This window comes from Mixophyes fleayi, chromosome 1, assembly GCF_038048845.1.
Source record: "Mixophyes fleayi isolate aMixFle1 chromosome 1, aMixFle1.hap1, whole genome shotgun sequence".
NCBI lineage: Eukaryota > Metazoa > Chordata > Amphibia > Anura > Limnodynastidae > Mixophyes > Mixophyes fleayi.
In genome coordinates, this window is record NC_134402.1 from 214,877,929 (window position 1) to 215,022,107 (window position 144,179).

Below are 144,179 nucleotides of genomic sequence, written 5' to 3' on the forward strand. Positions count from 1 at the left end.
GTCTTCCGCTGCTTTGACATCTTTCCAGGCTCTCAAAGATGCTTTTGTCTCTGCACCCGTCCTCAGACACTGGCTGGAGGGGTACCTAACAACTCCATTCTGTATCTCTGATCTTATATTAATTTTGAATATTCCAAATTAATTTTTGCCCTCTGTCAATATGTTACCAATATGTCACTGCATTGATTCTACTATAGTCTTAGTCCTAGAAACCTCTCCTCCCAGGAGTCAAAACCAGAGCACAATAATGGAGAATTTGGAAAATGGCTTCATCTACAAATCTACTTCTCCAGCTCAAGGAGGGGTTTTCTTTATTGGGAAAATTGGAAATCAACCCTGCTTCATTATTGATAAAGCTATCTATGCATTTCAAATATTTTCCATGTTTATCTAATTAAGCCTATGGTAATAAATCTATTTATTACCAATAATAATACAGTTTAAAAGAAATCTCCTCTGAAACCATTCTTCCTTTCTTGCCTTATTCTTTGGTCCTCCCTCTGCCAGCAGCTGCCTAGTGATCCTGGGGGTGGCAACCTGTGGGTATCTTGCTGCAAAATACATCCCCTTGCATCTGTACTTGATGAAGATGATACTCCACTAGACTCCTCTCCTCAGGTAAGCCACCACCAACCACTAGTTACACATCAAGTCCATACTGTCAGCCAGTGACATCTCCCACATTCTGTCACAATTTCGCATATACTTTTCAATAAATAATTGAGTGTTTGTGATGTGCATAATTTCTATAAACATTATTATTTATTGCAAGTCTTTTTATAAATAAGCAAATGCATTAATAGAGGTAAATTTTCATATGACTTATGTATGTGATCCTAGAGCAACCATTTATCTGAAACAATGTATAAACAAGAATAAAGCCATCATAAAAACTCTTACAGGAGTAAAATAAATTATGCTGACAAAATTAAGCTGAGCCATTCATAGCTGATATGTATTTCTCATTCAGAACCTCAAGACAAATATTTCAGTGTTAACTGAAATAAATGTGATTGCTACTTTTATAGGCAGACATCCAAAATCCAAAATGGTGATTCTGAATATAATAATCTAATCAAATCACTAAAAGATAATAATGCAACTGGCTCACCACCAGACATTTAGAGCTAGCTATAGAGGTATTATATCGCTATATTGTTATATTGGAAAGATACTTTTCAATTTGCATTATTGCCTATATAATGGTATGGCCAATATGGTTGCATAAATGCAGGTTATTAGCTGACAGCATAGATATATTTTTTTTAGTGCTTTCAGTGTTATTGTGAACTGAATTTCTTCAATATCAAAGTCCCGGGTTCCAAGTTGCCCAAAGGGCGGTTATACTCCTTGTCCATTCTGGAGATTTAGGCCATGGAACTTTACGTAGAGGAAAACCTGAAGAAGGGATTCATTCTTCCTTGTTAAGTTGGATACATACTTATGCAATTTTACTTCAGATGCAATTTCTGTAACTATTTTACAAACCACTGAGGTCTCGAAGAGCATGCCGATTCATGATTTACCTTCAGATCTGATATCTGCATCTCTCATAACCATCAACTGAAAAGATCATACACACTCTACAGATATCTGCTGTCCCTGTAGCAATATGCAGACCTTATTTAAATAATGGACTGCACCTCACTGCAAATAAACACACGCACAAACATCCAGGAAGAGGACATAGCATAATCGCAATTCATTGCTTTGCTTTGTGTATAGTGTATGTTTGGTTAATTCCATGCAGAACGGTACACAAGGTAGCTTTTATTGTTACGTAAGGAGCCTGGCATATTCAAGAAAATATTGTGCTTGTTTGCTTGTTGCCATGCTGACAACGCTGCAAATAATAAGCAGGCAAGAAAGGAGAGAACATATGACACTGCAACAGGAGATATGGGAAAATATAAAGCTGAGTACACATTTATGCAGTTATCATGCAGATCACACGATAAGCAACCTTTTGGTTACATATTGCAAGAGTGTGTACATGAAGGGGGGGGGGAGCAATGCAGGTACGTGCCAGCTGGGCAATGTAAAAGGATTACTAAAAAGTATTGTCCTAGCTGGCATGTACTTGCATTGTCCCTGTTAGCAGTCTCGGCGGCTGCGGGCACCGCCGCGACTCTCACCTGGTTCCTGTAGGCGTCCCGGTCGTCGCTATGGCAACCGGGACGTCACTTCCTGTGTTCACCCGACCGTTGCCAGGGTTCGGGTTTGGTTATCCACACGGAACATCAGGTTGCGGCAACCTTGTAGGAAGCTGGGGCCCCGATACATTGGACCGTTTCCAATTGAGAAGAAAATGAATCCAGTGGCATTTAGGTTAAAACTACCAACCTCCTTAAAAATACCTGCAACCTTTCATTGTTCGCTTCTGAAGAAAGTCGCTGCTCCCAGCAAGTTCAATCAACCTTTCTCCAACAGGCCCCGGCCTCTGATGGTGAATGGGGACCATGAATATGTTGTCGAAAGAATCCTTGACTCCAGAAAGGTTCAAGGCCAACTTCAGTTCCTCGTACATTGGAAGGGTTATGGCCCTGAGGAACGATCTTGGATACCACAGAGGCGTCTTCATGCTGAAAGGCTCATTAAAGAGTTTTTTAAGAAGTTTCCCACGAAACCTGGATGTCGGGGTTCCTTGACCCCTCCTCAAGGGGGGGGTACTGTTAGCAGTCGCGGCGGCTGTGGGCACCGCCGCAACTCTCACCTGGTTCCTGTAGGTGTCCCGGTCGTCGCTATGGCGTCACTTCCTGTGTTCACCCGACCGTCGGACACTAACTACAGTGGCGCTGCGTCCCGGCAGCCGGGGACAGCCTGGCGCATGCGCAGAAGCGCCCACAAGCCTGTGGGCTGATTAATGTTGTAGGTTTGAGCCTGCCCATGTGATATCAGAGCTAAGCTCTGATTGGCTGGTACTAGTATTTAAGGCAGTGAGGTCTGCAGCCTCACTGCCGGTTATAGCGTTCTGTCCTCAGTTCTGCTGCCTGCTTGTTCTCTCTGTTGGTTATTATTACCTTGGATTGACTATCTGTGTTTTGACCTTTGCTTGTTCCTGGACCATTGAACCTTCGCTTCTGACCCTGACCTTTTTGCCTGGATTCCGGATTTTGCTTCTTTTGCCTGTGTGTCTGACCTTTCGCTTGTCCCCGGATTTTGTACCTGTGCTAGTGACCTTTGACCTTGGATCCTCTCTTCACTGCAGCCCGCCAATCACTCCACTCCTGGGTGCTCCTTTAAGTCAGTATACGTTACTCGACCCTCGGTCGGCCTGCAGCCAAGTCTGTCCCCACCACTAGGGGCTCCAGCGAACACCAGGCCTTCAGAGTAGTCCCCGAGTTTCACTGTACTGGCTTGGGAGTTCCTAACAGTCCCCTTAACACCACCAATAATGGGGTCACACTTACAAATTACGTTATTCTGTGTGCCGAATGGTACGTGGGTGGAAATACTTGCAAGTCAGTTTTATGAAGAGTCGGGAATGCCAAACTGTAGGGAATAACACTTTCGTGATGAGGATGTTGGGGTAATTAGTGATCGGTGTGATGGTCTTAATTTAGTACCCAACCCGCTTTGAGTGGATGGAAATATCACAATAAATGTTTTATCTATTTTCAGACATTCCATCATGTCTTCAGATAAGAATGTAGAGCACATAAAGGATTTTTTTGAGACCTACAGATCACATCCCTGTTTGTGGCAAAGCAAGTCCAACCAGTAGAGGGGGATGAATGCTTATGAGGATATGGTCAGAGTCAGCCTTCCTCATTATCCAGAGACATCTGCAGAATGGACCAGAGGGAAGATGCACAACATGTATATTATGTTCCACAAAGAACTCAATAAGTTGGAGACTTCCAAAAGATCTGGGACAGGGGCTAAAGATGTATATGTACCAAAGTTGTGTTCTTTGAACTCCTGAGGTTCACGACTGATCAAGAAATTGCCAGACCATCCACTGGAATCTTGGCCCAGGGGGAGTCCAGTTCCTCATCTGTCCCTCAAGAAACCGAAGAAATACCGGCAAGTTGCATAGTAAGTAAACACACATTCATGAATGGTTAAAATATTTATTAACATATTGGTCAAAATTAGTACTTAATGTGACATATAATGTCAATGTACATACATTATAACATGTAATTTTGCCATGTCACAGCACCCTTCCATTACAACATTGCAAATACTCCTCACTCCAGTGGTGTCAACTCTACCACAGCTTTAACATAATCTATACTATGCTCCAAATTAGAAACTGTGCTGCGCACACTGGGATATTTGTGCCTGAGATAGTTGTGTAGAACAAGCCATTACTCTCCTGTCTATTTTGTCAAAGTGAAGATTAATGGTGGTATATAAAATCCTGAACCTGTTGCAATGTATATTTTACTAATAAATACTGTACACAGTGCTTTGTTAGTGATTACTACACTTTATTTATATAAATGTTATACATAGTTAGCTTGTTTTCAAATCTATCATTTATTTTCTACATTCTTCTCACTTCAGTGACTCCAATGACTAAGACCATACTAAAAATTAAGCTGAAGATTATCTGCAATTCGGTTTTAGTCTAATTTTTCTATGAAAATTGTATGTTTTAATTAACCAAAGTTAAGTTTTATTTTATTGTAAAATTCTGGTGCATGTTGTCTCTGCAGCACACTCTCCCTGCTATTTCTCAATTAGAATTGTTTAAATTTGCCCCAGCATAATGTACCCATTTATAGCTATATATTTGTTGTTATTACTGCAATTATAGACGTAGAAATAAGCAAGCAACAGTAGCTTCTAGTATAACCCCATTTATTAATATAAGAGGTTATGTGATCACAATAATAAAAATAAAACTGAAACTTTGGAAGTGTTCTAGAGAAGTGAAGTGTAGTAAATGTAGTATATATATATTCTACAGGAACACTATATATATTCTACAGGAACACTATAAGTGAAATGTTTTTATTTTTCATAAAGAGCAAAACACAGAAGAATAACAGTACATCAAGAAAAAATTAGGGAAATAATACATTTTGTCACGGGCACTAGGAGTTCTGCCCAGGATTTCATCAGATGACTTTGCTTACCAGAGGGGCGGAGTTTGCACAGCGGTCCTCTGGCAGTAGGGTGAATAGTGGAACGTATATAACAGCAGATGGAGTGAGGATTCCAATGAAGCAGATGAATAGTCAGTGACTTGCAGCGATATAGGTAGCTGAGTCAGCGACTTGCAGCTATATAGGTAGATGAGTCAGTGACTTGCAGCTATATAGGTAGATGAGTCAGCGACTTGCAGCTCTAGTGGAAAGGCAGGTTTAACCACGGAGACCAGAGTGGACGTGCACAGGTGAAGGAAGGTAATGGGTAGTCAGTGGTCTGCGTATAGCAAGTTGTACCACTGCTGTGATAAGAAGACTTGTCCATGTGCAGGTAGGTAGCGGGGAAGTCAGTGGTCTGCGTATAGCAAGTTGTACCACTGCTGTGATAAGAAGACTTGTCCAGGTGCAGGTAGGTAGCGGGTAGTCAGTGGTCTGCGTACAGCAAGTTGTACCACTGCTAGTAAGTGAGGACTTGTACTGGTGCTGATAAGTGAATACAGGGAAAGAGTCAATAACTGAATGAGGACAATGAGAGCACAGAGGAACTTCTCCAAACGGGTAGGCAGTGTTATCGCTAATAGTCTATGGTGATAGGTATACCACTGCTCAGTAGAGAGGCTTGTATCAAGCGGATAGGCAGAGTATCAGCCAAAGTCTATAGCGGGTATGGATACCGCTGTTGAGAAGAGGAGCTTGTCCTAAGCGGATATGCAAAGTAACAGTGGATAGTCAATAACGAGTGAGCATACCGCTGATGAGTAGAGAAGCTTGTCCACGAGAATATGAAGACACAGCAGGAGCGTTGAACGGCTGTAGCGGGTATGGGAGCTGCAGGTGAGCAGAGTAGATAATCCAACAGGCAGCTGAGAACACGAGCAGGATGCAGGAGTCAGTAGCGGGTATGAGAACCGCTGATGAGCGGAGCAGGTAATCAGCAGGAAGCTGGAGACACGAGCAGGACACAAGAGTAATAGCGGGTATGGAAACCACCGATGAGTAGAGCAGGTAATCAGCAGGAAACTGAAGACACTAGCAGAACACAGGAGACACCTTCAGAGACTCACAGGGAATGAGACTCAAGATCAGGCAATGATGTAATGAGCACAGGTGCCTTAAATAGGGAGAGGTGCCTGATCCACCAATTAGGTTAAAAGCAAAAGGTCATAAGTTCTTGGATGCTGCGCATGCGCAGTCCATCAAGATGGCGGACGGCCGCGGCTCAGGACAGGCGCCGGCAGGAAGGCTAGAGAACCACGCACCAGCGCAGAGGCACTCACGGTCCAGTGAGTGACACATTTGATAATTTAATTGTTATAGATCTAGTTTTACTACCTTGGTTTTCAGTAGAGATGCATGTTTAGTGTTTTCTATTATAGGTGTACAGTGAAGTCCAGGCAAATATAGTGGTAAGGTAGTTAGATATTAGAATAACAGATTGTCACGACCTGCATCCTGCAGCTCCTGTCTTCGGGTACTTTGTTGGACCTTAGTATATATTTGTATCCTGCCTGTAGTACCACTGTCCACCAAAGGGGCCACTGTGGTACTTAGACTGCTCTTACCTGCCTCGTTATTGCTGGAAGCTTAAACACCTGCTTTTGGCCTATATAAGCCTGCCTGTCCCAAGCAACCTTTGCCAGATCATCTGTTGCAATTACCTGTGTTGCTGTGCCTGTTCCCTGGCTCCTGTTTGCTGCCTGTTCTCTGAGTTTCCAGCACATCTATCCGCAGATCATCTCAGCCACTGTGTCTACTCCAGTATCCTGTGATAACGCACTGCAGATTATTGCTACTTGTTCTCTGAGTTTCCAGCACATCTATCTGCAGATCATCTCAGCCACTGTGTCTACTCCAGCATCCTGTGGTAATGCTCTGCATATTATTGCTACCTGTTCTCTGAATCTTCAGTGCCTTGCTCCGCAGACAGTCATACCTTGTGTATTTTGTGGTAAAGTCCTGCGGACCACTGCATTCTGCATCTGTTATCCACTGTGTTCTTTAGCTATTTCTGCCATACCCTACGGTACTGCAACCAGAAACCTGTGTTACCGGTGCGTGCGCAGTATGCCAGCAAGCCTGCGGGCTAATTAATTAATCAGTGGCCAGTCTGAGTGCAATTAGAGAGCTAGGCTCTCATTGGTCCATTTCTGTATTTAAGGCAGGGAGGGCTTAGCCTCCCTGCCGGTTATAGCTTCCAGACTTCTGTTGCTGCCTGCTGTTGTGCTGTTGGTGTGAAAACCTTTGAACTTCCGCATGCCGTGTATGACCCCTGCTTGTACCTTGGATTTGCCTTTTTGCCTGTGCCCTTGACCTTCTGGCTTGAACCTTGGATACTGCTGATTTGCTCGTGACCCCGTTCCTTGGCGTGTTTTCTGACTATTCTACCAAGCAAGTGACCCCTGACCTCGGCTTGTTCTCTGGACACGCTGTCTGCCATAACTCTCTGTTCCTGGGTTCTCCACAGTCGGTACACATCACACGACCCTCCGTTTGTCTGCGGCCAAGTCTGTCCCCACCACTAGGGGCAACAGTGAACACCAGACTTTCGGACCAGACTCTGGGTGTTGTTGTACTGGCTGGAGGGGTTCCTAACATTATATCCGGCCATAAACTTCTGGAGTATTCGCTTCCATGGATGAGAGCGGGGTGAACCTTTCTCCAGCCCAAGTTCTGGCAGGTCAGATCCAGTCCATCTCCCAAGTGGTCCAAAACCTCGTTCAACGTTTATCTGCTCAGGAAGAGGCCTCCAGAGCTGCGCAAGCCTAAGTCCAGCAAAACCCGTCAGCTCCTGCCGTGGAGCCCAAGCTGAACTTGCCGGATCGATTCTCTGGGGACAGAAGTCTCTTCCGTAACTTTAAGGAGAGTTGTAAACTTTACTTCCGTCTCCGACCCCGCTCCTTTGGCTCTGAACTACCAAGAGTGGGTATAGTGATTTTGTTGCTTAAGGGGGACCAGTCCTGGGCCTTCAGCTTGCCTTCCGACAGTCCTTCGCTGAGGTCTGTGGATTCTTTTTTCGAAGCCCTAGGCCTCCTGTATGACGACCGGATCGGGTAGCCTCCACTGAGACCCACCTCAGATCTCGAAAGCAAGGCCGACGCTCTGCGGAAGAATACGCTGCCGAATTCCGGCGCTGGTCCACTGACAGTGAGTGGAATGACCCAGCTTTATGCAGCCAGTTCCGTTTGGGGTTGTCAGAACAAATAAAGGATTCCCTGGTACAGTACCCTTCACCTACCTCCCTGGTGGGATTTATGCAGCTCACGATCAAAATTGATAGACGCCTCAAGGAAAGAAGAGCTGAGAAGGAAGCACCTACTCGCTGTACATTTCTTTCTGTGCCTCTTCCTAATATGGAAGCTGCGGAGCCTATGCAACTAGGCACCTATTGCCTATCCCAGGAAGAGAGAACTAGGAGTCGCCCCTTAGACCTCTGCCTATATTGTGGAACCAAAGGTCACCTTTTGCGGATCCTAGTAAAGTCCAAGCCATCCTGGAGTGGATAAGTCCCACGAATCTGAAAGCAATTCAAAGATTCCTGGGCTTTGCAAATTACTATCGGAGATTCATTCAGGCTTTTTCTGATTTAGTGGCTCCCATCACTGCTCTTACCCGCAAAGGGGCGGATCCCAGTAATTGGTCACCAGAGTCCATTGCATCATTCGAAGCTCTTAAGAATGCGTTCACTACTGCTCCGATCCTCAAGCATCCTAATCCGCAGTTGCCATTTACTCTGGAGGTGGATGCCTCGGAAGTAGGCGCTGGTGCCCTCTTACCCCAGAGGGACCCAGGTGATCATAAAGTGCATCCCTGTGCCTTCTTTTCACGCAAGTTTTCTGTTGCTGAAGTCAACTACGATGTGGGCAATCGGGAACTCCTGGCAATCAAGTGGGCGTTCGAGGAGTGGCGTAACTGGCTTGAGGGAGCAGTGCATACGATTTCAGTCTTCACTGATCATAAAAACCTGTTGTACATTGAGTCTGTCAAACGGTTAAACTCCAGACAAGCTCGATGGGCCTTATTCTTTACCCGTTTCAATTTTGTCCTAACCTACAGACCTGGTTCTAAGAATACAAAGGCGGATGCTTTGTCCAGGAGCTTTCTACCTCATCAACTACCCACTGGTGAACCTCCACCTATAATTCCAGCCTCTATCATTCACGCTGGGTTGACTCAGGACTTGGGAAACACCGTACGTCAGTTTAAAAAGATAGCCCCTGCTGAAACGCCTTTTTGTGTCGGTGCATCTACGTAGAGCTGTCCTCTCTGAGGTCCATGAGAACAAATCGGCCGGGCATCCGGGTATCTCTAAAACCCTTGAAATCCTTACATGTTCTGTATGGTGGCCTTCACTGTCCTCGGATGTTGAGAGCTTTGTCCGCACTTGTGAAGATTGTGCAAGAAACAAAAACCTCCAGAATCTCTCCTTCAGGTCCACTTATGCCTTTTTCTATGCCTATGAAACCCTGGACACATCTGTCAATGGATTTTATTGTGGATCTGCCATACTCTTCAGGAAACAGCACTATTTGGGTGATAGTGGACTGTTTCAGTAAAATGTCCCATTTTGTTCCTCTGACCAAGCTCCCTAGCTCTCAGGATCTGGCTGTGCTATTTGTACAGCATGTTTTTTGTCTTCATGGCTTACCCATTGACATTGTTTCGGAACGGTGCTCCCAATTTGTTGCTCAGTTCTTCAGCCTATCACCCTCAATCCAATGGACAGACTGAAAGAGTGAACCAATCATTGGAACAGTTTCTACGTTTCTACACTACTGAGTTTCAAGACAATTGGTCATCATTGCTTCCGTGGGCTGAATTCGCATATAATAACACATTTCATTCCTCCACTCAAACCTCTCCTTTTTTCTGTAATTTTGGCTTCCATCCATCATCATAATCAGCATCATCAGCATTTATTTATATAGCGCCAACATATTCCATAGCGCTTTACAATTGGGGACAAACATAGTAAACTAATAAACAAACTGGGTAAAACAGACAAAGAGGTGAGAAGGCCCTGCTCGCAAGCTTACAATCTATTGGACAATGGGAGTTTGACACAAGAGGTTAAGTCTACATTTGCAGTCGGCCCAGCCAGACTGCAAAGGTAAAAGTGACTCATAAGCTAAATGATCCTGTCACACAACAATGTTGGTCAAGGGGTAGTTGTATAACAGGTGGTAATAGAGTAGTGTAGTGAGGTTAAGAGGGTGGTTGAGGAATATTATAAGCTTGTCTGAAGAGGTGGGTTTTCAGAGAACGCTTGAAAGCTTGTAGACTAGAGGAAAGTCTTATTGTGCGAGGGAGAGAGTTCCATAGAGTGGGTGCAGCCCGGAAAAAGTCCTGTAACCGGGAATGGGAGGATGTAATGAGTGTGGATGAGAGACGCAGATCTTGTGCAGAACGGAGTTGCCGAGTTGGGAGATATTTTGTGACAAGAAAGGAGATGTATGTTGGTGCAGCTTTGTTGATGGCCTTGTAGGGTAGTAAGAGTATTTTATATTGGATTCGGTAGAAAACAGGCAACCAGTGTAGAGACATACAGAGTGATTCAACAGAGGAATAACGATTTGCAAGGAAAATCAATCTTGCCGTAGTGTGCAAAATAGATTGTAGGGGTTTGAGTCTGTTTTTGGGAAGGCCAGTAAGGAGGGAATTGCAATAGTCAATGCGGGAGATGATAAGTGCATGAATTAAGGTTTTTGCAGTGTCTTATGTGAGAAATGTGCGAATTCTGGAAATGTTTTTTAGATGTATGTAACATGATTTAGATATAGAGTCAATGTGGGGAACAAAGGATAGGTGTAAGTCAAGGATTACACCTAGGCAGCGAGCTTGTGGGGTGGGATTTATGGTCATGTTATCAACAGAGATAGAAATGTCAGGTATGCTCTTGTTGGTGGGTGGGAATATTATTAACACTGTTTTAGAAAGATTAAGTTTGAGTTGGCGAGAGGACATCCAAGATGAAATGGCAGAAAGACAGTCAGTTACACTAGACAACACAGATGTTGAGAGATCAGGAGAGAATAGATAAATTTGACTATCATCCGCATAGAGATGATACTGAAATCCAAAGGAGCTTATTAGATTTCCAAGAGAAGCTGTATAGATAGAGAACAGCAGAGGACCTAGCACTGAGCCTTGCGGTACTCCAACTGATAAAGGAAGAGGAGCAGAGGTGGCCCCAGAGAAATTAACAGTGAAAGAGCGATTAGAAAGGTAGGATGAGAACCAGGATAGAACAGTGTCTTGAAGCCCTAGGGATTGCAGCGTTTGTATGAGAAGAGACTGGTCAACGGTGTCAAATGCAGCCGAGAGATCCAGTAGAATTAGGAGAGGGTAATGGCGTTTAGTTTTAGCAGTGATCAGATCATTGACAACCTTAGTCAACGCAGTCTCTGTGGAGTGTTGAGAACGAAAGCCAGACTGCAGAGGATCCAACAGGTTGTTTGCGGAAAGGAAGCGTGTGAGGCGAGTGTAGGCAAGTCTCTCTAGAAGCTTGGAGGGGCATGGCAGCTGAGAGATGGGACGGTAATTTGATAGAGAGTTTGGGTCGGAATCTTGTTTTTTTAGAATAGGAGTAATCACTGCATGCTTGTATAGTGACGGAAAGATGGCAGTAGAGAGCGAGAGATTACAGATTTTAGTTAGAGGTGAAATGAGCACAGGAGATAGGGATCTACCAATTTGCGAGGTTATAGGATGAAGAGGACAGGAGGTAGAGTAGGTGGATAAGAATAGAGTAGAAATTTCCTCTTCATTTGTGGGGTCAAATGAAGAGAGTATGTCAGAGGTTGGTGGGAAGGAATTGAACCAATTGCTTGTCAAGGAAGAGGATACCAATTCTAGTCTGATCTTATCAATCTTGTCCTTGAAATAGGAAGCAAGATCCTGGGCACTGAGAGTGGACAGAGGGTTTGGGGTGGGAGGATTGAGAAGAGCTTTAAATGTTTTAAAAAGGTGTTTGGGATTGGAAGCCTGAGCATAGATAAGAGATTGGAAGTATGCTTGTTTTGCAGTGTCCAGAGCATTTTGATAAGAGCGGTAGATAGAAGTATATATGAAGAAGTCATTAGAGGTGCGAGTTTTACGCCAGTGGCGTTCTGCTTTACGGGAAATTTTTTGAAGATTTCGCATTGCTGTAGTGTGCCACGGCTGACATCGAAGTCGACGTATAGTATGTAGTCTCCTTGCTGTTTTTATTGCAATAAAATGTATTGTTATACTTTTCATTTGACTGAGTGACTAATAAGAACCTTAGAAGGTACTGGGTAGGCTTCCCTGGCTTAGGAAGGCACCTGTGGGTGGCCAGCCAGAGTGAAGTTGGTCGAATTGGGCCACAAAACCCGGTAACTTCACAAGTCAGAATTATTATTATTTTATCAGAATTGGAATAATTACTGCATGCTTGAATGATTAGGAAAAGATACCAGAGGAAAGAAAGAGATTACAGTTAGTTAAAGCTGAGATGAGCACAGGAGAGAGCAAATGACTGATTTGAGATGGCATAGGATCAAGTGGACAGATAGTAGAGTGGGAGGTGAAGAAAAGAGTTGATACTTCTTTGTCGTTTGTAGGATTAAAGGAAGAGAAGGTGCCAGAGGGTGCAGGACAGGGATTGAGCAAGTTATTGCTCAGGGAATAAGATATCACTTCATGTTGAATTTTGTCAATCTTGAAGTAGGATGCAATATCTTGGGCAGTGATAGTTGTCAGAGGGCAGGGCCGTAACTAGGGCTCTGCAATAGGGTGCGACTGCCCAGGGTGCAACTCTGAAGGGGGGCACAGTTTATGAATATTTTAGGTTCATTACATTATAATTGAGGGCTAAGGGGCGGTATTTTTCTTTCTCGTCCCCAGTGCTAACATTTTAATTTATGGCTCAGCCAGAGGGTTTGGGGTAGGAGGGCTGAAATTAAATTTAAATGTATTAAAGAAGCATTTGCGGTTAGAAGCTTGAGCAGAGATGAGTGATTGGAAATATGTTTGCTTTGCATCAGGGCCAGTGCAGGGATCTCCCCTTCGGTGCTTCACAGCACATGCTCCACTCCTCCGTACCCTAGCGCTTGTTGCAATACGTGCGCAATTTAGAGCAGTGACCCAGTACTTAAGGGGGCATGTTACCTGCACCGAAAAACCAACAATATTTTGGTGAAGGTGGGCTGGTGTGATGCCCTGGTAAGTGCATTGCCCTCCTACTTACCAGGCTTACTGTGTTGCTCTAGCTCTGCTGTGGACTATCATGAGCAGCAGTATATTTGAGAAAGTCCTGAAATGTGCAAAATTTATCCTAGTGCCGTTCTACTTTGCAGGAGAATTTTTTAAGACAGGGTGTTGTGTTTCTTTATTGTGCCACAACTGAGAGTGTGGTTGATGACAACAGGAAAGAGTAGCTGGAGTAACTTGATCAATACCTGTGTCTAAGGTTTGATTAAGATGTGGGGACAATATATAGGACTGGTTTTGAATATTTGCTTATATTGCTGTAGAAGATATACGATTTTTATGTAACGTCTGTTGATGTTATATCCTTTTTAATTTTATTGACATAGAAGTGGGGTACGGTGTACATACTGATATACATTATAGGTAGGAACATTTATTACAGGAACACTCTTAACTATATTAAATTTTTTTATTTTTTTTCTGTCAGTGGCAGAGCAGCCGGCCAGCACACTCTCCCTGCCTGCCTCTGCCGAACGGACCTGCACATAGTGTGCAGCCGCCGGCAGTAAGCCCCTGCAAGCTCTGCACACTTAATATATTTTTTTTTAACATTTCGGGGCCAAAACTAAGGTGTGTCTTATACATGGGAGCGTCTTATACCACAGGTAGAAAGAAAGCATTCTCTACCTGTAGCTCCCATTTGTCTGTTGTATCTGCATATTACGGAACACTGATCACTAAATATATTGTTCCATTTAGAGGATATTCAAATGTTTTAAATAAGTCTGTATCTTTTCTATATACAGTATTTACTCCTTTTTTCAACCCTACAATATACAATCTAAGAAATAAAGACATGAAAAAGGCCATGAAAAATATGTATTTTCTTAAAGGGAGAAGTATGTGAGTTTTGTTGTATACTGTCTAGCAATGTAAAATTTGATTATACATAAAACGCACTCCCAGTGCTATTTTTATTCCTGGGACATCAAATAGACAATAGAATAGTAAAATAATAGCAATTAAAATTTGTATTGCAATAATACATGTACATCAAATGTTTTTCTAATAACGAAACCCACAAAAAATAAATTATGATGAAACTTTATTTAAAAAAATCTGTTGCTCTTAATTTTGTTGAATTTAGGTCTCTGAATGAAATGGATACTGCCATTTTATACTAATAGGATTATTATTAGATGAGGGAAATAGCAATGAGGTGGTTTTGTATATAATATTCATTATTATTACGTATTTCTTTTTTTCTTGCTATAGTATTTTTGTGCATTATATCAAAATTCAGTTTATTTTATTATCAGTTATTTATTATTAGAGATGGTCACTGAACCCTGTGTTTTGGTCTTGTATTCAGTTTTGGATCTGGATCGTGTTTTAGTTTTGGTTTTGCAAAACCGCCATTGCGTGTTTTGGTTTTGGTTTTGTTTGGTTTTGTTTTGCTATTTTGTTAATAAATCAATGTTTTTGGGCCTAAAATAACCAAATTTAGTGTTCCACCTGTTTCTGGGATAAGTAATGTAATTGTAAAGCTAATAAATTATCAAAAAAACAGTTTAATTCCTGGTAGGTAGGCCTTCATTAATTCTACACACAAACCAGATTGTCTTCCTCTCCATCTATGCATATTGGCAATACAGCCATCGTCTTTGGGTGTATATTACACCCTACACTTATAGTTAAATATGTAAATAAATGCACAAAGGCAGTTTGGTTTCTGTCTCTATAGGCCCCCCTCCAGTTGTAGAAAACACTAAAAAATCAGCCGTTATAGACTGTACAATATTATTTGAAATGGACAAAGGCAGTTTGGGGTCAGTGTGTGTATGACACCCTACCCATAATGATAAATTGCCAAAACAGCAACCTTTCAAGATGGGGAATTTCCATATCACGTACCAAGTCCCTTTCCTCTTTGGGGGTAGATTGAACCCTACACTTAAATAGAAAGTTTTAAAAAGATGTTATCGTCATCAACTGGATCTTCATCCTCACTCTCATCAGTGTGTACGTCATCATCACAGGCTATCAATTCATCGCCGCTTGAATCCGCCATTAGAGAACAGTCAGTGCTTGGATGTCTTTGATGGTGAAGGCCTTCCTCGTGGAAGATGTAGTTCATTTTTATAAACATCATTTTCTCCACATTTTCTGGAAGTAACCTTCTACGGCAATCACTGACTAAGTTCCCGTCTGTACTGAATACTCGTTCAGAGTACACACTGGAGGGTGGGCAGCTTAGGTATTGCAAAGCAAGTTTGTACATGGGTTTCCAAATGGCCTGCTTTTCCTCCCAGTAAGGAAAGGGACTGTCTGACATTTCCATATCAATTACCTCTTGAAAATAATCCTCCACCATCCTTTGCAGGTTTATTCTCGTATTGGATGGAGTTATGGGCAAGGTCACACATTTTTTAGAAAAATCCTTCAAACCAGCCCAGATGTTAAATTGTTCTGGTCTGCCCCCTGCGTCTTCCCTGCTTCTTTTTTGGAAATTTAATTTTTTACGAGCAGCAGCAGCTTGAGAAAGTGAAGGAGGACACGTAGTCAAGCCGAGGCCCAGTTCAGCGGCCAACTTGCTGAGCAATAGCTCCTTGCAACAGTTCACATCTCGCTCATTTACAAGTAAAGACTCAATGTAGGTCTTAAACCTTGGATCAAGCACAGTGGCCAAAACGTACTGATCCGAGTTCAAGATCTTAATAACTCGAGGATCATTGTGAAGCGAATGAAGTACTTGATCGACAAGGCCAACATAATTTGCTGAATTGCTTGCTTTCAGCTCCTCCTTCAGTTTCTCAAGCTGCTTTTCCAATAGTCTAATTAAAGGAATGACTTGGCTCAAACTAGCAAAGTCTGCACTCACCTCACACGTCACAACTTCAAATGGTTTCAGCACCTTGCACAGCACTGAAAGGATTCCCCACTGTGCAAGACTGAAATACATCCCCCCTCCTTTCCCAATGTCATGGCTTGTGCACATAGTTACCACCTCTTGCTTAAGTTGGTGGCAGGGCAGGTTAAACTGCTCTTGGAGCTGCTGTAATCTCCTACATGCTGTGGCTGAATGCCTGAAATGGCCTGAAATTTTACGGGCCACCGAAGCATCTCCTGCACCTCACGGCTATTTCGTAGGAAGCTCTGCACCACCAAGTTGATGGTGTGAGCAAAACCGGGAATGTGCTGGAAATCACCTAGCTGTAATGCTCGCACTATATTGTTGGCGTTATCAGAAACGATATATCCTGGGGAGAGTCCAAGTGGAATAAGCCATGTATCAATCACAACTCTTAGTTTGCGTAACAAATTGTCAGCTGTATGTCTGTTAGTGACAAATGTTACGTAGTGGTGTACATGCTGCAGCTGTTCCTGCTGATGAAGGTGAATGACCAACCCAGTGGGCTGTCACAGTAATATAGTCTTTGGTTTGCCCACTTCCACTTGTCCACATATCTGTGGTTAAATGGACAGTGGGCAGAATGGCATTTTTCAGCGCAATCTCTACATTTTTACACACTTTTTGGTATAGTTGTGGAATAGCTTTACGGGAAAAATGGTGTCGCGATGAAATTCTGTAACGCGGACACAAAACCTCAACTAACTGTTAAAAACCAGCTGCTTTTATTGTGGAGATTGGACGCAGATCTAACACTAACATTGCAGCCATGGCGTCTGTGATTTGCTTGGCGACTGGGTGACTGCTGTCATATTTGCTTCTCCTAGCAAATGATTGTTTCACAGTTAATTGCTCAAATGTAGGACTGCTAATTCTCTTGACCTGCCTCTGGGCTGACGATTTACCCCCAGCAGCAGCAACAGCAGCAGCAGTGGGACTAACGCTTTCTTCAGAGGAATCAATTAGAGTGCAGGAGTCATCCAGCCTTAATAAGTGGGATGCAGGGCTAACTCCGAGTGCAACTGAGGATATTGATGAGGATGGTGTGGTGGGTGTATTTTGTAGCCTTCAGGATGTCGGTGACCGGAGGGTCTTAGCTGATGATGGAGTGCTGGTTTTTTTTGGGGAAGAAGTTTCAGCTTTTCCCAACACTTTGCCATGAACTCTAGTTAAATGGCATAACATAGAAGAGGTTCCAAGATGTTAAGGTCCCTCCCTCGACTGACTGTGGCTTGACATACACTACAAATGGCTAGACAATTGTTGTCTGGATTTGGGTAGAAATAATTCCACACATAAGAAGTGGATTTTTTGGTTTTATGCCCAGGCATGACAATGGCCTTTTTCTTGTCACGTGCCAGAACTGCTGCCACTGGTGCAGGACTTACACAAACAACCTCATCCTTATCAACATCCTCATTAGCGCCCTCGTTGCCTACACAAATCTCCCCTTCTTACTCCTCTAATTCCAAAGTGGCATCCTCAATTTGTGTATCACCGGCTATACTCGGGCTGTTCAGGCACACATCAGCAGAACTGCTGAAAGGGCCCTTCTTTATGGGTACACTAACAGAATGCTCATGATTAGACATACCACTGTTGGATGGACTCTCCACAGGGATTGGTGTCATTTCTGATTCAGAGCAAACATTATCCTCTAATGCCTTACTGTTATCTTGCAGCTCGGCTTTGACGCGTAACAGTAGTTGTGCACCACTTGTAGGCTCGGTAACATTTTTGGATCTGCCACTAAAAGAGAAAGGCGAAGGCCTCATTCTCTCTTTGCCACTGCGTGTTTAGAATGGCATGTTGGCAAAAAAAATTTTATCGGCACTTAACTTTTCCTCAGTTAGACTTTGTTTTCGCTTCAACACCGTACATTTTTTTTTAGTGTGTGTTTTTTGGATGATTTCAAAAGACGGTGTAGTTTGACATCGCCTTTCACAGATGACGTACTGGGAACACTACCATCAGGACTGGTGACAGAACCTGCTTGCTCATTTTGCTCATATGTGGACTGCTTTGAATCCATTCTGAGCCCAAAGCACTTGTAGTGCTACAAATTGTTTTTGACACTGCTGCAATATAGTTCTTTTTTTACAGCTAGATAAATTTCTGCAAAATAATGGGGGACACTCTAAAAGCAAATGGAAGTGCTAAATATATAAATATATTTATTATTAAAGTGCTGCAATATAGTTCTTTTTTCACAGCCAGATACATTTCTGCAAAATCATGGGGTACACTTCAAAAGCAAATGGAAGTGCTAAATATATAATTATATTTATTATTAAAGTGCTGCAATATAGTTCTTTTTTCACAGCTAGATAAATTTCAGCAAAAGAATGCGGGACACCCCAAAAGCAAATGGAAGTGCTAAATATATAAATATATTTATTATTAAAGTGCTGCAGTATAGTTCTTTTTTTACAGCCAGATAAATTTCAGCACAAGAATGGGGGACACCCCAATAGCACTTGGAGTGCCAGAAACTGAACAAAAAACCCTCCTCTCTTCTCCTCTGTAACAATCTGGTATTAAGCTTTCAATGCTGTTTAATGCAATCAATCACTGTCCCTACGCTGATATAGCCTGTGACCTAACCCTGATCTCTCCCTGTCAAATGGTGATGGATTGCTGTGAAGGCTGGTATTTATGCTTTTTAAATCTCGCGTGATCCGAGCTCAGAAAAACGAATCTGTCACGATGACGTTTTGCCTCGATTTCGAAACTGAATGGGCGGGAGAGTACCGAGCGTACACGGCTCGGTACTCGGATACCCTAAATTCGGTTGAATTAGGATCTCAGGGAACCGAGCCCGCCCATCTCTATTTATTATTACAGTTTTTAGCTTTTGTTTATTGCAGTATGATTTAGGTGTATATATAACTACCATGCCCTCTGTACAGTGATCTATGGTTGCCAAGAGGAGTAAAAGGGATTGGGGATTGTTATCTTACAATTCTTATGACACTGTTTACAATATACTTCTAATTTAGAAAATTGTTGTTATTTCTTAACAAATTTTATATTTTGGGTGGTTGGACAAGTCAGGGGAGGGCATAGGTTTGTGGTTGCACAAGTCAGGGAAGTGTTAGCAGTCGCGGCGGCCGAGGGCACCGCCGCGACTCTCACCTAGTTCCTGCAGGCGTCCCGGTCATCGCTATGGCAACCGGGACGTCACTTCCTGCCTTTACCCGACCGTTGCCATGGCAACGGTCGGACGCTAATTACAGGGGCGCTGCGTCCCGACAGCTGGGAACAACCGGGCGCATGCGCAAAAGCGCCCACAAGCCTGTGGGCTGATTAATATGGCAGAATTGAGCCTGCCCATGTGATTTCAGAGCTAGGCTCTGATTGGCCACTACTGGTATTTAATGCAGTGAGGTCTGCAGCCTCACTGCCGGTTATAGCGTTCTGTCCTCAGTCCTGCTGCCTGCTTGTGCTATCCGTTTTGGTTCCTGCTACCTTGGATTTGACTACCCGTGTTTGACCTCTGCTTGTTATTGGACCTGTGACCCTTCTCTTCTGACCTTGACCTTTTGCCTGGAATTCGGATTTTGCTTCTCTGCCTGTGAGTTTGACCCTTCGCTTGCCCTTGGATATTGCATCTGTGCCTGTGACCTTTTGACCTAGGATTCTTCATATAGTACAGTCCACCAATCACTCCACTTCTGGGAACTCCTTTAAGTCAGTATACGCTACTCGACCCTCGGTCGGCCTGCAGCCCAGTCTGTCCCCACCACTAAGGGCTCCAGCGAACACCTGGCCTTCAGAGTAGTGTCCGAGTTTCACTGTACTGACTTGGGAGTTCCTAACAGGAAGAGCATACGTGTGGTTGCACAAATTAGAGAAGGGCACTGGTTTGTGAATGAAATTTAGGGCTTTGAGACAATAAAATATATTCACAGCGTTACATGGAACTTTTCAATAAGTGCTTGAACCAAGTGCAGGTTTTGTTGTCAGTGTATACTTGCAATAACAAATGTAAGTTACAGGCAACAAGCATTTCTTTGTTCACAGGCTGTGTCAGATAAGTTGCACAGGCCGTGTTCCCAGGTTGGCACTGACAGTTGTTGGCATTTGATGGGATTTCAATTATCTGAATTTATTTGGCGATCCCCAATAAAACAAATATTTTTACTGTGCATTACTATTTTTATGAAATATCTAGTATCTAGTTAAGATTCAAACACAATACACAAGCAAAAGCTTCAGTCATGCAGTGTTTTGTATGGGCCCAAACAGGAAATGAGATCCAATATGGAATCTCATGAAACAGTCTGGGCCGTCTTGGATAAGGACAATTCGAAAGGCAAGTTCATAATACAGTAGGAGGGGTTGTATCTAGTTCCACCAAGGTGACAAGCCTAGTGTCTCGTTATCATTTTCATGTCAGCAATATGATCAGCAATCCGCCATATCATCAATAATACCCCTATGTAATACCCTTTCCATCAATCTGCCATATGAAATGTCTCCCATCAATCCCCCCCATGTCACCTTGAGAGGATAGTGTTAGTAAACCTCATGGTTTTGTCTCATCTTTTGTAACCACCTCTCACTCACGCCTCCAAGACTTCTCCCGTGCTGCTCCCCACTTATGGAATTCCTTACCACGCTCAATCAGGATTTTCCACAGCCTTCAAATCTTTAGAAGCCTTTTGAAAAGCCATCTCTTTTTTAGAGGTGACCTTATCCTCGATAACACTATTCACACTAATGCACTCTCACAACTATCCCAATCTCCACTCTAAGCCACACTAGTTCCTCTTGTTTCAGCTGTGCCCTCTTCCATTTAGAATGTAAGCTCTCTAATGAGCAGGGTCCTTCATACCCTTTGTTTTCATGTCTACATTAATTTTGTTTACCTTGTATGTCCCTGTTTTATGTATGTACTTTTTGCCCTACTGTACGGTGCTGCGGAACACTGAATTACGATAATAATAATAATAATAATAATAATAATAATAATGGTTAGGGTTATCCCACCATATTCTGACTTATCAATGCAACATCTCCACCTGAGTTGTTCTTCACACTTCATGTTGTGAATCCTAACAAGGCCCACTGATGATTGACTCAGGAAACCCCCACCTGACTAATAACTTGTGGAAATTCATACACACTCACAGGTAAATGGTTTAAGCACTTGGCATGTTTATTTGAAAGCCTTGTAACCTAATGGCCTGAAATCTGATAAGTAGTGGGTTGTATACAACAAGTAGTTTATCTATCATATGGTCAAAAGGTGCATCTTAATGTAATCATAATTTGATTTTAACAATAACTTACAAAATATTTCATGAGTAATATTAACTGAACAATAATGCATAGAATAAATATTCAAAGACAGTATAGACTATATGATAATGTGACAATATCTGAATGCAAATGACAATTCCATTTTTAATGCAACAGAAGATGAATAACAGTAATGATATGAAGAGAGTTTACATGTAATGATATTAGGTCACTTTAAATGCAGTGTAGTTAAGATAAGTTAAATAACCCTAAATTGGGTTCAGATACTCGGCTCAGCAAATGAAGAATAAGGATATGTATCAGTATCCTGTCACTCTTGTACTCTTTGCAAGAGTCAAAGGCTAGTATGGTAGTAAAGACTGGTTGCATTCTTAAGTTTCCAAAGGGCTCACACCCTAAAACCAAGGAATTGAGTACAGGAGACATGGACAAAATAGAGACGCTAACACAAAAGGCAACTTTACATTCTAGGTGGGCTTTAATTCAGAGAACTAAGTGGTATTACTACCTTAAAAATATATATTTATATATTTATCAATATAAATAATAGCAATTTGGAGGAAATGCCAATGCAATTAGAATTGACATGTGATATATGAAACCATTATAATGTGTGTTGTAAAACCCCACATTAGTGTTATTATTAGAAGGACAATGTGGCAGGCAACACGCCAGTTCTATGTGTCGATTCATTGATTACAAAGAGATGCTGTACATTGAGCAGATAAGTACTAAGAAAAAGGAGTGAAGTAGTCCCTTGGTCAATTAGCACTAGTAAATGTACAGAACAACTAAAAATAACAAATAAAGATGAGGGGGAGCAGTCCCAGCAATGTAGGACAATAAATACCAAGCTGTACATAGCAGCTATAGCAGCAGCAGGAACCTGGAGCAATGGCAAAGAGATAGAACAAGAGCAGACAACTTAAATACTCCTGACTCATTCTGGATCCGTGGCCTGGTGCTGGGCTCTCTCTATTCATCTGTGAAACCCTTCACATCCCGTTTAGTCTCTTAGTGCTGTGTGTCAGCAGGATCAGCAGCTGCGCAGGAACTTGTTTCTTTGTCTCTGTGGTGGCACTGGGTATGACAGCTGTCCTGACAATAGCTGTACCTGCCTCCTCCTCTGCTACTCTCACATGTTTCTACTTCTCCCTTTTTTCTTGCACCAAACGTCCCAATGTTGGGGGGCTCTGACATTACATTCTGAATTCTGCAGCCTGGGCATGTTGGAAACGGTAGTTAACAGTATCCTATGCTGCATGGGTGGCCTCTACAAACGTCCCTAAATGCAGCTTCTTCACATTGCATTTCTTTTGATAGTGATAGCCCAATTATAAAATCCAGACTAACCAGGGACAGAACATGGCATGGATAGGCCCCCACACATGTACAGTGAAGCCACATTACAATTTGCTTCCAAAAGAAAGCCACATGTTCTGAATAACAACACAATCTGATAATACTGAATCAATAGGGTGCCCTAAGAAATTAATATTATGCCCATTTGAATTGAGGCATCACAAAATTTTAAACTGTTTGGTTATGAAGGAGAAAAAGGAGACATAAATAAAGCTAATTGGAGCAGTATTTTACAAGACAAAAATAAAGATTGTGAAGGGATGATCCTAAATGAATGACTTTCCAGAGTCATTGGTTTGGCTTGAAATTTTAGGACAGTACCACCATTATTGCTTCAAGCTTCTCAAGCATGTATGCCTGAAGCCAGAGGACTCAATCAAAGAAACACTGCTTTCTCTATAACATCTTTATATTCCTCGCAGACCAACCCACCTCTTAGCTCTAACTATCAGGACTGTAGAAACTGTGAAACCCTCTTTTGCCATTGGAGTATTCTGTCAATTTTCTTAGTCCAAGTTATATGAACACAGTCGTGACTCAGGACTGAATAAAACTTTTTACAACAAGGGTAAAATGTAACTACTTACAGCATGTCACTAATAGCGTATTTGAAGTTATTAAAGTAGGAGAAATATAGCTAAAACAGGCAAGCAACATGTTACTTACAAGATAGAAAAAATACATTTTCAAAAGATTATTTCATTGTGTGTTGTAATAACTGACAGTTGGAGTTTCTTGCTTACAGGAGACACAGAAGAGTGAATGCTGTGCTTATTACCATGCTGACATCCTTGGAAGTGGGGAGTGGAGTTCAGACAAATGAATTTGCTATACACAGAAAATTGCTAAAAAAAACAACAAATTGCTATAGCAGAAAGAGGAAACATTATGATTCTCTAAGTGGATTTTTGCATAAAACCCAGCATAAATTCAATTCGGAAAAGATGGGTAGGGAAGGATTCTTGTATATATTGACCTAAATTAAAAAAAATGTGTGATGATGATATTTAAAGTAAAAACAAAAATGTGTTTTTTGAGTTTGCAAAAATAATTCTGTTTTCTCTATAACATCACATGCAGCATGTGATGCTATAGTAACCAAAAAAAAAATCAAACACATGTTATAAAAGAAATGAATATTATGTTTTAATGTCTGTGGCAAATTGTAGGATTGCTTTAATAGTAAACACCCATTATCTTAAAGGTTGCTTGTTATAAAATTTTCAGAGGAATCATATATAGAAAAACATACCTGGCAACATTTTGCGGCCAAAGTATGCCCCACCCCATATCTGCTTAAACCACACTTGGATCAACCTATACAGTGTCGGACTGGCCCACAGAACTACCGGAAAAATCACCGGTAGGCCCCTCTGCCTTATGGCCACACCCCCTTCTAGAAGTGGGCGGAGCCCATTCAGCTCACATGTTCGGTATCCCTGCTGCCCTCCCCGGCGTCCCTGCTGCTGTGTGTACAGAGTTCATCTCGTCTGCTTGTTATAAACCTTTGTAATCATTCTCACTGCCGGCCTGGTGTGGAGAGTTCCCCAATCACCATCCTGATATCACCCGTGTTACACGCAGTACGTGTGCCCAGATCCTGCCAGCGTGTTAGACAGAGGAACGTGTGCCTGCTGGGAGACCAGGTCCAGGGATTCTTGTCAGATATTTCCAGATAAGGTTTGACCACAGGGAACAGTTCCCCCTACGCACATCAGACTTCTTGTCAGTAAGTGTGTTACACACAAATTGTCTGAGCGTGAGCGGAATAATAAAGGGAATACTCGTAGAATATTTAATTTAAACCAGAAATTAATGAATGGCTGCTGAACATACGTATCCTGTCATCCAGCCGGCAGCCACGTTCTGGATCAAAGGGGGGGGTCAGCTCACCTGGTGATCGTCGTCCCTGCTGCTACAGATGACTGGCTGCAGTCATCTTTCAAATGCGATCGCAGCTGCGATCATGTGACCTGCCCCCTCCTCCTCCTGTCAGCTGACTGTCTTATGCTCCCGCCGCCGCTGAAGGACTAAGGAGCAGAGGCTGCATCAATCAAAATATAGGTAAGTAGATTTTCTTATTTTTATTTAATATTATTGGATATGTCTTTTAAATACCTCCAAATTCCAGGACTTTCACTTGACACAGAATTATCTTATATATATATATCCTCCATCTGTTCTCTAGCTACTGGGTAAGCAGAGGCTTACTGCAGAGTATATATATATATATATATATATATATATATATATATATATATTAGTGTGTGCGCGAATTGAGAGAGCACTATTCCATGGCATATGTGAATTGGGGGGCACTATTGAGGGTATAATTTGAATTGGGGACACTAATGTGGGCATAATATGAATTGGGGACAGTATTACGTGGCATATGTGAATTTCGGGTACTACTGTGTGGCATAACATTGTTTGGGGCACTACTGTGTGGAGTAACATTGTTTGGGGCACTACTGTATGGCATAATATTGTTTTGGGGGCACTACTATGTGGCATAGGGGGGCTGCCTATCTATACTAAACTATAGTGAGTGGGGGGGTTGCCTATGCTAAACTATAATTAGAGGGGGCTGCCTTTGCTAAACTATAGGGAGGGGGGCTGTACAGAGAACACTATAGGGAGGGGGTGATGGGACCTTTAATTTAATGCTGGGGTGGTTTGGGTCTATAATTGAATGTAGGGCTGAATGTGGGGAGGAGGGCTATCTATTAAATGTGAATATTAATATTTAATGTGGGAAATGGATGTATTAAACGTAAATGCTATTAATTTCTTGCTGGGGCTGTTTGGAGGGAGGGTAATAGGTTTATTTATTAAATGGGAATAGTATTAATTTAATGTTGGGGTCAGTTGGAGGGAAATAGATCTATTTATCAAATGTGAGTACTATTACTTTAAAGTTGGGGCTGGAGAGAGGCCTATTTATTAAATGTGAGTGCTGTTGATTTAATAGCGGGGATGGTTGGTGTTTTCTAAATGTATCCATTATTTTTTCCAAATAGGACCCTCAACATTCCAGGATACAGACAAGCCGCAACTAAAGAAACCAGAAGCCACAGGTGGTAAAAGTGACACAACAGGTAGGACAGTCTGTCAAATGTTCTGAGTCTAGTGCAAGCTTAGCTAACCTGTGGCACTCCAAGTGTTGTCAAACTACAAGTTCCAGCATACCCTTCCAACAATAAGCTGCTATATATTGGCAAAGCATGCTGGGGCTTGTAGTTTCACAACACCTGGAGTGCCACAGGTTAGCCAAGCCTGGTTTACTGGAACAATCCCAATTTTTGGTGACTGTTCTACCCAATCTAAGGGGCAGGTCAAGACTGTGTACTCTATATACACACTGCATTCTTTATATACTACACTATGGTACTAGCTGTCCTTCGTGAGCTGACCACTCCCCCTCTAGTGTCTGGTCCCACCTCTATGATGGCTGGCCACACCCCCACTGGTGGGCCCCTAGCGTTGCAGTCCCCCGGTGGGCCCTTCATGCCCCAGTCCGACACTGAACCTATACCATGCCCATTTTAAGTAAGCAGGCCACACCATTTTCAGCCAATGAATATATTGACCTTTCAAATATTTTTTTAAACAAAATTATTCAAATATTATATATTGTTCTTGTATATAGTTGTATATAGTTATTAAGAGATAAATATCTGATTGGATTTTCTCTAAAACTTTGTATTCATGTATTTATCATTCAGTTCTTTTAAATAAAAATCAGAAAATGTATTAAAAAACTGGAATAAAGCTCAGTTTATAAGGACGAGGAATATTTCCAAATCCACTTATTTCTGGTGTCACATCTATGGCTTCAAGATCCACTGGGGACTTTAGGGTGAAGTTTTGTAGGATAGTGGTTAAAAAGAGGAAGAGTTCCATCCGAGCGAGGCCCTCTCCAGCACATATCCGCTTGCCTGTGAATAAGAGATTCTTGAATAAATTTTCACAATTTATGACTTTTGTAGTAATTCCAATAACAATGTGGTTACAAAATCTATAATAAATACATGTGATTGATTTCAATATGTTAAAAATACAAGGTATGCTCTATGTACCATGCACACAAAGATTATACTTCTCTTTCTCAATAATATCAAAAGGTATTTCATGGAAGTCTAACTAATAGGTATATGCACAGACAAGTCTTCGAATTTTGCACAGGTATCTCAGTATTGCAGTTAGTTCTTAAACTCAATTTCAAAATTCTTGATATTGATGGAATTCAAGCTGCTAAATATATGCCCTATTTAGCATATTATCTACTAAATGATGTGGGTTAGCTGTGGGCCCTAGTAGAGCAAAAAAATGAAAATAATAAATCAAAGTATCTATGAAATCCCACATTAAGCTATCTTATAGGTAATATATAAATATTTAACAACCAAAATTGAAAGAAGTGTTTTGTTCACTATACATTGAAATACAAGATAAAAGCAGGTACCTGAGGAAAATGGCATGAAAGCATCATTTCTGCAAAATTTTCCATTACTATCCAGGAAATTTTCAGGGTTGAATTGGGTTGGATATTTAAACTGCTTTGGGTCCCATAGGACAGAGCTGAGCAATGGGTAGACTGTGGTGCCCTGAATGAAATAACAGAATATTAAGTCATTATAAGAAGCTCTCAGAAATTATAACAATCCTTTCCTAAGGAAAATAAATCCCCTTGCACACCTAAATGGCCTCGTAAAATAATACATGGTTTAGAATAAGGGTGTGCACCGGGCACTTTTAGTGTTTTGGGTTTTGGGTTCTGATTAGCTTGAGGTTTTGGGTTCTGATTTGTTTTGCCAAAACACCTGACGAAAGGTTTTGGTTCTGATTTAGGGTTTTGGGTGCTAAAATCTAGTTTTTTGTTTGTTTTTCACTCCTACGCTATTATTAACCTCAATAACATTCAATAACAATCATTTCCACTAATTTCCAGTCTATTCTGAACACCTTACACCTCACAATATTGTTTTTAGTCCAAAACGTTGCACCGAGGTAGCTTTCTGGACTGCGTAGTGGAGTGGGCCTGGTACCCAATTTGATACCGGGGCCACAATACCTCCGCCTTCAAATGGTCTCAATTCCACTGCACAGCTGCCTGCTCCTACATCCTCTGCAGCATATACAGGGTGTAGTTCGAGCGTGTCAATACCTCTTGTTTTAGACAATGACAGGTCATTTTGATTAATTTTGGATTTGGCAGCAACAGTCAACGTCTGATACGTCTGATACGCCTCTATCTGGACTGCGTAGTGGAGTGGCCCCGGTACCCAATTTGGTACCGGGGCCACAATACCTCCTCCAACCATGGTACAGACCATTAATCATTGAGATCCCATCAAGTATGTTAAAGACAGACAGGGTCGAAGTGTTATTTGTTGACTTTGGAAACAAAAAAACTGTCCCTGTTGCAAATCTTCGTGCAATGAAGAGTGACTTATTCATTTAAAGGCTCAAGCTTTCAAGTGTAGTGTTTATAGGTTATATTATACTTTTGGTTTAATTTGTTTAATTTGTTTTAATTTTGTTTTACTTTGTACTCATGGCAAACGACTGTTGAACGGTCACATAATGCCAAAAAAAGAGTTGCAAGATGGAATTGTCCTTGGGCCCTCCCACCCACCCTGATGTTGTTGAAATAGGACATGCGCACTTTAACAAACCAATCATTTCAGCGAAAGGGCCTACCAAACTGTGTCTGAAATGATTGGTTTGTTTGGGCCCCCACAAAACGAGCTGGGAAAGAAAAAAAAAGGTGCAAGATGGAATTGTCCTTGGGCTCTCCCACCCACCCTTATGTTGTTGAAATAGGACATGCACACTTTAACAAACCAATCATTTCAGCGACAGGGCCTACCAAACAACTGTGGCTGAAATGATTGGTTTGTTTGGGCCCCCACACCAAATAAGCTATTCATCTCTCCCTGTACAAACTAAACAGGCTCTACTGAGGCAAGATGTCGTCCTCATCCTCTGATTCCTCTCCCCCTTCAGTGTGTACTTCCTCCTCCTCACACATTATCAATTTGTCTCCGCTGGACTCCACAACCACAGGTCCCTCTGTACTATCTGGAGGGCAGTGCTGTACTTGATTGAGGAATTGATAATTCATTTTAATGAACATTATTTTTTCAACGTTCTGCGGAAGCAACCTCCTTCGCCGCTCACTGACCAGGTTCCCCGCTGCACTAAAAACTCTTTCCGAGTACACACTGGAGGGGGGACAACTCAGGTAAAATAGAGCCAGTTTGTACAGGGGCTTCCAAACTGTCTTTTTTTTCCTGCCAGTAACAATATGAACTGTCTGACATGTCTATTTGGATTGTGTCCGAAAAATAATCCTCCACCATTTTTTCTATTGTGACAGCATCCAATGCAGCGACACTAGACATGTCTGCAATGGTTGGCAGGTCCTTCAGTCCGGACCAGATGTTGTCTGCATCCCTGCTAGCGGGTCTTTTAGGAAAACTGAGTTTTTTCCTCGCAGCCACAGGTGTGGAAGAATATGAAGGTGGAGCTGTTGGCATGTCATGGTCCTCTTCAGAGGACAATTTCCTGACCAGCAGGTCTTTGCACCTCTGTAGACTTGTGTCCACCGGAAACAGAGACACAACATACGCTTTAAACCGAGGATCGAGCACGGTGGCCAGAATGTATTCCTCTGACTTTAAAAGAGTGACCACCCTCGGATCCTGGCAAAGCGTACGAAGGGCTTCATCCACAAGAGCTACATGCTTGGTGGAATCGCAATGGTTTACCAGCTCCTCCTTCACTTTCTCCAGCTGCTTCTGCAACAGCCTGATCAGGGGAATCACCTGACTCAAGCTGGCAGTGTCGGAATTGACTTCTCGTGTGGCAAGTTCAAACGGCTGCAGAACCTTGCACAACACGGAAATCAGTCTCCAATGCGCTTGACTCAGGCGCATCCCCACTCCTTTACCTATGTCGTAGGTGGCTGTGTAGGCTTGAATGGCCTTTTGCTGCTCCTCCATCCTCTGCAGCATATAGAGGGTGGAGTTCCAGCGCATCACAAACTCTTGTTTGAGGTGATGGCAGGGCAGGTTCAGACTTTTTTGATGTTGCTCGAGTCTGCGGTAGGCACTGGCAGAATGCCGAAAGTGTCCAGCAATTTTGCGGGCCACCGCAAGCATCTCCTGCACACCCCTGTCACTCTTGAGGTAATGCTGCACCACCAAATTAACGGTGTGGGCAAAACATGGGACGTGCTGGAAATTGCCCATATGTAATGCCCGCACAATGTTACTGGCGTCTGACACCACAAATCCCCTGGAGAGTCTAAGTGGGGTAAGCCACTGTGAGATGATTTCCCTCAGTTTCTCTAAGAGGTTGTCAGCGTTGTGCCTCTTATTAAAACCTGTGATACACAATGTTGCCTGCCTTGTCACGAGCAACCGTTGTGGAGATGCTGCTACTGATGCAGCTGTTGCTGTTGCTGAGGAAGGCGATGCATCTACCCAGTGGGCTGTCACAGTCATATAGTCCTTCATTTGCCCTGAACCTCTTGTCCACATGTCCGTGGTTAAGTGGACAGTGGGTACAACCGCATTTTTAAGAGCACTGAGGACACTTGTTCGTACTTCTCTGTACATCTTTGGTATCTAGTGAAGTGGAATCTCGACGGGATTTAGTACCGGGGACACAATACCCCCATCAACCGTCTAAATCCCACTCCACTGATGGTGGACACCGGACGCACGTCTAACACCAACATTGCTGTTATTGACGCAGTTATCCGCTTTGCCATAGGATGACTCGTGTCGTACTTGGTGCTCATGGCAAATGATTGTTGGACGGTCAACTGTTTGGTGAAAGACGTAGCGTTCTTGTGACTTCCCCTCTGGGAAGATGACCGACTACCAGCAGCAACAGCGGCAGTAGTAGGCGTACCGCTGCAGGATTCCTCAGATGAATCCCGTATTGAAGAGGACTCAGTCTGGCTGGTGACATGGCCTGCAGGACTAAATCTGATGGAGATCGTGGAGGAAGTTGACGAGGAGGGTGTTGGTGGTGTGTATCCAACAGGACCAAGGGATTTAGGTGTCCCTGGACTGATGACGGTCCTAGCCCCAGTTCCTGAACTAACCACTGAACTATGAAGGTTATTCAGGTGACGTATAAGGGAGGATGTCACTTGGTGGCCAAGATCCTTACCCCTGCTTATTTGAGCTTTACATAAGCTACATATGGCCAGACATTTGTTATCCGGATTGGGGTAAAAATAACTCCAGACAGAAGAGGTGCATTTCTTGGTCTTCTGACCACGCATGATGATGGGCTTCTTCATCCCATGGACATCCACTTTTTTCCCCCCTGGTGCCTCATTTAAAATAACCACATCAGCATCCTCCTCATCAAGTTCCTCCACAACGCCAGCTACATCAATAGCCTCCTTGACACCTTGATTATCCAAATCTGGAGCGACACTGTGGGTCATCCTTCCAGCATATGCAGAGGGTGTGCTGCAAATGGTGGATGGAGTCACCTCTTCCCGTACAGTGATGGGAAGGTCAGGCTTCGCAACCACCAACACCCTTGGACTCGCCTTGGGGATTTGTGATGTCATCTGTTTAGAAGGCAGAGTTGTTTGCTGTGTTGTTGCTGACAGCATAACTCTTTTAAATTTTTTGGAGGGGGGGGAGGAGGAGGGCTTAGATCCTTGGGTGAAGCTGAACCACTTGTGCTGAACACGGGCCAGGGCCTAAGCCGTTCCTTGCCACTCCGTGTCATAAAGGGCATATTGGCATGTTTACGTTTCTCCTCAGATGTTTTCAATTTTCTTTTTTTTACTAATTGTAGTGAACTTTTGCTTTTTGGATTTTACATGCCCTCTACTAGGAGATTGGGCATCGGCCTTGGCAGACGACGTTGATGGCATTTCATCGTCTATGTCATGACTAGTGGCAGCAGCTTCAGCATTAGGAGGAAGTGGTTCTTGATCTTTCCCTACTTTATCCTCCAAATTTTTGTACTCCATTATATGCAGCACAAGAGAGTGTACCCCTAAACCACACACACCCGGCAAAGGCTTTAAAAATTATATGCGGCACAGGACAGTACCACTGGACTGGAGTTATACAGCAGTACAAATTCCTTTATACTGCAGGAACAGTGAACGTAGTTTAATCTCTGGTACTAATATTTCTGGACTGCAGGAACAGTGAACATAGTTTAATCTCTGGTACTAATATTTCTGGACTGCAGGAACAGTGAACGTAGTTTAATCTCTGGTACTAATATTTCTGGACTGCAGGAACACTGAACGTATTTATATATTGCAGTACTAATACTTTTGGACTGCAGGAACAGTGAACGTATTTATATATTGCAGTACTAATATTTTTGGACTGCAGGAACAGTGAACGTTGTTTAATATTGCAGTACTAATATTTCTGGACTGCAGGAACAGTGAACGTAGTTTAATCTCTGGTACTAATATTTCTGGACTGCAGGAACACTGAACGTATTTATATATTGCTGTACTAATATTTTTGGACTGCAGGAACAGTGAACGTATTTATATATTGCAGTACTAATATTTCTGGACTGCAGGAACAGTGAACGTAGTTTAATATTGCAGTACTAATATTTCTGGACTGCAGGAACAGTGAACATATTTATATATTGCAGTACTAATATTTCTGGACTGCAGGAACAGTGAACGTAGTTTAATATTGCAGTACTAATATTTCTGGATTGCAGGAACGGTGAACGTATTTATAGATTGCAGTACTAATATTTCTGGACTGCAGGAACAGTGAACGTAGTTTAATATTGCAGTACTAATATTTCTGCACTGCAGGAACAGTGAACGTAGTTTAATATTGCAGTACTAATATTTCTGGACTGCAGGAGCACTGAACGTATTTATATATTGCAGTACTAATATTTCTGGACTGCAGGAACAGTGAACGTATTTATATATTGCAGTACTAATATTTCTGGACTGCAGGAACAGTGAACGTAGTTTAATATTGCAATACTAATATTTCTGGACTGCAGGAACAGTGAACATATTTATATATTGCAGTACTAATATTTCTGGACTGCAGGAACAGTGAACATAGTTTAATATTGCAGTACTAATATTTCTGGACTGCAGGAACGGTGAACGTATTTATAGATTGCAGTACTAATATTTCTGGACTGCAGGAACAGTGAACGTAGTTTAATATTGCAGTACTAATATTTCTGGACTGCAGGAACAGTGAATGTAGTTTAATATTGCAGTACTAATATTTCTGGACTGCAGGAACAGTGAACGTATTTATATATTGCAGTACTAAAATTTCTGGATTGCAGGAACAGTGAACGTAGTTTAATATTGCAGTACTAATATTTCTGGACTGCAGGAACAGTGAACGTATTTATATATTGCAGTACTAATATTTCTGGACTGCAGGAACAGTGAACTTAGTTTAATATTGCAGTACTAATATTTCTGGACTGCAGGAACAGTGAACGTATTTATATATTGCAGTACTAATATTTCTGGACTGCAGGAACAGTGAACGTAGTTTACTATTGCAGTACTAATATTTCTGGACTGCAGGAACAGTGAACGTATTTATATATAGTAGTACTAATATTTCTGAACTGCAGGAACAGTGAACGTAGTTTTATATTGCAGTACTAATATTTCTGGACTGCAGGAACAGTGAGCGTATTTATATATTGCAGTACTAACATTTCTGGACTGCAGCAACAGTGAACGTAGTTAAATATTGCAGTAATAATATTTCTGGACTGCAGGAACAGTGAATGTAGTTTAATATTGCAGTACTAATATTTCTGGACTGCAGGAACAGTGAACGTATTTATATATTGCAGTACTAATATTTCTGGACTGCGGGAACAGTGAACTTAGTTTAATATTGCAGTACTAATATTTCTGGACTGCAGGAACAGTGAACGTATTTATATATTGCAGTACTAATATTTCTGGACTGCAGGAACAGTGAACGTAGTTTAATATTGCAGTACTAATATTTCTGGACTGCAGGAACAGTGAACGTAGTTTAATATTGCAGTACTAATATTTCTGGACTGCAGGAACAGTGAACGTATTTATATATTACAGTACTAATATTTCTGGACTGCAGGAACAGTGAACGTAGTTTAATATTGCAGTACTAATATTTCTGGAATGCAGGAACAGTGAACGTATTTATATATTGCAGTACTAACATTTCTGGACTGCAGGAACAGTGAACGTAGTTAAATATTGCAGTAATAATATTTCTGGACTGCAGGAACAGTGAACGTAGTTTAATATTGCAGTACTAATATTTCTGGACTGCAGGAACAGTGAACGTATTTATATATTGCAGTAGAAATTTTGTTATACTATCTTTATAATTTTTTTGTAATTTTCTTTTTATTTTTGTATAATTTTTTTAAAATTTTTTTAATATTTTTTTTAGAATTTTTTAATAAGAATGGACTTAGCAAGACAGAGCACAGGACACAGCACCACTGGACTCAGCAGGACAGAGCACTGGACAAAGCACCACTGGACTCAGCAGGACAGAGCACAGGACAAAGCACCACTGGACTCAGCAGGACAGAGTGACAGGACACAGCACCACTAAAAACCCCAACCTCCCACTTCCCTGATCTTAGCCCGACTGAAGATGGCGGTGGCAAGCAGGGAATTTATACAATCCGAGTCTCGCGAGATCCGACGGCGGGATTTTGAGTCTCAGCCTTGCTTTCGGTGTTTCTCCGCGCCGGAAGTACCCGAACAGTGCTCGGATCGCCCTCGGATCCGCACTGTTCGGGTGGGCTCAGCTTGCGATAACCCGAGCCCGCTCATGTCTGCTTATAAGGGCGTAAAGTGGCAGTTGGATTTCTTTTGCCTTTTGGAACGCTTCCTGCCTACCCAGGCTCTTTGTTTGCTTTGTTTGTTACTCTGCTCTTTCTTCCTAAAAGGTCCAGTTGGTGGAAAGCAGTCTAATCAATGGACATAATGACACATTCAGGTGGCATCTTTGGCACTCTCCCCTAACAGGGAGGTTCAATTAGTTATATGGGAAATTGTGGGGCATCGCTTGGTCAGACAGGCTAATAAGCCAAAAAGGGGGTAGAGTTGGGCTCTACCACCTACAAGTGTCCCAATATTTAGTCAGGAAGTTTACGGTTTATGGAAATGGCTGAAGAATGATTGGTCTTGCTTTGATTTACCACCACTTTGATTACATTTAATATTCAATAAAATTTGTAACCTTTCATTTGCCAAACAAGTGTCTTTACTTTTATAGTGCTAAGAAAACTCTTGGTAAGTGAAATAATGTTAAAAGTAAAAGTTATCAAGCGCTAGGCGGCTTGGGTTATGCTCACTGTGCATCTGAGCAGCTTCTTGTGACATAATTAAAATGGAGGAAGTTTAGAGCTTTAAAGACAAACTGTGAATAATCACGACTGGTGTCATGGAATCCTCAGCCTACACAAACAGCTAATTTAAATAGGCATTATTGCAGTTTGTAACAGCCAAATGTCGAAGGGGATAGTTTTATAGCTTATTTTATAAAAAAAAATGACATGTATTAATAACGTTACATAGTAATTAGGTTTTTACTTTGAACTACTGATGTTAGACTTTCCAAAACTGCATGATAGGTCAACTTTAAAGCTCCCATCATAGCTTAAATTTAAATTTATAATGAATAGTCTCACCTTTGGAATGACATAGTCCCGGAAATGAACATCACAAGTCACTTTGTGCGGAACTCCTAAGGGGAGGAGATCAATGAATCTCTGAATTTCATGGCTAACTGCATCCGTGTATGGCATGTGGGAGCGGTCATCAATACATGGGGCACGATTTCGGCCAATAACCTGATTTATCTCATTCTGCACATGCTCTGTGAAGTTTAAGGCAAGGAGGAAATTTCAAAGTATTATCACAATACAGTACTTTTTAGAATCAGCAAATGCATTTAAATATGGGGATGGAGCTTATTGGTTTCAATTACCCCACACCTACTTGCGCTAGCGCCTGTGGTTAGGAGTGGCTTCGGACAGCAGCATCTTTCTTGACACTGTCAGCTCTATTCATTTGGTTTTATTGTAAGTGAAGGGGGTGATTGGAGTGCTCTCCACTGATCCTCCAACTGCAGGCGTAATTGCTGGGTACACACTGTGGACCCCTGATTCATGTTGGGACACAACCTGCATGCAACTTGTGTTCAAAAAATGAGCACAGAACTTGAGCGTTGTTTCGACTGTATTCAAATCCAAGCAGATCTCAAGATACGTTTCAATTTAAATCTGGGTGTAAGTATGCTCTGCCTTAATGTTACTTGCCGTATGTTAACAGACAGAACACAGTACAGGATACATACATGCATATGTGTAACAAAGTTCCATCATAACTCAAAATTCTGTAAAATAAATTCACAGCTCATAATACTATAATCATTAATAAAAGGTGTTTTAAAAAAATATTTACATAAATACATATATCAAGATGTTCTTAACGGGTATTGTATATATATATTGGGTTTTTATATTCTCCCTTACGTGCATACAAATATTTAGTGCCATGCATACATGTAGTTTTTAATACAAAGACAGTGTCATGACAGTCATCACTGTCAGCCAGCACTTACACCTTGTCACGGGCACTAGGAGTCTTGCCCAGGATTTCACCAGATGACTGGGCTTACCAGAGTAGTGAAGCTCACACAACGGTCCTCTGGTAGCGGGGTGACTAGCGGAACAAATATCACAGCAGATGGAGAGAGAATGCCAATGAATAATAGGAAAGTCAGTGACTTGCAGCAATCTTTGGTCAAAGAATCAGCGACTAGCTGATATAATGGAAAGACAGATTTGAACACGGAGATCAGGATGGATGTGAGTAGATGCAGGGAGGTAGCAGGGAAGTCAGTGGTCTGCGTACAGCAAGTTGTACCACTGCTTATGGTGAAGAGACTTGTCCAGGTGCAGGTAGGTAACGGGGAAGTCAGTGGTCTGCGTATAGCAAGTTGTACCACTGCTTAATAGGTGAGGATGTGTACAAGTGTTGATGAGTGGAAGCATACAAAGATAATAGGATGCAGACACTGAGAGCACAGAGGAACTTGATCCCAATAGGTATGGAGCGTATCCAACAAAGTCTATATAACGGTATGTGTGGCGCTGCTTGGTAGAGACTTGCTCAGCACAGATATGCAGGCCAATAATGGATAGTCAATCACAGTTATGCATATAACGACTGAGTAGTACAGTTAATTCCAAACAGGTATGCAGCGTACCAATAACAGTCTATAGCGGGTATGGATACCGCTGCTGAGCATGGAAACTTGTCCTAGCGGATATGCAGAGTAAAGGTAGAAAGTCAATAACAGATAGGCATACCGCTATTCAGTAGAACACTCTGTCCACAGGGAGATGCAGGAACTGCAGAGATGCTGGACGGCAGAGACGAGTGTAGGAACCACAGGTAAGTTGATCCAGTAATCAGAGTCCAGCTGAGGACACAAGCAGGAAACAGGAGACTGTAGCAGGTATGGAAACCAGCGATGAGTAGCACAGGGAATCCACAGGAACTGAAGACACTAGTAGTACACAGGAGATAGTAGCGGGTATGGAAAACAGCGATGAGTAGATCAGGAATCAGCAGGAAACTGAAGACACTAGTAGAACACAGGGAACACCTTCAGAGACTCACAGGGAATGAGACTCCAAGATCAGGCAATGAGGTAATGCACACAGGTGCCTTAAATAGGGAGTTGCCTGATCAATCAATTTGGATTAAAAGCAACAGTCACAAGAGTTCTTGGGAGCTGCGCATGCGCAGTCCATCAGGATGGCAGACGGCTGTGGTTCAGGATAGGTGCCGGCAGGAAGGCTAGTGAGCCACGCACCAGCGCAGAGGCACTGAGTGACAGTACCCCCCCTTTTAAAGGTGGGCACAGAACACATGGAGCCGGGTTTGCCCGGATTCTGGGAATAGAATTTTTTCAGGAGAGCTGGGGCGTTGAGATCATCAGCCTGGATCCAGGAACGCTCCTCTGGGCCAAAGCCCTTCCAGTGCACAAGGAAATGAAAAACTCCTCACGAAATTTTTGAGTCTAATATATGAGTGATCTCAAACTCCTCCTCTTGATGAACTTGAACTGGCCGAGGTGCTGAAGGAGGAACAGAGAAACGGTTGATGATAAGAGGCTTGAGTAATGACACATGGAAGGCGTTGGAGATACGAAGGTTCTTGGGTAGTAGAAGTTTGAAACAGACTGGATTTATCACTTGAATAATCCTGTGTGGACCAATGAAACGAGGAGCAAACTTCATAGATGGAACCTTCAAGCGAATATTTTTGGTAGAAAGCCATACACGATCTCCAATCTTTAGTGGTGGAATAGCCCGCCCCTTTTTATCCGCAAAGGACTTGTATCTGGCAGATGTCTTTTTTAAACAGGTTTTGACCTGAGACCAGATATCTTTGAAGGTCTGACAAACAGTCTCCACAACAGGAACTTGGGTGGGAGGGAGGGCAGGAAATTCCGGGAAAGACGGATGGTGACCGTAAACCACAAAGAATGGACTTCTTGAAGATGACTCGTGATACATGTTGTTATGGGCGAATTCAACCCATGGGAGTAAATCTACCCAGTTGTCTTGGTTGGCTGAAGAGAACATCCTAATGAAAGTTTCAAGATCTTGATTGACTCTCTCGGTCTGTCCGTTTGATTGAGGATGGTAGGAAGATGAGAGTGATAACCGAATACCCAAGGTTTTACAAAGGGCTCGCCAGATTCTGGAAACGAATTGCACTCCCCTATCCGAAACAATCTCAGAAGGACATCCATGAATTCGGAAAATCTCTTTGATGAAATGATCAGCCAGAATAAATGAAGAAGGTAAACCGGTCAAAGGAACGAAATGTGCCATTTTCGAAAATCAATCCAACACTACCCAGATGGTATTACACTTTTTACTTGGAGGAAGATCGGTGACAAAGTCCATACTAATATGGGTCCAAGGTTTGGAAGGAATGGGTAGTGGTTGTAGTAATCCCGCTGGTGTTCTGCGGGGAGTTTTAAACTGGGAACACAGCTCACAAGCGGCCACAAAGTCTTTGACATCTTTCCTCATAGAGGGCCACCAGTAGCTTCGAGAAAGGATTTCTAAGCTCTTGCGTTCACCCGAATGTCCAGAAAAACGTGATGAATGGAACCAAGACAATATTTTCCTCCTAAGAGATGGAGGCACGAGGGTTCTCCCAAATGGTAGCACCTTGGTAGACGAAGTGGCCACAGACACACACTTGGGATCTAATATAGAATGGTTAGGACCATCTTCAACGTCTGAGGACGTCACGAATGCCCGAGACAGGGAGTCTGCTTTTTTATTTTTGGCAGCTGGTTTGAAGGTTATAATAAGTTCAAAACGGGAAAAGAAAAGAGACCATCTTGCTTGACGGGGATTCAAACATTGAGCTGACTGTAAATATGACAGGTTTTTGTGATCCGTAAAAATAGTTACAGGATGACGAGCTCCCTCCAGTAGATATCTCCATTCCTCTAATGCTGCTTTTATGGCCAACAACTCCTTGTCCCCGATGGTATAATTCCTCTCCGCGGGTAGAAGACCTCGGGAATAAAAGGCACAAGGATGGAATTTTTGTTGCTCCGATCTTTGGGATAATATGGCCCCTAAGCCAACATTAGAGGCGTCTACCTCTAGGAAGAAGGGAAGCGTCACATCAGGCTGTCGAAGAACAGGAGCAGAAGAGAAGGACTCTTTGAGAGACTAAAAAGCTTGAAGGGCCTCGGAGGACCACTGTTTAGTATTAGCCCCCTTGCGGGTCAGGGCCACTATAGGAGAGGCAATGGATGAAAACCCTTGAATGAAGCGTCTGTAATAATTCGCAAATCCTAAAAAGCGTTGGATTGCTCGGAGAGTAGTTGGCTGGGGCCAACGTAATACAGCGTTCACCTTTTCTGGATCCATCTTAAGACCGACTCCGGACACAATGTATCCCAGGAATGGAATCTGGGATAACTCGAATGAACATTTCTCTAGTTTGCAAAATAAAGAATTTCTTCGGAGTCTGGAAAGGACCTCTGCCACCTGTTGATGATGAGTGGGCAGATCCTGGGAAAAAAATAATATGTCGTCCAGATAGACGACGACACAGACATACAGCAAGTCCCGGAAAATCTCATTCACGAAACCCTGGAAGACAGCGGGGGCGTTACACAACCCGAAGGGCATAACAAGATATTCATAGTGGCCATCCCTGGTGTTAAAAGCTGTCTTCCATTCGTCTCCGGACTTGATCCGGATTAAATTATAGGCACCTCGAAGATCCAACTTGGTAAAGATCCGGGCTCCCTTAATGCGATCGAAAAGTTCAGTAAATAACGGAATAGGGTACCGATTTTTGATGGTAATGGCATTGAGTCCACGAAAATCTATACAGGGACGTAATGATCCATCTTTCTTCTTTACGAAAAAGAACCCCGCTCCAGCGGGAGAGGTAGAAGGTCGGATAAATCCTCGCTGGAGGTTCTCCTTAATATACTCAGATGTTGCTTGAGTCTCAGGTAATGAAAGTGGATACACACGGCCCCTAGGAGGACTCTTGCCAGGTTGTAAGTCAATCGGACAATCCCATGCCCGATGAGGAGGAAGGCGTTCTGACTGAACCTTATCGAACACATCCGCAAAGGAAGCATACTGTGGAGGGAGGCCCGGTGGACATGGCGAAATGGACGACTGCTGTATTTTGAGTGGAACAACTTGAGAGAGACAACGATGACGACATTCGGGACCCCAGAAAGTGACTTGAGGAGTGTTCCAGTCAATCTGAGGGGAATGAAGTTGAAGCCATGGAAGGCCTAGTACGATGGGACTGGTAGTAACAGGAAGGATCAATAACGAATTTTTTTCTTGGTGTAAGGCTCCAATTTGAAGAGTCAGTGGAGACGTACTTTGAGTAATGAGACCATTAATTATACGTGATCCATCAATAGCAGTAACGGCAATGGGAACCTTTAAGGAAATCACTGGTAGAGACCATTGATTCACTAGGGAACTAGAGATAAAATTTCCAGCAGCTCCAGAATCTATAAGTGCTTGAGAGACAAAGGATTTGGTAGCAAAGGAAACGGTGATATCAAAAGCACAAACTTTCACATTCGTAGAACATGGAGAGGACTCCAGGGACCCTAACCTTACCTCTCCAGAACTGGTTAGGGCCTGGCATTTCCCGACTTCCTAGGGCATGAGTTCAGCATGTGAGTAGAGTCAGCGCAATAGATACAGAGTCTATTTTTCACTCTTCGTTCTCTCTCCTCAGATGTTAGTTTAGAGCGACCTAGCTCCATAGGTTCTACTGGAGGTGGAGAATGACGAACTTGAGATACTGAGCGAAGAGGCGCTTTGCAGGAAGTTATTCTCTCGGAATCTCTCTCACGAAATCTCATGTCTAAACGATGGCAAAGGGAAATCAAATCATCCAAGGAGGAGGGTAACTCTTGAGAGGTCAGTGCGTCTTTAATTTTATCGGAAAGCCCCTACCAGAAGGCGGCGATCAATGCCTCAGTGTTCCACTGAAGTTCAGAGGCAAGTATCCTAAATTGAATGACATACTGAGCTACAGTACGAGATCCTTGGCGTAGTCGGAGGATACTGGAAGCTGCAGAGATAACACGACCAGGTTCGTCAAAAATACTTCTAAACGTAGAAAAAAACAAGGCACTATCTTGCAATAAAGGGTCATTTCTTTCCCACAGAGGGGAGGCCCATGCGAGAGCCTGTCCGGAAAACAAAGAGATGAGGTAGGCCACTTTGGAACGATGAGTAGAGAAGTTATGAGGTTGAAGTTCAAAATGAACGGAGCATTGATTAAGAAAGCCCCTACAGGTTTTGGGATCTCCATCATATTTAGAAGGAGTAGGCAGGTGTAGCGTGGAAGCGATGGACAACTGGGATGGCACTGGGGAAGGAGATGGAGATACTGGAAGCTCAACGGTTGCTGCTGCATTTTTCACAGGGGTTCCTTGGGAGGCTAAAGCCTGACAAAATTGCAACAACTGTTGTTGGCGAACATCTTGTTGTTCGATTCGGGTGACCAGATATTGCAGCATCTCTTTAGCTGTTGGTTCCGATCCTGGGTCTGTCATGGCCTGATCTTACTGTCACGGGCACTAGGAGTCTTGCCCAGGATTTCACCAGATGACTGGGCTTACCAGAGTAGTGAAGCTCACAAAACGGTCCTCTGGTAGCGGGGTGACTAGCGGAACAAATATCACAGCAGATGGAGAGAGAATGCCAATGAATAATAGGAAAGTCAGTGACTTGCAGCAATCTTTGGTCAAGGAATCAGCGACTAGCTGATATAATGGAAAGACAGATTTGAATACGGAGATCAGGATGGATGTGAGTAGATGCAGGGAGGTAGCAGGGAAGTCAGTGGTCTGCGTACAGCAAGTTGTACCACTGCTTATGGTGAAGAGACTTGTCCAGGTGCAGGTAGGTAGCGGGGAAGTCAGTGGTCTGCGTATAGCAAGTTGTACCACTGCTTAATAGGTGAGGATGTGTACAAGTGTTGATGAGTGGAAGCATACAAAGATAATAGGATGCAGACACTGAGAGCACAGAGGAACTTGATCCCAATAGGTAGGCAGCGTATCCAACACAGTCTATATAACGGTATGTGTGGCGCTGCTTGGTAGAGACTTGCTCAGCACAGATATGCAGGCCAATAATGGATAGTCAATTACAGTTATGCATATAACGACTGAGTAGTACAGTTAATTCCAAACAGGTATGCAGCGTACCAATAACAGTCTATAGCGGGTATGGATACCGCTGCTGAGCGTGGAAACTTGTCCTAGCGGATATGCAGAGTAAAGGTAGAAAGTTAATAACAGATAGGCATACCGCTATTCAGTAGAACAGTCTGTCCACAGGGAGATGCAGGAACTGCAGAGACGCTGGACGGCAGAGACGAGTGTAGGAACCACAGGTGAGTAGATCCGGTAATCAGAGTCCAGCTGAGGACACAGGCAGGAAACAGGAGACTGTAGCAGGTATGGAAACCAGCGATGAGTAGCACAGGGAATCCACAGGAACTGAAGACACAGGAGATAGTAGCGGGTATGGAAACCAGCGATGAGTAGATCAGGAATCAGCAGGAAACTGAAGACACTAGTAGAACACAGGGAACACCTTCAGAGACTCACAGGGAATGAGACTCCAAGATCAGGCAATGAGGTAATGCACACAGGTGCCTTAAATAGGGAGTTGCCTGATCAATCAATTTGGATTAAAAGCAACAGTCACAAGAGTTCTTGGGAGCTGCGCATGCGCAGTCCATCAGGATGGCGGACGGCCGCGATTCAGGATAGGTGCCGGCAGAAAGGCTAGTGAGTCACGCACCAGCGCAGAGGCACTCACGGTCCGGTGAGTGACACACCTGCCCTGTAGCTGGTACAAATGATACGGCTAAAAAAAGCGTACTTTAGAGAAACCTAGCACTTGAATCAGACGTATCTAATAATAGAAGCAAAAATAAATATATATATATATATATATATATATATATATATATATATATATAAAATATTATTCTTTTATTTCTTCTTTTATCATTAGATACGTCTGATTCAAGTACTGGGTTTCTCTAAAGTACATTTTTTTAGCCGTATCAACAGTATATTGTTGAAATCAGATAATTGGATAAAGTCATTTCAATTAATATCTAGCAAACTTGATCGTCTTTGTCTGAAAATTATGCGTAGAGCACGCTACGGTGTGGAGAAGCATATCCAGCCGCAACACGTGACATTAACAGATTTTACACATTTACACGCATTCACACGAATGTACACATTTGTAATTAGTACATACTAATTGTATTTGCAACACATAGTTATTTATGTCAAAATGTAGCAAGGTTTAAGGTAATATTATAAGTTATATACATGTTAGTGAAATCAAAGGTTCAGGTTACAGGAAATATGTCATGTTTAGTATCAATTTAATCCCCTATTTATCCGCAGTTGTCCGGTTCATTCGCCGAAGGGATCGCACATTGCGTACTCTAGTTAGCGATGATAGGGAATAAATGTTTAAAATTATACTGTCTGTGTAATGTAAATAGACTAGTTTAAACTGGATTCCTAGCAGGAAAATCGGAGTGCATACCCTGGAGAGTTGACCCCCACCTTTGGATATTTTCGTTTGAACTGGCCTATGACCTGCATTACACTGGACCCTCCTGAAGCCTGGACCTATAGAAGCAAGCCACATCATCTGCATTGTTTTACTGTATTCAGTGACTGTACATAAGCAAGCGCTCTGGACCTAGTGGACAGTCTACTTGACCACAGCCTTTAGACCTGAATGACTGTACACTGGATCCAGGGCGCCTGCGATAAGTAACAACTGTACTTGTTTTATTCTGATTGTTATTCTGCTACTTTTGGCTATTAAATCACATTGTGCTTTGGAACCACATTATTGGATAGCAACTAGACGTGCACAACAATATATATATATATATATATATATATATATATATATAGCGCTTTACAAAAGATCTATCTCTATCTCTATGCAGTGCAAATTTCTGTTTGAAACAGTATTGTGTTTTGAATGTTCTTTATTGCAACCCCATTCCTGTAGCTTCTCATCAGTTACCTTTAGTTGTGGCCGCAGGTACCATTCTGCTGCTCCAATGCGCATTCTTGCTGCTCAGATAGGAATTGAATACGCTTCCTCTCTGAGCACTAGACTGTGGAGCTGCCTGATGTCTCCTCGGAACACTTAAAAAACCCCTCTGAGAAGTCTCTACAAAAATATTAGCCTCATGCATTTAAAAATGTGCCACCTCCCCACCTTAGTCTTGCTCTGGGTATGCAAGACTAATTTTCTTTAATGGGCAACAACAAAAGCACTCATTCGCGCATTTTTCACACATATTTTTAAACGTGAAATTTGGGCTACATGCACATGATGGATTTATGAAAGGGCTCTGAAACCATTACATACTGGGTTATGAACATAGGCATTTGTGTGGTTCTGCTGGCTAAAACACTGTAAAATAACTAATTATTATAGCTCAATATATAAGACAAAATAAGTGCTGCCTTTTTTTTCTGCATCTTCTATTGTATCGTTAGGACAGCCAGCAATATTTTGCATTAACTGTGCAAATGCCCATTAACTAAAACATTAATTGAAAATAAAAAACAAGCTCCTCTTATCAAAATTGGTTCTTCACATATCCTTCATTAAAAATGTTGATAAGATGATGTAATTTTCGTGCAACAAACTTATAATTTCCTTTCTGTACATTTTAATACCACAGTTAGTAATTGCAAACATCACCCCCGTTGTTTAAAATGTCCTCCAAAGCACTTTATTTAAGTCCTAGCTCCATGTACCTGTTACTTCTGGGTGCTTGAGAAGTAACATCAAACCATAGCGTAATGTTGTGCTGACTGTTTCTGTACCAGCAATAAACATATCAAAGGTGGTGTTGACTGCAGCCTCCATGTGGAACTCACTCTGCGGAATGTCTTTTTCCTGATGTAGGAGAGGGAGAGATGACGTAGTCAGCATGGTACTGACAGAAACTTATATTTTATTGTATTTGTGTTTTATTAGAAAATAAATAGAAATGAGGGCAAGACACCTATACACAATTACCTGTCCTTTCTTTATGAGGAAACAGTCAATAAAATCCCGGGGACAGGCCGGATCCAATGACTCCATGTGACTGTTAATTCTCTCAGTGATAAATGCATGTGTGCCATCTACAGCTCTAAAGAACTTTGTGCAAATTCCTGGTATTTTACCCATGATTGGAAAAATGTTGTACATCTGTAAGAGTTGAAAACATTTAAAGTATGTAGTTAACACAAGATAGATAGCACAAGTCTAATTAATCTCAGATAGGAGTCCTTCTTACCTGTCCACTAAAGGAGCTAGCTGCTCTCAATATATAATTTAAGTAACCTAGAAGCTGTAGGAAATTCTTGTCTTCATAGTCAAACCTCTGGCCGAATACCACTGAACATATTACATTTGAGACTGCTTTGCTGAAAAAGAAGGTGGGGTCCAGTGGCTGTTCTGAAGGTGGAAATTAAAAAACAATAATGTGACTGAGGACACACAGGAAAACATTAACATGTTTACTAGCGAAAGATAAGTACAATTAGCTAAAATATCAATATAATGCATGAGTGATGTGAATACTTGTATTGGTAACTATAATTTAATAACATAGCATTTAGGTGCAAAACTTCCATTGAACATTGGTAACTTATAAGCAATTAGCTTTGTTTCTGGTAGACAATGAAATCAAATGTCTAATTAATTCCTACGGTTTAGAGCATATGCTGCACCTTACAATGTTCGTAAATTGACGATTTTCTCACTGTGGCATCACTCGCCATGATTGATACAATATCTTTCAATATAGTGTGCATTTTAGGTCTTACCTAAACCATCCCAGGAGTGGCAAACATAGCAATGTATTTGACACTTATTCATACACTGTGGGGACTATTTATTATTGGAGCCAGTGGAGCAGTGGTAACTATAAATATGTATCTCTACATATCACAACAATACAGAATGTTACCATGATGGGGCTGTTCTGGTAGCCCCAGGCTAGACCCATGGTCGGTTTCTGGGTGCTCTAGGCAAAGTTTCATCTTACCTTCCCTGCCACCCAAATTCCTTCTACCTAATCCCCCACACACATTCAAGCACACACACACTTGAGTTATGGAAATATTATTTTTAGATTTATTTTTCAACAACAAAAATTATAACAATAACCAAAATACTAGTTAGATTTATTTACATAGTACTAATGTATTTCTCTTATCAATAGATTAATTATTATACTAGGAGGGGCTTCTCTCTGAACATAAGTTATGGCTCATTTTTGCACAAAGACCAGGATGTTCATACGGAGATACTTAAGTTCAATGGTAGCTTTTATTTTTGTAGCAAACAAGCAAGTTACAAGTATTGGACTATAAGGACATTATACTCCCAATAAATTCACAAATAATAACCTTTACTATATTTATTTAGTACTTGTTTGGAGGGTTATTGATTAGGGTGGGGTACGTGTTCCCAAACATGACAAAGCCGACAATGATGACAACGACTTCAAAATATCTATTACTATATATACGACATAGATTAAATAAAGACATACCATAAATTAGATGCCCAGTATGGTCAAAACTTGTTATAGCTGAAAAGTATAAAATGCGACTTGAGAAAAGGATGGCAACTCTTTATTACGTCATTTCCAATGATCATAGTCAGATAGCCAGTTTTAAGGTGGCAATGGCACGACCAGCCTCCTGTATCCATTATATATAGGCAGCTGGTTGTGGCATTAAAGCAGTCGGCCTAGATAGACCCCATTACTCTGAATTTTTCCTAAATAAGTCCCACTCTAGCCGCTGTCTAACAGCTGTGAGAGATGGCTTAGCTTATGGTTATACTTTAGCCTTGTCTTATCGGTGCAATGCCTACAGATTCAGAGCGGCATGAGTTACTTTCTATGTTCTACATTCTAAACACAAAAAATACCCTGCACAAGTTCACTCCAATAAATCACATGCGAGAATAATTGGGAAGTAGAAAAGTCTCAAGCCTCAAAATGACTGAAACTTAAAAAAAATTAAAAATTCTTTAAAAAGTGAATATTGTCAAGCATGCATATTGTGAAGTATTAAAATAAAAACACATTTTATATTAGGAACACATGTATTTATAAAATAGCAAATAACAACTGCTAATTTACCTACATTGGTAAATATTGTGACTGGACATTAGAAGATTGAGCGAGTTTATTACATAAGTTTACAAGTTTACATTGACAATAGGCCACCGATGTTAGGCAATTCAATTCTAGATAGAGGCAGGAGAGAAGTTCAAAGAAATGGTGAGTTTATTTGAATATGTTGAAACTCTTTAGTGTAAGCTGATGATCATTTACAGAGAAAACATAACTTGCTACTGATTATTAAGCACAGAACAAAATCTATGGTAATGGCAGTCTCTGAGAGCTGTAGTGAATTAAAGATTTCCAGAGACACTGCAGCCTGAAGTACTTTACTCAATCTTAGAAACATACACAATATGTCACGGAAACAAGTAGGAGATCGTAGCTACTTACCAGTATTTGCACTTCTGAGCTAGGTGGCGCGGAGTCTAACGCATCCCTGATGTTTACCAGGGATCCCCGCAAGGAGGTTTAGACTTAGCTGCTAGGAAGGCATAGGTTGCAGTTCACCAAGTCAGTTACTAGTGAAGTAGGTGGGTGAACGAAGAGTGGTCAAACGGTCCGAATTCAAAGCCAACCGGGAACAAGGTACCGAATCGGGATCCAAAGAGTGGTCAGGGAAAGCCAGAGGTCAGAAGCCAAATGGAAGCTGCAGGATAGAATTTGAATCCAAGAGAGTCCAACGGGACATGCATGCGCAAAAGTGCCAGAGGGATGGTCGGGGAGGAAACGTCCCATTGCTTAGTAGAGTCTAAAGTGTTTGTATGCAGTTTGCCAGTGTTGTATAGCCAGAGTTGAAGTAGAAATCGAGAATCCCTTCATAGAGGAGACTATGCAGAGTAAGCTCTATCACTGACCAAGGAGCATAGAACAGGAGGGGTTTTTAAACGGCAAAGGTCCAGTCAGATCAGGAGATAAGCACACACTAATTTAATGAGACAGGTGTGCAACAACTCATGCTCACCACAGCTGAAGAGGCATTCCCAATATCCTAATAATAAGACCTTATTACTCTATGATAATTATATTTGAAATATACTACTGGGGATCTGGAAGGACAGTGTGTGTGCAAACCAATATATGTATAACTTCCCCATATCATAATTTATTTTACTTAAATTTGACCACATTGCCTAAGATGGATATGAACATACTCAGCAATAAACTCTATAGGTCTTTACTCTCCAGCAGTGCTATTCCGAAACAAGGGAGGTTAGCAGTTATTTGTTATGTTATAAACACACTATAAGAATGCATGGGTGACTACGAAAATGCCGACAAGAATTGCAGCAACATTAAAATGCAAAATTTTGTAATCCCGACATGTCAAAAATGAAGACTTATTGAAATAATTACAGTGAACATTTCCAGCAAGGTTACTATAAATGTAGACTGCAGAACAAGTCGGCACTGTAATAATCGTCACTTAAAATGGTGACAGTTACATTGCTGGTATTAAGAGGCCAATGTGAGGACCCGGTGCCTGTACAAAGTTTATGCCTTAGTAAAAAAACATTATGCAAGCACCCGGTCCTCGCATCACCCCCCTTAATACCCTCGCAAACAGCTTTCTTTAAATATAGATTTCATTGAACGGCCCTTTCATAATATAAAGGTATTGAAAAATAGAAAAGATTAGAATATATAACGTTTTTAGGGGAATCCAGCTGCGTGCTGACCCTCTCAAATAGACTTCTTTAAATATAGATTTCACTGAATAACCTTTCCTTAATAGAGAAGTATTGAAAAACAGAAAAAATTAGAATATATAGCGTTTTTCTGGGGGGTCCATTTGCATACTGTCCTTCACAAACAGCCTTCTTTAAAACTAAATTTCATTGAATGACCCTTCCAAAATAGAAAAGTATTAAAAAATAGGAAAGATTAGAATATGTAGTGTTATTTTGGGGGGCGGGTCCAGCTGCGTGCTGACCCTCACAAACTACCTTCTTTAAATATAGATTTCACTGAATGACCCTTCCAAAATAGACAAGTATTGAAAAATAGAAAAGATTAGAATATATAGCTTATTTGGGGTGTGCAGTTGCGTGCTCACCCTCACACACAAATTAGCTTTTTAAATATAGATTTCACTGACTGATCCTTCCAAAATAGACAATTATTGAAAAATAGAAAACATTACAATACAATAATATATAGCCTTTTAGGGGGGAGGGGGGCGGTGCAACTGCTGCAGAATCTCACACTCAAACACACAGTTTTTTCAAAATTATTTCAGTTGTCATTGCCCCACACAAGATTACTTTCACTAGCATACTTTAAAGTTTAATAGAAAGAAATCTGTTTGTTTTTTGGCTTCTGCTGCTAATAGTCTGACAGCAAAAGCACTGTTTTTCTCAAAAAGTATACTAGTTAGTTCGAAATGATATCTATCTAACTCAGTCTGTATATAATGTCTAGAACTATTATATATATGCAATACAATGCATTAACAACAACCAGTGGCCACTAGTCTATGTAAAGTGTATTTAAGATTGAAATTAAAAGCAATTGAATAGCAAACCATTGTAGTTGTTTATTCTCTACATAACTGCTGTACAATAATGACAGAATTCTACTGTTTTCACATGTCCCTGGTTCCCCCTTAGTACTATTTTATGAGCAAAGCACCCCAGCTAACCTCCTCCGTACACGCTGTCTCTTTTAAAATGGCAATATATATATAAAGGTGCCGGAACTCACATCAAGTAGTCACTCACCGTCAGGGTTGGCCTGGCCTGCTGGGCAACTGGGCTCTTACCCTGTAGGCCCCGACCCTGATCGCGGCGCTCCCCAACTCCTCTCTGCTCCGTACGCACTGAATGTCGGACGTGACGTCATCATGCTCGCCGCTCAGGGAGGAGCGTCTCAGAGAGGAGTCGGGAAGAAGACAGAGAGATGAAGAAAAGAAAGAAGAGAAGAAAGAAGCTGATAGAAAAGGTAAGTGAAGGAACGGAAGCAAGGGGGGGAGCATGGCAGAGTGAAGAGGGGAGCATGGCAGAATGATGGGGGAGCATGGTGCAGAGTGAAGGGGGACAGCATGGCAGAGAGTGCAAAGGGGCACAGACAGCATGGGAGAGAGTGAAAAGGGGTAAATAAAGTATGGCAGAGAGGGAAAAGGGGCGCAGACATCATGGCAGAGAGTGAAGGGGGACCAAAGCAGCATGGCAGAGTGTGAAGGGGGGCATGGCACAGGGTGATGGGGAGCAAAAGCAGCATGGTACAGGGTGATAAAGGGGGGCCAAGAGAAAGGGGGGCAAAAGCAGCATGGAGGGCACAGTGTGATCATAAGGAGGCACAGCAGGGTGATGAAGGAGCACAATAATGTGTGTGTGATGGCACAGCGGGCTTGTGGAAATGTAATGTGTGTGTGGTAGGTGGTGGCTAAATAATGGGTGCTATTTTGTTTGTTGGGTGAAGGTGGAGCAATTTAATTTTATAGTGGGGACTATTAATTTAAGATGGGGTGGTTTGGGGACTATTAATTAAATGTGGGGCTGAGTTTGAGAAGCATGAGGTCTATTTATTAAATGTGAATATGAACTATTTAATGGCAGTGACGGTTGCGGGAAAAAGGTATATTTATTATACGCAAATGCAATTAATTTATTGCAGGGGCTGTTTGGAGGGAGGGAAATAGGTTTATTAAATGGGAATACTATTACTTTAATGTTGGGGCTGGAGGAAGTCCTAAGTATTAATTGTGGGTCCTACTGATTTAACACTGGGGCTGATTGGAATTTTCTAAATGTACCCACTATTTTTTCTAAATAGGGCCCCAACATTCCAGGTTCCAGACAAGCTTCAATTAAAGAATCCAGCAGCCACAGGTGGTAAAAGTGATAAGAACAGGGAGAACAGTCTGTCAAATGTTCTGAGTCTAGTGCAGGCTTGGCTAACCTGTGACACTCCAGGTGTTGTGAAACTACAAGCCCCAGCATACCCTTACAGCAATAAGCTGCTATATATTGGCAGAGCCTGCTGGGGCCTGCAGTTTCACAACACCTGGAGTGTCACAGGTTAGCCAAGCCTGGTCTAGTGGGGCAATCCTGATTTTTGGTGACTGTTCTGCCCAATCTAAGGGGCAGGTTAAGACTGTGTACTCTTTATATACACATTGCATTCTTTATATACTGCACTATGGTGTTAGTTGTCCTTCATGGGCTGACCCCTCCCCCTCTAGTGTCTGGTCTCGCCTCTATGATGGCTGGCCACACCCTCTCTGGTGGGCCCCTAGCATTGCAGTCCCCCGGTGGGCCCTTCATGCCCCAGTCCGACACTGCTCACAGTACACACACCAACACACGACAGTTGTGTGAAGAAACATAACGGTCACCGCCCGCAGTAGGCACTCAGAGCACGACCACACGACCAATCACAAACTGAGCAGCACCACAAGCCAAGCAGTGCCATTGCAACCAGCACGGATGAAGTACAACGGACTGGACACACAAGCAGCCCGCATGTACTGTTTTAATGATTTTGCCGCCAACCTGCTACGCTCGACAGGGTGATTAAAGACCACGTGGACCAAACATCAAATGTTCAAAACTTACTTGTAAAACTTGGAATTCCCGCAACGTAGAGGAGACTGCAGAGAGGAGTCGTGCCCTGCCTGCTGGAGGACCTGCTTTGTCTGATCCCTCTCAGACAGGGGAGAAGAAGTACAACTGTCAAATTCCAGGGGTCGCCCACCAGTCACAGCCCCTACACCCTGTACGATACCAAGAGTTTGCACATATGTTCTAACTTCGCATCTGGACCACTGAGGATGGCCGGGGTCCCTATCTGGTATGCAGTTGTGATGTAACGGTTGCCTCATTCCCGAGAGGCCTTTTCTGATCGAATCTTCTGTTCGGAAGTTTGTTGTATTTGACCTACCTTCTCCGATTCCTCCTTCATCGTTGACCCGACTCTACTTAGCTATGCCGAAAAATAAAAAACCTCACCCGAAGGGTATCCCTCAATATTACCTTAACAAGTCCTCTACAGAACAAGCAGGTTCCCCCCGCTCTCATGAGGACTCAAACTCCGACGAAGATGTGTCTGCTCCAGTTACCAAAAGAGACTTTCTCTCCTTGATGAAAGAAATGAAGGAGCTTCGGTCTTCAGTCCACGCTGAAGTTCAGCACGCTCTTCATAGTATAAGATCAGACGTGTCCTCATTGGGCTCTTGCACGGATGATATTGAGAGGAGGATGGATGATTTCGTCTCAGGTCAAGAAGCAACGACCGATAACCTAACTGAAATCAGCCAGGAGCTCAATAATATCCATGCACGTCAAGAAGATATGGACAATAGAGCCCGGAGAAATAACCTCCGAATTAAAGGCATCCCAGAATCCATTGAATCGGTGCACCTGGACCCTTATCTCTGGAAATTGTTCTCCCAGCTTGCTCCAGAAGTCCCGGAAGATCAATTCTTGCTGGATAGAGCCCACAGAGCTCTTAAACCCCGCCCATCGCATCAATCTACACCTAGAGACATTATCCTCTGCCTTCATTATTTCACAACCAAAGAGGCTGTCTTACAAGCAGCTAGAAAGCTTCCTGCTTTATCTTATGAAGGATATACCCTCCAAATTTTTCAGGACCTCTCTCCCATCACCTTGTCTCGGAGGCGGGAACTCCAGCCTATCACCTCAGTCCTCAGAGAGAACAACATCAGATATCGCTGACGGTTCCCCTTCCGTCTCTATCTTTGGCACCAGAACCAACAACTGTCAGCTAAAAGCTTAGGCGAAGCACGGGACCTCCTGCGAAAGATTGGACTGAATCAACAAGCCTCCCCGGATGTTCCTCAAGCCCTTGCTAATGTGGCAGATCCCGCCACACCGAGAGCACAACGACTTCCTCGTAGGGACTGGTCAACTGTCCCTCGACACTCTAAACCGCAATCTGCGGATACCTTACCGGGTCGTTCCCGTCCCTGCTCCTCCCTCAAAGTGCAGCCCCACTTCCCTCTACGGGTCTCGATGTGGTCCTCATTACTTCCTGCATAGTCCTATAATTGGACACAGACCATAAGTCTCCCACGTCTTCAGATGTCCTCGCCACTCATTTTCTACTACACTAAAACTATAATGTTGGTGCTATACACTGTAGTGCCTTATATTATCTGTTGCCTTGTTGTTTCCTGCCCCCTGAGAAGGCAGATTGTTGTTCTTTATATCTTATAGGTGAGACGAGACACTGACGATGCGCACACTACAGCTCCTGCTTTCGCCACTGATAAGTAGCTGTGATGCTTTGTTCTGATTGTCTCCATGTTGTATTTACAGTTGTTATACTGTTTATTTGATTCTCTTTCTATAGCTCTTTTACTGGACCACACTCGGTGGCTTCACAAGTGTATTCTACGATATGACTAGTGTTATCGAGTTACTTTTTGCCTCATATAATATGTTTATTGCTGATAATTATTACCTCTGTCTTCTTCTTTCTTGTACTCCCCCTTTTCACCATCTACCGTAAGGGTCAGCAATCTCCCTATTCCCTTCTCACTCCCCTCCCTCCCAATAGGTCATACACACTAAAATAGTATCTCGAATTCCACCTCTGGGTCCCCCGCCCTCCGTTTTCTTCTGTGGTTGCTCTTAGCCTACCACCCCCCTTAGAGCTTAGGGCTCTACGCTGGTCCCCCTGATGACTTGTCCATCATGTCCTACCCTCTACCAGCATTTACGACAAGTGGACTTTGGTCCGCTATGTCGATCCCCTTGTACCATTAACGTTTGGTTCTCCCCTCCTTCTCCTCACTGGTCGCCACCTACCATGTCATCCCCTGTACACTCTTCCTGTTTTCTCCTCTCCCCTGACATTTCTTCCCTCCTCTGGTCTCTAGCGCTCGTCTCATTGTTTTTCCTATAACCCTTAACCTTATCTCCTATAATGTCAAGGGCCTCAACTCCCCTCAGAAACGGGCTAAACTCCATTGCTCTCTTAAATCTCTCAAAAGGGACTTGATATTCCTACAAGAAACTCATTTTGTCCACCATCTCCACCCCGAGCTCCGCTCCAAAAAATTTCCCTTGACATTCCATGCATGTGACCATAGGCAGAAAAAGCGGGGTGTAGAATTCCTGTTTGCGCGCCACTTAATTTTTGAACTTCAAGATTCTCATAAAGATAAAGAAGGTAGATTCCTGATTCTCATAGGCACTCTGAATAATCTCCCCTGCACTCTAGTGAACCTCTATGCACCCAACACCAGCCAGCATAGGTACTTCAAAAAACTGGGCTCTTTGTTAGCGCATGTTCGTCAAGGTGAGCTTATGGTCACTGGTGACTTCAATGCTGTTTTAGCCCTGACTATAGATCGTTCCTCAGTCCCCTCCTCTTCTCCCTCGAGGAGAGATGCCCACACCACAGCTGCCTTGCAGACTTTTGTCAAACTCCATAACTTATACGACTCATGGAGAGTATTAGACCCCCTGGCCAGGGACTATACCTTCTTTTCTTCTCCCCATAATACCTACTCCTGGATTGACATGATCCTGCTCAGCCACGACCTTACTCTTAAACTTAGCTCCTCCCAAATCTTCCCTGTTACCTGGTCAGACCATGCCCCTGTTTCCGCTGTACTCACCTCCCTTGCTCACTGCCCTCCTAGAGCAACCTGGAGAATCAACGAATCACTCCTACATGATAAAGAAACCACTACTCACCTAAATTCTCTTCTCTCTGAATATTTTGAGACGAACGACACCCCTGATATCTCTCCTATGACTCTTTGGGACGCCCATAAGTCGGTAATACGGGTCATCTTATTGCCTTGGCGTCTCGGACTAAGCGATTCCGTTTGGCTAAAACTATCCAACTGACGGACTCGTTGAGAGCTCTAGAGCAACGCCACAAATTGAACCCGGATCCCTTGGTTCGCCAGGAAATTGCTTCTGTCCGTGGTGAACTAAATCTTCTGCTGTCCCACCAGGTTGCTAATAAACTTAAGTGGCTCAATCAGCGCTACTATGAAAAGGGTGACAAGGCCGATAGATTGCTGGCCTCCAAGCTTAGAGCTATGATAGCGGCCCGGAATCTCCTGGCTATCAGGGACTCTGATGGAATTTTACACTATGACCCTCAGAGGATAGGTGCTGCCTTCCAATCCTGCTACACTAAACTTTATAATCTTCCCCAACCGTCTGATCCTCTAGTCTCCCAGCAGCACTCGCAGTTGATTGTATCTTTTCTTTCTTCTGCTAAGCTTCCGAAACTCTCTCCACAGGCTAGTACTCTTCTGGGGGATGAGATTACTAGAGATGAAATTGAACAAACCATAAAATCTCAGAAAACAGGAAAGGCTCCGGGGCCGGACGGCTTTACTGTTGTGTACTATAAGAAGTTTGCTGGGCTCCTGGTCCCCCGTTTGCACACCCTATTCAACTCAATCCTGACTGGGGGTTCCTGGTCTAGGGATTTTTGGAGGCTCGGATCTCCGTTATTCATAAAGTAAGGATGTTCATGACTGCGCTAGTTATCACCCTATCTCCCTGCTTAATACAGATGTTAAATTATATGCTAAAATTTTAGCTAATAGATTAATTCGGTCCTTCCCTCCCTTATACATTATGATCAGGTTGGCTTTATACCGGGTCGTCAGGCCAGAGACAATACCAGGAGAGTCGTTGATCTGATTCATATCATTAATACCAGGAAGGCCCCGGCCATTGTTCTCTCCCTTGATGCCGAGAAGACTTTTGACAGGATCTTTTGGAGCTTTATGTCCCGAGCCTTGTCGGCGTTTGGGATTTCGGGTAACCTCCTCACGGGTATTCAAGCCTTATACTCCCGACCCTCCGCAAGAGTCATGATCAACGGTTCTCCCTCTGACCTTATCACCATATCCAACGGTACACGCCAGGGGTGCCCTCTGTCTCCTCTCATCTTTGCCCTTGTTATAGAGCCTCTTGCGGCCTCTATCCGGGCCTGCCCGAACATACGGGGTGTGCGAACGGGGAATCTGGAGAGTAAGCTCTCTCTCTTTGCGGACGATGTCCTTCTGACTCTCCTGCAGCCTGAGAAGTCTCTCCCTGGTCTCTTTAGCATGTTACATCACTATGGGCACCTCTCAGGTTATAAGATCAATATTACTAAATCGGAAGCTCTCCTCCTTAATATTCCCTCCCCAGAAGGACTGGTATTCACTTCCCGCTTTAACTTTCGATGGCAGAGAAATAAAATTAAATACTTAGGTATCTTTATTACCGACTCCTATGACTCCCTCTACCGGGAGAACTACCCGGGCCTCTTTGCTAAGATCAAGTCTGAACTGTTCTCCTGGCGCTCATTGATCATTTCGTGGCTGGGCAGGGTCATCTCTGTCAAGATGAACCTCCTTCCTAAGCTCCTCTATTATTTCCAAACCCTTCCTGTTCGAGTCCCCCTTTCGGATCTGACATCTATCCAAAAATGTCTCTCTAGATTTATCTGGAATGGCCGGTCTCCTAGGATTAAGCTGGCTCTCTTAAAGAGACCCACCAGAGGTGGAGGTAGGGGTTTACCGGATTTGAAAATTTACTATTGGGCGGCTCATCTGAGCCAGATTGTAGCCTCCTTTGCCCCCCCCCCCGCGGCACTGTCGTAGGTTGACATCGAATCCTCTTATCTTAATCTTCCAAGTTTGTCCTGTATATGGGGTCTCTCAAAACAAACTAGATCTCCCCTCATCTCCCAATGCCCTACCCTACTATTGTCAGCTGCAATATGGGAGACCTGCCGACCCCATCTCAGGATACCGGTGTCCTCTCCTACTGTCCTACCTCTTTGGGGTAACCCTGCCTTCCCTCCTGGGCTCTCCTCTGCCTTCTATAGTCCCTGGGTCACTGCGGGAGTTCGATTTGTCGGAGACCTATTATTTCAGGGGGCCTTCATCTCCTGGGATGATCTACGCTCTAAATATCCAAGTCTCCATCCTAAATTCTACGAGTATTTCCAGTTATGACACTTTGTGGGCTCTCTTCTCAGGGGAGCTCCTCTCCCCCCTCTTAGGTCTCCCTTTGAATCCCTATGTCTCTCCTCACCTTTGGGTAGGGGCACGATCTCCTTTATCTACAGCTTAATTCTTAATGTACTTTTTCCTCCGGGCGGTAGGCATGAGAGGGAGTGGGAGAGGGATCTGGGCCTCCCCCCCAGAGGAGGATTAATGGGAAATCATAAGGGATCAAGTCGCCACCAGCTCCATTTTCACTTTGGTAAAGTAGAACGCATATAAAGTATACTATAGGTGGTACTACACACCTGACAAACTCACTAAAATGTTCCCCTCTAGTTCTCCATTATGTTGGTGGGGTTGTAGCCAGATGGGCTCCTTTTTTCATATTTCGTGGTCCTGCCCTAAAATATCCTCCTTTTGGGATCGAGTTAGGGCCCTCCTCTCCTCCCTCCTTCCATGCCCTGTCCGGAAAGACCCATGGTCTTTTCTTCTCTGTTACCCTCTGATTGATGATGATAGACAGTCTGAGAAATTGGCTTCCCATGTCCTTGCAGCTGCGCGATGCCTAGTAGCTAAGTCTTGGAAACAAGTTGAACCCCCCACTATGGCGGCCCTGCGTTCCTATGTCTAGTTTATTGCCCGGATGGAACAGATTACATACCACCTGCATGATAAGGGTGATAAATTTCACCAGATATGGGCTCCTTGGCTTTACTTATAACTCCATACCTCTTGTACCAACTCCTTCCTCCTAAAAAGAACTCCCTGTAGTCATAGGTGGCCTGACTCTTGATGCTGTCTCCCTCCTCAGAGAATCTAAGTAGTAATCTCCTTTGAAACTTTTATTGACCTTCTTTTATTTATTTATTTATTTATTTAAATTATTTGTTTCTCTTCTTAATAAGGTTAAGGAATTGTGTGGATAACGGGAAGTGTGTTCTCTTTTTCCTTCATTCTCGGTGGCGACTAGTGCCGCCCCCCCCTTCCCCCTCTCCCCCCCCACATTATATTGTTATAAAATGTTATAGTTTCTTGAGTATTCTGGATAACAATTGTATACTTGCCTGCCCGTTTATTGACAGCCTCTGGCTATCTTGGATATTTGCTACCCAAATATTTTTAGCTTCATTGACAGATGCTCATGATATGTACGGTTCTCTGTTTTTGTTTCTATTCCTGCAAATGTACTATTTGTTGATTATTATCTGAACATGATTGCTATTTCTCAAAATAAATAGTTAAAAAAAAACTTGGAAGACCCATCGAAAAAAGGTGCCAGAACTCAGTTTCGGTGAGTTCTATGACAAAAAAGCACTATATATGTATATATAGGGATGTGCACCGGCGACTTTTGGTGTCTCGTGTTTTGTGTTTTGGATTCGGATTTCCGTGATGTTTTGGGTTCGGTTTTGTTTCGCAAAACACCCGCCGAAAGGTTTTGGTTCGGATTTAAGGTTTTGGATTCGGATTTTTTTTGAAAAAAGCATAAAAAGTTCAAAAATCAAGTTTTTGGGCTTATTTTCACTCCTGCGCTATTATTAACCTCAATAACATTCAATAACAAGCATTTCCACTAATTTACAGTGTATTCTGAACACCTCACAATATAGTTATTAGTCCAAAACGTTGCAACAAGGTATCTTTCTGGACTGCGTAGTGGAGTGGTCCCCACACAATATAATAAGAAAACCATCAACTGGTCTTAATCGCACCAAAAAATGTACCTGGACTGCGTAGAGGAGTGGGTCACCACAATATAATTTAAAAACCCTGAACTTGTATCATTCGCACCTATAAATGTATCTGGACTGTGTAGAGGAGTGGTCACCACAATATAATCAGAAAACCATCAACTGGTATGAATCACACCGAATAATGTACCTGGACTGCGTAGAGGAGTGGTCACCACAATATAAATTAAAAACCCTGAACTTCTATGATTCGCACCAATAAATGTATCTGGACTGCGTAGAGGAGTGGGTCACCACAATATAATAAGAAAACCATCAACTGGTATGAATCGCACCGAATAATGTACCTGGACTGCGTAGAGTAGTGGTCACCACAATATAAATTAAAAACCCTGAACTTGTATGATTCGCACCAATAAATGTATCTGGACTGCGTAGAGGAGTGGGTCACCACAATATAATAAGAAAACCATCAACTGGTCTTAATCGCACCAAAAAAATGTACCTGGACTGCGTAGAGGAGTGGGTCACCACAATATAATTTAAAAACCCTGAACTTGTATCATTAGCACCAATAAATGTATCTGGACTGCGTAGAGGAGTGGGTCACCACAATATAATAAGAAAACCATCAACTGGTCTGAATCGCACCGAATATTGTACCTGGACTGCGTAGAGGAGTGGTCACCACAATATATATAATAAGAAAACCATCAACTGGTATGAATCGCACCAAAAAATGTACCTGGACTGCGTAGAGGAGTGGTCACTCACCACAATATAAATTAAAAACCCTGAACTTGTATGAATCGCACCAATAAATGTATCTGGACTGCGTAGAGGAGTGGTCACCACAATATAATAAGAAAACCATCAACTGGTCTGAATCACACCGAATAATGTACCTGGACTGCGTAGAGGAGTGGTCACCACAATATATGTAATAAGAAAACCATCAACTGGTATGAATCGCACCAAAAAATGTACCTGGATTGCGTAGAGGAGTGGTCGATCACCACAATATAAGTTAAAAACCCTGAACTTGTATGAATCGCACCAATAAATGTATCTGGACTGCGTAGAGGAGCGGTCATCACAATATAATAAGAAAACCATCAACTGGTCTGAATCACACCGAATAATGTACCTGGACTGCGTAGAGGAGTGGTCACCACAATATATATAATAAGAAAACCATCAACTGGTATGAATCGCACCAAAAAATGTACCTGGATTGCGTAGAGGAGTGGTCGATCACCACAATATAAGTTAAAAACCCTGAACTTGTATGAATCGCACCAATAAATGTATCTGGACTGCGTAGAGGAGCGGTCATCACAATATAATAAGAAAACCATCAACTGGTCTGAATCACACCGAATAATGTACCTGGACTGCGTAGAGGAGTGGTCACCACAATATATATAATAAGAAAACCATCAACTGGTATGAATCGCACCAAAAAATGTACCTGGATTGCGTAGAGGAGTGGTCACTCACCACAATATAAATTAAAAACCCTGAACTTGTATGAATCGCACCAAAAAATGTACCTGGGCTGCGTAGAGGAGTGGGTCACCACAATATAATTTAAAAACCCTGAACTTGTATCATTCGCACCTATAAATGTATCCGCACTGCGTAGAGGAGTGGTCACCACAATATAATCAGAAAACCATCAACTGGTCTGAATCGCACCGAATAATGTACCTGGACTGCGTAGAGGAGTGGTCACCACAATATATATAATAAGAAAACAATCAACTGGTATGAATCGCACCAAAAAATGTACCTGGACTGCGTAGAGGAGTGGTCATCACAATATAATTAATAAAAAACCCTCCACGGCTCTGAATTTCCCAAAAAAAAATTCTGGACTGTGTAGTGGGGTGGCCCGGGTACTAAATTTGATACCGGGGCCACAATATAATAAATAGTTACACCCTCAACTGGTCAGAATTCCACCAAACAAGTATCTGGACTGCGTAGTGGGGTGGCCCCGGTACTAAATTTGATACCGGGGCCACAATATAATAAATAGTTACACCCTCAACTGGTCAGAATTCCACCAAACAAGTATCTGGACTGTGTAGTGGGGTGGCCCCGGTACTAAATTTGATACTGGGGCCACAATATAATAAATAGTTACACCCTCAACTGGTCAGAATTCCACCAAACAAGTATCTGGACTGCATAGTGGGGTGGCCCCGGTACTAAATTTGATACCGGGGCCACAATACCTCCTCCAAGTTTCAAGTGTAGTGTTTATAACATATTAACACTACACTAATTCTAGCACGTCAAACCCTCTTGTTTTAAATAATGACAGGGCATTTAACTTTTGATTAACTTTTTTGAATTTGTTGACATTTTCTTTTACTTTTTGAACATAGCAAACGACTGTTGAATGGTCACATAATGCCAAAAAAATAGTTGCAAGATGGAATTGTCCTTGGGCCCTCCCACCCACCCTTATGTTGTTGAAATAGGACATGCACACTTTAACAAACCAATTATTTCAGCGACAGGGCCTACCAAACAACTGTGGCTAAAATGATTGGTTTGTTTGGGCCCCCACACCAAAATAACAATTCATCTCTCCCTGTACAAACTAAACAGGCTCTATTGAGGAAAGATGTCGTCCTCATCCTCAACCTCTGATTCCTCTCCCCCTACAGTATGTACTTCCTACTCCTCACACATTATCAATTCGTCCCCGCTGGACTCCACAACCACAGGTCCCTCTGTACTATCTGGAGGGCAGTGCTGTACTTCATTGAGGAATTGATTATTCATTTTTATAAACACTCATTTTTTCAACGTTGTGAGGAAGCAACCTCCTTCGCCGCTCACTGGCCAGGTTCCCCGCTGCACTAAAAACTCTTTCCGAGTACACACTGGAGGGGGGACAACTCAGTTAAAAAATAGAGCCAGTTTGTCCAGGGGCTTCCAAACTGCCTTTTGGAGTTCTACCACGTCACTACCTCTAGTTAATTTAGATTGCAAGGCTTGTAAATACTTTGAAGATAAAAAAAGCAGGCTGCACAGACTGTGGAGCTAGAAAGTGAAATTAAATGGACCACGTTACTTTGGTGGCTATCTATTATACACTTGTAGTTGAATATAAAAAAAGCAGCCTGCATAGACTGTAGAACTAGAAATTCAAATATACAAAGAAATGGACAAAGGCAGTTTGGTATCTGTCTGCATCAGATCCCCTCTCCACTAGGAGTAAAATAGAAAACTATTCAGCCGTTATATAATCTAGAATATAAATAGAAATTGAGAAAGACAATTTGGTATCTGTCTGCATCATAATCATCAACATCCTCCTCAGCACCAGCTACATCAATATCCTCCTCCCGGTGTACAACATTCACACCTTCATTAGCCAAATCTGTAACTGGACTGTGGGTGATCCTTCCAGCATATGCAGAGGGTGTGCTGCAAATGCTGGATGGAGTCACCTTTTCCCGTACAGTGATGGGAAGGTCAGGGTTCACAACCAACAATACCCTTGGACTCGCCTTGGGGATTTGTGATATCATCTGTTTAGAAGGCAGAGTTCTTTGCTGTTTTGTTGTTGTTGCTGACAGAATAACTCTCTTAAAGTTTTTGTAGGGGGGGAGGAGGAGGGCTTAGATCCTTGGGTGAAGCTGGACCACTAGTCATGAACACGGGCCAGGGCCTAAGCCGTTCCTTGCCACTACATGTCGTAAATGGCATATTGCCAACTTTACGCTTCTCCTCAGATGATTTTAAGGTTCTCTTTTTGCTATTTTTTGAGAACTTGGACTTTTTGGATTTTACATGCCCTGCACTAGGAGATTGGGCATTGGGCTTGCCAGACGACGTTGATGGCATTTCATCGTCTATGTCATGACTAGTGGCAGCAGCTTCAGCATTAGGAGGAAGTGGGTCTTGATCATTCCCTACTTTATACTCCAAATTTTGGTTTTCCATTATATGTAGCACAAGAGAGCGTACCCCTAAGCCACACACACTCGGCAAAGCCTTTAAAAATGATATGCGGCACAGGAGAGTACCACTGGACTTATACTGCTGAATCAGTGAACTTTTTAATAGCAGTACCACTGGACTTATACTGCTGAATCAGTGAACTTTGTAATAGCAGTACCACTGGACTTATACTGCTGAATCAGTGAACTTTGTAATATATCAGTACTACCGGACTTATACTGCTGAATCAGTGAACTTTGTAATAGCAGTACCACTGGACTTATACTGCAGAATCAGTGTACTTTGTAATATATCAGTACCACTGGACTTATACTGCTGAATCAGTTAACTTTGTAATATATCAGTACCACTGGACTTATACTGCTGAATCAGTGAACTTTGTAATAGCAGTACCACTGGACTTATACTGCTGAATCAGTGAACTTTGTAATATATCAGTACCACTGGACTTATACTGCTGAATCAGTGAACTTTGTAATAGCAGTACCACTGGACTTATACTGCTGAATCAGTGAACTTTGTAATAGCAGTACCACTGGACTTATACTGCTGAATCAGTGAACTTTGTAATAGCAGTACCACTGGACTTGTACTGCTGAATCAGTGAACTTTGTAATATATCAGTACCACTGGACTTATACTGCTGAATCAGTTAACTTTGTAATATATCAGTACCACTGGACTTATACTGCTGAATCAGTGAACTTTGTAATAGCAGTACCACTGGACTTATACTGCTGAATCAGTGAACTTTGTAATATATCAGTACCACTGGACTTATACTGCTGAATCAGTGAACTTTGTAATATATCAGTACCACTGGACTTATACTGCTGAATCAGTGAACTTTGTAATATATCAGTACCACTGGACTTATACTGCTGAATCAGTGAACTTTTTAATAGCAGTACCACTGGACTTATACTGCTGAATCAGTGAACTTTGTAATAGCAGTACCACTGGACTTATACTGCTGAATCAGTGAACTTTGTAATATATCAGTACTACCGGACTTATACTGCTGAATCAGTGAACTTTGTAATAGCAGTACCACTGGACTTATACTGCTGAATCAGTGAACTTTGTAATATATCAGTACCACTGGACTTATACTGCTGAATCAGTTAACTTTGTAATATATCAGTACCACTGGACTTATACTGCTGAATCAGTGAACTTTGTAATAGCAGTACCACTGGACTTATACTGCTGAATCAGTGAACTTTGTAATATATCAGTACCACTGGACTTATACTGCTGAATCAGTGAACTTTGTAATATATCAGTACCACTGGACTTATACTGCTGAATCAGTGAACTTTGTAATAGCAGTACCACTGGACTTATACTGCTGAATCAGTGAACTTTGTAATAGCAGTACCAATGGACTTATACTGCTGAATCAGTGAACTTTGTAATAGCAGTACCACTGGACTTATACTGCTGAATCAGTGAACTTTGTAATATATCAGTACCACTGGACTTATACTGCTGAATCAGTGAACTTTGTAATAGCAGTACCACTGGACTTATACTGCTGAATCAGTGAACTTTGTAATATATCAGTACCACTGGACTTATACTGCTGAATCAGTGAACTTTGTAATAGCAGTACCACTGGACTTATACTGCTGAATCAGTGAACTTTGTAATATATCAGTACCACTGGACTTATACTGCTGAATCAGTGAACTTTGTAATAGCAGTACCACTGGACTTATACTGCTGAATCAGTGAACTTTGTAATATATCAGTACCACTGGACTTATATTACAAAGTTCACTGATTCAGCATTATAAGTCCAGTGGTACTGATATATTACAAAGTTCACTGATTCAGAAGTATAAGTCCAGTGGTACTGCTATTACAAAGTTCACTGATTCAGCAGTATAAGTCCAGTGGTACTGATATATTACAAAGTTCACTGATTCAGCAGTATATCAGTACCACTGGACTTATACTGCTGAATCAGTGAACTTTGTAATAGCAGTAACACAGGACTTATACACTGCTGAATCAGTGAACTTTGTAATAGCAGTACCACTGGACTTATACTGCTGAATCAGTGAACTTTGTAATAGCAGTACCACTGGACTTATACTGCTGAATCAGTGAACTTTGTAATATATCAGTACCACTGGACTTATACTGCTGAATCAGTGAACTTTGTAATAGCAGTACCATTGGACTTATACTGCTGAATCAGTGAACTTTGTAATATATCAGTACCACTGGACTTATACTGCTGAATCTGTGAACTTTGTAATAGCAGTACCACTGGACTTATACTGCTGAATCAGTGAACTTTGTAATAGCAGTACCACTGGACTTATACTGCTGAATCAGTGAACTTTGTAATATATCAGTACCACTGGACTTATACTGCTGAATCAGTGAACTTTGTAATATATCAGTACCACTGGACTAATACTGCTGAATCAGTGAACTTTGTAATAGCAGTACCACTGGACTTATACTGCTGAATCAGTGAACTTTGTAATATATCAGTACCACTGGACTTATACTGCTGAATCAGTGAACTTTTTAATAGCAGTACCACTGGACTTATACTGCTGAATCAGTGAACTTTGTAATAGCAGTACCACTGGACTTATACTGCTGAATCAGTGAACTTTTTAATATATAAGTACTACCGGACTTATACTGCTGAATCAGTGAACTTTGTAATAGCAGTACCACTGGACTTATACTGCTGAATCAGTGAACTTTGTAATATATCAGTACCACTGGACTTATACTGCTGAATCAGTTAACTTTGTAATATATCAGTACCACTGGACTTATACTGCTGAATCAGTGAACTTTGTAATAGCAGTACCACTGGACTTATACTGCTGAATCAGTGAACTTTGTAATATATCAGTACCACTGGACTTATACTGCTGAATCAGTGAACTTTGTAATAGCAGTACCACTGGACTTATACTGCTGAATCAGTGAACTTTGTAATAGCAGTACCAATGGACTTATACTGCTGAATCAGTGAACTTTGTAATAGCAGTACCACTGGACTTATACTGCTGAATCAGTGAACTTTGTAATATATCAGTACCACTGGACTTATACTGCTGAATCAGTGAATTTTGTAATAGCAGTACCACTGGACTTATACTGCTGAATCAGTGAACTTTGTAATATATCAGTACCACTGGACTTATACTGCTGAATCAGTGAACTTTGTAATATATCAGTACCACTGGACTTATACTGCTGAATCAGTGAACTTTGTAATAGCAGTACCACTGGACTTATACTGCTGAATCAGTGAACTTTGTAATATATCAGTACCACTGGACTTATACTGCTGAATCAGTGAACTTTGTAATAGCAGTACCACTGGACTTATACTGCTGAATCAGTGAACTTTGTAATATATCAGTATTACTGGACTTATATTACAAAGTTCACTGATTCAGCAGTATAAGTCCAGTGGTACTGATATATTACAAAGTTCACTGATTCAGAAGTATAAGTCCAGTGGTACTGCTATTACAAAGTTCACTGATTCAGCAGTATAAGTCCAGTGGTACTGATATATTACAAAGTTCACTGATTCAGCAGTATATCAGTACCACTGGACTTATACTGCTGAATCAGTGAACTTTGTAATAGCAGTAACACAGGACTTATACACTGCTGAATCAGTGAACTTTGTAATAGCAGTACCACTGGACTTATACTGCTGAATAAGTGAACTTTGTAATAGCAGTACCACTGGACTTATACTGCTGAATCAGTGAACTTTGTAATAGCAGTACCACTGGACTTATACTGCTGAATCAGTGAACTTTGTAATATATCAGTACCACTGGACTTATACTGCTGAATCAGTGAACTTTGTAATAGCAGTACCACTGGACTTATACTGCTGAATCAGTGAACTTTGTAATATATCAGTACCACTGGACTTATACTGTTGAATCTGTGAACTTTGTAATAGCAGTACCACTGGACTTATACTGCTGAATCAGTGAACTTTGTAATAGCAGTACCACTGGACTTATACTGCTGAATCAGTGAACTTTGTTATATATCAGTACCATTGGACTTATACTGCTGAATCAGTGAACTTTGTAATAGCAGTACCACTGGACTTATACACTGCTGAATCAGTGAACTTTGTAATAGCAGTACCACTGGACTTATACTGCTGAATCAGTGAACTTTGTAATAGCAGTACCACTGGACTTATACTGCTGAATCAGTGAACTTTGTAATATATCAGTACCACTGGACTTATACTGCTGAATCAGTGAACTTTGTAATAGCAGTACCACTGGACTTATACTGCTGAATCAGTGAACTTTGTAATATATCAGTACCACTGGACTTATACTGCTGAATGAGTGAACTTTGTAATAGCAGTACCACTGGACTTATACTGCTGAATCAGTGAACTTGGTAATATTGCAGTACCAATGGGCTTATACTGCAGGATTGGTTTTGCAAATTTTGTTGTAATTTATTTTTTTTAAAATTATTTTTTTGTATTTTTTTTTATAACTTTTTTTTAATTTTTTAAACAGTTGGGAATAATGGGGAAATAACTATACCCTTAGAAGCACAGAGCACAGGACACAGCACCACTGGACTGAACAGGACGCAGCACAGGACCCAGCAGCACCACTGAACTCAAAATTGACAGAGCACAGCACACAACACCACTGGACTGATACTGCTGAATGTGTGAACTTTGCAATATTGCAGTACCACTCGACTTTTACTGCTGAATGTGTGAACTTGGTAATATTGCAGTACCAATGGGCTTATACTGCAGGATTGGTTTTGCAAATTTTGTTGTACTTAAAAAAATTTGTAGTTAGTTTTTGGAAATTTTTTTTATAACTTTTTTTGAATTTTTTAAACACTTGGGAATATTGGGGAAATAAGAACTATGCCCTTAGAAGCACAGAGCACAGGACACAGGACCACTGGACTGAACAGGACACAGCACAGGACCCAGCTGCACCACTGAACTCAAAAATGACAGAGCACAGCACACAGCACCACTGGACTGATACTGCAGAACACAGCACATCACAGCACAGCACAGAACTAAACAGCACAGCAAAGAACTAAACAGCACAGCACGAGATCTACCAGGACAGAGTACCACCTAACACACCCTCCCTTTACCCTGATCAATGCCCGAGTGAAGATGGCGGCGACTAGCGGGGAATTTATAGGTTCCAAGTATCGCGAGATCCGACAGCGGGATTATGACTCCGAGCCTCGGTTTCAAGTTTTCATTTGGCGCCAATACCCGGATATGTCTCGGATCCGACTCGGATCGGCAACGTTCGGGTGGGCTCGGATTCAGGAAATCCGAGTGCACTCATCTCTATATATATATATATATATATATATATATATATATACATATTGTAACAAAGGGAGGCATTTATCTGACAAGATGCAAAGAAAACATACAAGCAGAGTAAGACATTGGCGCAGTTATGCACCTAGATTCAGGTTAAACCAAGTAAAGACTTATGTGTAGTTTAAAGTTGGTTAACTTACATGATTTGAAAGCTGCTTCCTCTCAGCAAACAGACAGGGTGTGTCTGTTAGTTCAAACAGAGCCACTGATGGGCGTTTTCTTTTAAAGAGAAGGTGGGTGTGTCACCTGTCCATCAAGCTAAGGCTGGGGGAGGAGTATCATGTATAAAAGCTTGTTTGTGTCATTTGTATACGGAGACCAACAATGGGGAAGCTGGCTGGTCTTGAGAGAGCGCTGGTCTATGTATAGCTAGCGTTTAGGGTCTCCATAATTGCTGTGAAAGTATACGGTGTCAAAACATTTACCATCCTGACAATAAAGCTTCATAAAAAGAAACAAGTTGTTCGCGTGTGCTTCAGCAGCAGCGGGCTCTTGCCAAAAGTGGTGTCAGGAGTAGGATACTTCGGGAAGCAAGTTTCCACTACCCAACCTGCGCAGACGTCAATATGGACTAAGTACTGAGAACCCTTGTGAATGTGGCCGCTGCGCAGCAACAGCAGCAAGCTAAGATGCTATGAGTTGCAGAGGCACAGGTGGAAAACACAAGGCTCTTAAGGGAAGAGTTAAGCCAGGTGAGGCATGACAGAAATGAACCACCTGGTCCGGTTCTCCAGAAAATGTCGCCAGGTGATGACATAGAAGCATATCTGGTGTCCTTTGAGAGACTTGCAAAAAGGGCAAAATGGCCTCTTAAAGATTGGGCTGAGAGGCTGGCGCCATATCTGACTGGTGAAGCTCAGCGAGCTTATATGGATTTAGATGAGGACCGGGCCTCTGATTATTTGTGCCTAAATTATGAGATATTGGCCCGCATTGGAGTTTCCGGGCCAGGCCGAGCCCAGCGCTATCACCAATGGCGCTATGATAAAGAAAAACCAGTCAGAGCACAAGTGGCTGAGCTTTCTAAAATTTTAAAGAAATGGCTGCAGCCTGAGGAGAATTCACCTTCTCGGATTATTGAAGTTCTGGCGATAGATCACTGCATCCAGGGGCTGAACCGCGATTTGCAAAGATGGGTTCTGCAATCAGACCCACAAACTTATGAATAGCTTGCCACCGTAGTAGAAAGGTTTTGTGCGCTACAGCAAATGACTCAGGAACCTGCATTTGTGCCAAAGCCGCTGCCACGCCAAAAGCCAGGTTTGACAATCCTTGCTACAGTGCCCAATGGCAAAACTGCTACAGACAGAGGGCCAGGTGCAAAGCTGTCTAATCTGAAGTGTTTTGAATGTGGTGAGCCAGGCCACTTTAAGGCAGAGTGTCCTAAACTACAGGAGCCCATGGACTGTTCCGTGGCACATATTGGGCCTGCATTTCCAAGCTGTTTTACCATGAGTCCCACATCAGTAAGTCCTTATTTGTTCCGGGTGACTGTGCTAATCAACCAAAACCTTGTTCTGGCCTTGGTTGACTCGGGGAGTGAACTCTCATTGGTTTCCAGCTCTGTCCTACCCGAAACCATAACTTCTAGGTTGCCCAAAATGAAGGTTCTTTGCGTACATGGCACAACAGAGGAGTATGAAAGAACAATACTACCAGTCACACTCAAAGACAAAACTGTTATGGTGGTAGCTGCCATAGTACCTAAACTCCCATATCCACTCATTTTGGGGTGAGACTTCCCACTGTTTAATGACGTCCTCGGTGAGCGGATCCGGTCGGACATGCCGGCAACTGATGCAATGGTCGGAAGCCCGGTCTTAAAGGAACCGCCTAAGAATCCACAACATCTGGGCATCGATCTTTGGGAACCGCCAAACCGGAATGCCATCCTGGGAGTCACAGCAGGAGTTCCACAAAAGCATCCACCTGCGGGGAAACATGGACAGTCCAAACTGGCATTGGTCGGTGATGTCGCAGATGAGCCCAACCCGCCTCTCAGTGAGGATATGGACTGGTCCGCAATACCAATTTTGTTTCCTTTGCAGGACTTTGCTCGAGACCAACTTAATGATGCCACTTTGGAACATGCCTTCAAAAGTGTGACTGAGGTAAATGGGGTAGCAAAAGCCGCCCAGCCTGCAGAAGGTATACCATATTTTATTGTTAAAAATAATTTCCTGTATAGAGTTGCTACTGTACAGGGGGATAAAGTAGAACAATTAATGGTTCCTCAGGTCCATGTAACCCTAGTGTTAAAAGCAGCACATACACATGTCTGTGGGGGACATCTAGGGGAGGATAAAACACGGGAACGAGTTCTGCTTAGGTTTTACTGGCCCGGTGTACACATGGCAGTGAAAAAGTATTGCCGGTCCTGTCCCATTTGTCAGAGAACCTGTCCCAAACCCATGTACAGGGCACCTCTCATTCCACTTCCAATAGTACAAGTTCCCTATGAACGGATAGCTATGGACCTTGTGGGGCCACTGGAAAAATCTGCACGTGGGCACCAATATATACTAGTGGTGCTTGACTATGCAACCAGGTATCCAGAGGCAATTCCCCTACGAAACATAAAGTCCAGCACCATAGCTAGAGAACTTGTATTGATGTTTACACGCTTGGGAATACCCAAAGAAATTCTCACAGATCAGGGTACTCCATTCATGTCTAAACTGATGAAGGACATGTGCCAGTTGCTAGGGGTTACGGCGCTTCACACCTCTGTATACCATCCACAAACAGATGGCTTGGTGGAACGCTTTAACCGCACATTAAAGCACATGCTCAGGAAAGCAGTGGCTCAAGAAAAAAAAGATTGGGACACTCTTATTCCCTATTTGATGTTTGCCATCCGTGAGGTACCTCAAGCTTCAACAGGGTTTAGTCCCTTTGAGTTATTGTTTGGGAGACAGCCCAGGGGTATCTTGGATATGTTAAAAGAAGGGTGGGAGCAGCAAGGTCCCAGGGAGCCAAATCTGGTCCAATTTGTGTCACAAATGTATGAGAGGCTAGGAAAGATAGGGCCCATTGTGCAGCAACATGTAAAAGAGGCTCAGAAACGACAGAGGAAAAGTTATGATAAAAGTGCTATTGTTCGATCTTTCAAGCCTGGGGACAAAGTCCTAGTCCTGGTTCCCACCCAGGAAAGCAAACTTTTCGGCCATTGGCAGGGTCCATATGAAGTTCTAGAGGCTCTCGGTCCTGTCAATTACAGAGTCCGCCAGTTAGGTAGGAAAAGGGAGGAGCAAATATATTATGTTAACCTCCTTAAACCTTGGCATGATGAGGAAACCTCTCCTCAGGTAGTGAGTACTGCCATTGAAAAGTCTGAAGTGCCCATAGAGCCAGCTTTGTCCATTCGGCAGAGACAACAGACTGAAGAAATGATTCGCCGGAACAGGGATGTCTTCTCTTCCATTCCTGGGCGCACTACCTTAATCGAACACGACATTGTCACTGCGCCAGGGGTCATTGTAAAGCAGAAGCCGTATCGTATTCCAGAAGCCAGACGGGTGGACGTGAGAAAGGAGGTCGAGAAGATGCTCCACTTAGATGTGATTGAAGAGTCCACTAGTGAATGGAATAGTCCCATTGTGCTGGTCCCGAAACCCAATGGGACAGTTAGGTTCTGCAATGACTTTAGGCGCCTAAACAGTATGTCGCAGTTTGATGCCTATCCGATGCCACGTGTGGATGAACTAGTGGAAAATCTTGCTGGTAGCAATTATTTAACAACCCTTGATCTAACAAAGGGTTATTGGTAGGTTCCCCTGACTTCCACGGCCAAGCCAAAGACTGCATTTTTCACCCCTGATGGTCTCTATCAATATAAAGTCCTACCCTTTGGGTTGCATGGGGCACCTGCCACCTTCCAAAGGGCCATGAATAAATTGCTACGACCTCGCACAGCTTATGCAGCCGCTTACTCGGACGATATAGTGATTTATACCCCAGACTGGGGATCACATTTAGCCAAAGTTAAGGCGGTCTTAGCTTCATTAAGGTCAGCAGGGTTAACAGCTAACCCAGAGAAATGTGCCATAGCCATGAGAGAAGCCAAATATTTGGGGTACGTTGTTGGTCGAGGGTGTGTAAAACCCCAGCTATTAGTAGGTTACTACAGGCGGTTTGTAAGCCACTTCGCCACTAGAGCTGCTCCACTTACGGACATGTTAAAAAAAAGTTGTCCAGATGGATTAACCTGGTCTGATTCTGCAGAAACCGCCTGGTCTGATCTTCGGTTAGCTCTTTGTGCCTCCCCAGTTCTACAAGCACCAGATTTTACCCGGAGGTTCTTCCTCCAAACTGATGCTTCTGGTGTTGGCTTAGGTGCAGTCTTGTCACAGCAGAAGAATGGAGTAGAAAATCCTGTCCTGTACCTTAGTCGTAAGTTGCTTCCAAGAGAACAAAAATATGCCACTGTGGAGAAAGAATGTCTCGCCATAAAATGGGCTACAGAAGCTCTGCGCTATTATCTCCTTGGCAGAGAGTTCACCTTAATAACAGACCATGCACCATTGAGATGGATGCAGAGCAACCAGTAGGTAAATGCCAAGGTAACCCGCTGATTCTTGGCACTGCAACCTTTCAAGTTCTCAGTAGAACATAGACCTGGGATTCTGCACAAGAATGCAGATGCATTGTCACGAAAATATGCGCTCTTCGCGAAGTCCGCGTCCCCCTACTTGGAGACGCTAGGGGGAGGGATATGTAACAAAGGGAGGCATTTTTCTGACAAGATGCAAAGAAAACATACAAGCAGAGTAAGACATTGGCGCAGTTATGCACCTAGATTCAGGTTAAACCAAGTAAAGACTTATGTGTAGTTTAAAGTTGGTTAACTTACATGATTTGAAAGCTGCTTCCTCTCAGCAAACAGACAGGGTGTGTCTGTTAGTTCAAACAGAGCCAGTGATGGGCGTTTTCTCTTAAAGAGAAGGTGGGTGTGTCACCTGTCCATCAAGCTAAGGCTGGGGGAGGAGTATCATGTATAAAAGCTTGTTTGTGTCATTTGTTCACGGAGACCAATGCTGGGGAAGCTGGCTGGTCTTGAGAGAGAGCTGGTCTATGTATAGCTAGTGTTTAGGGTCTCCATAATTGCTGTGAAAGTATACGGTGTCAAAACATTTACCATCCTGACAATAAAGCTACATAAAAAGGAAGAAGTTGTTCGCGTGTGCTTCAACAGTAGCGGGCTCTTGCCACTATATATATATATATATATATATATATATATATATATATATACACACAAGTTAACCCGTGCATGATACTCATGCATTCTAGTCAAATCAAGCTACTTAAGGTGTTAAAAAGGTTCTTGTCATGCATTTGGGCCATAGCCCAGGCCTCCTCAGGGGAAGAGCGTTACTTCCCGATGTAAGCGCCCTTTTTAACGTGGTTTTGTCCACATGTCACCACCTCATCATTCTTCTCCATCACCTCATCCTTCATTTTCATCGCCACATCTATCCAGATGTCTATCCAGACAGAGGGATCTCTCTCAGCGGTCCTGAGTATCACACTCCTCTCACTCTGTCACCCCCGGCAACCACCAACCACTCCCAACTGTCACTTCTCCTTCAAGAAATATATATATATATTTTTTAAAATCTTTATAAACACTTTTAGCAATTAACAAATTAAATTAACAAATTAAAAACATCTTAGTATACCAAATTTCAGCCCTTTCTGAGTTTTTTTTCCACACACACTAAGAATTTAGTAGGTCAGTGTATAACTCCGCCCAGCAGGTGGCGCTGCAGCTTGGTTTTATTTTTTCCACACACACACACACAGACAGACAGACTAACACACGCCACTAGACATTTATATTATAGATTGTAACAAAGGGAGGCATTTTTCTGACAAGAGGCAGAGAAAGTATACAAACAGAATAAAACATTGGCACAGTTATGTACCTAGGTTGAGAATAAACCAGGTAAAAAGGTATGTGTAGTTTAAAGTTGTTAACTTACATGATTTCCTCTCAGCAAACAGACAGGGTGTGTCTGTGCAAACAGAGCCACTGATAGGTGTTTTCTTTTAAAGAGAAGGTGGGTGTGTCACCTGTCCATCAAGCTAAGGCTGGGGGAGGAGTAACATGTATAAAAACTTGTTTGTGCCATTTGTTCAGGAAGATCAATGCTGGGGAAGCTGGCTGGTCTTGAGAGAGCTGAGCTATGTCTAGCTAGCGTTTAGGGTCTCCAAGAAATGCTGTGAAATCTGTATGGTGTCAAAACATTTACCATCCTGACCATAAAACTACATAAAAAGGAAGAAGTTGTTTGCCTGTACTTCTGCAGTAGCGGGCTCTTGCCACAATATATATATATATATATATATATATATATATATATATATATAAAAATATATATATATACATATATAAATATATATATATATATATATGTTTGTGTATTTATATATATCATCATCATCATCATCATTTATTTATATAGCGCCACTAATTCCGCAGCGCTGTACAGAGAACTCACTCACTTCAGTCCCTGCCCCATTGGAGCTTACAGTCTAAATTCCCTAATATAGACACACACACACATAGACATACATATGCATACAGACAGAGAGGTAGAGACCAGGGTCAATTTTTGATAGCAGCCAATTAACCTACCAGTATGTTTTTGGAGTGTGGGAGGAAACCGGAGCACCCGGAGGAAACCCACGCAAACACAGGGAGAACATACAAACTCCACACAGATAAGGCCATATATGTATATATATATATATATATATATATATATATATATATATATATATATATATATATATACACAGGTTAACCCGTGCATGACACTCATGCATTCTAGTCAAATCAAGCTACTTAAGGTGTTAAAAAGGTTCTTGTCATGCATTTGGGCCATAGCCCAGGCCTCAACCACCAACCACTCCCCACTGTCACCCCCGGCAACCACCAACCACTCCCAACTGTCACTTCTCCTTCAAGAAATATATATATATATTTTTTAAAATCTTTATAAACACTTTTAACAATTAACAAATTAAATTAACAAATTAAAAACATCTTAGTATACTAAATTTCAGCCCTTTCTGAATTTTTTTTTCCCACACACACTAAGAATTTAGTAGGTCAGTGTATAACTCCGCCCAGCAGGTGGCGCAGCAGCTTGGTTTTATTTTTTCCACACACACACAGACAGACTAACACACGCCACTAGACATTTATATTATAGATATGTATAAGTGTATATATACATATTTTCATTTTACTGTGATAGATTACTACTAGAAGCAGCACCTAATTGAACGGTATTAGTGTTGCCCTTGTGTATATTGCAAAACACTATAAGAAACAAGAAAATCTTCTTGTGCGGGAGATACTATCCAATACTCACCTTATATATATACATGTGCTTATAAATATATATATATATATATATATATATATATATATACATATATATATATATATTTATATATCTATATATATAGGTGTAAATATATATATATATATATGTATATATGTAGAAATACATATGTGTATATATATATATATATATATATATATATATATATATTTGTATATTTATATATATATATATATATATATATATATATATATATATATGGCGATGAGCAGTTTGGATTACTTGAAATCTGACGAAGTCTGATGTTTGGGATCCAAGTGAAACCAAGTGAAACTTGGATCTCAAATCGAGGCGAAACGTCATTTCAGGCAAATTTTTGTCTATATATACATATCCTGTCACGGGCACTAGGAGTTCTGCCCAGGATTCACCAGTTGATAATGCTTACAAGAGGGACGGGGTTTACACAGCGGAATAGGGTACCGATTTTTAATGCAATGGCATTAAGTCCACGATAATCTATACAGGGTCGTAATGACCCATCTTTCTTCTTAACAAAAAAGAACCCCGCTCCAGCGGGAGAAGTGGAAGGTCGAATAAAACCATGATGGAGATTCTCCTTGATATAATCAGATGTTGCTTGGGTCTCTGGTAGCGAGAGAGGATACACACGACCCCTAGGAGGGTTCTTGCCAGGTTGTAAATCAATCGGACAATCCCACGCCCGATGGGGCGGAAGGCGTTCAGACTGGATTTTATCGAACACATCCGCAAAGGAAGCATACTGTGGAGGAAGTCCCAGCGGACAGGGTGTAATAGAAGCTTGATTAATTTTGAGTGGAACAACTTGAGACAGACATCTATGACGACAATCCGGACCCCAGGAAGTGACTTGAGGAGTGTTCCAGTCAATCTGAGGAGAATGAAGTTGAAGCCATGGAAGGCCAAGTACAATGGGACTGGTGGTAACAGGAAGGACCAGCTAAGAAATGTTCTCCTGGTGTAAGGCTCCGTATTGAAGGGACAATGGAGTCGTACATTGAGTGATGAGTCCATTAATTATGCGAGAACCATCGATAGCGGTGACAGCGATAGCTGCTTTTAAAGGAATCACTAGTAGGGACCATTGATTCACTAGAGAACTAGAGATAAAGTTTCCAGCAGCTCCAGAGTCTAGAAGCGCTTGAGACATAAATGACTTGGTAACAAAGGAAACGGTAACATCAAAAGCACAGATTTTAGAATCCATAGAACATGGAGAGGACTCCAGAGACCCTAACCTTACCTCTAAAGAACTGGTTAGGGCCTGGCAATTTCCCGACCTTCTAGGGCATGAGTTCAGCATGTGAGTAGAGTCAGTGCAATAGATGCAGAGTCTATTTTTTACTCGTCGCTCCCTCTCTTCAGATGTTAGTTTAGAACGTCCTACCTCCATGGGTTCTACTGGAGGTGGAAGATGATGAACTTGAGAAGCTGAGCGAACAGGCGCTTGGGATGAAGTTACTCTTTCGGAATCTCTCTCACGAAACCCCATGTCTACACGGTGGCATAGAGAAATCAAGTTGTCCAAGGAGGAGGGTAACTCTTGTGAGGTCAGTGCGTCTTTGATCTTGTCGGCAAGACCCTGCCAAAAGGCAGCTATCAGCGCCTCAGTGTTCCATTGGAGCTTGGAGGCAAGAATCCGAAATTGGATGACGTACTGGGCTACTGACCGGGATCCTTGGCGTAGTCGGAGAATACTGGAAGCCGCAGAGATAACACGACCAGGTTCGCCAAAAGTTCTTCGAAACGTAGAAATAAACATGGCACTATCTTCCAAAAAAGGGTCATTCCTTTCCCACAGAGGGGAGGCCCATGCGAGAGCCTGTCCGGAAAACAAAGAGATGAGATAGGCCACTTTAGAACGATGATGTCACTCACCAGACTGTGAGTGCTTCTTCCCGTGTGTTTAGGAACCGTGGCCGTCCACCATCCTGAGGGTCTGCGCATGCGCAGCCCTTTCAAAACCTTCAGTACCTGTCCCATTACTTTATTGGCTGATCAGGCAACACTCCCTATTTAAAGCACCTGCTGTCCATACCTCGGGGCCTGATCTTGGAGTCTCATTCCCCATGAGCCTCTAAAGGTGTTCCTGTGTTACCTCGTGTATTCAGCGCTGCTGATTCCTGTGGTTTCCAGACCACTTCTACTCCTGTGGTTTCCAGACCACTTCAACTCTCCTGTGTTTCATCGTGACTGTTAGCTGATTCCTATCCGCTGCCTCCGTGCACTACAGTCCTCAGACCACTTCAACTCTCCTGTGTTTCATCGTGACTGTTAGCTGATTCCTATCCGCTGCCTCCGTGCACTACAGTCCTCAGACCACTTCAACTCTCCTGTGTTTCATCGTGACTGTTAGCTGATTCCTATCCCCTGCCTCCGTGCACTACAGTCCTCAGACCACTTCAACTCTCCTGTGTTTCATCGTGACTGTTAGCTGATTCCTATCCGCTGCCTCCGTGCACTACAGTCCTCAGACCACTTCAACTCTCCTGTGTTTCATCGTGACTGTTAGCTGATTCCTATCCGCTGCCTCCGTGCACTACAGTCCTCAGACCACTTCAACTCTCCTGTGTTTCATCGTGACTGTTAGCTGATTCCTATCCGCTGCCTCCGTGCACTACAGTCCTCAGACCACTTCAACTCTCCTGTGTTTCATCGTGACTGTTTGGCTGATTCCTATCCGCTGCCTCCGTGCGCTACAGTCTTCAGCTCATCTCAACACTCCTGTGTTTCCTCGAGACTGCTACAACTGATTCCTATCCGCTGCTCTCCGTGCTCAACAGTTCCAGCTCAGCTCTACTCTCCCGTGTTTCATCGTGGCTGCACCTGCTGGTTGCTATCCGCTACCTCCGTGTACCTGCAGAGTCCTGCTGGCTGCTACTCCTCAGTTCTACTCGTGTCTGCAGCAGCTGATCCGCTCTCCGTGCTTCTCAGTGTTCCTGCTGGTGTCTACTCGCCAGTCTGCATCGGATCTGCGCCTCACTGCTTTCATCTCGTCTAGACCATCGCTACTCTTCAGGGTCCTCCAGGAGTCCAGTTCTACATACTACTGCTTCCTGAGTATTTGTTCCCCTGCTGGTCTACCTACCTGTGCGCTGCACCTACTTGATTACCGCTTCACCCTCCAGGGACTTCGCATCCTGCCGGCCTCCAGCCGTTCAGGTATCTCTGCACTCCTGTCTGACAGCCTGCTCCTGAACCACGGTATGCATACTTCTCATTGACTGTGCTGGTGTATTGCATATCTTGCTGGACTGAGTTGTTCTCCTCTGGAGCTTACTATCCGCTGAGACTTTTGCCATCATTGACTGTGTTATCTTTTGCCCGGATAGTTTCTATGACTTTGTATTATTGCAGTGCTGTTCAGTCATTACTATATTGTGCATGTCATTGTGGATCAAGTTCAAGGTGCCCGTGTATCCTCTGTATTGCAGTCTCTCCCCGTGCTCCTCCTCACTCATATATTCAGTGGTACAACTTGCTAGAGGCAGACCACTGATTCCTGTTTCCTGTGTCACCTGTGCCAGTGTCCTCTCACATAGCAGTGGTACAACTTGCTAACGCAGACCACTGACTCCCCGGATACCTTCACCTGGATTCTATTCCTTCACCCAGACAGTGGTACAACTTGCTAAACGCAGACCGCTGACTCTCATCACCTCCTCGTTTCTGTTGGACATTCCTCCTCACTATAGCAGTGGTACAACTTGCTACCGCAGACCACTGACTACCCTCACGTGTCCTTTGTCCATTCAGTTCCTCGTGTATTTCTACATATATATTACCAGTGCTGCTAGTCATAGACTTTCCCGAGCATCTCTATCATCTGCTGTCTCCTGTTCCGTGATCACCCCGCTACCAGAGTACCATATTACCATCTATACTGCTCTGGTAAGCTTATCACCTGGTGATCCCTGGGTAAAGACTCCTAGTGCCCGTGACAGTAAGATCAGGCCATGACAGACCCAGATACGGAACCTACAGCCAAAGAGATGCTGCAGCATCTGGTCACCCGTGTGGAGCAACAGGATGCTCGCCAACAGCTGTTACTTCAATGCTACCAGTCGTTAGCCTCCCAAGGAACATCTGGACAGACCGTTACAGCTAATGTTGAAGCTCCTGTGCTTTCCTCCGTTTCCCCAGTGCCATCCCAGGTGTCTACGGCTTCCACGCTTCACCTGCCTACTCCGTCAAAATACGATCGAGACCCCAAAACTTGTAGGGGTTATCATCAACCAATGCTCAGTTCATTTTGAGCTCCAACCTCAAAATTTTTCTACCCATCGTTCCAGAGTGGCCTATCTTATCTCATTGTTTTCTGGACAAGCTCTGGCTTGGGCCTCCCCTCTGTGGGAGAGAAACGATCCTGTATTACAAGATAGTGCCAAATTCATTTCTATGTTCCGAAGTGTGTTCGATGAACCAGGTCGTGTGACCTCCGCTGCTTCCAGCATTCTTCGTTTACGTTAGGGTTCTCATACAGTAGGCCAGTACGTCATTCAATTTAGGATATTAGCCTCTGAACTTCAGTGGAACACTAAAGCATTAATTGCCGCCTTCTGGCAGGGGCTCTCCGATAAAATTAAAGATGCACTGACTACCCAAGAGCTTCCTACGTCATTAGAAGATTTGATCTCTCTTTGCCATCGTGTAGACATGAGGTTTCGTGAAAGAGAATCTGAGAAAACAACTTCAGTTAAAGCACCTCTTCACTCAACCCCTCAATTTCGTCCAGCTTCACCTTCTGTGATCCCCATGGAGATAGGACGTTCCAAATTAACTTCAGAGGAGAGGAACCGAAGCGTAAAGAATAGACTTTGTATCTATTGTGCTGATTCCACGCATATGCTCAGTTCTTGCCCGAAGAAATCGGGAAATGCCAGGCCCTAACTAGTTCTGGAGAGGTGAAGTTAGGGTCCCTGGAGTCCTCTCCATCTTCTACGAAATTAAAAGTCTGCGCTTTTGATGTTACGATTTCCTTTGCTACCAAATCCTTTGAGTCTCAAGCACTGATTGATTCTGGAGCAGCAGGAAATTTCATTTCTAAATCCCTAGTGAATCAATGGTCCCTACCAGTGATTACTTTGAAAACACCGATTACTGTGACTGCTATAGATGGATCACGTCTCATCAATGGTCTCATCACCCAGAGTACGTCTCCAGTAACGCTTCAGATTGGTGTGCTACACCATGAAGAGATTTCGTTTTTAATTCTTCCTGTTACGACAAGTCCGATTGTCTTAGGCCTTCCATGGCTTCAATGTCATTCTCCCCAAATTGACTGGCGCACTCCTCAAGTTACGTCTTGGGGAGCTGAATGTCATCATCGTTGTCTTTCTCAAGTCATTCCTCTTAAAATACAGCAATCTTCCATCTCATCTTCCTCACCGGGACTCCCTCCTCAGTATGCTTCATTTGCCGATGTTTTTGATAAAGCTCAGTCTGAACGTCTTCCTCCTCATCGTTCATGGGATTGTCCGATCGATCTTCTACCTGGCAAGACTCCTCCTAGGGGTCGGGTCTATCCACTTTCGTTACCTGAAACTCAAGCTACATCTGATTACATCCAGGAGAATCTCCAGCGAGGGTTTATTCGACCTTCCACCTCTCCCGCTGGAGCCGGGTTCTTCTTCGTAAAAAAGAAGGATGGATCACTACGCCCCTGCATAGATTTTCGTGGACTCAATGCCATTACTATTAAAAATCGGTATCCCATTCCGTTGATCACTGAGTTATTTGATCGCATCAAGGGAGCTCGGATCTTTACCAAGTTGGATCTTCGTGGTGCCTATAATTTAATTAGAATCCGGCCCGGTGACGAATGGAAGACAGCGTTCAACACCAGAGATGGGCATTATGAATATCTAGTAATGCCTTTCGGGTTGTGTAATGCCCCCGCTGTTTTCCAGGGCTTCGTTAATGAGATCTTTCGGGACTTGTTATATGTATGTGTCGTTGTCTACCTGGACGACATATTGATCTTTTCACAGGACCTGCCTTCTCATCACCAACATGTGGCAGAGGTCCTTTCCAGACTCCGGAAAAATTCATTATTCTGCAAACTAGAAAAATGTTCATTCGAGTTGCCCCAGATTCCATTTTTGGGGTATATTGTTTCCGGAGTTGGCCTAAAAATGGATCCAGAAAAGGTGAATGCTGTATTACATTGGCCCCAGCCAACTACTCTTCGTGCTATCCAGCGTTTTTTAGGTTTTGCCAATTACTATAGACGCTTCATTCAAGACTTCTCGTCCATTGCATCTCCTATTGTGGCCCTGACTCGTAAAGGGGCCAATACTAAGCAATGGTCATCCGAGGCCCTCCAAGCCTTTCAATTTCTTAAAGAGTCCTTCTCCTCTGCTCCCATTCTTCGACAGCCTGATGTGACACTTCCCTTCTTCCTAGAAGTAGATGCCTCTAATGTGGGCTTAGGAGCCATTCTCTCCCAACGATCGGAGCAACAAAAATTCCATCCTTGTGCCTTTTACTCTCGGGGCCTCCTGCCTGCGGAGAAAAATTACACTATCGGGGACAAGGAGTTGCTGGCTATCAAAGTTGCATTAGAGGAGTGGAGATACTTATTGGAAGGAGCTCGTCACCCTGTGACGATTTTCACGGATCATAAGAACTTGTCATACCTACAGTCTGCCCAATGCTTGAATCCTCGTCAAGCAAGATGGTCTCTTTTCTTTTCCCGTTTCGAATTAATCATAACCTTCAAACCAGCTGCCAAGAACAAGAAAGCTGACGCTCTATCTCGAGCTTTTGTGACGTCCGCTGACGTTGAAGAGGTTCCCAACCATGCTATATTAGACCCCAAATGTATCTCGCTGGCTGCTTCTTCCACTAAAGTGCTACCATTTGGGAAGACCCTCGTGCCTCCTACTCTTAGGAGGAAAATCCTTTCGTGGTTCCATTCTTCTCGTTTTTCTGGACATGCTGGTGAACGCAAGACCTTTGAGATTCTCTCTCGAAGTTACTGGTGGCCCTCGATAAGGAGAGACGTCAAAGAGTTTGTTGCTTCTTGTGAATTGTGTTCTCAGTTTAAATCCTCCCGCAGAACTCCAGCGGGGTTGCTGCAACCACTACCCATTCCGTCCAAGCCCTGGACCCATATTAGTATGGACTTTGTTACTGATCTGCCACCTAGTAAAAATTGTAATACTATTTGGGTAGTGGTAGACAGATTTTCGAAGATGGCTCATTTTGTCCCTTTGTCTGGTTTGCTTTCCTCGTCTACTCTGGCTGAACATTTCGTTAAGGAAATCTTTCGTATTCATGGATGTCCGTCTGAGATTGTGTCAGATAGAGGAGTACAATTCGTTTCCAGATTCTGGCGGGCCCTTTGTAAAACCTTTGGCATACGATTAGCACTCTCATCTTCTTACCATCCGCAATCAAACGGACAAACTGAACGGGTCAATCAAGATCTCGAGACCTTTATAAGGATGTTCTCATCAGCCAATCAAGACAACTGGGTAGAATTGCTTCCTTGGGCTGAATTCGCTCATAACAACATGTACCATGAGTCATCGTCCAAAACTCCATTCTTTGTGGTTTACGGTCACCATCCGTCTTTTCCGGAATTTCCTGCCCTCCCTCCCACCCAAGTTCCTGCTGTAGAGACTGTTTGTCAGACCTTCAAAAATATTTGGTCTCAGGTCAAAACCTGTTTAAAGAAGACATCTGCCAAATATAAATCTTTCGCAGATAAGAAGAGGTGGGCTATTCCACCACTGAAAATTGGAGATCGTGTCTGGTTATCTACCAAAAATATTTGTTTGAAGGTCCCATCTATGAAATTCGCTCCCCGTTTTATTGGTCCATATAGGATCATTCAAGTGATAAATCCAGTTTGTTTCAAACTTCTACTTCCTAAGAACCTTCATATTTAAAATGCCTTCCATGTGTCCTTGCTCAAACCTCTCATCATCAACCGTTTCTCGGCTCCTCCTTCAGCACCTCAGCCAGTTCAAGTTCATCAGGAGGAAGATTTCGAGATTACTCATGTATTGGACGCAAAAATTTCGTGAGGAGTTCTCCGTTTCCTCGTTCATTGGAAGGGCTTTGGTCCTGAGGAGCGTTCATGGATCAAAGCTGAAGATCTCAACGCCCCAGCTCTTCTTAAGAAGTTTTATTCCAAAAATCCGGACAAGCCCGGTTCCAGGTGTTCTGTGCCCACCTTTAAAAGGGGGGGTACTGTCACTCACCAGACTGTGAGTGCTTCTTCCCGTGTGTTTAGGAACCGTGGCCGTCCACCATCCTGAGGGTCTGCGCATGCGCAGCCCTTTCAAAACCTTCAGTACCTGTCCCTTTACTTAATTGGCTGATCAGGCAACACTCCCTATTTAAAGCACCTGCTGTCCATACCTCGGGGCCTGATCTTGGAGTCTCATTCCCCATGAGCCTCTGAAGGTGTTCCTGTGTTTCCTCGTGTATTCAGCGCTGCTGATTCCTGTGGTTTCCAGACCACTTCTACTCCTGTGGTTTCCAGACCACTTCAACTCTCCTGTGTTTCATCGTGACTGTTAGCTGATTCCTATCCCCTGCCTCCGTGCACTACAGTCCTCAGACCACTTCAACTCTCCTGTGTTTCATCGTGACTGTTAGCTGATTCCTATCCGCTGCCTCCGTGCACTACAGTCCTCAGACCACTTCAACTCTCCTGTGTTTCATCGTGACTGTTAGCTGATTCCTATCCGCTGCCTCCGTGCACTACAGTCCTCAGACCACTTCAACTCTCCTGTGTTTCATCGTGACTGTTAGCTGATTCCTATCCGCTGCCTCCGTGCACTACAGTCCTCAGACCACTTCAACTCTCCTGTGTTTCATCGTGACTGTTAGCTGATTCCTATCCGCTGCCTCCGTGCACTACAGTCCTCAGACCACTTCAACTCACCTGTGTTTCATCGTGACTGTTAGCTGATTCCTATCCGCTGCCTCCGTGCACTATAGTCCTCAGACCACTTCAACTCACCTGTGTTTCATCGTGACTGTTAGCTGATTCCTATCCGCTGCCTCCGTGCACTACAGTCCTCAGACCACTTCAACTCACCTGTGTTTCATCGTGACTGTTAGCTGATTCCTATCCGCTGCCTCCGTGCACTACAGTCCTCAGACCACTTCAACTCTCCTGTGTTTCATTGTGACTGTTTGGCTGATTCCTATCCGCTGCCTCCGTGCGCTACAGTCTTCAGCTCATCTCAACACTCCTGTGTTTCCTCGAGACTGCTACAACTGATTCCTATCCGCTGCTCTCCGTGCTCAACAGTTCCAGCTCAGCTCTACTCTCCCGTGTTTCATCGTGGCTGCACCTGCTGGTTGCTATCCGCTACCTCCGTGTACCTGCAGAGTCCTGCTGGCTGCTACTCCTCAGTTCTACTCGTGTCTGCAGCAGCTGATCCGCTCTCCGTGCTTCTCAGTGTTCCTGCTGGTGTCTACTCGCCAGTCTGCATCGGATCTGCGCCTCACTGCTTTCATCTCGTCTAGACCATCGCTACTCTTCAGGGTCCTCCAGGAGTCCAGTTCTACATACTACTGCTTCCTGAGTATTTGTTCCCCTGCTGGTCTACCTACCTGTGCGCTGCACCTATTTGATTACCGCTTCACCCTCCAGGGACTTCGCATCCTGCCGGCCTCCAGCCGTTCAGGTATCTCTGCACTCCTGTCTGACAGCCTGCTCCTGAACCACGGTATGCATACTTCTCATTGACTGTGCTGGTGTATTGCATATCTTGCTGGACTGAGTTGTTCTCCTCTGGAGCTTACTATCCGCTGAGACTTTTGCCATCATTGACTGTGTTATCTTTTGCCCGGATAGTTTCTATGACTTTGTATTATTGCAGTGCTGTTCAGTCATTACTATATTGTGCATGTCATTGTGGATCAAGTTCAAGGTGCCCGTGTATCCTCTGTATTGCAGTCTCTCCCCGTGCTCCTCCTCACTCATATATTCAGTGGTACAACTTGCTAGAGGCAGACCACTGATTCCTGTTTCCTGTGTCACCTGTGCCAGTGTCCTCTCACATAGCAGTGGTACAACTTGCTAACGCAGACCACTGACTCCCCGGATACCTTCACCTGGATTCTATTCCTTCACCCAGACAGTGGTACAACTTGCTAAACGCAGACCGCTGACTCTAATCACCTCCTCGTTTCTGTTGGACATTCCTCCTCACTATAGCAGTGGTACAACTTGCTACCGCAGACCACTGACTACCCTCACGTGTCCTTTGTCCATTCAGTTCCTCGTGTATTTCTACATATATATTACCAGTGCTGCTAGTCATAGACTTTCCCGAGCATCTCTATCATCTGCTGTCTCCTGTTCCGTGATCACCCCGCTACCAGAGTACCATATTACCATCTATACTGCTCTGGTAAGCTTATCACCTGGTGATCCCTGGGTAAAGACTCCTAGTGCCCGTGACAGATGAGTAGAAAAGTTGTGAGGTTGAAGTTCGAAATGAATGGAACATTGGTTAAGAAAACCCCTACAGGTTTTCGTGTCTCCATCATACTTAGAGGGAGTGGGCAGGTGTAGCGTGGAAATGGTAGACACCTGGGATGGCACCGGGGAAGAAGAAGAAGGTACTGGAGGATCAACTGTAGCTGCTACATTTTGCGCAGGGATTCCTTGGGAGGCTAGAGCCTGACAACATTGGAATAACTGTTGCTGTCGAACATCTTGTTGTTCAATCCGAGTAACCAGGTACTGCAGCATCTCTTTAGCTGTTGGTTCCGATCCTGGGTCTGTCATGGCCTGATCTTACTGTCACGGGCACTAGGAGTTCTGCCCAGGATTCACCAGTTGATAATGCTTACCAGAGGGACGGGGTTTACACAGCGGTCCGCTGGGCAGTAGGGTGAATAGTAGGAACGTATCTAACAGCAGATGGAGAGAGAATGCCAATGGAATAGATGAGAGTCTGTGACTTGCAGCTATACTGGTAGGAGAGTCAGCGACTTGCAGCTGTACTGCTAGGAGAGTAGAGTGGACGTGAACAGGTGAAGGAAGGTAACGGGAGAGTCAGTGGTCTGCGGATAGCAAGTTGTACCACTGCTGTGAAGGGAAGACTTGTCCAGGTGCAGGTAGGTAGCGGGAGAGTCAGTGGTCTGCGTATAGCAAGTTGTACCACTGCTGTGAAGGGAAGACTTGTCCAGGTGTAGGTAGGTAGCGGGAGAGTCAGTGGTCTGCGTATAGCAAGTTGTACCACTGCTGTGATGAGGTGAGGACTTGTCCAGGTGCGGATAAGTGGAGGAGTGATAAGAGTCTATAACTGTATAAATACAATTGGAGAGCAGAGGAGCTAGTCCCAAACAGATATGCAGCGTCACAGCTAATAGTCTATAGCGGGTATGTATACCGCTGCTGAGTAGAGAGGCTTGTCCAAAGCGGATATGCAGGATAACAACTCATAGTCAATAACAAGTATGCATATCGCTGCTGAGTAGAGAAGCTTGTTCAAACAGATATGCAGCGTAACGGCTAATAGTCTATAGCGGGTATGGATACCGCTGCTAAGTAGAGAAGCTTGTCCAAAGCGGATATGCAGGATAACAGCTGATAGTCAATAACAAGTATGCATACCGCTGCTGAGTAGAGAAGCTTGTCCAACGAGGATATGCAGGCACAGCAGGAGAGCTGAGAGACTGTAGCGGGTATGGGAACCGCAGGTGAGCAGGGCAGGTAATCCAGCAGACAGCTGAAGACACGAGCAGGACACAGGAGTCAGTAGCGGGTATGAGAACCGCCGATGAGCAGAGCAGGTAATCCAGCAGACAGCTGAAGACACGAGCAGGACACAGGAGTCAGTAGCGGGTATGGGAACCGCCGATGAGCAGAGCAGGTAATCCAGCAGGAAACTGAAGATACGAGCAGGACACAGGAGACACCTTCAGAGACTCACAGGGAATGAGACTCAAGATCAGGCAACGATACAATGGCCACAGGTGCCTTAAATAGGGAGAGGTGATTGATCCACCAATTAGGTTAAAAGCAAGGTCATAAGAGTTCATGGATGCTGCGCATGCGCAGTCCATCAAGATGGCGGACGGCCGCGGCTCAGGACAGGCGCCGCCAGGAAGGATAGAGAACCACGCACCAGCGCAGAGGCACTCACGGTCCGGTGAGTGACACATCCCCAACATCAGACTTCGTCAGATTTCAAGTAATCCGAACTGCTCATCGTCATCTCAATTATATATATTATATTATCCTTTACACATACACAGTAGGCAGTACTCTATCTAAATGCTCTGATAGACTGACACCCAATCAATCAATCAACCAACTATTCTAGCTACAAAAATAAGCTGCATTAAAAATAATCACACCTATTATATTAAAATTCCCTATTTCACCCTGTCTAACGCTCTATTTTAGGAGCACAGCCTGCAAGCCACCTTCCTCCATATATGCTTTTCTAAAATGGCAGTTGAGAATGGCGGGAGGGCAATATATGTAGCAAAGTGGGAGAGTTTTGAATAAACATTTTTCCGGAAATTATATTTTGCCTCGTTTTCACATACGATTTTGGTGTGAAGAGTCAAGTCATGTTTTGGGCCTATTCAGAACCCCAAACCTTGGATCTTTCGGATTTCTCCAAATCCGAACCGCTCATCTCTAAACTTAAGTGCTTTAAGCAGTTTGCCCCTGTTTGCTGTCAATTACTATTCTGAATCATAGGATGTGTTTTTTTGACCACTTTAACACGTAAGTTGCACCAGCAGGGTCAACACTACCATTAGACAAGTCCAGCACAGCCAATGACATGGAGCAGCAGCAGCTTCTTCCCTGTAAATATGCCAGCTACAGCTCCTTCATGTCAGTGATAGGCTGGGAGTTTGGTTCTCGGCTATGATGCCACTCACCACATTGTCAACAAAAAATGTCTCCCTGCCTACTAAGAAGTGTGTGTGTTGGGGGGAGGGGTTTATGGAATCACATTAGTGGGTCACCATAACCTTTGTAAAACATGAGAGGAATCTGTTTATCTATAATGGAAGTCTGCATCAGATTATCACAAAAGAGAAGCACAAGACAAAATATAAAACTGTATTTATGCTTTTACTGGTACAAATTATGGGTGTGAGAATTTTTTGCAGTTCTTAAATTTGGGCATAGAGATTAGAGCTCTGCTATATAACTTGCTCTAGGTTTAGTATATTTGAATTATGGTTAAAAAATGACATTGTAATATTTTTATTCTTATCAATGATATATTAGGATTTCCTTTGTGCAACTTAAAACAGGAATTTTCTTATTTTAAAAAATCGGTCTTTTCTAAAAACCAGAGAGGCTACATAAGAACTCTTGAAGAGCCGCCGAATACAAACTACATTATTAGAAAGCCTAATGGTGGACCCCTGGCCCCGAATTGCCTAAGCTCAAAAGCTCTTTTCCTCTTTGTTACAATTGGCCCGGTGAGATGTATCAGAAATTGTTTAGTATTCAGTTCAAAATAAGAATGAATTTAAACAGAAATACCCACTGTTTGCTTTATGTAACTCTTCTACAAGAAACTGTGCCTCTTCTTGAATCCTCTCCTCAATGCTTTTCTTTCCCATACCAAAATTTCTCAACGTCATAAGTGAGAAGCGTCGTAGCTGCTTCCAGCGGTCCCCATTACTTGCAATAACTCCTAAATAAAGCAGTGTAATAAATAATATGAGTAAAAAAATACAAACAAAACTGGAGTAACATCTCAAAATCTGAAGATAATCATAAATCATCAAAGGGAGTATTTCAGCTAAATTCTGTCTAAAAAATTTTTGGTGGATTTCTGTCATTTCCATGCACACAACTAATGTGAAAAAATTATTATTCCATATGTAAATGTAAGATCATTTGTGGTAGTTTTTCAAGACATCTAAATGTTGTATACAGTTACATTTTTAGTAAAAGGCATTCAAAATCCAGAGCCTGATAACTCAACAAAGGTAGTTAGTGTCTTTCGATTACACACACTGCTCCAATTTACAAAACAAATGGTGCAATGTGAGTTAAGTAAGAACTTCTCCCACATGTTCACAGGGAGTCTTAAGATCTTGGGAAAAAAATAGTATATCATCCACAAAATAACAACACAAAATGATAGAACAGGCCTGTCCAACCTGCGGCCCTCCAGATGTTGTGAAACTACAAGCCCCAGCATGCTTTGCCAGTAGACAACCTGTTGATAGCTGGAAGGGCATGCTGGGACTTGTAGTTTCACAAACATCTGGAGGGCTGCAGGTTGGACAGGCCTGTGATAGAGGACATCTCAAAAATCTCATTAACAAAGTTTTGAAATACTGCATGTTTGGGCCAGTTCTCAAGATAATGACCTGAGTCTCCACAATACAGGCATCTTCTTTACAGCTCCTCGGGAGAGAGATAAAATTGACCCAGTTGATTGGACTCTTCTGGAGGTTTAACCGGAGTTTGGGACCAGGGCGCTAGCCCTAAGGCAGAAGATCGGGATTGTTTCATCTCCTGGGTCCGTTGCCTAAAACAGATGTCTACTTTGTTGTAAAGGTTGATGAGGTCATCACATATAGATGGGATTTCCCGGGAAGCCAATTCATCCTTACTACAATTAGATAATCCGTTCTGGGGACTCCTGAGTAGGGCCCTGAACTCCTTTGCTGTATGTCTGAACACCTGTCTGCCCTGCTATAGGCCCCCACCATTTTCGTCCCCGCTTCCAGCATGTCTCATGTGTACAAGGGATGCCCCGGGGCAACTGTGCTGTTTTACTGTGCTGTTTTGCAGCCTGCTGTAAAATGTGTTGCTTTATGTTTGTTCTTCAGTCTAATAAATAGTGTTTTACAGCATGGCTAGAACAGGTCATGGTCTCCATGTTAAAATCCTAGTGGAGCCAGAGGGTATAATATTATTAAATATAATTAAAAATTGGGCATGATCCAATATAATGATATCAATTTATATTAGTTTTATGTACCTGTGTCACCAAGGAGTCTGCTATTAACAAATAGTTGACCACGACCGATGGACAGTTGAGTAGAATGCTAAACCACCGTAGAATGCTAAACCCCACTAACAATCAAAATAGAATATAAAAAGAACAGCGCTGAAATGCAACCATTTTAATGCCATTAGGAATTTGCAGGGCTCTTGAGGAACTGGCTGTATCAAGAAATCTGTCCATGCCCTGGCATTTGACCTGGATAATAGAAAGTGAGGGTCAACTCTTGAAATTGACTATTTATGGGTAATGATAATTTTCTCCTAAAGGAAATGTGTATAATATGTCCCGTTGTAGCTAAAAGTGCAAGTATTTAAATTGGTTTCCCCTTAGGGCCTAATAGGTTACATTTATTTAATGTGTCGCAGCCTTGTGCATCAAATGGGCAAGATTGCAGTAATCTGTTATCTTTAAACAGGGTATTTCTCAGCAATAGTACATTGAACACTTTATATGATCACTGACATTAAGCATTCCCACAGACGACTAAAACAGTTTAAACAATGTTATAATAGAAAACTCAGAGAACAGTAAAATAAAGAGTGCGATGTCGAGGGTAAGCAACGCCTATCCGTTATGTCTTCCAAACGATCGGGAAAATGCACCCCTTCTCAGATCTGCTGCGGAATTAATGATGAATGTAGTAATATGCCAGCTGAAGTGTGTTGCTCAGCATTAATGGTATAGCACAATGTTGTTCCAGAATGTCTCCAAATAATATAGAATTCTTGAAAACACAGCTATTTTGCTATGTAGGGGGAAGTGAAAACATCTACGCCATCACTGTACTTAATGGTTATATATGGGGCAATAAGAAAATTGTACTGTGTGGGATATGACAGCTAGAGAATCAAGTCGACTGTAAAGTGTAGTAAGGGTTACTTATTTTCTCCAAACAACTGGGCTCCTTGCTGGGGAAGTAATGTTCAAAAAAGCCTCTGCAAGCATAGCCCCACAGTGGATTCCTAATCTTGGAAAGTGGATGTCACCCCAAAAATAACCTAGGTTCCAATTGGTTGTACCTGTGAAGTAGGCTGCTTAGTTATTCTGCTACACAAAGGAAAGCATAAACGTTTACTCCAACACTGTAGTGTATGGTTATGCAAGGAGAAGTGTGAAGATAATAATGTATTATATGTAGCAGTTATCGAATCAAGTCACATATAAAGTGTAGGAAGGATTATTTATCCTCTCCAAATGACTTGAGCGAGCTTCATTTTTAAAACGTGGCCATGCTTGACGCGCTGCCGACCAGAAGACAGGCCCTTTCTTTACAACAGGCTAATTTACATGTGGAAAAAATATATAAAACCTAAACACATAACATGGATTCTTTAAAAGTTACGTTTATGGAAACTATGTCCTCATTGTATGTGAAACGGACTTACCGTGACCTCCACCAGTCATTCTGTCCAGTAAAGGCATATATCCCCGATCTGCAAATTCATCTCCATTATCAATGAGAGCCTCTTTCACTGCTTCAAAGCTACAAAGCACCACAACTGGCTTCATTCCCATGTAAATGGTATATACTGGGCCATACTTTTCACCGTACTATAAAAAAAAATAATTCTGGTTTCTTAGTTGTTTGGCAAGAGTTTAGCATTTCCAAAGAAAAATATATTTAGTCTAATTAGAAAAAAAAAATACTGTATTATAAAACCAATTAAAACATTACAAATGGCACATAATTTGTCAATGGGAATAACTCATATTAATGTGTGACAAGCATGTTTGACCTGATTAGCTATAGTATCTATCTATCTATCTATCTATCTATCTATCTATCTATCTATAAATATATATATATATATATATATATATATATATATATATATATATATATATATATATATATAAACACATTCCAAAACTGAAATACTATGGTGGATATTTACTAAAGTACTACATGGTTTTTGGCACTTTGGTGAGTGGTTTGTAAAATGTGAGATTTAATAAAGGCTAAACTGCACAACAAAGCACATTATTTTATAGCCACCATCCCAATTATTATACATGAAAAATATACAAAGCGCTCCATGTATTCAGAGGCGTTTGACAAACTCAGTAGCAAATCGCCATTTAATAGTAAAAAAAAAGAAAAAAGATAGGCGGCTCTGAAAAGCTAGATATTCTTAAACCGCATTCTGTTTGAGCTATCTTGCATCTAATGTAAAAAAATAAATAAATCATTTTCTAAAAGGTCGGCGTACTCAACATTATGCCCAGTCATCTAGAAAGAGGGCAAAATATTATCGGGCTCTGCACCTACAATACGGGCCCAAAGCTGAATAGCACTGGGACCCTCCTGGTCCTGACTGTTGGATACCAGGGGAATACTGTAAGAATATAGTAGAAATTCTTTTGACACTACAAGTGCCAGCTTGCACCGACAGGCCATGACTGTTCTTGCATGCTTGTGCCAGTGCAAACGTGCACTTGTAGTGTTGAAGTCAAATAATTGGATGAAGTTGTTTAAATTACAAACATCGGTTGTTATAGTTTTCTGTGCGATTGCGATTAGTAATCAATGGCACACAAAGGTTAATTATGCAATCACTTTGGGAACAGAGTAAATACACTTACCTTCACACTTTTCAACTGGCATTCTTTTATTATTGATATAAAACGCTTAGAGATTTATTACACTATGGTAAAACTACATTAAAGCTATTTAGGGTTTAGGTCATAATAAATGTAATGTGTTTGGTCTAATATAAATCCACATGTCACCAGCAGGAATCCAATATCATTAGATAAGCGATCGCATATTGCGATCGCTAGTTATAATTAGTATGAGTTTGATATTGAAAAAATACTCTGTACCGAATATGTTAATAGGTTAGTTTAAACTGGATTTTTGGAGGTTCCCTGAGGCAAGGCACATACACAGCTGTTGTAGTGAGTTGCCCACACCTTTGGAGAAGCATCCTTTGAAGTGACCTATGATCTGAATTGTTCTGAACTATCCTAAACCTTGAACCAATGAAGAATGATCTTAGTGTTATCTTTGTGTACATTGTGACATAATCACTGTTTTTTTTACAACTCAAACTGAATATAACAAGCCACTGGACACAGTATCAGTCTCTCTCTTCATAGGCTTCAGGATTGATGACTGTTACTGGATCCAGTGTGCAGCGTAATGTATCGGTTATACTTTGTTATATTTTGCAATTAAATCTCTTTGCGCGTTGGAACCACATTGATTGCAGTGGACAATTTTTCATTTAAAGGAGAGGATTTTACAATAGTGCCACAAGAGGTTGCACTAAAAGTGTTTCCCCATCATAAATAACAAATTATTGGCCCAATGAAGTAAGGAATAATGACCTCATCTATAATAAGTAAAGAATGATGCTCTGTATCCATAGTAATGAAATACATATGCCCCAGTACATGGTAATGAAATAAGTATGCCCCATAATTAATAAGTAATTTTTGCCAACGGTTAAAAATAAAAAAAACTTTTCCCATAATAAATACCTACTATCTTCATTATTTCCTGGTCCAAGTTAATGTAATGTGTATATGTATGGAATAGACAGCTCCGGAGGACCACCCGATGTGAAAGGAATTAAACTGGCAAGGGCTGTCAGTGCATACTGGCACTTGTAGTTCCACTGGAGGCTCCACTCTCATTTTACTGTATTACCCTGTTACCCACGAGCTAAGGGTACCAGGAGTGGACATTGCTAATGGCAGCTACTTTTTAATGTGGGGCCAAACCTTTTTTTTGTGCTCCTCCTAGTGGACTGGGCCGATGCTGAGTAGCTTGCAGAAAATGGAAGGAGTAAAACCGTATGTTTTACATCTGGTTTCATCATGCAGTTTGGTCTGAACCACATGCTGTTTTGGTGATTGCAACACATCATTTGCGGATTTAGATTTCAGCCTACACCGTAGGATAACAAATCCTATGGTTTGGATCTGAAAAGTGCATTAGATGTGTAGGTTTGAATTGACAAAAAAACGCCCATTGGTAAATTTTCCCTTATAACACAAAATTATTTTCTATTGTATGGAGGGTTGTGAGGGGATTCATTATCATCTTGACCATCATTTTGCTCCCTTCACTACACAATCAACAAGAACATAAGTTAAATTAAAAAAAATGGTAAGTTTGGCTAGTTTTTCCAAGCACTCAGGTTTGCCTTTGGCATTGAGTTCTAATTTAGAAAGTTGCTGCACCAATTGTTACACTATAATTTATTCCTTCTAAATTGGGTTTAGCAACAACAACAGTTAAATCTAAAAGTAAAGAAATATGACATCCATAGGGTGAGTTTTAGGGCACAGAACAGGAGAACCAAATTAACCATAATTTGCTAAGACAAACTCCATGCAAATCAAAATTTTATCAATAAACCCTAGTAAAACCACAGGGTACAGATAACATGGGTTCCTGTTATTCACCAGCCACTCAACTTCAGTTCATTTTGAAACTTTTTAACATCTCGATGTCTTCATTATGTTTGTAGAAGCAATCCTTATTAGTACTTTTGGGTTTTATTGTTAGTGGGAATGCTGTATAAATAAACTGTTTGATTTGCATGTTAAAACAAAATATGCCACTCTGATTTCTTCTTCAGTGATACAGTTTTATTTTGTTTTTTAACATCAAGCGGTATAAAAAGACTTGGGGCTAGATTTACTAAACTGCGGGTTTGAAAAAGGTGGAGATGTTGCCTATAGCAACCAATCAGATTCTAGCTGTCATTTTGTAGAATGCACTAGATAAATGATAACTAGAATTGGATTGGTTGCTACAGGCAACATCTCCCACTTTTTTTCAAACCTGCAGTTTAGTAAATCTAGCCCCAAGTCTTATTATTGAAAGTTTTACATAGAGATGCTCACTGACCCCCGTGTTTTGGTTTTGGTATTGGTTTTGCCAAACCACCATTGTGTGTTTTGGTTTTGGTTTTGTTTGGTTTTGTTTTGCTATTTTGTTTAAAAATCAATGTTTTTGGGCATAAAATAACCAAATTTAGTGTTCCACCTGTTTCTTGGATAAGTAATGTAATTGTAAAGCTAATAAATTATCAAAAAAACAGTTTAATTCCTGGTAGGCATTCATTAATTCTACATACGAACCAGATTGTCTTCCTCTCCATCTATGCATATTGGCAATGCAGCCATCGTCTTTGGATGTATATTACACCCTACACTTATAGTTAAATATGTAAATAAATGGACAAAGACAGTTTCGTTTCTGTCTCTCTAGGCCCCCCTCCAATTGTAGAAAATAATCAAAAATTCAGCCGTTATAGACTGTACAATATTAATAGAAATGGACAAAGGCAGTTTGGTTTCTGTCTCTATAGGCCCCCCTCCACTTGTCGAAAATACCAATAAATTCAGCCGTTATAGACTGTACAATATTAATTGAAATGGACAAGGGCAGTTTGGTTTCTGTCTCTATAGGCCACCCTCCACTTGTAGAAAATACTCAAAAATTCAGCCGTTATAGACTGTACAATATTAATTGAAATGGACAAAGCCAGTTTGGGGTCAGTCTGTGTATGACACCCTACCCTTAATGAGAAATTGCCCAAACAGCAGCCTTTCAAGACGGTACGTGATATAGTAATGCCCAAAGTCCCTTTCCTCTTTGGGGGTAGATTGCACCCTACCCTTAAATAGAAAGTTTTAAAAAGATGTTATCGTCATCATCTTGAGCTTCATCCTCACCCTGTGTACGTCATTATCACAGACTATCAAGTCATCGCCGCTTGAATCCACCATTAGAGAACAGTCAGTGCTTGAATGTCTTTGATGGTAAAGGCCTCCCTCGTGGAAGATGTAGTTCATTTTTATAAACATCATTTTCTCCACATTTTTTGGAAGTAACCTTCTACGGCGATCACTGACTAGGTTCCCGGCTGTGCTGAACCCTCGTTCAGAGTATACACTGGAGGGTGGGCAGCTTAGGTATTGCAAAGCAAGTTTGTACATATGTTTCCAAATGACCTGCTTTTCTTCCCAGTAAGGAAAGGTACTGTCTGACATTTCTATATCAATTACCTCTTGAAAATAATCCTCCACCATCCTTTGCATGTTAATACTCATATTGGATGGAGTTATGTGCAAGGTCACAAATTTTTGGGAAAAATCCTTCAAACCAGCCCAGATGTTAAACTGTTCTGGTCTGCCCCTGGCATCTTCCCTGCTTCTTTTTTGAAAATTTAATTTTTTATGAGCAGCAACTGCTTGAGAAACTGAAGGACGACACGTCGTCAAGCCAAGGCCCAGTTCAGCAGACAACTTGCTGAGCAATAGCTCCTTGCAAAAGTTCACATCTCGTTCATTTTGAAGCAAAGACTCAATATAGGTCTTAAACCTTGGAACTAGCACAGTGGCCAAAACGTACTGATCCGAGTTCAAGATCTTAATAACTCGAGGATCATTGTGAAGTGAATTAATTACTTGATAAACAAGGCCAACATACTTTGCAGAATTGCTTGCTTTCATCTCTTCCTTCAGTTGCTCATGCTGCTTTTCCAATAGTCTAATTAAAGGAATGACTTGGCTCAAGCTAGCAGAATCTGCACTCACTTCACACGTCACAACTTCAAATGGTTTCAGCACCTTGCGCAGCACTGAAAGGATTCCCCACTGTGCAAGAGTGAAATACATCCCCCCTCCGTTCCCAATGTCATGGCTTGTGCAATACGCTTGGATGGCTTTGCGCTGTTCCTCCATCCTCTGAAGCATGTACAGGGTGGAATTCCACCTAGTTAACACCTCTTGCTTAAGTTGGTGGCAGGGCAAGTTAAACTGTTCTTGGAGCTGCTGCAAACTCCTACATGCTGTGGCAGAATGCCTGAAATGGCCTGACATTTTACGGGCCACCAAAAGCATCTCCTGCACTTCACGGTTATATTGTAGGAAGCTCTGCACCACCAAGTTGAAGGTGTGAGCAAAACAGGGAATGTGATGGAATTCACCCAGCTGTAATGCTCGCACTATATTGTTGGCGTTATCAGAAATGACATAGCCTGGGTAGAGTCCAAGTGGTATAAGCCATACATCAATCACATCTCTTAGTTTGCGTAACAAATTGTCAGCTGTATGCCTGTTAGTGAAGCCGGTGATACAAAGAGTGGCCTGCCTGTGACAAATGTTATGTAGTGGTGTACATGCTGCCTCTGTTCCTGCTGGTGAAGGTGAATGATCAACCCAGTGGGCTGTCACAGTCATATAGTCTTTGGTTTGACCACTTCCACTTGTCCACATATCTGTGGTTAAGTGGACAGTGGGCAGAATGTAATTTTTCAGCGCAATTTCTACATTTGTACACACTTTTTGGTATAGTGGAATAGCTATACGGGAACAATGGTGTCGCGATGGAATTCTGTAATGCAGACACAAAACCTCAATTAACTATGAAAAACCAGCTGCGTTTATTGTGGAGATTGGACGCAGGTCTAACACTAACATGGTAGCCATGGCGTCTGTGATTCGCTTGGCGACTGGGTCACTGCTGTCATATTTGCTTCCTCTAGCAAATGATTGTTTCACAGTTAATTGTTGAAATGTAGGACTGCTCTTTTTCTTGGTCTTCCTCTGGGCTGACGATTCACCCCCAGCAGCAGCAACAGCAGCAGCAGTGGGACTAACACTTTCTTCAGAGGAATCAACTATAGTGCAGGAGTTATGCAGCCTTAATAAGTGGGATGCAGGGCTAACTCCGAGCGCTACTGAGGATATTGATGAGAATGGTGTTGTGGGTGTATTTTGTAGCCGTCGGGATGTCGGTGAGCAGAGGGTCCTAGCTGATGATGAAGTGCTTTTAATTTTTTGGGAAGAACTTTCAGCTTTTCCCAACACTTTGCCATGAACTCTCGTTAAATGGCGTAACATAGACGAGGTTCCAAGATGGTTAAGGTCCCTCCCTCGACTGACTGTGGCTTGACATACACTACAAATGGCTATACAATTGTTGCCTGGATTTGGGTAGAAATAATTCCACACATAAGAAGTGGATTTTTTGTTTTATGGCCAAGCATGACAATGGCCTTTTTCTTGTCACGTGCCAGAACTGCTGCCACTGGTGCAGGACTTACACAAACAACCTCATCCTCATCAACATCCTCATTAGCGCCCTCATCGCCTACACAAATCTCCCCCTCATCCTCTTCTAAATCCAAAGTGGCATCCTCAATTTGTGTATCACCGGCTACACTCAGCCTGTTCAAAAACACATCAGCAGAACTGCTGAAAGGGCCCTTCTTTATGGGTACACTAACAGAATGCTCACGATTAGACATACCACTGGTAGATGGACTCTCCACAGGGATTGTTGTCATTTCTGATTTAGAGCATATATTATCCTCTAATGCGTTACTGTTTTCTTGCAGCTCGGCTTTCTGGCATAACAGTAGTTGTGCACCACTTTTAGACTCCATATTACTTGGTCTTTCTTGGTCACTAGTGACCATACAAGAAGAAGGCTCAGTAACATTTTTTGATCTGCCACTAATAGAGAAAGGCGAAGGTCTCATTCTTTTTTCGCCACTGCGTCTGTAGAATGGTATGTTGGCAATTTTTTTTTTATCGGCAATTAACTTTTCCACACTTCTTTTTCGCTTCAACACAGTAAAACATTTTTGGGTGTGTGTTTTTTTCCCTGATTTAAAAAGACTATGTACTTTTACATCACCTTTACCAGATGACGTACTGGGAACACTACCATCAGAACTGGTGACAGAACCTGGTTGCTGATTCTGCTCATATGTGGACTGCTTTGAATCCATTTTATTGAGCCCTAATCACTTGTAGTGCCAAAAATTGTATAGATACTGATGATAAATATCACTTTTGACAGCAAGAAAAATTATTGTTTCACACTGGAGAATATGGGACATCCCAAAGCACTTGTAGTGCAAAAATTGTATAGATACTGCTGATAAATATCACTTTTGAGAGCCAGAAAATTATTGTTTTACACTGGGGAATATGGGACACCCCAAAGCACTTGTAGTGCCAAAAATTGTATAGATACTGCTGATAAATATCACTTTTGACAGCAAGAAAAATTATTGTTTCACACTGGGGAATATGGGACACCACAAAGCACTTGTAGTGCAATTTTTTTTAGAAATACTGCTGACAAATATGACTTTTGACAGCCAGAAAAAGTAGTCTAAAACACTGGGGAATATGGGAGACCCCAAAGCACTTGTAGTGCAAAAAATTGAAAAATGAGCCTCCTCTATCCTCCTCTCTTCTTGCTCTAACAATTGCTAATAGAATTTGAATTAATAATAGAATTGAATAGATTCGAAATTAAAGAATAATAGAAAGAATAAGGTGTACAATTATTGCTCTGTCCCTGTGCTAATACAGCCTGTGACCTAACCCTGCTCTCTCCCTCTGTCAAATGGCGATGGATTGCTGTGGAGGCTGGTATTTATGTTTTCAAATCTCGCGAGAACCGAGCTCAGAAATACAAATACGGCACAATGACGTTTTGCCTCGATTTCGATTCCGAATAGGCGGGAGAGTACCGAGCCTGCTCGGCTCGCTAGGCTCGGTACTCGGATAGGCGAAATTCGAATGGATTCGGTTCTCGGGGAAACCGAGCCTGCCCATCTCTAGTTTTACAGTAGAAACATAAAGCAAAACACTTAAAAATCCTAAAACTATGCATTAACTAGAAAATTCAAATATTTAAAACATATGGAAATAAATAACATGTGATGCAACATATCAACACACATAATTCTAAAATGAAGGAGAATGTCTGGCATGCAAATTACAAGAAAAAAAAGGAATCAAACTATAATGAAGTCCTGAACAAATCAGAGCCCACACAAGTACAAAAATATAGAGAGCTCAGAAGGGACAAAAGAACACAACAGCATGAGAAAGAACAAATAGCTTTAGACCACAATATAATGCTCATGATATCTATTACAAAACTAACAGGACCGGCTGGGCACCAAGTGGAAGTGTTCAGATGAAGTCACCCTACAGCGACTGCACCGTGTATCTGCATTTAGCCAATTTTGACCATACCTTGAAATATTTTTACAAGGCATTTCGAGTCTGGTTAGTACACCTCTAATGCCCGACAGACTCGTTGACCAATGCAATCCACTTATGAAGCTGGGTTATTCACTGGCCATCCACATTCTGACAATGATAACCTTGGGCAATGCAAAAAGATTAGTAACATATTGAATCAGACTTTTATTAAATAATTGGTCCCATGCAAGCCCAAATATACAGGTTTTAGGAAATTACAGGTGTTTGAATACCGGCTACCACTGCCCACCAAAAAAACGGAACCCTGGGGCAATACCAAAGCAGATGCCAGAAAGAAGCAGAATGTGATCAATATTTAGAACAGTTGGGCAGTTCTGGCACCGATTTGGGAGAGCCTATGAGGAGAGATGTACACCCTATGTAAAATATATTACTGGATTTGTCCGTATCTAGTAAAACAGGTGGCCTCCTTGCCACTACCTAAAACATAACTCCACTCCTCATCATCAATGGGTCCAAGGTCCGCCTCCCATTTAACTTTTGGGTGACTTAAGTCATCAAAATTGAGAAAAGGGAGAACATTAGCATATAGAATAGATATTGTTTGGTGGAGGCCATCAGGTGAAGCAGGGCTTTGAGAGGGGTCGGCCTAAGCTTAATAGTGAGGCTCCCAAACTGAGCCAGCAAAGCTTGTCTTACCTGCAGATAGCTATAAAATAACCAGTCGGAAAGGTAAATTCCTCCTTTAGCTGTGCAAAGGACTTCAAAGTATTATTTGCATATAATTGGCCAAGGGAAGTAATTCCAAGAGCAGGGGCGCATGGAGGATTGTCGGGGGGGGGGGGGGGGTTTCTCCATGTCCGACCGAAAAAAAAAAAAAACACGCGTCTCGCCAGCGCTGTCCAATACAGCAGCCGCGGTGCTGTCTAAGAAGCGTCTGCGGCGGTGCTGTATAGGACAGTGGCCACTTAGTTAGTGCAGGGGGGGTTTCTAGAGACTCAGAAACCCCCCCTGCATGCGCCACTGAGAAGCATACAGAACTATGCGTGAAAACTCTTCAGGTTGTGTAGTTCAGCAAGGTCAGAGTTATCCCAAATAGGTGATTCAGGATCCACATCTGTACCAACTAAAGTCACATGCATCATACTCCATATTAATATATTCTATATTAACTCTTTCTGGCAAAGCAATGGTACAGTAGCCTTGGAAACCCTTGTATCCAACAGGACCAGAAGGGGGGAAAGGGCCACTCAAGGCATATAACCTATACAGCGTGGTTAATTTAACACATGCTCTACGCTCCCCTCAGACCAAAGAGGACAGATGTTTATTTATCTTAGAAAAGAGTGACCCAGGAAGATATAGGGGAGCATTATGTAAAGGATAAAAAAAATTGGGTTGAAGGACTATCTTAATTAAATTAACCCTGCCTGACATGGACTGAGGTAGCTTTGTCCAAGTTGAGACTTTGGCATGGTAATAATTGATAGCTGTGTCAATGTTAAGAGGTATATATTCGTAATTCATATTCCCCAATATTTAAACTTAAGTGTCCACTGTAAGGGGTGTTTTGTATCACCAACAGGAGGTAGCCCCCTAGGGACAGAAAATATACTTGGCTTAGACCAATTAATCCAGACGCCAAAAAACTCACCAAAATTATCAAGAAAATGTAGTAAATTATTGGGAAACAATCAAATCTCTTCAAAACAGGAACATGACTGTCACTCGCCGGGGTATCGGGCAGCCCACCCGACCCCCGGCAATCTTACCTTGCACCGGCGATCCGCTCGGTCCTGGGCGCCGCCATCTTGGATTCGGGTCTGCGCATGCGCAGTCCCGGGATTTATAAAACCTATGGCTGTCTCCTCATTGGCCAGGCACTCAGTGCCTGTTCCTCAGTTGCCTTTGGGTGCCTAAGACGTGGTTACTCTGTATCTACTCTACTCGTCTGCAAAGCTGACACTCTATTCAAGTACCTGCTACTCTACTCGTCTGCAAAGCTGACACTCTATTCAAGTACTTGCTACTTTACTCGTCTGCAAAGCTGACACTCCACTCAGGTACCGACTATTCTACTCTACTCGTCTGCAAAGCTGACACTCTATTCAAGTACCTGCTACTCTACTCGTCTTCAAAGCTGACACTCTATTCAAATACCTGCTATCCTACCTGCTGGTCTCCTGACTTCCCAAGAGGGTCTCGCTCAGTACTCTGGCAGGGGCCGCGACCTGCGAGCAGACGCAGCTAAGACCATACTGCTTTGTGGCAGTTCCTGGTAAACACAGCCTGCTCGCTAGACTCCGCTAAACTGTGCAAATCCTAGGATTAGCATCGTAAAGACCTGCTATCGCCTGAGACTGTGACAATGACGTCCACATAATGCGCAATCTTGTCTACACTCTCCGTAGCCTGTTAACAACAAATTCCATGGTATGCACAAATTCCAAGGTGTGTTCGAATCAGACACACCAGAGGTTCAATAGCAATGGTTGAACATGGTCGCGGAGACGGTGGTAATCATTTTACCGATTACGACAATTCCTACAAGCTTCAGACCTACAAAAATAATCTGATTGCATGAAAAACTAATACAATAGAAAGAGACTTAAGCTGGGTACACACTACAGAAATTTCGACCAACTTTTTATGCCGAACAATTTTACATGTGACCGATGGTCCGATCGCTCGGTCCATGGACTGCATACACACTAGCCTTGTTTAGGACGATAAAGGGAAGAGCGGATGTCCCTTTAGCGAATTTTTACAGCCATGTTGTCGTGAGCAATGACTGTAATTTCGTACTCACTGTTGTGGATCGGTCGGAAGTTTATACACACTACACAGCGGAAACGAGATTGGAACGAAAATATTAAACGGTACGACCAACCAAATGAGGCGATAATAGTCCATTTGGGCAGACTTTCGATCATCGTGTCACTGTACACACTGACCTGACTTTTGAACGAGCGGTCGTGTGTCGGCTGTTTGAGCCGATTATTGGACAAAACAGTGTATTGTGTACCCAGCTTTACCTGAAAACCGAAGCTCCAGATGTCCGATGGCACTGGCATGCTGACAGGAACTCATTCTGAAGACACAGCTCTCCGGCAGTTCAGTTTGATGTCAGCGCAACCTACTTTAATGTTAATTTAAAGCGGCAATGTCTGGACCCCACAGGTTAAGTGTTTAAAGACATTATGGTGAAAATGGGAACATTAAGGTCTACTGAACATTAAGGAGACTGATTTGTGGCCTTGAGATTGTCAATGCTTTGATGCAATCTCCTGTGTGACCTCCTCAGATCAGCCTTCTGCTTCTTTCTTTTCTTGTTTAATGAGTGATTTTATATTGCAGACACCTGCTACTCCCCAAAGTGAAGGATAATCACCTGTTTGAAATCAAATTATTTCTAACTAATTCTAAAAGGTGAATAACTTTTTCTGGCCCATAAAGGATTTCTGTGTGCAATAAACTATGACTAAACTAGCAGTAATTTAATAAATTTATTAAATAGATTTTTTGCTGCTTCAATCCACATTATATATTTATTTATATTCAGGGCCGGTACCATTAAGCGAACATAGGCAGCCACTTAATTCGCCAATTGTTAGGAGGAACCTAAAACACTGAATGAGTGATATAATGACACTCATCCAGTACTTCTAATGCCCCCATAGCGTCGCCACAAGGAGTGCTCTCCATTGAGATGAGGAGAAGCAGTTGACAGCTTCTTACCTATGAACCTGTCAGATGCTGCTCCTTAATGTCTGAGGATCAAAGGATTAGCCATCTGCTAAGATAAGAAGCAGCATACATTTTAATTTATTAATGTCCTGTATGTACAGTGATATGATTACCTTAAAAGGAGTAAATGATCATAAGTATATGGAATATATTTCAATGAATTTTGGTTTTATTTCATCTCACAATTAAAGAAATAAGTGAGACATATTATCATATTTTGTTTTGTGCTTATTTTAGCAAATTGGATCACCTATGTATTGAGTACATACACTTTTTTCAACTTTTTTATATAACCTATTGTTCAAAATGCCATTTTGTTACTTATTTTCTTTTAAAAATTCCTTTTTTTTGTACTTTTGCATGTATATTTGTCAGATACATAACTCCTGAAGTCAAAATGGTATTGAGAGTCAATATGCTCTAGCTACAAAGTTTTTCCTGTGTTTTTTGGTCTGCCCCATTAATAAATAAAATGTGCACAGCTTCTCACTGAATTTGGGTTTACATTGCTTCTATCAACATGTAAAAAGAAACACTTTCTCTAAAAAAGGCCCCCTCACAAATGAAGATAATGGGCCTGTGTCATTAAGGCCATACTTGCCAAATCTCCCTGAATGTCAGGGAGATTCCCCTGGCATTCTCCCTGATGCTGGGCCAGTACAAGACGTGTCCTATGTCCATGTATTGATGCCTATGGAGGTGGCCATTTTCATGGAGACCAAGATTTAATCAAAGACAGGTAAGACAACATGACTTCAGCAATGGAGACAGAAATGTAAAATACACTTTAATCTGTAGAGATTCATTAGCTGCTTTTCTTTAACGCAGAGTTGCCTACTCTCCCGGAATGTCCGGGAAACTCCCGCGTTTCTGAGAGACTGGGCTCCCGGGAGAGCAGGGCAACCTCCCGGTTCTCGCCCCAGCAATAGAACGAGGAAAAGTTGGCAATTATGATTAAGGGACACATACTGAGCGCATCGTGCCGTTGTTCTCAATGGCACATAAATCAGCTCTGCATACTCTCGGAGGCAGCAAGGAACGAATCTCAAGATGCGTGTGGTGTTGACTATGGGTGTAGGTTCACTGTGCTGTACTAGACCAGAAACTGCAGGATAATATAGCCATTTATGATTAGAAATTGAAATTGTATAAAAAAAAAATATTTTTTTTTTACTGTTGAAAAAATATTAGGGTTAGGCTGTCCTTAATGTCTACTGTACATTAAATACATTTTTACAGTTGCTCCTGATTGCAGACACATGTTATATACTGTGTGTGTTATGTTATGTTAATATAGTGTGTGTGTGGGCACAGTATTTTAATATAGTGTGTTTGTGGGTGTAGTAATTTAATATAGTGTGTGTGTGGGCACAGTATTTTAATATATTGTGTGTGTGGGCACCGTATTGTAATATAGTGTCTGGGTTCAGTGTTTTAATATAGTGCGTGTGGGCAAAGTATTTTAATATAGTGAGTGTGCGCAGTATTTTAATATAGTGTGTGTGGGCACAGTATGGTAATATAGTGTGTGTGTGCGTGTGTATATGTGTGTGGGCATAGTATTTTAATATAGTGTGTGTATGGGCACAGTATTTTACAACGGTGTGTGTGTGGGCACAGCATGTTAATATAGTGTGTGTGTGTGTGTGTGTGTGGTATTTTAATATAGTGTGTGTGTAGGCGCAGTATGTTAATATAATATGTAAGGGAAAGGGGGGAAATTAATAAAGTGTGGGAGGTAGGCTATTTAATAGTGGAGTGTAGGTGGGGGCTAATTATTTAAGATGAGGTGACGGAACCTTTAATTTAATGCTGGGGTGGTTTGGGGCTATTAATTGAATATGGGGCTGATATTAGGGAGGAGGGCTATTTATTAAATGTGAATATGAATTTTTTAATGCCGGGATGGTTGTGGAAAAGGGGTATATTTATTAAATGTAAATGTTATTTAATTTATTGCTAGGACTGTTTGGATGGAGGGAAATAGGTTTTGATTAAATGGGTATACTGTTAATTTAATGTTGGGGCTGGTTGGAGGAACAAAGGTAGGAGATAGTAGGATAGTCTACCAACTGTCCTGAATCTGGTGAGGCAGTCCCGAATTTGGGTGACTGTCTCTCTTTGTCAGGATTTGGTCCGAGTGCAAAGACAGTTGGGAGCAGGGCCAGACTGGGACTTAAAATCAGCCCTGGCATTTAAAGCGCACAGGCCCACCTGTGTTCATGAGCAGGGGAAAAAACGTGCGCCGCAGCGCAGTGGCTGCGCCGCCAATGGCATGGCTACATTATGTTGGGGGCGTGGTCAAAATGGTGAGTTGATACATACATTATAATAAAACATTACATATGTCAGGCCCTCCCCATTCACATCACGCCACCCCTTCAGACGCATTATGACACCCCCAGTCCACTATACCTATCTATGCTTCTGATCCTGCCGATATCCGTCAGGGTGGGAACTTCCTCTTAGTCTCACGAGATTAATAAATCTTATGAGACTTAGAGCTCCTCAGCTTGCTCTGCAGTCTGTGCCCTGTCCGGAACTGGGAGCACAGATCCCTCCTGCTGACCAGAACTGGATTAAGACTCGGGGGGCCAGGACACTTAAGGCTCCTATGATGCAATTTGGCTATTAGACACATTTTTGACAAATACACAGGCAATACTGTGTGCACAACTGTTAGGTGCACACAGTTCTACCTTCACAAGCAGCACAGTGTGAAGCAGGACATATCTCCTGACTGTTCTTGTAGTCAGACCAAATCCTGACTAAGTGGGACAGTCACCCACCAAATTCAGGACAGTTGGCAGACAGTCCTGGTCTCTCCTACCTGTCTTGTCATTGTCACCACTTGTGGCTGCTGGTGTCTTTACATCAATTGCTGGTTGTCTGGATCCTGGGATGTTGGATGCCCTATTTGGAAAAAAAATTAGTATATTAAATTTAGAAAACTCCAACCAGCACCGCTGTTAAATCAATATAGCACCCACTTTTGAAAATTAGGCCTCCCTCCAGCCTCAACATTAAAATATTAGTATTTACATTTGATAAATACATCTATTTTCCTCCAACTAACCCTGACATTAAACTAATAATATTCCCATTTAATAAATAAACCTATTTCCCTCCCTCCAAACCACCCCAGCTATAAATTAAATAGCATTTCCGTTTAATAAATATATCCATTTCCACAACCACCCCAGGCATTAAATAAATAATAATCATATTTAATAAATAGACTTCCTTTTCCCCAAACAGCCCCACATTCAATTAATAGCTCCCAAACCACGCCAGCATTAAATTAAAAATCCAATCAATTTAAAATCAACTCCAATTCATCTTAAATTGATAGGCCCCATTATTAAATTAAATTACCCCACCATCACCCCACAAATAAAATAGCACCCAATAATTAGCCCCCACCTGCAATTCACCATTAGATTAATAGCCTACACATTATACACATTATAGTCATACACCGGCCCCCACAAACACATTATAGTCTTACACCGGCCCTCACACACACATTATAGTCATACACCGGCACCCAATCACACAATATAGTCTTACACCGGTCCCCACACACACATTATAGTCTTACACCGGCCCTCACACACACATTATAGTCATACACCGGCCCCACACACACACATTATAGTCTTACACCGGTCCCCACACACACATTATAGTCTTACACCGGCCCTCACACACACATTATAGTCATACACCGGCCCCACACACACACATTATAGTCTTACACCGGCCCCCACACACACACATTATAGTTATACACCGGCCCCACACACACATTATAGTCATGCACCAGCCCCCACACACACACATTATAGTCATACATCGGCCCCCACACACACATTATAGTCATACACCGGCCCCCACACACACACAGTATAGTCATACACCGGCCCCCACACACACACATTATAGTCATACACCGGCCCCCACACACACATTATAGTCATACACCGGCCCCCACACACACACATTATAGTCATACACCGCCCCCCCCCCACACACACACATTATAGTCTTACACCGGCCCTCACACACACATTAAAGTCATATACCGGCCCCCACACACACACATTATAGTCTTACACCGGCCCTCACACACACATTATAGTCATACACCGGCCCCCACACACACACTAGTCATACCCTGTCACACACACACTATAGTCATACACTGTCACACACACACACATACTATAGTTACACTGTCACACACAAAACATACTATAATCATACCCTGTCACACACAAAACATACTATAGTTACACTGTCACACATAAAACATACTTTAGATGCACTGTCACACAAACTACCCTCCCTGCCTCCCTCACCTTGTTTGCTCTGCTTCGCGACGCGCTCTGTAGTCTCCTTTAACACATGGGAAGCACCGATCACATGGTGCGCGTCCCATGTGATACTGATCGCCGAGAGCTGATTCATAGGGGAGGAGGGGAGGAGGGGACGCGCAGCCACCAGGAAGTTAGTGTAGGGTCAGCCCCATTGCTCAGCGCACAGGCTGTCATGCTGGAATTCAGCATGACAGTCTGTGTGCTGAGCAGTGGGGTTGGCCAGCTAGTAACCGGCCCATCTGGTCATCGGCCCTTCTGGCATTTGCCAGAACTGTCAGATGGCCAGTCCGGCCCAGGTTGGGAGGTATGTCTCGCTTCATAACATACTGCTTGCGAAGGTAGAGCTGTGTGCATCTAACAGTACTGCACACAGTATTGCCTGTGTATTCGTATAATATTTGTCTAAAATGATAACTATGTTACATAATAGGGGCCCTGCTGTCTTAAATAGCCTGCCCCCCCCCTTCCCCCGAGCCTTAATCCAGCTCTGGTTAGGGTAAGGGAGCTGATAGCTGCTCCCAGTCCCCAGACAGGACACAGCCTGCAGAGCAAGCCGAGGAGCTTTAACTATAACAAGATTTGGTAATCTTGTGAGACAAAGTGCTTCCCTGCTCACTCTACAGGAAGTTCCCAGCCTGATAGATGTCAGCAGGACCAGAAGCATAGATAAGTACAGTGGGCTGGGGGTGTCATAATGTGTCTGGGAGGGCATAATAAATGTAATGTTTTATTATCAATGCGGTGGTCACGGCCTTTTCGGCACCACTGCAGCACACAGTTTATTTGTTACTCATCTATGGAGGGGGACTCCAAAGGTTCACTGTACCCCGGGCCCCAAATTTCTCTTGCGGTTCCTGTACATATCATTATCAAATACTGGTGCGCCTTATGCTGCAAATAGAGAGTCAAGCTGCGCTTAATACATTTGCATCTCACAGGACACCGTATAACAGTGACCTTTGCAAAAAGTACTGTAATTATTATTATTAATATTATTGTTAACTGGAACAGAGGTGGGCCTGTGTGCTTTAAATGCCTGGGCTGATTTTTAGTCCCAGGCCGGCCCTGCTGGTGGGGAAAAAAAAAAGCATGTGTACATTTTTTAAACTTTGTAATTGTAACCTGGAGATTTCAACTGCTGTCAATCCAATCCAGAGCTTTCACATCTTTTCCCATTAACTATACAGAAACAAGTATTTTGCAACAATGTAGCAGTTCTAGAGAAATGAATTGGTTAATTGTTGTTTTCTAACTATAAGACAACTATAAGACAAGCATAAAAATGATACCGAAAAATGTTTGCAGATCATCTTATTATCACTTGGGAAATATGTATTGATATATAAATTCCATCTTGTATAGAGGTGTTTGACAACACAGTCTTCTAACACTAGTGATGTGGCTAGGCTTAACTGAAATACTCAGATTGGCTACATCACTCATCATATACTGCACAGATATATGTCACCAGTTTTCAGGAATAAGTATAGTAGGTGATCTGACCCTAGTTAAATGAACCAACAAAACAAATTTCATGTAAATTTGCATAGTGCAAGCTATTGTTTACTGTTATCAGTCTTTTTCAGAACCAAAGACTGGCTTTAGAATCATTTAATTGGTGTACAAACAGGAAATCCAGTGAACATCGGACATAAAATGTAATCTCCACTGATTAAACTCTCAAAATCTGAAATATTATATCAAGTGCCTAAAATACTAAGTCATATATTTGTAAATGTTATTACTTGATTCATTATATAACAAATTTTGTATTTTAGTGATCTTTCAAAGCAATGGATAAAGACAAGTCTTTTTCTTTACACGGAGCACTTATTTGTGAATATGTGTACCTTAAGAAGTGACTTGAAGACCTCTTTCCCTTTCAAATGCAGAATGGTGCCTAAAATTGGCAGTGGCATGGGTCCTGGGGGCAAGCGGCCCTTGCCATGTTGGTTTCTAATTTGTGCAGCATTCAGAAGCAGGAATATTACGCAGATGAATAGCAACAATGCAGTGGCTCCAAGGATCTCCATGCTGCAGCTGCTTTCCACAATTCCTCCTACATCATCCTTATCGGTAATATTTATACTGTAGATCCATAGTAGCAGTCAGTTGTCAAGGCTGCCAAACAGATAAGGATTAGATTGACAAATATTAGTGATGTATATAATATAACAGTCCTTTTTTTTTTAACTGGTGACCTTTTCTCTAAAATTGTACAGTATGTTTGCATTCTTGTGCTCAGATTTACCAAAGATGCAAAGTGTTCATTGTTATATTTGACATAATAACAAATTGAGATATAACCATTTTGCTACCAATGTTTTTTCCAACCCTTCTGATTTTTAGATTGGTCACATTCCAAAATCAATCTTAGTCATTTTTTCTGTGAAGTACCACACAAATCATACCTTTTTTTCAGAAGACTTTATATCGTTCAAAAATACCATTAGTTTCTTTTTTTATACATCTACCAAATAAAAGATTTTAAGAATGTTTACATTGCAGTGATTACAATACCTTTCTAAATAGCTGAAGGTGTTCTGAAAAACCTTTACCTTATTTATATTTTTCTACAGCGATGGCTAAGGGGAAGATTTGGCTGGAATGAGTTCATTGCTAGGCAGAGGGCACACATTCCTCAAAAGGTCTTCAATTTGCACCAGCTCAGTGCTGGCAGCCTTTGCGTCTCGTGCTGTACTTCTGATGGGACCCATTTTGCAACTTTGGCAGAAAAGTGTCTTTACTAAACGCAATGTAATAAAAAGCTTCACACACAAAAATAAAACATAAAAACTGTCCTCACTCTCATGATTAATGTAAGTCATAAATTAGGCGAAACCAACCAGTATCTGGGGAGAAAAATGAATCTTCACACAGCCGTATGTTTTTCTGACGTATAATCCGCTTAACGGGTGACATCTTACCTTTACAGTGTTGCAGACAGAGTTAATATACCACTATGAAATAAAGACACAGAGACTTTGTTTTGGCTAAATGAAAGGTCAGTAATTTATTGAAATGTTCAATATATCGAGAAGAGGTGGCCAATATAAGCAGACCAATCAGCTTCTAAGCCATACCCATGCTCTATCCACTCCGCCCCACTAGATTGGGTACGGCTGGGGCCCGCCCGCCCCAAGCGGGGCCCCCTAACCCAGAAGGGGTATACTCCCTAAGTGCTCACCCCTTAAGGGGAGAGTGCCTACTGCGTCATGAGTGTGACCAAATTGTCTGCTGACTGGGCTGCTTACCGCCACACGAAAACTGTTCATGAACTCATCACTCAAACTGACCTAACACCGAGAACCATAAAAAAAAAGAAAAATTTTCTATACCAAACCAGTTATAGAAACCCAAATTTTTAGGGACTGGGTGGGTGGGTAAACTCTCCAGCAGTGAAAGGGGGCAGCTGGCTGCCAGCTAGCACCTGGCCTTATCCTGTTTACCTTACTATAATCCTGCCCCCTACCTCCCCACTGATTGGCTGACCCCTGCCCCCCAGTGGAGTTAACTCTTGCTATACTTTTACTTTTCTATTTCCTGCCCCTTCAGCGCTTATGTTACCTCGGGCGAATCCCCGCCCTCTGTTATCTTAATCCGCTTAACGGGTGACATCTTACCTTTACAGTGTTGCAGACAGAGTTAATATACCACTATGAAATAAAGACACGGAGACTTTGTTTTGGCTAAATGAAAGGTCAGTAATTTATTGAAATGTTCAATATATCGAGAAGAGGTGGCCAATATAAGCAGACCAATCAGCTTCTAAGCCACACCCATGCTCTATCCACTCCGCCCCACTAGATTGGGTACGGCTGGGGCCCGCCCGCCCCAAGCAGGGCCCCCTAACCCAGAAGGGGTATACTCCCTAAGTGCTCACCCCTTAAGGGGAGAGTGCCTACTGCGTCATGAGTGTGACCAAATTGTCTGCTGACTGGGCTGCTTACCGCCACACGAAAACTGTTCATGAACTCATCACTCAAACTGACCTAACACCGAGAACCATAAAAAAAAAGAAAAATTTTCTATACCAAACCAGCTATAGAAACCCAAATTTTTAGGGACTGGGTGGGTGGGTAAACTCTCCAGCAGTGAAAGGGGGCAGCTGGCTGCCAGCTAGCACCTGGCCTTATCCTGTTTACCTTACTATAATCCTGCCCCCTACCTCCCCACTGATTGGCTGACCCCTGCCCCCCAGTGGAGTTAACTCTTGCTATACTTTTACTTTTCTATTTCCTGCCCCTTCAGCGCTTATGTTACCTCGGGCGAATCCCCGCCCTCTGTTATCTTAATCCGCTTAACGGGTGACATCTTACCTTTACAGTGTTGCAGACAGAGTTAATATACCACTATGAAATAAAGACACGGAGACTTTGTTTTGGCTAAATGAAAGGTCAGTAATTTATTGAAATGTTCAATATATTGAGAAGAGGTGGCCAATATAAGCAGACCAATCAGCTCCTAAGCCACACCCATGCGCTATCTACTCCGCCCCACTAGATTGGGTACGGCTGGGGCCCGCCCGCCCCAAGCGGGGCCCCCTAACCCCGAAGGGGTATACTCCCTAAGTGCTCACCCCTTAAGGAGAGAGTGCCTACTGCGTCATGAGTGTGACCAAATTGTCTACTGACTGGGCTGCTTACCGCCACAGCTGGGTCCCACTAGGAACCCAAGCCCGCCACCAACTGACCTCTCATAGACAAAACCCTGAAGATCTGCTCTACGAAATACTCTAACCCTGCTTCTGCCAAATGCACCCCATCAGGCCTATATAGATTTGTGAAACGTGCCCTGATGCCCGGGTAGCTGACAAACTCGCCCCCTATTTCTGAGAATATTCTTCTTGCCGCCCTGTTAACCTTCCTGCGAGCCTTTTCAATACGGGCTGGCCTCTCCGCTCCCCTCCAGTTAATTCTAGGGATGATATCCGACCAGATGAGGTGTACTGTTGGCCAATGTTGTTTAATAGCTCTAATATCCGCTTTGAACCTTACTATGATCTCTACACCTTTCCACTTACCCAAGTCATTGCCCCCGAGGTGGATTATAATTACAGAAGGGCGTCCGAACCTGACCTCGCTATCCCTTAGAACCTTCAAAAGCGACTCCCAACACAGCCCCCTACGACCTATCCACCTCACTGAACTTGCCTGGGGGTATCTGGCTGAGTTATGAGCAGGCCCACTTTGACCGGCCCAAAAGATGAATGAGTGACCCACCAACCAAACATTTTTGCCATCCTGACAGGAACCTGTAAAATGGATTGATATGTGTGTCAACCGGAGCCGTAAAACACGTTTAATAAGTATCGAGAAGGAAAACACCACCGTTTGTGCAAGATAGGATGACCCATGCGGAGGTAAAACCAGAAACCCCGGGGTGCCAACAGCCAATCAGGCCCCCGAAGAAAAGAAAATGGCGAAACCCTCCGCGCCCCCTCTCAACAAGGTAAGCAACCTTTGTCATGGGTCAGCCTCTCGGAATTGATGCCCACACACTACCATGCCACAGGTGGCCGAACATATTTCCTGAAACACTTTGACTTCCACCTCCCCAACTTCTTAATGTCCTGCTCTGAAGCACCCTCTTCAGACGCTACGGTAGCTGCTCCTATTCTGAATGAATGTGTCCCATAATATGCGATATTCAAGCCAAGCTTCGCAGCGCACTTATTAAAAACAGCTGAAAACTGGTATTTTGTAAGGGGGGAACCGTCATGGTGCCTAAGCCAATTATCACCCGGGGAGGGGGCCATGCCCTCATACAACCTAGCCAGCTCAACTGGACAAACTGTACTGTCTCCGCTCCGATGCAAGGTGATCCACCGCCCTCTACTCAGCGGATCTGTCTTTGACCTATGTATTTTACATGCCAAGTCATCGCTCTTTACCACCACATTCCTGTGAAGTAACCCGGAACCGGGTGCCCACCTGGAAGATGCCACCAACTCACTTATTCTGAAAGCACCGAAAAAGGGCATTGAGAAGGATAACTTAAACAAAGCAGCCTCCGAGACATTGCTCGCTACCAGCGGTATAACCTCGATCAGTCCTGCCAATAATACTTTATCAATGGGCCTACGTCTGTCTTCCGCTGCTGGGGACATACTAGCCCAACCCTTTACTGCCCTGCGAACCAGCATTGGCTTAGTAACGTCTGACCTACCGTGCAACTGCAAAAAGAATGAAACAACTGCCAATGCTGACACCATGTAAGGCTGAGACCTACCCACCTGAAAACAATGCCACACAAAAGACAATATGCGCTGCTGATCAGTCTTACCTGCGGCCTCCCTTGATGCAGAATACCCTTCCCAAGATGACCTGATATTTCTTCAAGGTACCTGGCGCTATCGACTGCCTTGCCAATTCCGCTATCCCGGCCTTATAATCTGCCAGACAAAATCAGGGCATGAAACACCAGACTCCTTAGCCCCAGGGGCTAGCAAAATAAACCTCAACCAATCAAACCTAGACAAAGCATCTGCAATCCCATTATCAGACCCAGGTACATGCCTCACTCTAAAGGTAATGTTACACGATAAGCACTTGAATACTAGTTGCCTCAATAGCCTCAGCACCGGAGGGGAGGTGGCCTTCTGATTGTTGATAGCGTGCACTACTCCCAAATTATCGCACCATAAAACTATACTCTTATCTCTCAGGCCATTTCCCCACAATTCCATCGCTACAATAATTGGGAACAATTCTAGTAATAAGAGATTTCTTGTGAGCCCTTCCTGATGCCACGATGGAGGCCACGCGGCGGCACACCACTCCCTGTTCAGGTATGCCCCAAAACCAGACAAGCCAGCCGCATCCGTAAACAATTGAATCTCTGCATTATTGGCGGTTAGCGGCAACCACAAACAAACCCCATTGAAGTTCTCCAAAAACAAACGCCACATGACCAGATCATCCCTAATCTCCCTGGAAATCCTAACTATATGACCAGCCTTCATCACCCCGACTGTAGCCCTCTCCAATTTCCTGCAAAAAACCCTGCCCATGGGGATAACCCGACAAGCAAAATTAAGTAAACCAAGAAGGGACTGGACCTTCTTCAACTGAGCCTTGGCCCTGCCCTGTAATGAGTCAATCCCCCCTTCAGCTTCGCTACTTTCTCTGCAGGCAGCCTACAACACCCTGCTCTGGTGTCAATCTCAATACCCAGGAATGACAATCTCTCCGTCAGACCTTCTGATTTGTCTGCAGCCACTGGAACTCCCATAATTCTAAACAATGACTGAGCAGAAAACAACAAATCCTGACACACCATGGACCCACTTGGCCCAATGAACAAGAAATCATCCAGGTAATGGACCACACTTAGATGCCCTGTCCCCGCCACCAGACACCAATGTAGAAAATTGCTGTAACACTCGAAAAAGGTGCAGGACACTGAACAGCCCATAGGCAAACATTTATCCACGAAATAACCCCCTGGCAAATGAAAACCCATGTATTTAAATGAAGATGGATGTAAAGGCAACAGCATAAACGCTGACTTAATATCGAGCTTCGCCAGTAACGCCCCAGCACCGCAGCGCTGCACTATCCACAAAGCGTCCTCAAATGATTGATACACCACTGAACATTCAGATTCTGCAATCGCGTCATTCACGGACATTCCCTGAGGGTGAGACAGATGCTGTATTAGCCGAAACTTACCCACCTCCTTTTTTGGCACTACACCTACCAGGGAAATGACCACACCTTGAATAGAGGGAGTAGCGAAGGGACCACACATTCTACCCAACTCAACCTCTTTATCCACTTTCTCCCGTACAACCAAAGGCAATTCTCGCGCAGATTTCAGGTTTCTGGGCGAACCCGTATGAATATCCCCACTTAACGGTAACTTGAACCCATGCCTAAAACCTTCCTCTAAAAATTCTGAAGCCTGTCTATTGGGGTACCAACCCAGCCATTTATCCAGCTCAGACAATACGATGGGGGAAAAGGCCTTACTGTGCAGGAGCTCCTGCGGGGGTTCTTCCCATGGCACCTGGACCACTCCTCTTGGTACATTCCCTTCTGGTGTGCCCTCCTCCACACGCGGCACAGGCATGCTTAAACTTACAGGCCGCCCCCCTGTCACAATGGCCCCCGTTATATGCAAAACACTTCCCACGAAAGGGCTGGGCCAATCTAATCGGAGGTTGCCTCTGCCTCCATGCCCCCGCATCACTTGCTCCTGATCTGGGCTGTGTCACTTCCAGCCACACTTCCACATCCTTACAACCCAGGTCCAACACTATTAAACCATCTTGTTTCCTACGAAACGCTTCATCATACCGTCTCCACATGTTACCTCTGGAGCAAGTGTGCATACCTTGTATCAAGAATATGTATTTAATGATGTTCATATGTTCTTCCAGCCTGCTTTCCAGATAACAGGCTGCGAACACCAGGAATCCCTCTAACCAGTTGTTAAAATTCTTATAGACCTCCTCACCCTCGCCAGAGCGTGACATTGCTGTTGCCAAATCGTCCTTCGCCTTGTTGGTAATGGCAAACATGTCTACAAACCGACCTGTGCGTATCTTGCCACGCACCCTGTTTCTTATGTCCTGCAGGATGGCTGTATTGGAACAGCGCACCACATCATCACCAGTCAACCTGCCACTGGGGCTGTTATTGACCACCTCCGCCCCCCGGCGGGTACCACTCAACTTCCTCTCCAGCAGCCTTATTAAAATTGCTTCCGAACTCCTGGACCTGGCTGGAGCCTCACTCTCAGAGGAAGAAGAGCCTGAGTCAGAGCTCATACCTGACAACTCTCCTGCATGATCGCCGGTTGCCTCCTGGCTACCACCGTCCACTATATATATATATAAAAAAATATATATATATATATATATATACACATATATATTTATATATATATATATATATATTGTAACAAAATGAGGCATTTAGATGGCAATATGCAGAGAAAGCAGGGAAGTAGAGTAAAACATTTTTGCAGTAATGCACCTAGATTGAATGTAAAGACCTATGTATGAAAAGCAATAGTTTAAATTTGGTTTAACTTACATGATTTGAAATCCTTCCTCTCAGCAAACAGACAGGGTGTGTCTGTTTGAATTACAGAGCCAGTAATGGGCATTTCCTTTTAAAGAGAAGGTGGGTGTGTCACCTGTCCATCTAGCTAAGGCTGGGGGAGGAGTATCAGGTATAAAAGCTTGTTTATATCATTTGTGCACTGAGATCAACGCTGGGTAAGCTGGCTGGTCTTGAGAGAGCTGAGCTGAGCTATGTCTAGCTAGCGTTTAGGGTCTCCAAGTATTGCTGTGAAATCTGTACAGTGTCAAAACATTTACCATCCTGACAATAAAACTACATAAAAAGGAAGAAGTTGTTCGCGTGTGCTTCAGCAGTAGCAGTATATAGTATTCAGAAGAACCCTCCTTTCACTGATGCATGCCATAGCTGGAGCTGAAGAGGAGAGCAACACTGAATGGGGTACCAAATTACATCATGGTACCCCAAGTAAGTGTTCACTCAGCAACAGCAAGTGCAAGTGTTGTACAGTACAAACAGCGACAGTGTTCCCCACCTCCTCCCCGCTTTTACACTGCTATCCTTGATAACTGAGCCACGTGACAGGCATATCTATTGAATGGTTTCCCTTTTGCACATGAGTGGAATCACAGTGTGGTAGGAGTGATCACTCCTCACTAGCTACGTCTGCATGTGTACAACTCGCCCAATAGGTGATTATGAACAGCTTCAGGTAATAGTCCAATAGTAATCGCCCAATAGTTGATTGACTAACTGCAACTTTAATTGTTATGCCACTAATCCAAGTTCAAATAGAGGTGTTATACAGATCAGTATCTAAGTGTTATATATGCAGAGCTTAGTTTTTTTTCAGAGCAAGCAATATGTGTTTTATGGATTTAAATCTCACCAGGAAAACATATTTTTACCAGGAATATTATGTTTGACATTTTATTTGTCACTCAGGATCTGATGAAAATACAGTGGAGTGGCTAGAATAAAGTGAACGTTTAGCAAGTTTGGGCTAAAAGAGCAGCTGGTCCAAATGCATCCATTGGAGCCGGTGACTTAGCAACCAGTTCAAGTGCATCAAGTGGTCATCCAGACACAATGGATAAACAAAATTCAATCAATGAATGTATTGAAGGTGACATATGTGATTGATCAACCAAAAGAATCATTCTTTTCGAATTATGTAGGATAGTGGGAAGTTTCCGAAGCCATGCATGAATATTTTAGTCAGAAAGGGGTTGCTGAATGCAACTTCATAGACAGTGATTTTAAAGACACAAAAAATATCCTAATGAACATTTTTAACATCATTGAACAAAGTATTTTTTTTCCATGAAGAGATGAATGGTGAGATAATTCGGTGTGACTGGCTTTGCTACTCGACATAGACTTGTTTTTTGTGCTTCAAATTGTTCTAGATCTGTTTGCAACTAACAGGCTTCCATTCATGGTCTCTTAATTCCTAACACCCTTAACTTCTACGCCATCACTAAATCCTGGCTCTTCATCTCTGATCCCACTTCCCTTGCAGCTATCTCCTATGGAAGACGTATTCTATCACACAATGAGGTAGACAAGGCTGAGGAAGACTACTCTCTACCTGCTGCATCTTCCTGACCCCCGTATTTTGGTTTTGGTTTTGGATCTGGATTACCTTCGTGTTTTGGTTTTGGCAAAACCGCCCTTGCGTGTTTTGGTTTTGGTTTTGGTTTTGTTTGGTTTTGCAACTAATAGGCTTCCATTCATGGTCTCTTAATTCCTAACTCCCTTAACTTCTACGCCATCACTAAATCCTGGCTCTTCATCTCTGATCCCACTTCCCTTGCAGCTATCTCCTATGGAAGATGTATTCTATCACACAATGAGGTAGACAAGGCTGAGGAAGACTACTCTCTTCCTGCTGCATCTTCCTGACCCCCATATTTTGGTTTTGGATCTGGATTACCTTCGTGTTTTGGTTTTGGCAAAACCGCCCTTGCGTGTTTTGGTTTTGGTTTTGTTTGGTTTTGTTTAAAAATAATTTTTTGGGGGGCTAAAATAACGTAATTTAGTGCTCCACCTGTTTCTTGGATAAGTAAGGTAATTCTAAAGCTAATAAATTATGGGAAAAAACTGTTTCATCCCTGGTAGGCCGTCCTTAATTTTACACACAAACCTGATTGTCTTCCTCTGCATCTTAGCCTATTGGCAATGCAGCCATCGTCTTTGGGTGTATATTACACCCTACACTTATAGTTAAATATAAAAAGAAATGGACAAAGGCAGTTTGGCGTCTGTCTGCATCAGCCCCCCCCCCTCCACTTGTAGTTAAATAGAAAAAAAAACTGCCGGTATAGACTGTACAATAAAATAGAAATGGACAAAGGCAGTTTGGTGTCTGTCTGTGTGTCACAGTCTCAAGCGATTAGCAGGTCTTTACGATGCGAATCCCAGGGTTCGTATAGTTTGGCGCTACTCCAACAGGGCGCGGAGTCTAACGAGTAGACGGTGTTCACCAGAAACCGCCGCAAAGCAGTATGGTCTTAGCTGCGTCTACTCACAGGTCGCGGCGCCTGCTAGAGTACTGAGCGAGACCCTTTGGGGAAACCAGGAGACAAGGGACAGTCAATAGTGATGAAGGGTAGATGAAATACCGGAGCAGTAGAAAGAACGTTAGCTCTGTAGACGAGAGGATGATCTGCAGGTATTTAGTTGGAGCGTAAGCTCTGTAGACAAGCAGAATAGCAGGTACTTGGTTGGAGCCTCAGCTCTGTAGACAAGCAGAATGGCAGGTACTTGGTTGGAGCGTAAGCTCTGTAGACAAGTAGAATAGCAGGTACTTGGTTGGAGCGCAAGCTCTGTAGACAAGTAGAATAGCAGGTACATGGTTGGAGCGTAAGCTCTGTAGACAAGTAGAATAGCAGGTACCTGGTTGGAGCGTAAGCTCTTTAGACAAGTAGAATAGCCGGTACTTGGTTGGAGCGTCAGCTCCGCAGACAAGTAGAATAGCCGGTACTTGGTTGGAGCGTAAGCTCTGTAGACAAGTAGAATAGCAGGTACTTGGCTGGAGCGTCAGCTCTGTAGACAAGTAGAATAGCAGGTACTTGGTTGGAGCATCAGCTCTGTAGACAAGTAGAATAGCAGGTACTTGGTTGGAGTGTCAGCTCTGCTGACAAGTAGAATAGCAGGTGCTTGGTTAAAGCGTCAGTTCTGCAGACAAGATAGCCAGGATAGAGAGCAGCCACGTCTAGGCACCAAAAGGCAACTGAGGAACAGGCACTGAGTGTATAGAGGACGTACCTTTTGTATTTGGAGTCAAAATTGCCTGGCCAATGAGGAGGCAGCAATAGGTTTTATAAATCGCGGGTCTGCGCATGCGCAGACCCGAATCCAAGATGGTGGCACCCGGGACGAAGCGGAGCGCCGGAGAGAGGTAAGTTTGCCGGGGGTTGTGTGGGCTGCCCGATACCCCGGCGACTGACATTGTGTATGACACCCTCTCCACTTGTAGTAAAATAGATAAAAATTGAGCCGGTATAGACTGTACAATAAAATAGAAATGGACAAAGGCAGTTTGGTGTCTGTCTGTGTATGACACCCTACCCTTATCGTTAAATTGACAAAACAGCAGTCTTTCAAGACTGTACATGATATAGAAATGCCCCTTTCCTGTTTGGGGTAGATTACACCTTACACTTACATAGAAAGTTTTAAAAAGATGTTGTCATCATCATCTTCAGCATCATCCTCACCCTCATCAGTGTGTACATCATCATCACAGACTATTAATTCATTGCCGCTGTAATCCGCCATTAGAGAACTGTCGGTGCTTGGATGTCTTTGATGGTAAAGGCCTTCCTTGTGGAAGATGTAGTTCATTTTTATGAACATCATCTTCTCCACATTTTTTGGAAGTAACCTCCTACGCCGATTACTGACAGGAGTACACACTGGAGGGTGGGCAGCTTAGGTATTGCAAAGCAAGTTTGTACATGGGTTTCCAAATGGCCTGCTTTTCTTCCCAGTAAGGAAAGGGACTGTCTGACATTTCCATATCAATAACCTCTTGAAAATAATGCTCCACCATCCTTTGCATGTTAATACTCGGATTGGATGGAGTTATGGGCAAGGTCACACATTTTTTTGAAAAATCATTCAAACCAGCCCAGATGTCAAACTGTTCTGGTCTGCCCCCTGCGTCTTGCCTGCTTCATTTTGGAAAATTGATTTTTTTTGCGAGCAGCAGTTGCCTGACAAACTGAAGCAGGACACGTCATCAAGCCAAGGCCCAGTTCAGCGGTCAACTTGCTGGCCAATAGCTCCTTGCAAAAGTTCACACCTCGCTCATTTTGAAGCAAAGAATCAATGTATGTCTTAAACTTTGGATCAACCACAGTCGCCAAAACGTAGTGATCCGAGTTCAAGATTTTAATTACTCTTGGATCATTGCGAAGTGATTTAAGAACTTGATCTACAAGGCCAACATACTTTGCGGAATTGCTTTCTTTCATCTCCTCCTTCAGTTTGTCAAGCTGCTTTTCCAATAGTCTAATTAAGGGAATGACTCAAGCTTGCCTCAAGCTAGCAGAGTCTGCACTCACTTCACACGTCACAACTTCAAATGGTTTCAGCACCTTGCGCAGCACAGAAAGGATTCCCCACTGTGCAAGAGTGAAATGCATCCCCCCTCCTTTCCCAATGTCATGGATTGTGCAATATGCTTGGATGGCTTTGCGCTGTTCCTCCATCCTCTGAAGCATGTACAGGGTGGAATTCCACCTAGTTAACATCTCTTGCTTAAGTTGGTGGCAGGGCAAGTTAAACTGTTCTTGGAGCTGCTGCAATCTCCTACATGTGGTGGCAGAATGCCTGAAATGCCCCAAAATTTTACAGGCCACCGAAAGCATCTCCTGCACCTCATGGTTATTTCTTAGGAAGCTCTGCACCACCAAGTTTATGGTGTGAGCAACACAGGGAATGTGATGGAATTCACCCAGCTGTAATGCTCGCTCAATATTGTTGGCGTTATCAGAAATGACATATCCTGGGGAGAGTCCAAGTGGTATACGCCATGTATCAATCACATCTCTTAGTTTGCGTAACAAATTGTCAGCTGTATGCCTGTTAGTGAAGCCGGTGATACAAAAAAGTGGCCTGCCAGTGACAAATGTTACGTAGTGGTGTACATGCTGCTGCTGTTCCTGCTGGTGAAGGCGAATGACCAACCCAATGGGCTGTCACAGTCATATAGTCTTTGGTTTGACCACTTCCACTTGTCCACATATCTGTGGTTAAGTGGACAGTGGGCAAAATGGCATTTTTCAGCGCAATCACTACATTTTTACACACTTTTTGGTATAGTTGTGGAATAGCTTTATGAGAAAAATGGTGTCGCGATTGAATTTGTAACGCGGACACAAAACATCAATTAACTGTAAAAAACCAGCTGTGTTTATTGTGGATATTGGACGCAGATCGAACACTAACATAGTAGCCATGGCGTCTGTGATTAGCTTGGCGACTGGGTGACTGCTGTCATATTTGCTTCCCCTAGCAAATGATTGTTTCACAGTTAATTGTTGAAATGTAGGACTGCTCTTTTTCTTGGCCTCATCATGGGAGCAAGATTCACCCCCAGCAGCAGCAACAACAGCAGCAGCAGTGGAACTAACGCTTAAACATTCTTCAGAGGAATCAATTATAGTGCAGGTGTCATCCAGCCTTACCAAGTGGGATGCAGGGCTAACTCCGATCGCTACTGAGGATATTGATGTGGATGGTGTTGTGGGTGTAGATTGCAGCCGTCGGGATGTAGGTATCAGAAGGGTCCTAGCTGATGAAGGAGTGCTTGTAATTTTTTGGGAAGAACTTTCAGCTTTTCCCAACACCTTACCATGAACATCTCGTCAAATGGCGTAACATGGATGAGGTTCCAAGATGGTTAAGGTCCCTCCCTCGACTGACTGTGGCTTGACATACACGACAAATGGCTATACAGCTGTTGTCAGGATTTGGGTAGAAATAATTCCATACATAAGAAGTGGATTTTTTTGTTTTATGCCCAGGTATGACAATGGACTTTTTCTTGTCACGTCCTAGATCTGCTGCCACTGGTGCAGGACTTACACAAACAACCTCATCCTCATCAACATCCTCATTAGCGCCCTCGTCACCTTCTCAAATCTCCCCCTCATCATCTTCTAATTCCAAAGTGGCATCCTCATTGGTGTATTGCCGGCTACACTCGGGCTGTTCAGGCACACATCAGCAGAAATGCTGAAAGGGCCCTTCTTTTTAGGTACACTAACAGAATGCTCACAATTACACATACCACTGCTGGATGGACTCTCCACAGGGATTGGTGTCATTTCTGATTCTGAGCATATATTTTCCTCTAATGCCTTACTGTTTTGTTGCAGCTTCGCTTTCACGCGTAACATTAGTTGTGCACCACTTTTGGACTCCAAGTTACTTGGTCTTGCTTGGTCACGAGTGACCGTACAAGAAGAAGGCTCAGTAACATTTTTCGATCTGGCACTAATAGAGAAAGGCGAGGCCTCATTCTATCTTTGCCACTGCATGTGTAGAATGGCATGATGGCAATTTTTTTTTATCGGCAGTTAACTTTTCCTCAGTTACACTTCTTTTTCGCTTCAACACTGTAATTTTTTTTTTTGGGTCTGTTTTTTTCTCTGATTTAAAAAGACTATGTACTTTTACATAGGCTTTACCAGATGACGTACAGGGAAGACTACCATCAGGACTGGTGCCAGCACCTGCTTGCTGATCCTGCTCATATGTGGACTGCTATTAATCCATTTTAATGAGCCCAAAGCACTTGTGGTGCAAAATATTAAATAGATAGTGCTGCTAGATAATACTTTAAGCACCAGAAAAAATGTTGTTTCACACTGGGGAATATGGGACACCACAAAGCACTTGTAGTGCAAAACTGTATACTGCTGGTATATTTCTATTTCTGCAGCCAGAAAATAGTTTCTGGAGGAGGGAATATGACAGCCCAAACAGTTGGTGATGTTTGCAAAAATGCCTCCTCTATCATCCTCTCTTCCTGCTATAACAATTGCTTGAAGAATTGCTAGAAGAATTGCTAGAAGTATTGCAAGAATAAGTGCTCTCTCCCTGCTCTAATGCTGCTTGCGACCTAACTCTTCTCTCTCCCTCTGTCAAATGGCGATGGATTTCTGTGGAGGCGGGTATTTATGGATTTCAAATATCACGAGAACCGAGCTCCGAGATCCGTCGACGTCACAATGACGTTGTGCCTCGATTTCAATTCCGAATTGGCGACAGAGTATCGAGCCTGCTCGGCTCAGTACTTGGATAGGTGAAGTTCGGGCAGGTTCGGTTCTCTGGGAACGGAGCCCGCCCATCTCTACTCTAAACCATCTCTCTCTTTCTCCTCCAATTCATTCTTCTCCTCTATCTACTTTACCTTCTTGCCATGGTCATTTACTATTCATCCAGTCCTGCTTACCACTTTCTTGATTACTTTGCCACCTTGCTCCAACACTTCTTATCTACTGACACCACTATCTCTACTTCTGCCACTTATATAACTCACTTCTTCTAATTCGACATCCTCTGCTACCCACTGTAATGAACACTTTCTCAGTCTCATGTCATTCCAATTTGCCCTTCTAGCTCTCTGATCCCAATTACCTTTCCTTTAGCCTGTTCCTGCCTCCTACACCCTCAAATTCACATGCTCTCATTGTCTTTTAAATACTCTCGACCCAGGCCACTTTTTTTTCCTCCCGTTAACCTCTCATCTCTGCTATTACCACTCAGTCCTGCCTGACAGTCTGCTACTAAAACTGCAATCTTACCACAGTCCTAGACCTGGCTGCCCCTGCCACTACAAACAGCCTTTGGTGTTCTAATACCCAGCTGTGGCACTTCAAGCAGGCCAGTTGTCAGCAAAATGCTTGAGCATTGAATAGTACTGCTGTAGAAAATCTCACTGTAATTCACCTCTGTGACATTTGTTCTATGTGTATGTTTGATGCTCCTAGGGTCAGTGGAGTTTATAAAGCTGAAACCTCTGTGGTAAGCATGTTTGCATTATCAGAACTGAGCTAACACAAACTCTGGTGACCTAGATAGGTGTTGTTTTATGACAGTCAATGTCCATTCCTGTTATTAGTCATATCAGTTATTTACACCTTAAGAAAATTACATGAATAAGGTTGATGCAGTTTATCATAGCATGTGATTTAAATTGTTGATTACTTTAGTATGCTATTGCTTTTCCAAACATATAAAATGCTTCCAGTTGGTAACATAACCAATAGACTTTAGTCTTAACCTTAACTCCTAAGTAATATAATAATAGACACCACACCGACTTGTTGGCAAATAACTTTATTTAAATTAAACCGTAGCTGCTATGGTGGCGGGAGAACACTGTACTCGACCTTGTCCATTCATAAGTGCACACTGTTTCTTAAACTTAATGGTACATTGTCCCCAGGCATCCCAGGAACCCACACCCCTCTGGGCTAATCATAATGCACCACAAGTCAGCCAGATGAGCTTACTCCGAACCTAAGCCGACTCTTTGAGGGGAACGGGTTTCAAACACCTGACTACCATAAATGTCTGCTTACACACTTTGCTTATCCTATACAGTTTTCACCTGCCAGTTTAAAGGTTGCATCAGCCACTGGCCGGCAGATCATGCCGTTTTCATGCTCACCAAGTGCCTTCTGTTACCTCCGGAGGTGAACCACAACACTCGTACCATACCAAGGCCCATCGATATGTGGCACCATCCAGAGCTGAACCACAGCCCATTCCATCCCATACATGCACGTGGCACCAGGTACATCCAGAGCTGAGCCACAGCCCGTACCATACCACAGGCCTCAAACTTGTAGCACAAAGTATATCCAGAGCTGAACCACAGCCCGTACTATGTCCCAGCTTGCTTTCTTTGCTGGCCCATCATACCTCCGGGGCTGAACCACAACACCCTATTAAAGTAATTCTATCATTTTCAAATAAGCATTGCCCAATCGATTGTATTGTGTTTCTAACGCACAAAGGGATTTATTTTAGCAGATGTAAATAGTCAACAATTCAATACATTATTATATTATGATACAGTACAGTACAGCCAATACCAAAAGTTACATACATACCGCGCTCTTATTGCATGCATTCGCTGCGCATCCACGGGACTCAATGGACAGTATATCTGTTTAGAATACTGTGTCAGAGTTGACTGACACAACTGGGGGTGCAGCTATGATTATATACAGTACAGTGTTACACAGTGAACAATAGAGATGACGTAGCTTGCTTCTATAGGTCCAGACAAAGGGTGGCTCCAGGGTAAACAGGTCATAGGCTGATTCAATCTAAGGAATCCAAAGGTGGGGGTCGTCTCTCCAGGGGGTCTACTCCTTTCATAGCCAGCATCATACAAAGGATTATTCCCTAATATCAATAACTAAAGTATGCAATGTGCGATCTCTTCGCCGACTGCACCGGACAGCTGCTGATGAATAGGGGATCAATATGATATCAGACATGACATCTTTCCTATAATCTTAACCTTTTTGGATTCTCAGCCAAACAAATTATCATGAGTCACTGCAGCCTGAAACAAAGAGTGTTCCAATGAGCCATTGTTAATTAGTCTTTCAAGAGTAATCTTCCTATTTTTCTATCCCACCCCTGTAAATAGATATTTCTTCTGTGTACCCTTTATCTGTAAGAGGAAAACAAAATAGTTATCTTAAAACAGCAAACAAAACAAACATTTCCATTCTTTACCGTCGGCCAGCGATCAGAAAAGCAAGCATTTGACAACATAAACAAACAAGCAAAAAAGCAAAATCAACAAAGATTACTTTTTAAATCAGTTTTTTCTTTCTAAACGTACACACTAATACTTACCACAGGTTATTATTTACCCCACCTGGTTGTAGGACTACAGGTCTGACCTAACCTCTTTTTAGTTGACTATGGTTCTCCCTTAAACATTTACTGTTGTGAGGTGTGCAGATGTCTGTTTGAAAACCTCTGTGGGTGTCTATGTGACCCTCCTCTAGGATTGTGTTTTTCTTTCCTACAATCCTTCCTAATATGTCCTTCTTCTCTGCAATTGTAACATCTCAATATTCTAGGTTTCCTGTCATGTGGGTCGTATGCTGGTGGCCGTGTGCGCAGTCCCTCTAGTGCTGGGATACTTACCGTCATTACCCTATTACTCATTGCCTCTTTCTGTTTATTTATACTTTTATCATGTCCTATAACTGACTCCCTGAGAGCACTTACAGTGATTCCTTTCCAGTTTGGTAATGAAGCTTGCACCCTTCTTTTCAAGTTTTCCCTGAGGTCATCCATTAGAACTGAAACAGCAACCTCCCTGTAGTGTACATTATCCTTTATGTCTGATACCCCAGTATATTTGGCCATCGCTATCAGAGCCCTGCAAAAATAGTCTGTTGCATTTTCACTGTCCTTTTGTTTGATAGTAAAAATTTTACTCCAGTCCACTATCACTGGAAAATATATAGCCAATTGTGTGATTATACGTCTAATATTGTCCTGATTATCATCCTCGGTTAAGGATTTATCCTCCTCCAACAAACAATCCTTAATGAACTTTTGTATATCAGTATTGAGAGGAAGACAGGCCTTCAACATTACTCGCCAATCGTTATTAGTTGGCTCGTACACATTACCCTAATATCTAATAAACTTCTGACATTTGGTCAAATCTTTCCTAGGATCAGGGAAATCAGACAAAATTGAAAACATTTCAGACCTAGTCCATGGATCATGCTTTGCTACATGTTTTAAGGGAACGTCACCATCTCTGTCCGCTTTCCCATTGGGAACTGCTGTTGTGCAGACAGGATGTAAGTCTACCAAATCACTATGTTCTGAACTAGTTGCTGAAATTGCTGCTGCAGTACAATGGATGTCTCCCCCTGTGTTAACCTTTACATTATTCTCACCACTTTCAGCCGCTGCCCTTGCTGGTGGGATCGTTCCTTTTCTTTGTCCTGAAACATTACTTTTAACAACATACAAGTTACTAGTTACAGTTTTTACATTTTTGGTATTGGCTGTACTATCCGCCCGACCGAATTTGTCGGGGGCGGGTTTGCGCTCAGTTCGCCACGCTTTGCAACGCACACTTCCGGAATGCTTGTTTCCGGTACGCTTACTTCCGCTGAGCACGCGCTTCCTTGCCATGTGTACCCTTCTTGTTGCCACAATTTTAAACAGTCATCATGTTCAATTCTCATTTTTGTTGATTTAATCAACCGCACTTTATCTCTAACATTATTTAACACCTCTGAGTCAAGACTACCTATGTTTGGGAAAGGTTTCACACACTCCCGGGTCAACTTGACCCATTTGTCGCAGTATGCCGTTGCATACGCACCGTATTTATTATACATAACATACTTCGCCGAACCAACCGGCCATTCATTAGGCAGCACAACATGAACTATCTCTAGCGTTTGCTTCGTATCCATTGTAAAAACAACCTATTTCTCAATGCTACACAAAAAGACTTTTGCTTGTTCTCCTTTCAAACAGAACTTACTAGAGATTTTTTATTCATGTACGTTTTCAACAGGTACGTCCTCTTATCAATGCCTTTCCTAGTTTGAGTACTTTACCACTCTTAGCAACAGATATCAATCAAGAATATCAGTGGTTGCAGCGTATTTTCTCCCACATCTCCCAAGTCGCAATCACGGCTGCACTAAATCAACCATGCGGTCCGATCGCACCGCTTACGGATACTAACTATCAGTAAGCTTTGCGATTAATATTTGGGAATGCTGCGAAAATCTGTTACTTTCGCTTCGAGTATACCTGCCAAGTATACTCTGTGATGTCTCTTTATCACCTGCTCTTAATCAGAACAGAACACCACTTCACACAAAGGTTTCTTTATATCCTGCTCACCCGATGAACAGAACCTTTGTTGTCAGGTCCCTTTTTTTTACCATGCCCCGTCAGACACACCTGAACTAAAGCGCTATCAATTTTTAACAGTTCCACGCTTTTCCTCCCAATACTCAATCACGGCCTTACCATGCGGTCGAATCGCACCGCTCAAACTAGTTATCAGTAAACATTGTGATTAGTATTAGGCGCACGTGTAAAAACCTATAGTTGCCTATAGTTGGCAGTATACTTTTGCCTTTATGTATAAATAACATTCACATACACACACATAACCTTTGTTTTCTGTACAGAAAATAAATTTCCCAAACAATGGCACTATCCTTTCAGAGATTTTACCAAGTGATTACACTATGTATAGATAACAGGCTATGATCATGACTGTTTACACATGTGGCAACAATACCGGAAGTTCATACACGCTAAATAGGAAGTACACATACACTAGGCAATGCAAAACCTTTTAAAACGTAAAAACGACAATAAAAAGAAACATTTTTCTTTCTTGTCCCTAGATTCTAGTTAACGTTCCTTCAGTTTACGCAACTGCGGACATTCGGCTTCTCAACACAAAATGGACAACAGGTTTTGAACACATTGCATTCTTTCCTGTATGAGACGCGTCTGTCAATATCCACCCTTTGTTGAGCAACCGAAATCCGCAAGCGTTGCGTACCTTCAGATAACGTAACCTCCTAAACTCACGAGCCCCCAAATTATTAAAGTAATTCTATTGTTTTCAAATAAGCATTGCCCAATCGATTGTATTGTGTTTCTAACGCACAAAGGGATTTATTTTAGCAGAAGTAAATAGTCAACAATTCAATACATTATTATATTATGATACAGTACAGTACAGCCAATACCAAAAGTTACATACATACCGCGCTCTTATTGCATGCATTCGCTGTGCATCCACGGGACCCAATGGACAGTATATCTGTTTAGAATACTGTGTCAGAGTTGACTGAGGGCCGTGGGGGTGCAGCTATGATTATATACAGTACAGTGTTACACAGTGAACAATAGAGATGACGTAGCTTGCTTCTATAGGTCCAGACAAAGGGTGGCTCCAGGGTAAACAGGTCATAGGCTGATTCAATCTAAGGAATCCAAAGGTGGGGGTCGTCTCTCCAGGGGGTCTGCTCCTTTCATAGCCAGCATCATACAAAGGTTTATTCCCTAATATCAATAACTAAAGTATGCAATGTGTGATCTCTTCGCCGACTGCATCGGACAGCTGCTGATGAATAGGGGATCAATATGATATCAGACATGACACCTTCCCTATAACCTAAACCTTTAATAACACTAAAATGTACATATAATCATATTATATAAACTAATAATAAACCAAATACTATCTGCTCATAAATTACAGTGTAAGGGAACCAATATGAATATGAATTATATAAATAACTAAATGTTGTAATGCGAGGGTGTGCGTGCGTATTTTACCGTGCGATCGCACCATGCCACGTGTTACGTGGCGTACGGATCGCAATCGCACGGCAAAACAATATTAACCAATATACTCTCGTTCATCCAATTATACGACTTCGACAACCCGTACAATACCATGGCCACATCTCCTTGTTGGCCCAACATACCTCTGAGGCTGAACAACAGCACTCGTACCATACCATGGCCGCCACTCCCTATTAGACCAACATACCTATGGGGCTGAACCACAACACCCGTACCATACCACGAATCTTTGCTCCTATTGGCTCCTCATACCTCTGGCCTGCACCCACACTCCACTGTCAGAACTGGCCCATGCATCCAGTGGCCATTTGTACAGAAGCATGTAAAGCTGTACCTCGGGCAGTAAGCGAACACTTGAACTAGGACTTTGGAATGGAAGGGAGGAATTGCTATCCTGTGCTAAGAGAGTGAGCTAACTCCACCCCACTCTTTTAAACTGATCCCTTGTCCCTGCCCCTACATGACACTTGCTTGTACATTACCACACCTACTCACTTTGCTAACCCTTAGTAATCCAAAAACAGTTGTGTACACAAACCACAGCTTTTAATCCATACCTCAGTTCTAATAAAATGCTTACGGTTATTAACATAACCAATAGACTTTAGTATTAACCTTAACTAAGTAAGTAATATAATAGAAGACACCACAACGACTTGTTGGCAAATAAATCTTATTTATTTAACTTAAACCGTAGCTGCTATGGTGGTGGGAGAACACTGTTCTCGACCTTGTCCATCCATAAGCGCACACTGTTTCTTAAACTTAATGGGACACCCCTCTGGGCTAATCATAATGCACCGCAAGTCAGTCCAGATGAGCAGTACTTGCACTAAACCTAAGCCGACTCTTCGAAGGGCACGGGTTTCAAACACCTGACTACCATAAATGTGGGCTTACACACTTTGTACAGTGTTTACCTGCCATGCAGGGGCGCACTCAGGGGGGGTTTCTAGTTGCACAGAAACCACCTTTGTGCTCAAATTGCCAGCTCCCAATACGGGATATTTTTGGTTAATTAAAAAAACAAAGGTTGCCTGCCCCTTAAATTTCTCCCCTTCTGTCACAATAGATACCCGAATAGAGGTGATGTGGTGTACACATTCAGCTTAGTGGGCACGCGATGTCTATATGGAATAGACAACATGTGACCAATGATCTGTAAGAGGGTTCTGACGCGACCTGTTAGGACGGCCCCGCCTTCTAACAGGTCGCATCAGAACCCTCTTACAGACCATTGGTCACATATTGCCTATTTCATTCAGAAAGCAGCGCACGCCCACTAAGCTGAGTGCGGACCCCGCACCACCTCTCCTCGGGTGAATTGCACTTGAACCCTTCTCCTCCTACAAATAGAGGTTGCTTTTTATGTGATCGTGTGTGTTTGTGTGTGTATGTGTTTCTCAGTGTGTGAGTCCCTGTGTCTGTGTGTGTCTCACTTTGTGTGAGTCTCTCTGAGTGTGTGTGTGTGTGTGTGTGTGTGTGTGTGTGTGTGTGTGTGCATGTGTGTGTTACTATTTTGGTAACAAAGTGACTTCAGTTGTCCATAACAGAATAAAAACTTGGACATATAGTAGCCCTATCATACTTCGAAATATTTCGAAGTTGTTGCATTTCTTTACTTCAATAGACCTTTAGCAATTACAGTTTACTCATTCAATTTCATATATAACTTTCATCTTCAACTTTTTTGTCTGGTGACATCATATTTACTCATCAATCATCAGTCTGTCTATATTTCTGTGGTTTCTGTGGCCTGTCTATTCATTTATGTAACATGTTAAATATTATATTTTTGCAATAATGGGGGTGAAGTGAAATGTTCCACATATTCTCAGAGACTGTGCATTTAGACTTTAGAAGGAGGAAGCTGAGGACTTATTAGGGGCTTTTGAGCACTTCTCTTTCCTAGAATTACTTTTTTTTGTATGTGTAGCTCTCACCCTCTGTCTCCCAATGTATGCTTCTGCCCCCCCCCCCCCCCCTTCATTGGGTGCGCCTGCCCCTTTGTTTCTACCCCCTTGTGTTTATGCCCTTTTGCCCTCTCATCCCAATTTTTCCCCAAATGCACGCTTCCAGTTGCCCAGATCCCCACTTTTCCCAAATCACCCCCTCCTGATTATCAAGAAATGTGCAGGTGCAGACATTTTTTTAAAAATATTTATAAACATTTTTTCATTGCAAAAATGATTTAGTCAAATAAAAAAAACACATTTTTAATGATCAAAAATTATATTAATCTGTTCCTGCTATCCTGAGATGGTGGTAATAGCTATTGCATTGGTATAAGTACTGCTGCAATACTTGTAAAATAGGCATTCCCATGCAAGCATTTGGAAACCCCCCTTTAGAAATCCTGCGTTTGCCCCTGCCACCATACTACCCCTTAACAAATTTGCCTAATGCCTTATAAATCTCTGCTATAAATATACCTAACCCTTCATCTGCTAGGTGCACCCCATCAGGTCTGTAGAGGCCCAGGTTCTAAAACCTAATTTCTGGGTGCTCAATTTACAGTCAACCGATTTCCGTAGATATTTGGCCACAACCACATTCACCTTCTTACGGGCACGGTACACCATTCTTCTGTCTGGAAAAGCTCTCCACAATAGCCGGGGAACTATGTCGGACCAGCACAGGAACAATTCAGGCCAGGAAGCATGCACCTATGCTAGGTCGGAAAATATTGCTAGGAGCAACTCAGTCGATTTGGCATTGCCAAAATCATTTACACCCAGATGTATAATCAGAATATGGGGAACCCCACTCTTCATTATTTTTCTGGACAGTAGTCCTTTAAAACTCGGCCATCTCATTCCCCTCCAACTAAACCAGGACACCACTACCGGGCAGGGGAGCACAGCTGTGTCACCAGCTGCACAGTGCAAAACAGCCCATTGCACAAACGAGTGGCCTAGGACCCAGATGGATTATCCATCCCTCAGTTCTAATAACTTGCATATTATATAGGCATATTATCAATTTAACTATTTTTTCTTGCTAAAGAACATCAAAATAAAGATAGATTTGCAAGTTTTTGGCCCAGCTGTAAATATGCATTGTGGAAAGATTAAAATGTCACTTCAAAGTCCATTCTGCTACCATTGATACATAATTGTTTGAATATTCAGTCTGGCTCACAAAATGGAGTCTGGATTACAAAATGGAGTCTAGCAGCCAATATTGTATTTTTATGCTACAGCTTTAATGAAATTAAGTTTCGCAAGAAACAAAAATGTTTATGACTTTCATGCTTCATGGAATGTACACCTTGAAAGATAATACTGTTCTGTCTTGTTGCTTATTTTGAAAAACAATGATAAGAGAATGTGTTTCCAAACCTCCAAGGCAAGGCCTCATATTTTAACACATTGGTGTTAAGGAGGCACATTCTTTGAGTAGAGATGCATGTAATTAATAATTATCCATTCAGTGCAAATACCAAGCTAAACGCCACTCTGTGCAAAGGTGCCAAGATTATTGCTTAAAATATATGGACAATTGTATTATTGTTACTATTCTGATCTGCTTAGTCAGATAGTCCATGATCATGTAACTTAATAAAAATGGACTCTATTAAAATATATCAGATCCTCTAACTATTTTATTTCAGCGGCTATGTCACCATTTTAGGATTCACCCCCTCACTTTATATCCTAAAATACTACTTGCTTTAGGCATATTTATGTCTTAAATTACTCATAAGTTATGGGAGCATCAGGGCAGTTTATATTGCATGCACAACTTTTGTGAGGTTCAGTGTTTTTATTATAGCTATGTCTCTCCTAGAGATGCACTTTCCCATATGAAGAGACTCTGGCAGGAGCCCAATTGAAAGTGTAGTGTGAGGCTGTCAGGATAAAGCATAGATCTGATATGCTGAAATAGAATATTGGATGTCAGGACCCAAATAAATCTTTGCATGAATACCTAAATTAACCTGATGGTCAATTCAGATAAAGGTGTGACCGAATGAGCCCAGGAACAGGTAATTGAGTTAGGTAAACCCTTTGTGCAGAGACCAGCTTTAGATATGCAGATCAGACATCCATTGTATTTGATCATGTATTTCCCTAGCTAATTTACTTCCCTTCAATAGGTAGTATAAACACAAACTAACCCCTAGGTGTAAATTAGAGAGCTTGCAGTTATTTACAAGGGATAATTCATAACTGCAGGGTAAATAGGTTGTATCAAATGAATCCATTGATAAGCTAGTGTAACAGTAAAAGACGCAGAGTCTGATGTAATGGTGTTTGGAGGTTTTTACATCCCAGTGTGAGGAGATAAGCCTGCCACTGTTAGCAGCTTCCAGGACATAGCACTGTTTGCTTGTGACACTTGAATAGACTTGTAGGTACCGCTCAGCATGTGGTCTGGCTCAATGAGGCCAGGGGATTGGTTAATGATAAAATTGGATCGATGTAACGCTGTCCAGGACAAATATATCACATTGTAGAATTGGTTAATAAATCAGTCAACAGGTAAATTTGGTTTGAAAAGGTGTCCCAGGACACAACCCCGATTAGCATTAACCCTGCCCCTGTGAATGCCGCACCCATTTGAGGTTGCTTAAAAATCTGTGTTCTGAGGGAACAAATTGTCAGACTTTTGGGGATCAATCTATTTGAAGGACTGTCCATTATTTCTGCCTGCCCCAGGCATACAGATTATTATATGTAAGTAATGCTCTGTACGTTATCTCTTTTATTTTAAACTGTTTTGCTTGTTATGTCAAATTTATTATTTGTTTATTCCTTATTTTTCTTTTTATCTGAATGCCCTGTACCTTTTGTATATTAAATCTAAAATTTAATAAGTTGCGTCCTTGATACTCTAAATAATCCATAGCCTTTGTAGAGGAGATTGCTCGTCCAGGTAAACCCTTGGAATGCCAGTGTGTGATTTGTTGATACATTTGATTAACAAGCTGTGTGTGCTTGTATGTACATTTGTGTAACAGTCTGGAGGTGTGAAGAGTTAACCCTGTGTGTGCTGGTGGGAGTCTTGCTAGTTTGTGGAACTAGAAGCCTGTGTGCCAGTGTGGGATAGTATATTGGGGTCCTATTGCCCGTACCCAATAGGTGGTGGCTGTACCTGAAGTGTCTGGGGGTGTGAGAGCGCTGTGTTTGGGGGCGATTCCGTAGGTCTAAGAACCTGTGTGATAGGTGAGAGAGACTGCGGGCTGAAATCGTGTGTGACCCCATACAGCAAACACCCCAACGTCACGGCAGCGGGGAGCGCGTTCGTGACAGAGGCCTATTTCCACCACCTCTGTGGATGTGAGAAATCAAGTCCTTTAGCAGGGGGGAAACAAGTGCTCTGTTGCTCCTTGCTAAACATAGAACACCCCTCTTCTACTGATGTAACAATGCAACAACTTTAAACTCATTTAAATAATCACACCCTCAAATATGAAATGTAATTTTTTTGCATGTGGATGCATAGCTAAGCACATTCATGTGCATAGTTAACGCTCAACATAAAACTACCTGCCCTGTCCAGCTCCTACCATACCTTTTGCACAAAAATAGCTACATGATGTCACAAAATGGCATTTGTTTTGCAGAACTGCACTTCTACACTTTCATAAATTATGTTTGCAAGCTAAAAAAAATTGATAGATATACTTTTGCAACTTAACTTTTTTTTAACTTAACTTTTTATAAATATATTATGGTATCTCTAGACTACTTATGAACAATGCCCATCTCAGCTATTTATATATTTATCTGTTCCTCTTGACAGTTTGATCCAGCTCATTCATTTTCTTAGATATTTTATTGTGCCACAGATTCATCTAGACTGTAAACTCTAATGAGCAGTGCCTTCTCTACCCTTTGTTTTATGTCTGCTCCTCCTTTCTCTACCTCATGTACTTGTTTTGTTAGGTTTACATTTTATTTACATTATATTTATGATTCATTTGTACCTGTTTATTTGCCTCATATAATTGAACTCAATGGTTGAGTGAAAATTTAGAAATGGCGGTATGGAAAATGGAAAATGAAAAGTGAATGGATATTGATAGTTTTACAAAGAAGGCAGTAGAAGAAGTAACGGTATGGCATACCACCATACACTCCACTGATTGTATTTGCATGATTTCATACATGCAATTTTTACTTGTATGATTATTTTGTTTATTATGTTTAATTAGCATTTGTGTGATTTGTATGCTGTCTGTCCAGCACTGCTTTATTTATGGTGCTTTACAAATAAACAATGATGATGATAATGCTTCCCATTTGGCTTGAGGATGTAACTTAGATTGGGTAACTCCAGGCAATTATATTTTTTCTTGAACCACTTCAATGATATTTTAACCTATTTCTTAGGATCCTTGTGCCACTTCAAGCATGGGAGTAAAACAAGGTACTTTTTATTAATTCCCTGTATGATATGCCATCTGTTCTGCTTAGGTTCACAGTCTTTGCTGATGGCAAACATGCCCACAAAATTTAGCCACCACCACCAATTTTCTATGGGCATGGACATTGTATGGCTTGTACTACACATATCATGTTGAATTTGGGCCAAAAAACATCTAACCACAAAACCTTTTTTTCTTAAAACTTATCTAGATCCATCTTGTGTTATCTGGCAATCACCAGATGAGCTTTGAGATGGTTCTGTGGATGTCAAATAATTGGATGAAGTAGGCTAAATTGATAAATATTGTTTTACCATGCGTACGCCAGATCTAATGATGCAATCGCACGAGTTATTAACACACACATTTACATTCGCACTTGTAAATAGTACACATTTCACTTGCAAATAGTACACATTTATTAAGGTTTCAATCCACATTTATTTATTAGTAAAATGTATTAGAGATTATCTATACATAGATAATACTACAGTACAGGTAATTATGGTTCAGGTCCACAGAAATGTGCGGAGATTGGTCTCATATTAATCTATATTATATTAGCTGAAATTCGGTGTCAAGTTATGAGTGGTATGGGATAAATACTCAAATGCACTTTGTTTATGGGTCAGTTTAAACTGGTTATTTAGCGGGAACACATGTAGGCAACAGTTGGAGTAAGTTGTCCCCTCCTTTAAGAAGTGATCAAATGAACTGACCTATGACCAGCACTCTACTGGAACATCGTTAACGCTGGACAAATGAAGACCTCTCTTAGTGTTATCTGTGTATATTCGTGACATTATCAAACTGCATATAAGCAAGTTCCTGGGCCAGTGTAAATCTCTCTTCCTGACTGCAGACTACATTGCTGAATATAGACCTGGGCCCAGGACGTGCTTCCATAATTTAATGTATTCAGTTTATACTTTCCTATTTATTGTTATACCTTTTATGAGTCATCATGGCTTGCTGTAAATCCTGCTATCGTTTGCTCTTAAATCTCTTTGTGCGTTGGAACCACAATAATCACATTGGGCAATGATTATTGGTAGCGACAAAACAAACATTACAGTTCTTTTTGCGTAACAGCTTCTTTCTTGTTACATTATCATATAGACCAGTGTTATGCAGAGCTTCAGATCTGTAGACCTTTCTATACTCATCACTAAACTAACCAGTAATCACAAAATCACTAAAAAGTTATTTTTGGCGTCTCTCACAGTTTTCTTTTTTTAGATGAAGTCTTTTGAAGTACAGCATTTACTAAGCAGTTTCTTGGTTTTGTGATGCTGTTTTGCTTTATTTTTATGCCAAGTAAGCATTGTAGAATTTGTCACATACCGCATGCACGCAACTTGCACCTGTATTTTGAGCTGTACATATCTAACACTTGCAGCCCTTGTGTTTCAAGAGGTGGATCAGGTGTTCACATAGAAATGCAGTATAGTTAGTGCATGCAGACGGAAGACAAATAAGTCCCTTTAAAATGTATCATATTAGGTTACAGAATTTTTAAATACTGTCCTTACCAAGTGTAAATTCAGTTTTTCGCTTTGATGACATATATATTCCAGGCGCATTTATAAGCTAGAATTAAGTTTGCACATATCTTATGTATGTAACTCAAATTACAGATGTGAAAACCTAAGTGTGCAGATGCATATTTGCACATACGCAAACGGACAACTTTTATGTTAAACTTTAAATCACTCCTTTAACTAACTTCCCTATAATGCCTTTCAGTCTTTTTTTTTTGTACAGTTCTTGCCAATTTCCTCCTTGAACAATGATCACTAAGCATGGTATTTTTTTCTAAATACTTATGCAAGCAGTATAATTCAGTATTGACATTTTAAAAAAATATCCAATGAGAAATAACTAACCTTGGGCCTGATTCATTAAGGATCTTAAATGTAGAGGTATCTTATTTCAGTCTCCTGAACAAAACCATGTAACAATGCAAGGGCTGCAAACTAGATTTCTGTTTTGCACATAAGTTAAATACTGACTGTTTTTCATGTAGCGCACAAATATCAACTTTAAATTTCAGTGTACAAATAAGCTATCAAGTATTTGTGCGCTACATGAAAAAACAGTCAGTATTTAACTTATGTGCCAAACAGAAATCTAGTTTGCAGCCCTTGCATTGTTACATGGTTTTGTCCAGGAGACGGAAATAAGATACCTCTACATTTAAGATCCTTAATGAATCAGGCCCCTTGTCTTTTAAAAAGTTTAGTTTGAGAAGTAAGTTATAAAGTTAGAAAAAAAAATCTGATGAAAAAAAGATGTGTCAATTATAATCCAACAACATTTTCATCACTGCACAAAGGGTAGACAGGGCAGACAAAAACTGGTAATAGAGCTGTTGCTACAGTGTCTTATAGACATTCATGGTCTCATGTAGAGTTGAACGCAAATAGCGTTTTCAGCATATAATACACTTTTGTACTTCTATGCATGCCCACAAAGAACTCGGTACAGTTACAGCGATATGTTGAAGGAGATTATGGCTGCTTGCAGCCCCTTACAATTGCAGAGGTATGGGGGAAGGAGGGCTTGTGTAAGCGCGTGTTAGAACAAATCTGACATATGTAAACTAACACTCAGAAGCATATTTGTCTGCCAGGAGAAGGAACACTTGTGGGTGCTCAATCACTAATATAAGTTATGAAGTGATAATGATGACAAACTGCTTAGATGTGTCAAGCTCAACATACCCTTGTAAAATGTGTCTATTCTAAAGCAATTTGTTTCTGAGATTTAGACGGAAATGCAAACAACTTTAAATGTACTCGGTCAAAATTAGTCAATATTGGTGACCTGATCCCAAGACTGCTATAAGCTACCTCACAATTTGCGTCTCTCGAAATCCTGATGCTTTAGGCAACCACTTAAGTCCCCTTTACTACAGCTTTATTCAGTGCCGGACTGGGGCATGAAGGGCCCACCAGGGGACAGCAATGCTAGGGGCCCACCAGGGGGGTGTGGCCAACCATCAAAAAGGCGAGACCAGACACTAGAGGGGGAGTGGTCAGCCCACAAAGGACAGCTAGCACAATAGTGTAGTATATAAAGAATGCAGTGTGTATAAAGAGTACAGTCTTGATCTGCACCTTAGATTGGGCAGAACAGTCACCAAAAATCGGGATTATCCCACTAGACCAGGCTTGACTAACCTGTGGCACTCCAGGTGTTGTGAAACTACAAGCCTCAGCATGCTTTACCAATATATAGCAGCCTATTGCTGGAAGGGTATGCTGGGACTTGTAGTTTCACAAAACCTGGAGTGCCACAGGTTAGCCAAGCCTGCACTAGACTCAGAACATTTGACAGACTGTCCTACCTGTTCTTGTCACCACCTGTGGCTGCTGGTTTCTTTAGCTGCGGCTTGTCTGGATCCTGGAATGTTAGGGGGTCCTATTTGGAAAAAATAATGGGTACATTTAGAAAATTCAAGCCAGCCCCGGCGTTAAATCAATAGGACCCACATTTAATACTTAGGACTTCCTCCAGCCCCAACATAAAAGTAATAGTATTCCCATTTAATAAACCTATTTCCCTCCCAACAGACAGCCCCTGCAATAAATTAATCACATTTACATATAATAAATATACCTATTTCCTGCAACCGCCACTGCCATTAAATAATTCATATTCACATTTAATAAACATACCTCATGCTCCTCAAACTCAGCCCCACATTCAATTAATAGCGCCCAAACCACCCCATCTTAAATTAATAGTCCCCACTATAAAATTAAATTGCCCCATCTTCACCCTACAAAGAAAATAGCACCCATTATTTAGCCACCACCTACCACACACACATTACATTGCCACAAGCCCGTTGTGCCATCACACACACATTACTGCGCACCTTCATCACCATTATGTGCCTCCTTATAATCACACTGCACCCTCCATGCTGCTTTTGCTCCCCCCTTCTCCTGGCTCCCCTTCACACACTGCCATACTGTCTGTGCTCCCCCTTCACTCTGCCATGCTCCCCCTTCACTCTGCCATGCTCCCCCTTCTCTGTTCCATGCTCCCTCCCCCTTCTCTGTTCCATGCTCCCTCCACCTTCTCTGTTCCATGCTCCCCCTTCTCTGTTCCATGCTCCCCCTTCTCTGTTCCATACTCCTATTTCTGTTCCATGCTCCCCTATCACTTACCTTTTCTATCTGCTTCTTCCTTTTCTTCTCCTCTGTCTTGCCGGCGCTCCTCACTGAACGTCAGGCGTGATGACGTCACGCCCGGCATTCAGTGCGAACGGAGCCGGCGCTGCGGTCACGTGCGTTTTTTTTTGTTTGTTTTTTTTTTTAATATTAAAGTTTCTAGCTCCCCCCACCAACGAAGAGGGGAGCGATTCAGGGTCGGGGCCTACCGGTGGATAGTCCGGTCCACCGGCGGGCCAGTCCGACCCTGGCTTTATTACAACTAGAGATACTCACCGACCCCCGTGAAGTGGTTTTGGTTTTGGTTTTGGATCTGGATTAGCTTCCTGTTTTGGTTTTGTTTTTGGCAAAACCACCCTTGTGTGTTTTGGTTTTGGTTTTGTATTTTTTTTGAAAAATTGCTAAAATATGCTAAAATCACATAATTTTGCTCTTTTTTTTGATACTACATTATTATTAACGTCAATAAAACTAATTTCAAGTCATTTGCAGTCAATTTTGACCACCTCACAGGTCACATTATTATTTTCATACACTTTTGGACAAATACTTCAGCGACCTGGCTGGATACTAAGCGACAGAGCAATGACTCAAACACACGGCAGTTCCTAGCACATCTAGGACACATTGGCACACAGCAGTGGCAGAAAAGAAAAGTCAGAAAAAAAGCCTGCAAGGCCTAGTATTTGTATTTCAGCAATGACAATTAGCAATGGAGCAATGGAGCTCTTCTCTTTGGGTGTATATAACATCATACACTTTTTTGTGCAAATTTAGAAGAAAAAAAAGCAAGGACTAGAAGTTGTATTTCTGCAATGAGAATAACCAATGGAGCTCTTTCTGTGTGTTATCTATATAACACTGTAGAATTGGACTGCATAATTACATCAACCCTGTAAGCACTATTATTTGTATTTTTCTGCAATGAGATTTAACACTGGAGCTATGGAGCTCTCCTGAATGTCACTGATTACTTTCTTTAACGCTGCTACTACCCACCTCTTTCAATTCTCTAACTTTGCCTGCCCAACTGCTCTACACTCTATTCCACTCTTTCTGTGTCCCTCTCTCAAATGGAGCTAGATCGCCATGGAGGGCGGTATTTATAGATTCCAAAACTCGCGATATCCGAGATCTGACGATGTCACGATGCCGTTTTGCCTCGTTTTCGATTCCTGAAAAAGCGGGAAGGTACCAAACCGACTCGGCACGGTACTCGGATCTCCTAAGTTCGGGTGTGTTCGGTTTCCAAGAAACCGAGCCTGAGCATCTCTAATTACAACTCTACATTAGCCTTTGCAATAAAAACAGATACAATATTATTAAAGAAAAAGCATTCAAGCTATTTTTGTATTATACTCAGTTGAAACAGAAGAGAGCATGTTACCAAGTGGGGACTTGCAACTGCAAATTCAAAGATATCATCCATGTAGATGGCTACATGGCACTTGTGACATTATAAAGTAATAACTTTTATATAAGTGGTCTATCAAACACATTGACCTGATTCATCAAGGCCCATATCTGCAGATTTTCATATGAGTATCATATGCAAATCATATCATATTTCATAAGAGTATCATATCATATTTCATAAGAGTATCATATCATATTTCATAAGAGTATCATATGCAAAATCACTCTGCGCATACCTAGAACCGGACCTTATGCCAATAAATGCAGCCCTGTCTCCACTCCGTCTTCGAACACAAAGAAAACTTACTTCAGCCTACGATTTCAGGGAGTGAATAGGGCGGGGAAGGGGCATTTTGCCATAGTCAATTTACAGTAAGGGCGTGCCAAACTCAAGTATGAGCAGCCATGTCCGAATCAAGCTCTGGCCGTCTCAAAGTTACTTGTTTTTCTGCCGTATCTCTTGCTCTAGCTACAGGGCTAGTCTGGTCACTTGTGATGACAGTCTCGTAAACATGCAATAACATGTGTTTGTAATCAGGAGCAACTGTAAAAATGTGATTTATTTTCAGTAGACATTAGCAGCATCCTAATAAATGTATTTGACAGGGAAAAAAATAAATGAAAAGACTTTCGTTTACTGTTTAATTATGAATGCCTTTAT

The 144,179-nt window shown here is 42.5% G+C and overlaps 1 protein-coding gene across 1 annotated transcript; it reads right to left on the reverse strand.

The window, feature by feature from the left end:
• Positions 1-26,559: 26,559 nt before the first annotated feature.
• Positions 26,560-92,534, reverse strand: LOC142105736 (cytochrome P450 2C8-like). Its single transcript, XM_075189520.1, has 8 exons — positions 92,373-92,534; positions 89,509-89,658; positions 45,770-45,930; positions 45,508-45,681; positions 45,243-45,384; positions 35,515-35,702; positions 27,272-27,413; positions 26,560-26,744 (listed from the first exon to the last, which is right to left on the reverse strand). Exons 1-8 carry the CDS (start codon positions 92,500-92,502, stop codon positions 26,560-26,562), a joined length of 1,272 nt encoding a protein of 423 aa, XP_075045621.1. The 5' UTR covers positions 92,503-92,534.
• Positions 92,535-144,179: the final 51,645 nt, after the last annotated feature.

Bases quoted from the DNA above. Each gene is read 5' to 3' on its own strand.
- LOC142105736 (XM_075189520.1), bottom strand. From the start codon at position 92,502: ATGGGAATGAAGCCAGTTGTGGTGCTTTGTAGCTTTGAAGCAGTGAAA. The intron at 45,682-45,769 runs GTAAGAAGGACT...CAACTCTTACAG, and splicing joins CTAGCTCCTTTAGTGGACAG to ATGTACAACATTTTTCCAAT. The intron at 35,703-45,242 runs GTACATGGAGCT...TAAACTTCACAG, and splicing joins CAAGCACCCAGAAGTAACAG to AGCATGTGCAGAATGAGATA.